This window comes from Danaus plexippus, chromosome 6 (genome assembly GCF_018135715.1).
Source record: "Danaus plexippus chromosome 6, MEX_DaPlex, whole genome shotgun sequence".
Classification (NCBI taxonomy): Eukaryota; Metazoa; Arthropoda; class Insecta; order Lepidoptera; family Nymphalidae; genus Danaus; species Danaus plexippus.
In genome coordinates this window covers 2,701,428-2,845,606 of record NC_083540.1, presented here as the reverse complement: position 1 = coordinate 2,845,606, position 144,179 = coordinate 2,701,428, and the positions used below count along the sequence as shown (strand labels likewise).

The window sequence follows — 144,179 nt, the reverse complement described above, 5'->3', positions numbered from 1 at the left end:
AGAATTTTAAAGTCAAATAAATCAATAATGAAATTAATCGAAACGAAGTGACAAGTTTTATTTTATGCTACATAAAGTCACTTCTACAAATGCAATTTCGTTAAATTTAAGCAATTTATTGACGTTATTCAAGCACGTGTGTCGGAGGAGTGTCAGAACGCAGAAAGCTATTGGAGCGAGCGTTTGCAACGGCCATTATGAATGTAGGTAGGCACCTGAGAAACTTGTATTCAATAACTTGCTGCTTTTTCTTAATAAACTGTTGAATTCTATAAATCAAAGAACATTTGTGTCAGTTAGTAAATTTATTCCAATAAACGTAACATATTTCATTGCTGCAAATATAATATATAATGAGTGATATATTGAAAAAAATATTCTCAAAAATATTAATTGAAATTAAATTTTACTTCAACAAAGTTTAATTTTATTTTATTTTCAGCTTTATTTACTAAAGGTTAAGTACCAAATAATTTATTGGATAGCACAATTCACACATACAAATCCGAGAGCAAAGCCTAGGAACAGAACATGTGATTATTATGAACCTCTATGAGAGAAAGGTGATGAAAGTGTTTCTTTAATTAAATAACTCTGTGTTATAACGGAACGTAAAACGGACGAGTTTAACTTGTTTAGAACAAAAAAACCCTGTGTAGTTTACAAGTCATTGGCACGACTTGTTGCAGTACACCTGCGAACAAGTCTTGTAAATTTTGCATCCTTGGATTGTTTTTCATTTATCGATTGCGAAAGTGAATATATATATATACTCAGTTTTATTTATTCCGTTGCCATTTCTTTATCATTAGATGTCCATTGGCATATATTTTATTAAAGTTTTGTATAAATAACAGTCAAATGGTAAGCGATTTTGAAAGTTTTTTTTTATATTTCCGTAAAAGATATTTATTTTTTTCTACTCACAGTTTAGTTGGAGGCAACAACTTGATGAGTTATTTTTATTTTCTATCTCTTATACGTCTAATCTCATATATTTACAAACAATCAAGCCTTATATTTATCTGCTTGAATACGCTCCAAAACTACTGCAGCGATTTTATCCATGATTTCACAAAATAGGTACTATACTGGAAATTGACGATTAATTATATAAGAAAATGTTAATGATGATTTTCTTGTAAATTTGTAATATAAACAAAGGTGTAGATTCTGTAACTGTTATTTGGCAAGTACTGCAAAAAAGTATCGATGATCGGACAGAATATTTCACTTTATATAAGAACTTTTTGGTGGTTAATATGTCGATAGAAAATAAAACTAGATATATTAAACCACAATAAGTACGTCACAATAACGTCTATTGTGTTATAAGATTCTTAAGGGTATAAATTATAATTTAATTACGAAGAAATTGTTACACTGTCTCAGTTAATATTAACATTGTTAGAGCTTTGTTACTCACAATCAGTGTGTACATTTTGAGTACCAAAGAGATTTTTGTTTTTTATCTAAATAAAGTGATTTATGGCTCTGGCCGTCGGTGCATATAGTTGACTAGTCTGCCAACTGATAAGCACCGGCGGCATCCGCGCTTAATGGCAAAAACATATAGTACTAGCTAAGGAGTTGTAAAAGTAAAGTTGTATATAATATTAGGTAAGTAAAACTAAATGAAATGTAGGGGGGCTGCAGACTTTGCGATTGGATTACTAAAAAGATTAGATAAGAGATTAGATATCAACAACTGTTATCTTTTATATCAATACTATGGTATCGGAACTTCCGAGGTAAAACTGGGGGACTCAAATAGTCTTCGTGTATAGTTAGTCAACAACCCAACAGCCTTAAAGGTTTACTAAGAAAAGAAACGGATATACGTAACTGTAACAAGCGCTGTAACGCTTCAGGCTATGCTTCACGATAATTTTAGGTTGGTGGAACTACATTTAAGTGGCTTAACCATTTTTATTATATACATTTATACTTTTCTATTATAATTAGATAGTATTTATCTTAACAGTATCTGCGGATTGGATACATGAAGCGAAATAGGCGGTGTTAAAAGGCTTAACAATTCTCAAGAAGCAGAGCCCTAAATCTCGAGGCATCCTTACCCTCTTCCGCAGCAGTAAATCCTGAATCAACATGGCTCGCACGTGTGTTTCGCACATGCACATGCATTGTTCCTTTTTTACTCACTCTTCGTTTCAATGCAATTTTTTCTTATCCCGTACCACATGTTGCATTGTTATTATTCTTCGACATAACAAAGTTAACTGACGCTTCGTTTATTTGTCGTCCCGTTTCTTAAAAAGTTCCGATATAAAGGTCTTTTCAACAGCAATTAAAGTGATCCGGAGCTTGTTACAAGTTGATTACATTAATGCTAGTTATTATATGTAATCGCAGTCATATTTGCGGTTAACTTCAGTTATCGCGGACTAATTGATTTATGTGATTGACTTTCCTTTCACTAGCGTTGAAAGAGTTATTAGTGATATGAAATATCGGCAGGCTAAGAGAATTTTCTCCGGCTCATTTGATTCCGAGATAATTGAGGATAATATTAAATTTAACAATAATTTTATTATACGAATATTAAATCATCAGCAAATTTCATATTTGCATACATTTGTTATTTTTATATTTTTGTTCTAATATTAAAAATCGCCTATATTTTTTTGCGAGATAGAAAGAGTTTGGAATATGATCTATAAAGTTTTGTGTGTGTATAACGTATAAAAGAAATGTAATTTAAATAATTGGTCAATTGGTATAGAAATTTAATTTTATGCGTATTGAATACATTCATATTTTTCTAAATCTATGTTATCAGTTCAATATGCAGCTGGTAGCCATTTATTGTTCATGGTCTAACGGAAGTGACGTCCGACGTCACAGTCAGTCAACAACCTGTGGCTTGGAACGTATTAATTAAATATTTCTTTCATCAATTTCACCATTATTTAACGATTCAGAATTATATAAATATATCAATATAAATTGCTGACGCTAAGATATTATTCTGAAAGCTTAAAATAATTGTTTTTTTTTTTTAATTTATTTTGCTCTCTAATAATTATTATATTTTCAAAATATTCTATATACAATCAAGGTATCGACGTCGTATGTTTTATTTACGTATTCGGAAGTGTCACACTCTATAATAAGATGAAAATTATTCCAATCATTCATATAAATATTTTAGACACCTGGTCGATTTCTCTGATATATATTATGATAGCACTCGGCCGTTACATAATAACTGCAAATCCAGCTCTCATAACTTCGAACCAGTGACGCATAGACAGCCTTAATCAATTCATTTTTTGTGTTGACATCTGAGAATTAAGACGTAGTAGGAATTGTAAAAACCTTCCTCTTTCTTTTAAAATGCTGTGAAACAGCATGTTTTGTTCACCTCGACTCCTTTTACAATAATTATAGAGCGTGTGTTACTAGCATTTTTTTATTTTAGTACTTTTATTTAGTGAGCACATAACAGCGGTGGATGATCTAGGAACTCCAACAGCTTATATTTAAGAGTTGATATTATTCTGCAAAATATGTTTCCTTGCCCAGAAAATTCCAGTTAAATGTTTAAAATGTATCACAGTATATGTATGTTTCAAGGAAATTATAGAGCTGCCAGTGCAACGTGTTTCCACCATACTGAAATATGATAGGAATACAAATTATAATATCTACCTACCGCGTCCGTATGTAATATAATACAATTTAAACGCTACTGCTATTATTTTTTACACAGGAACAATAGATTGATTGATGACAGAACGTAGTAAACGTTTTTCTTTCAAAAGTTGCTCGCTTTAATCTGTTTTACATTAGGTTAATCATTTCTCAGAAGTCAGTTATTAGATCATCGTTAAAAAACGTTACAAGGATATTATACGTCAATAACTAGCGATGATTTGAAATAAGAGAAATCTTTATGATAAATAACAGTATCGAAGATAATCAGACCACCCGCGGTGTGGCGGAACAAAGCCTAATTTGTCACTTACTAAGAATAATTACCAAATCCAATCGCAAGCCGAGTCTGTACCTTATGTGTCCAAACTTAAAGCCTATTTTATAACGTGAGAGTACAATGCTAATGAGATCAAATATCATATCGTTTATACATTAGAAATCAAATTCGAGGCGGAAATCTGATTCCTAATCTGACCCTGAACTAAAAGGTTATTCGGAGTTGCATTTTAATGTTCGTATTATAAAACACATGCGTGATCTTTAGACATGTTAACGTGTTAAAGTATGTTATAATAAAAATCTCTGAAATAGTTTATACCTTAAATATGTATATATAAGTTAATAAACAAAATATGTACATATATATACACACAAACCCGTGTGATATATATTAAAAATGTATGAGTAAGGATGCATCGTTAGTGCTATATCACTTTTAAACACTGTAAAGTTTAATCCAACTTATATTATTAATTAAAATTGTTCTTGTGTTAGTGCCCTTGCATGTCTTCTTGTTACTCATCTATATTAAAGATCTGATATTGTATATATAGCTATAATATTGGAAAAATCAATAATTTTACCAAGCCAAACACATGCCGGATTCTCGGGTGACACTAGACTTTAAAAAAATGTATACTATTATGAAATATAGGAAATTTTCGAACTCTTTCTGTCCAATTAAAACAATAACAGCGCGACGGTCTTCATCCATAATATTTTATGTCAATTATTTTTTAAAAACTCGCAATACCGACTTTTATAATGGACTGTATCTGTAACTGATGTAATTGTATATTTATTATGTTTACGTAAAACGAGGATAATAATATTTTATTGATATCGATAAATCGGTGAAATTTTATCTATATATTTGCTAATGACATTTTGTGTTGACTTTGTTTTTTTTTTTTTATTTAATAAACACTCAGATTTATTTCAATTATACTTGTCAGTTATCCGTCGGTTACCTATTGATAACGAAGTGTAATGGTCGGAAGATCTACGATTATTATATAATATTTTATAATTATCAATTGAATATTTAATGACCTTTAATAAGTTCGCTTTTAAATGTAAATGTAAATAAGTACATAATTGTTATGCAATCTAAAACTATGTTCAAGTTATTAGAAGTAATTTAAATTAAAGTGACAGTTTGAATTTAATATATTAATATATGTATTATAATCAATACTATCAGAGATCATGTGAGGGTGAATGATTTAAGTCGAGGCATTCACTTTTCACAGCATGACGCAACTTTCGCTAAGACAACGGGTATGTGACCGCTTTGACTTACGAGTATTATAATAAAAGTATGTAGTGTTAAAACTTCAAGTGATAATATTAGAAAAAAATATATAAAATGCAATAATATTTCAATCTGATAAAATCTAGCGAGATCATAAACTATTTATAAATCGAAAAATAACAATTAAATTTATATTTCCTCAGAGTATTCACACGTCTCTTTTTTCTATTTTATAAAATGCAATATTTTATTGACACAATTTCGCTCCGTTCCATATAACTAATGTGATATATGTAATGCGCACGAGCAACTTTGACAGCTTGCGTAACATTCTTTAATCAAATTTACGCAAAGACTTATAAGTTGGCGGATCATAATGTAAGGTTTAGGTATTTTTACATAATGAGATTTGTCTACGACATCAAATATCTAGTACGAAATAAAACGCCATTCGCCATTTCGTAATGTAGGTAGGTAATAATTTCAACCTAACAGGCTAACTAAATCTAACGATATTATCATACATGAGGTTAATGTTCAAGTTTTCATATTCTACGTTTAAATTTTTATATTCTGGTTAATATTTGTAAGCACAGATAACCGTTCATCAACAGACATAAAAGCGTAAAGCAAAAAGTTAGTACTCTTACAATCTCTTTGCTTAGAGGTAAAATCAATTTCGCAAAACATAACGGTAATTATGAGATTTTTTTAATACGCTGTCCATGGCCGTCTGCGTTTGAACATCGCAGATTAATTTACCGTATAAAACGCAATGAAGTAAGTGGAATTCGAAAGTTCAGCAGCGAAACATCTTTGCCGCTGCGTTGTCTAGCGGCGGTCTAGTCGACTGAGTCAACGGCAGGCCCACTTTCTCGAACGAAATCAACTATATTTTTTTTTGGATCCGTTACAATAACTGCACTCACTATTGTGGTTATAGGCAACAGACACTTCAATCATTGGGAGTCTAATTTGTTTTCGAATTAGTTGCCATCACCTTTTTTATGTACATAATAGATATAAGATTATGAGAGCAGGATAAAAAATTGTTACACAGAATGCCAGCCGTTCATTTTGTTAATAAATAAAGTTATAAAATAAATAAACATTGTCTAATCTATATACTTAATAACTTGTTGCGGTCTTTATTATAAAAATATGAAAGACGTTTTTTTTTATTCCGCTAATAGTGTAAATCCGTAATCCTATAAGCCAATGAGACTTGCTTATAATCGGCCTATACTTTTGTAATGTGAAACATAGATCCGCTTAGACATTGCGTGTCGATGATAAACAACGCGATATTATATATGAATACTTTAAATATGTTAGGAAATGAATCGCATAAAAATGCAATGACTTTCAATTCGTATATTTTTGGTGCTAAAAACAGACAAACTGGCAAAGATTTTATCTTTTTTATATTGTCATATACATTAAAAATAAATATATACACTATGAGTATAGCATGATTTTTTTTAAATTTATTAAATTTGCATTCCAATCAACGCATTGTGATTGGATCTTAATTTAAGTATTTGGTTTTATAAAAATAAAAACAGGTTTCATTGAAGCAATAGTATAATGCAATTTTCACTTTTCATATTACCCCTACCATTATTATAATAAATTGCTTATTATGACAACACGTCGGAACATTGTACGGCCATTTATTACTGTAATTAGCGACGTTAACTTTGGCGTCGACGGGACAGGTGTGAGCTCGTACTCTCACAACGCATCAATGAAAATAATTAACTCCGTATCGTAAATAACTGAAACGGGAATATCATTAAATTAGTACAACTTACCGATTTCTAATTTTCGATAATTATATTATACGCGCATATGTATGTTCCGGTTTTTGATCGTTGGGTCATGTTTTATACGTTAACCGTTAAATGAACCCGGGACACGGTTTAGAAATCTCTAGTCAGTTAACTTGATAGCGGTAATTAGAGTTTATTATCGTGTTGAAATATCCTTAATCTGTGGTTATTGAAGTAATTAAAAATGTCGCTACATTAATTACAATACTATTGATGAGATAGTTAGGACACCATCAATGATATTGATCAAATAACCTATATTTATTAATTCTTATGATATATAAATTATAATTATATTACACATAATTTATTGAAATCATCCAAGTCTTTTTTACTTTTTCGGCAGTAGTATTAAATTATAACTACACACACCCACACAAATGTACGCCCGCATAAAATAGGAAGCACGATTTTTGTTACAGCGTCACGCAATCCATATAATGTGAGGCGACATAAGAAAATTGACAACGTAGTTTGTGTCAGACGTGAGTAAGGATGCACTCAAGGATACCTAATGCTTAGTGTCCTGACAAGGTCTCCGCTAACCGTCTATTATACAGTACTGGCGACGAACGAATATTACTGTCCTGACGAAGTCGAACACACTACTCAGCGGAATCGATCAAGTTCAACAAAACAATACTTTTTAAGTCATAATTAACTACACGAATTTATATGATAGTTATTTCTGTGAATTTTATGCAATAATATCTTCATTATGACTCAGTTGTTTTATTTTAATCTGTATTTGTAGTAATTTTTGTTAAAAATATTCAAAAACGCTCCGCTTAATAAGATGTCTGAGAGTAAAAAATCTTTCAAATTTCTTCTTAGTGTTGCTGGATTGGCTAGAACCAAAAACAAAGACAATTTTTTTTACACTTATACAGCGTACTTAATAAATGTATAATTTCGAATGTATATGTATTATTTTAAATTAGTGTAACGGTTTTATATTATGGTAAGCCTATCCATACGGTATACATTAAACCTCCAAAGGATAATTGGCTAATGTGGTTATGCGGGCCGGTGAAGTGGAATCCGCGGATGTTAGTGACCATTAAATTACTGGTATACTTTGACTTGCCGAATACGGAAATTAAAGGTACCGTGCGCAATAGCGCATTACTAGACGAGGAATTAGCATTTAAAGCGCTTTTTATATTAGTCACATATTATGATGTAAGGAATTATATTATATTTTATTGCTAACGGTACTTTGATATTTTGATATTAAATGAAGATTGATTGCTAGTTTATTTTGTTTCTACGACGAACTATCGACAACGAGATGACGGTGCATCGCCATCGGTGTTTCCTTGTTTCCTTTCCTTTCTATAATAGATTAATGGCTATTCTGCGGAAATTAAATAGAAAACAATATCATCTGTTCATTTTATATTACTTTTACGTTACAGGGATTTCTAAAATAGTGATTTGAAATGTACAAGTGGAAGATTTAAGAATATTTAAGTAAACTAATTTTCTATACGTTGTACGTTTACTGAAGTGTTTTTAAAAAAGGAAGTAGAAAATATTGTCTAAAAACGATACTCTGTAAAGTGAACTGTGGGTTTTTTAATAAACTCATAAATATTAGTTAGAAACCAGTAGAAAAGCGTTTTAAAAATATTGGGACGAAGAGACAGTGACGCGAAGAAGAGAGAAAATATTTTCCACCCGTATGCACATAAATCTATGCGTTCAAAATAGTTAATATATTTGCATGTAGTGTCTTGATTAATATTTCTAAGGCTACCATAATTAATTTTAAAATTAAAAATTTTCTTTTAAAAATTCGTCTTCACAGCGGCCAGTGCATCGCAAAATGCGACACACAAGAAGTGTTTATTCGTCTAAAAATAAGTATGAATTGCGCTGTCATTCGTGTTCAAGATTTATACATCCCGGGCCACGGACAAGTGAGACGTTTGAGAATCATTCGTACACTGATTCCACGGTCAAGGTTCACATTAACATTGGATAACCTTCCAGGTCTTTTGACCGCTGATTGATTAATGACTTGGGAATAAGATTATTACTTTGTTTGTTTTATAAAATTCTCTCTTAATGTAAACATTAAAAATTTTATGAAACCTCTTCGAATTTAGTTCAATTCTCCTGATAACGCTTTCATATTATCTCGTAACCTGCGTTATGTAAAAATTGATTATTAAATAACATACAAATTCAATATATATTTTTTAATATAGTGTCGTTCGTTTGATGCTTTCAACATTTATAACTCGTATTGCTACGAAAAGTATGATTTATTCGAAATCAAATAATTTAATATATTGTCTATTATATTAGTTATAGTTAGTAATGATAATCTCATTCATTCAACAGTATGTTCGTCCATTGTAGTATTTTAAAATATAAGTAAATAAAACCAAAAGTTTATTATATTTGTGGGAACAAACATAACTATTTGGTAATAGCTGGTAATTATCTAATTGATACTAAAGATGGGACAATGATTAATAGGAAATAGTTAATGATGTAATTGTTGAAAACAACTGGATATTTTTATGTACTACTAATTGAGATTAACGACGAAGTAAAAGCAGGCGTCAACATAATCAAATTAATTCCGACCAATAATTGAAAACATACTTTCAACTCCAACAGCAAAACTTATTATTTTTTTATAGGTTGATAGTATCGGGGATAACGTATATTTTTAATGTTTTTATATATAGTATTAGTTCGACATAACAGACGTTAAAATAGAGTATAATATAGACTTAATTAAAAGACTATATGTATTTGAAAACAAGAAGCCTGTTTAACCAGCGAGAGTTAAAATTTTATAGCAACAAAATTCCTTATGCCTGGACCCACGTATCCCAGCTCTACATGCGGAGCGTTCACAGTTTTTGGTTCATAAGTAGCAACTTAGTGTCGCTCTTTATAGTACTAACATAAGTTGTTGAATGAGAAACGGGAAACTTTTAGTATTTAGTTTGTTTTTGCGAACTTGGACTAACCATACTGTACACACATTTATAGCTGTAAAGGAGCGGGACGAAATTCCCACGTTTATTTAATCAAACAATTCGGTAAGGACTTCCCGCCAATTAATAGAATTGAATTTGAGCACTGAGAAACTAAACTGGCGAGTTTCTATGATATAAATTTAAAATAATACCTATCAGTTAGACTTTGCAATAATTAATGTTACACTATTTATTAATTAGTTTGTTTTTTGACAGTTAATCTAGATATTGAATCTGTATTGTTAGATATTTATTTTAGTGTTTTCTTTTATGAATTCTTGACAAGACGAAGAATTAAAAAAGATGTAATATGTTCCATCAAACTCCTCAATGACTTATTATTTCCAGTAAAAGCACTTTAGTTCTTTTCTGGAACCGAGACTAAATGAAACCTGCACAAAAAATTCATGACGATCGTAGCAGTGGTTTATGTACTTTTGTATATAATTAAATTTATTAATAATAATGTATAGGGAGTTGATTTCAAAGAAATATCGTATAAAAGATTCTAAGTAGCATTTAGAAGAAGACACCTATAATTTAAATGACGACAGTTCAAATAAGGAATGACCACGGAAGAAAAATTTAACGAATTATAATATGTTATGTAGCACATTAAATATACTTAATGCTGTTATTATATTCCTGTAACTAAATAAAACCAAACATTGATTACTATAAAATGTAGTTGTGACAGTTTTCGATAAAAAAAAGAATGTGATTGTATTTAAATATATTAGAAGTATTTAGATGAAATACGTCCGAGCTTTCTAAATCCTGTTTGCAGTGAAATTGAATAACGTAGAAATGGGACGAATGCCAAACATGGCTAGACAATCATACCGCCCTCTGCTAATACTAGTTACTGTACGAGCTGTGTAAATAAATATAGCCGTCTTTAACATAAAGTAAGAATCAAGTGAAAATAATTGCTAATTTGTGAAAATATTTAAAACAATATTTATAAAAGGGCTGTTCATTAATAACGAAATTATCAGGTATTTGAAGAGAGGCTTCAATTTAAACATAACAGCCATCTTTTTTGTGCTAATATTATTTTTTTTTTCATATATGTATGTATATTTTTTGAAATTATGTACTTATTTTTTTATTTTAATTTTATTTAATAAACGAACATAACAGTGAATTATTTTGAAAAGTATTTTAATTGGGTACTTTGACCTATTCCTACAAACAACCTTTTAACGGTATTTTTTGGTTGATTATGCATTCGGTGCTGTGCGCTTCCGTATTCAATTTGTAAGGTAATATAAGGTTTTCAATGAAAAACGTCCGACGCTAGCGCTCTATCATATGGGATGCTTGTAGTAAATCAACGGATGTCGGCGTAACAAATACTGTTTACCGTCGGCACGAGACGTACTTCTTCAAACGTGTACATTACACGTACCGGTACCACGTCTTTGTAATGTTCTCTGTTGCAAACCGCTTTGCAATGCTTTCTAGCACATCTTTTCGCATAATTATAAAATAGACAAATTGGTTTTGTCATTTCTTTTTAAATATAGCTCTATCGACCATATTTAGTAAAAAAAACATACTTCAAACTACTTACCAGTTGTGTCTATTACAGATTCTCGTCTCTAGATGGCGCTGCAAAAAAGGAATATATGTTTATATAATAATTTTAATAATTGATATGATAAATAATAATATAAGGATATTTTTGATTAAACTTTTAAATAATGTTTAGAGAAAGTCCAATCAAAAAGGAATGGGTCTGGTTATATTGGTCGGGCTGATACTGAGCGTCCACTCCCGGCCGCTATCCCACTACTGCCCGATACGGGGACTTTTGGCTGCTGGGTTTCCCCCCTGGCCCGGTTCGCCCCTCCTTAGTTAACCTGCACCCCCCAGACTCCTCCGGGGGGTCCATATTAATACCAAGCTTAGTGTGGACGTCCAGTCAACATGGACATCTCAGCACCAGGACTCCCGGCCTCAAACCATCCTCCAACCCCGACCTCCGAGTAGCCGGATTACAGGAGACGCCACGCTCCCAGTCGAAGTATACGTTGAAATTTACGAGCACATTTTATTAAAAAGCGCTACATTCGAAACTCAGCGGAAAAATCAATAATTACTTCTTATAAATCATATACATTTTAACAATTTAATTTGCTTCTATAACTTTTTCTGTATTTTTCATAAATTTTTAAAACGTTTATTAGTACGTTGTAATTACTACTGTGGAATAGAAGTCAATAATTCGACGTCTTATAACCAGTTTTAGAACGGGCGTCTGCACTACGCGAGCGAAGTGTAGAGTAGTCGGTAGAGCACTTTAATTTAGAGTTTATTATTCTGAAAAAATATTAAATATTACCTTAAATATTAAACAAACTATAAAATAAGTATATCTTTAAAGTAATAAATTAGTATTCAAAGCTTGAATATTTTTGCAGGCCTGATGTGGTTGTTAATTTTTTGAGCTATGTACCTTAGAATATCTATTTCAGCTTTAAACATGGAATATTTTAAAACATTACTCGCTCTTTTCCCATTTATTAGCCCAATTTAATGTTTTCCTTACGTTTCTTTCTCTACAAAGAGTTTAAAATGTAGTTGAACCTGAGATAGAACATAGATTTTAAACTAATAGCACTTATATGAGATAACCATATTGTATGTATTTTAACAATGGATTTATCATTCCCGGAGTGGGCGAACCGTTCTAGATCCAAACGCAAATATTCCAGCCGGTTTAGTGCACTTGAAGTTGCAGCTAGGCCGCAATAAGGAAGTAAAATAATAAAATTGCATTGCAAAAGTTTTTCACGGCATACATAGTTAATACAGTTTCTAAAGTCGGATACACGCAAGTTGCATCACTTAGGTTGGGATTGTGTAACATATGTATTTAAAAAAAAAATGACAGTGGCTGTTCGTTTATCATCGTATTTTAAATGACAGAAACAAATCTATTACAGTGACGTTTATCGTCTTCAATTTTCTTATGTTAATCAGGTTATAACTGGTATTTTATGTTAAGTACATTACGTAACACGCCTAATTACTGACGCTACATCTTACGGAGGTGATTAAGATGGGAACAATAGAAATAACATTGTAGATTATGTTATTATCTTTACTTATTATTAATTTATGCTAAATTAAGTTTTCAATGTTTCCGGCAAAATCATTTTAAAGTTTGATTTTTTTTTTAATAAAACGGTTGTCCATCTACAACCTTGAGAGATGGGTCAAGTATCCATCGATATGTGTTAAGAGGTTCTAAAACTATTCTGCTCGAAGAAAGAATATCTTAGCGATGCCAGAAAGAATATATTCTTAACACTTGACAACGTATTCTTAACAACATCGCAAACAAAAGGGTCATTTCGATGTATAAAATAGTTATTTCCAATAAATAAAAAAGATAAACAGGATGACATATATAATATGTTTATCTAGCTTTTACCTACGTTTGCGATATTAACCGGTTATATCAATTCGACATTATATTTGAAACTGGACAGTATTATGACATACCGAATGTGTACATGTTATGTAATATTGTTATTTTTTCATTTACCAACACTATAGGTTTAAATTACCGGTTAAGGTTATTATCTTCTTATAGAGATTTTCGATTTTCAATTTAGTTGTCTTCCCAAAAAATATTCGCACGAGCAGACCGTATTTTATTTATAAAATGTATGTCTCCCGTTATCGTGTAAACCACTAATATTGGAAAATTATTGTTATTATAAAATCACATCACACTTCAAACTTATTTATATGGATGGATGCGTTCTGTGTGAAATCATTTAATTGCAAACACTCTCGATGTTTTTATAAGACAGAAAGTCGGTACAGAAATAAATCTAATGTTTGTTCTGTTATTCTGAAACATTAAATTAATATTTTATTGAGATAAAAATAAAATTAACTATACATCGAATGTATATTTAGAACATAATTATTGTTATTTGAAAAGAAACATTTCAAGTGTGGGGATTATTTAATCGTTATATAGTCGTTTGGATGTCACCTTAAATTTGCCTGTGTGAAGGTTGAATTTGAGACATCCTCAAGCTCAAGAGCTGTACAAAATCGTTCATTTCCCTTTCAAGTGTTATTCTTCGAATCAAGACAAATGAAATTCGTGTCAACTAAACTAACACTAGCTTCAGTATTAAAAATCACAGAAAAAAATCATCTCAACAACGGCTTTCAGTGTATTATTGCTAGTTGCAGACTTTTTCATTTTCATAGCGTTCTTAATATGAAGATTTAATCATAAATTTACCGATATTTATGTTGTTAAGATACTTTTACTTTATTCGTTTACTTGTAAGTAATTTATTTGTCGTTAACTGCTGCTGGCAAATAATTCATCATGGAAGTCCATACTTACTACGACTGCACCTCTGCGATCTCAATTAGCGAAGTAGGCCGACATTTTCTACGGTAGCATTTAATAGATCAGCCGTTTCCATCCACTTTTATTGTCTTGCAAATACGTTGGGTTGTCTTAGTTATACAACCACATGTTCTATGAGTATTTATTGTTCTGTTTTGTATTACTCCGGTTACGTTAACTTTCCTCCTTTGACGTCTATTACACATAATTAATGAGAGGAGTTCCTAAGGGGCTATTTATGGCAACATTGATCCTACTAATGTAAAATATCTTTGTTAACACTCATGATACCTGAATGTTACATATATGTTAAGGATTAAAATTTATTCCTTCTCTATTCCATATTGGAATTTTAAAAAGAATGTTAAGTGCATTTTTGCTAATGGTAATTCATGTCGTGAAAGAAAATGTTACAAATAGAAATGTCGTCTAAAAGTAACTCCTACGAAAGTTTATCTGAAAAATCATGCTTATGCCACAATATCCGTTATAATTGGTACCAATCTACTTTGAGAGGAAAAAATGCCAAAACATCAGTGTTCACAATTAAATGGCTGTTTGCGTATTCTTTGAAGCCTTCCGACGGATAAAAAATAAAAAAAAATCTTCAAGGTCAATGAAGACTATAATTTCAGACCTTGTCAAGGCTTTTGCTGGCTGACTATTATGTTCTAGTGCCATCTAAAGGTGTCTTTTGGCATGTTTGATGCAGGATGGAGGCATAAGTAATGTTTGATTGATAATTTATTAACATATAATTTTTAATTCTATCATTACATTTCATGAAATGAAATTCAAGTAGTCATCAGATCATTATTTATCTTATGCTAACATTCTTTTTAAACATATGCCAAACTTTTAATTGGTCAAAAAGTCGTGTGTCATCGAACTTTTAGATAAAAGCTTTTCTGCGATAAGGCTTATCAGGACCATGAACATAATCGTGGTTTCTAAATTCCTTCCTCAATTTCTTTGTTAGTTTTAAAAGCATTGCATTATGCTAAAAAGGCGATTATAGTCAAGTATGTTGTTTCTTTAACTTTTATAAATAAAAATTAATTATTAATTACTCTGTTGTTTCTTTGAAGTAAATTACTTTTTAAAGTATAAAAAGAAAACGCCTTTTAATATTTGTTTATAGAAAAAACTTAAAGTCATACATACGTAGGGTTTCTGTACTATTTAGAAATGAACTTATGCTTTTGTTGAGATGGCAAACAATATTTTTTTATTTTTGACATACACACAATTGGTTAAGCCTCAGTATGCTCAGGTAAATTCATTACTCACTTTTTATTTAAATTTTATAACATCGAGGTGTAATTCGAGTGCACATAGTTGGCGAAACACGAGCGGCTCTCTGTTTCACAGTCGTACATATGATTCTCACAATTAAAGCGTTTTGCTGAATGATTAAAACCTCAACTTATTAAGATTTAAAACATTTACATAATTGGAAAATGCAACAAAAAAAATATATTATTTATTTAATAATTTTATCTATTATAAGATAATGTAACGAAATAGTAAAATTTGCATTAATATCAAATAAAACCGGACAATTATTTAATTAAAGAAATAAACTTCGATAATAATGCGATACAATTAGCTCAAATTGAGTAACTTGCTGGTAATCTTTGTTATTTTATAATAGCTTTACGAAATATTCGAGTAAAAAAAGAAGCAGAACAAAATGAGTAACTCGAATAGAGGTGGTACGATTGTCGTACGACGAGGAGTTTGAATCGCGAACCGGTATCGCTGTTAATAGCGTTTGTAGTCGATATGTATCAACACATTTTGGGTCACAATATACTACAGTGTTCAGGGGCGGCAACTGGTTTAAGTAGATATCCTACATAAAACAAGATTATTTTACTTTCATATTTTTCACACGGATTATAAACGATTTAATCTTATGATCAATGTTATTATAACAAGATGCTTTTGTATTAAATTCTAATGATCTGGCATTATTTTTAAGTTTTCACAAATGATAATTACAGAGAAGGGTAAATAACATTTTATTCGTTTGTTTTTAACAAATGAGTTCTTATTATTAGAGAATAATTGTACTGTCTTCTAATGTTTTGTCAAGATGAGGTAGCGGAGCGGGTAGCGGGTAGCGGGTATGGAGGTCTACACAGCTGCCGCTGGCGTTTGCCGGTCGAGCTACAGCAGTCAGTCCGATTCCAACCACCGACTTGACACCACGCCGTTCTGGCCGGAGCCGCAACAACGTGGCGTGATGCCCACAGAATAAAAAAGCCGGCTGTGCACCCATTGAAAAGTGACAGTGCGTCAGTGAGAAGATTTGTGATATATCTCTTCTGGACTCCCTTTTACTTCGACTGTTACGCTTTTTATTATTTTCTTTATTTTGCACAACATTTTCCGGTGAGTTTCTTTATTTTTATTGCATATTTATATTTATTTTTTATTAATAATTTGCTTACTTATAATATGCGGGTATCTGTTGAGTTTGTTGGATTTTACAAATATAATTGATTTAAATGAATAAAAAAAAAATTAACATTCGTTAAACGTGTTTTCAAGGTTTATAATTTGTCTATTACTTAACAGGTTTAAAATTATATATGTGTAATCATTCATACAAAATGTATTGAGATTCCTTAAATTATATAAAATTTAATATTAGTTTAAATATGAAAGAAGTAAATTATATACTTTTGATATCAAAAAATATGTAATCGAATGAAGTTTCTTATTTTTTATCGTGATACCTAAGATATTTAGATATCACCGTAAAAAAATTCACCTACCTCCTTCCATAGAATAGATACCAATTTTGATTTAGCTAATATCATCGGAACTTGTTGCATTTCATGTGAATATTTTGAGCCGCAAAAAAGTGCTACTTATGCAAATCATTATAAATTATTATTAATGTATATACAAAGTATAAAATACAAGAAATAGTAATAATTATTGTTTTCACGAAATACGTTTCCATCCATTGGTTATAAATGGACGATGTAAATGATTGTAAGTTATTCCAAACAAGCCCATACATGTAATCGTTCAGAAATAACACTAGTATTAAGTATAGAAAAAAGACATTACACAAAGGTCTATAGCCTGTGATGGTCTTACTTTATTCATTTCATGTTCCAAGGCTAGACTCGTCGGTAATCGGTATTACTGAGACGGCTGGGAGTCTGTGTTGCAGCGCTATTACTCGATTACCGTAATAGTGGCGTGATTACCGAATGGTTCGATAAACCCGCCTATCGCCGTCGAGGTTACCGAATTGTTTGACTTTTGCAAAACAGTGTGAATTCAATGTTGTACGTTTGAATTAATTTATTCATTTATTTCGCTCCTTTTACATTATATATAAATCGAGAATAGAAATAGTTTTTTTTTAAGCTGCTTTCTTTGTTCTTATTACAATATACATTTCAGCTATTTGAAGTGTAAGAGAGATATTCAAAACTATAGTGATATACCAGGTTGGCAACATTGCGAAATTTAAGAGTTGGGATTTTTTTAAATCAACTTTCTACGTTAGTAACATTTCTTGGAATCAAAAGTAAAACCTTCGCCTACAAACAGTTTATGACAAGGTTGTGTCATATGGAAAATAAATTTATTTAAAAAATAAATTTATTATTATTCTTATAAAATAAGCATAATTTTGAATTAAACGAAGGTAATTTTATTATTATTTAAGAATACATAGTAAGTAACGGATCTGCTCTATACTCTTAACGTATAAGTATCCACCGAAACCTTATTTGACTAGTCGTGAGAAGGTATCACGGCAATTTAAATATGACTATTCTCTCTTTGTGTAATTTTCTATTCGTGATATACTGTTTACATATACTAAATAGAAACGCTCTTTGTGTTACAAGAGGTAATATATTTTAATGATTTATATAACTTAGATAATTAAAACATTAATTGATCGTATATAATTTTCTAACATCCAGTAAGTTATAACTTGTCGTTTGTCACCAATGTTGTCAATACCACTGTATTTATTTTACTGCAACGTATGTATTTTAATATGGAGGAGATAAAAGGCTATTGCCATGACCGATGGCAGTTTTTTATCGTCATTATACTACACTTCGTTTAAGTAGAAATGTGTAAATATTTACCATAAAACCATCTTGTATGTCGTATGTAGAGAACTTTCTAGGTCACTAGTAATTAGATTCGAACAACGTCGGCCAATTAGTAAGAAGATATCAGGTTTTAGGCATTCAAAATATAAGACTATCTCTATTTAAAAAAGACATTCTGTGAATGCCAAAAAAAAAAAAAAATTAATAATAAAACGTTTATATTACCTAATGTGTAATTTGATTTAAATTTAAACGACTCTTATATCCCTGAAATTAATTATGTTTATAAATAACCAGCTTCATATTATTAGTATTGAGCCCTTAATGTTTAATGGTTGTGTTAATGACCGTATAAAAATTCTAAAACTTTACAATTTTTCTGTTACACAATATATAATAAATAAACAATATTTTCGTCATGTATGTACAAATGATTCAAGCCGATCCTAACAGCATGCAAATTATTACGTCATGCTGTAATTTCTCTAAAATATATTGTAAATTTCGTAACATGATTTGTCACATCCTTGTAGTAGTTTCAAGGATATTTACCGGTGAATATCTCAATGATTATTTCGTATCAAATCGCGGTAACGTTTCGATATTTTCATTGTAAATGCTAATGTCGTTACATCATAGTCAACATATAATCAAAGCCGTGAATGAATTTATTAAACAATAGTATTGTTTTATGAAGCGGCTATGAATAAAAAAAAAAACAACAGAACGTGTCAAGTAATACACATTAAAAAGAAATTGAACAAAGAGCTATGAAGATGAAAAGGCTTTTCAATTTCTCGAGGTCATCTTGTGACGTCTTTTGAAAAGCCTTAGATATGGAACGTCTGAAACTGCTGCACAAAATACACTGCGTCTTTTGTAACGAAGAGAAAGGCGATTTAAAATAATTAGCGCACTGAACTGTATCAGCTTTGGCGCAAAAAATGTATGCCAGTGTTCCCGATGAATTTGTTTGATATGCAATTTAAAACGTTCATTTCACTACACTTAATCTCAATGTGCATATAGTCAATACGATATTGTATAACGTTGGAAATAAATTACTTTTAATATCTCACTTCTTATACGATTTTTAATAAGAAAAAACTATGATTTTATTTTTTTTAATTTCGTCAACTGTATAATTATATTCACGTTGTCTTTGAAATGATAATGATATTATTTAATATGTTAAAATATTTACTACTGTCACATTGTCTGCATGTTAACTGTCATTCTTCTATTGGAAGGTTCGTGTGAGTTGTTCCTATAATGGTTGCGTTGGATAGTGTTATATAACTTCATCTATAGGTTTTATAACAAATCGTTTTGTTCTACAAGGAAGTTTCAGGTTACTGGCCAACCTCGGGTCACCCCGGTGACTCGACTTTCAGTTGCTTTCTCTCATTCTATCAGATACCTACACATTCGAGGCTAATTAAATAAACTGGCGAGATGTTGTCAGTTACACATGAATTCTCAGTACGTTATTCCCTCGAATTAAATAATTATTATTTTAAATTAGTTTTCGTTTAAAATTAATATCATCGACGACAAACATGATTTGTAGCATTAACTGAAGTGTATAATGAGGTCAGTTGTTGAAGGTGTGTAGTTCAAATGGGTCAGAGGCCGTTATTGAGAGCCAGAAGCATTGTAATTGTATTCTATTGTGTCACATGACAATAAACAATATTACCATACACTAACTAAGTTCCATCGAGCTTAGAACAACGCATCCTTTGTTTGATAATTGATTTGGGGATATTACGTATTTCCCTTTTGTCTTTTTGTTAACTTTCTGACTGTTACATGGCATATTGTTGGTTCCAATTTTGTACGTAATAAAAAAAAAAACTCAAAAAACGCCTTATTATTTAAATGTCATTCCGTTTTTTAGAATGTGGAATATGAACAGGATATTAGATAATGATAAACTTGTGATAAAAATTCTCCGAATCATAAAAATGTTAAGTATGCACTAATCACTTCGAATAAGGATTTACGGTAGAAAATACAGTTACAGTATGCCAAATGCGGTAGAACTTGTTCGAATTTATATTTTATGGTAATATCCTTACACGTAAAGATATATTAAGACCGATTTTATATGAGATATTTAAAGAGCAGAGCCACAGAAAGCAAAGAAATAATTTATTATTTAGCAAACATAATTTAAAATTATTTATTCGTTATACTTGAATATTGTTTATTATAATATTTACAAGGGCATTTAATATTTAGGGCATGGTTAAAAGAATACATCATTTGTCCCAGAAATGTTATGGTGATAACGTTATCAATGACGATTAAAAAGATAACTAGGTTTTTACATATGTATGAATGATTAGTTGCTAAGATTAGTTTCTTTAAAACTTCTGTTTATGAACAAAATATTACGGGCAAGCATTAGGTACTCACGATTTCCTTAATACTGAAAATTTTCCATTCAAAATAAAAAAATATTTATAAAAAACGGGTTCTACAATTTTAATCTAACAGAGATGTTCAGTTGTATAGTGAAACTTACCTTACTTTTTTAAATGGTGTGTTAAGACTCAAAATATTAGATATCTGCGTTGAAATACAAGAAATATTATAAAAAAAATATCAAATCTATTCAAAATATATTTATAATAAATATTCATAAATACTTAACAGGACACAAATGAGATGTCATTGTACATATTATAGGCAATAAATCTATGTCTTGCTAAGCTTGCTTTCCAATCTGTGTAACTAACTGCCGGTAAGGTTACATCAAAAGATACGTTACTGCTAGGCAAGGATAGCATAATTTTCTGCCGTATTTACATTTGTATGTAATGTAACGATGCCATATAGGTTGGCTAATTCAACAATTATAATAAAAAAATATATTTAAATCAGACATATAATAAGGAAATATATTGTATATGAATTTGTTTTCTGTTTACGAGATGTTTTATTGCTGGTAACTAGTAAGGGTTATAACCCATAATGTGGGAGACACATTATTTGTATTATGGTTTAGCGTAATATATTTAATGTTTAATTTATATTGATATTAAAAATTACCGTGACAGTATATTCTAAGAACACAGATTATACAAATGCATAATTTCGTTTACATTAATTATAATATTTTCTCAATAAAATCCAAGCCGTAATAACTATAAATGTGTTTTGAAATTCAACCATCTTGTTTTATTAAATAAAACTCCTTATATATTTTATTTATACATTGCATATACTATATGAGCTTGTTATATATGCATTTATTTACATATATTTTTCACGATATTCTCTTTATATATATTCAATTCCATATTATTCTTTGTATAGTTGCGATGCCTTCGACAGGGCTCCAAGTGTTTCTATCTTCCGGATATCGCCCACACAGTTTTCAAATAAGGCCGTAGTTTGCAGGGAAATTTAAATCGGATTATAAAGTACCGTCGTAATAAATACGACCCAGCCATTTAATATTGGCGTTTATAGATATTACAAGTAACGGCTAGAAAGTTGGAACGTTGAACATTTAATGTCCTCTCCCAAGTTAACGTAATTGATCCTAATAGTTTTCTTAAAAAAAAACTATTTTTATAATAATTAAGTTATCTATTTTATAATTTAAGACGAAACGACAGTAAGTTCTAACATTTGATACATCGAAATAGTACTAATACCGTTCAGTGTAGTGTGATAAAATACTTACTTATGGTTAATAAATATTTACTTACAGCTAATTTAGGAAGCAAACGTGTCGAAGCTCCCAACCTTCATTACCCTTGACTTATTGCGTTCCTAACTCATTTCTAAGCCCCAGCCGCAAAAGTACCATAAAATCGCTATTAATGCTGTCTTGATTACTCGTCTCCACAAATGGTAGGGGATATGTTTTATGTCCGAGGAATGATGCCTGAGGCCGATGGTACCTGACAACTACCAGTATGCCCTGAAAGTATAGGTTGGAGTAAACCGAGATCCTGAGCTTTACAATTTCCTAGGACGTTTTACTGCTCTTTTGCAAAACAAGTCTTACGTTGGATAAGTTTTTCACATAATAAATATATCGAATTAATGTTGGAACAAGTTTAGAGTTTATGGTATGTTTATAAGGTTGTATGATAGTTTGTATGAAGGCTTTTCTTTTGAGAAATCGTATTTGTTTTATATTGTTATTATGTAACAAAAATCTTAACACGGCACGTATGCTCTCATACGGTTTTTTTATAAATAGACATTAATATATGTGCAGTCATAATAGAATGTTCTGCATTTGTGTGTGGCCGGGATTCAATTGCCATAACACTTGTCAGTGATTGCAGCGTACATATCGTTTTGCATTACGCATTGGTACGTTTCGTGATTGGCATAATTGTTACTATAAATGTTTTGTTAACGTCTTTATTGACTAATAAAACCTAACTTAGTTAACACGCCCTTGGATGATGTCAGTTAATTCACAATTTGTGACACATGTCACCTTATTTAGATAACTTTTTTGTTCGTCTCACATTGTGTATTTGGTTATCAAAACACGAACATTGTTTGTTGCATCTGATACACAAATATAAATATGAATGGGGCAGGACGGAACTGAAAAAAAATATCGTCTGTCGTGATAAATATTAAAGAGACGATTATGAATAGACTTGACCCGTCTGGTCCTAATCGTATTCAAGGTCCACTGGGGTACATAATATTAATACTGTGGATTCATGAATCCCATTTAAAAATGCTGTTACATAGGAATATTATGTAACAGGTTTACCATATTTAACTTTATAAAATTTAGACAATAAATATTCTTAATTTTTTTCCCTATTTTCTGCGTTCTTCTATATTTATATATATATATATGAAATTGTAAAATATTGATTTTTTAAGGTGCTAAGATAAATTACACACCATTAAAACGAGCTAGCAGCAGTAATATACATTAAATGAATCTGATCAAATGTCGAGTCACATAACGGTTTATTGAAAAAGAATATGGACAGGTTTTTGCATGAAATAAATGTTTTTTTAAGTGCAAATTTAAAAGAGATACATTCGAGACAGTTTGAATAAAATTTTGTTCTCCTTATTAATAATGAAGACCGTCCCCATTTCGTTTCACCTTTCTGATATGTGAAATAAAATATATCAGTTCATAACTCCTAACATACAATGAAATTAAGTTTAATGTACTTAAGTGCTACTTAGCACATATGTATGTATAGTTATAGTGTAGTCACGTATACGGGCGTAAGGTCGTCCTTATTTGTGCAAACAGTCGGCTGAGATAGCAACGTTTGCGCTCAAATGTAACCAAGAATACAGAGATAATATCAAATACGAGTAATGTGAACTCACCGCTAGAAATTCTTACCTGAACCCGTCTTACTGACGCCCGATTCTAAATCACAAAAAAAAACCGTTTCCTTCACGTTCTGTTTACAAGACCTCCGACACTGAGGTCCCTTTGTACTCTCTTCCGTCCAATGGGCCCCAGCGACCTTTTTTTGTCCGCGTGTTTGTCCAGAATTTCTTTCGGTTTGCGAGTTTGAAACTAATTAGAGATAATCTTCGTCACAGATTTAAGAGAATTTAATGGTACTTAACTTTTTGCTCTGTGACCGAGATTTTTTTTATACACGATTAGTAGAAGAAAATTGTTATTTTTTGTATAAAATGACTTATTTTAAATATTTACCTTGACTTTTTTTTTAAATTAGCTTATGATGGTGACAAATCCAAGTCATCTGCATGAAATTTGTTTGCACGAATGAGATCACGGTTTCTGTGTAAGCCTTTCGTAGGCGAAACATGACTTTCAAGGGAAACGAGACGAGTTATCATCATCATACAAAGTATATTAAGAAAGGACTACGCTTGTTTGCTATAAGCCAATGTCTTGAGCTAATTACACATACCATTACCTACTGGACACCAGTTTAAACGATTCATTTTGCATTAAATGTACAAACTATTCTTTATAAATTTTAAATCATATATTGTTATGCTGGTATTTTGATTATTAGAAATATGAAAATTGCAGAATGTTAATATTTAATTGCGAATACTAACGGCAAAAAAATTATTTTATCTTTAATTTATTATTTTAATTTAACCTAAAAAATCGACATAATTGGATAATTTCCCCCATCTTGATTAAACTTTCAATATTAGGAGACTTATAAGTTAGAAACAAAATTATTAATTATGTATAATAAAAGTTGTTTCTATCATGAATATGTTTGTTATCTTTTCGTGGTCAAAGATCAATAACAGTGAAGATAAGGAGAAAAATACTAAATGCAATCAAATAATATCAAACCAAAGTTATACAAAAAGCAAGAATTTAACAAAATAGATTACTTGTTAGGTCAAAGTTGGGAAACAAAATTCATGAAGTGAATATATTATGGGACTAAACAAGGTTAAATGGGATAATTAATAAAATGTAGCAAGCAGTCTGTGATCAATGAGTATCAACAGCATTTCCCACGATAGCTTCTAATGAAGTTGCGTGTTAACTAATAATTGTGACCAGATGCGATTACTTGTACTCGAATGCAATTTACGCACTAATGCGTACAGACAACCGCAATTGTTACTGATTTGCACGATTTCTGTAAGCGGGGTCGGTATGTCGTAACGTTTTATCACTAGCTCGTAATATGTGAACATAATCTTGATAAAACTAGTTTATTCAGTATTGATAAAACCTTGTATTTAGTGATAAATTTCTTCAATATCAGTCAAGCTCTTGACGCTGTTAATGTCACGTCAAGCGTGTAATAAATTATCCTATTTATTTTTAATCATGAACAAAACGTAACCTTTATGTCTAACCAAGGGCTGTGTTAGTTGCTAAACGCTGTGAGTAAATATTATTTTATGAAATTATTGTTCTTAATGTATTTATTACATTTGTATTCGTTGTTAGGTCTTCTAGGAATTATTAGCTCTCTCTAATTAAATTAAAAAAAGAATGTCTTCTATAAATCGTATGTCGTATGATCTCTTTAGAACGATAATTCCTCCCACAAGCAATACTTTCACTCCTGTCTTTGTCTGCAGTGAGATTGATATTTTTCATTTCACCAGATCATATCGTGTTTGTTTCATATATGTATGTGGGACGTTTGAACTCAACATGTGTAGTCAACGGTGGCTAGTTGTTTTTTCTGACTATTCCAGTGAAATATTATTATAACTCTATTTTCTGTTTATTTTTTGCTCACTACAAACTTCTTCGCTTTATGTGGATCCTTTTTTATACAGATTAGTAAACTTAAAATAAATTTTTATATTCTATAGACAGTGCTTTTTCAACACTGTAAAGCCATACTTCCATATAAGTGATGTGATTTCAAATTTTATCAGTATTTTTTATTTGCGCGACACTTACATATTAAGCAAGCTTCATGTGAATCATCGTACCTTTTTCGGAAAGACTTCTTATACAGGTTAATTTGATGAATAAAAAAATGAGCGAAAGTGAGACGTAGGTTTCAAACATAACATATAAGTTTGTAAAACAAATTAATTTTTTAGATCACTAATGTGGTGTACATATTGAAACTATTTATACATTAATTTTTTTCCAATTAAATTGCATATTACTAAACATGAACAGACAGTCTTAAGCTTGCAATAATCTAATGAAGTTACACGCCATTTTTGGTTAATATATCATACGGTATTTGCAGCGGTTTTTAGTTACCGTTATTTTAACTGCCGCGAGTTTCCTCGTTATGTATACATAATTTTTTAAGTAAACATTGATTTTATTGTCAGCTTTAATGCAATGGAGTTGAGACTCATTGTCATACAATGCATAATTGTTCATGATTTCATGAGCCCTAAACGGACACGTTGTGACGTTTTTATTGTTATTCGTCTTGTTATTAATAAGTCAGACTACAATAGAGTATGTTATCGAAGTATAGTAATAATTAAGTGAATTCCTGGAAACTTCGAATTTTATACTACCCTGATATAATATGACTGAAAATTCATAGACATATATACATACATACATGACGTATGTATTACAGAAATAATTTACAAACTGCAGATAATTGATATGCTTATGACAAACCGATTACATTGCGTCACTTAAGTCGAATCAATGTCAAAAATTATGTTTTATGCAATGTTTTCTGCTTTATTAGTTGTGACGAATGTGTGTATGTATGTGTATGTACATAACGCGATGTCATATGCGAATGACGTCGATGGATTTCTAAACGCTCGTAATCCACGCGAAACCGGAATTTCCAAGACAGTTTATTTCTGCTTTATTTAAATAAAACTTTGAGGAAACAAAAACACTCTCAGTCTGCCTAGCAAGCTTAAAAAGATACTCCTAAATAAAAGAATAAAACAAAACTTATTGAATTTAATCACCCGTTAAACCAAAGCTAGTTACAAAATGCGACGTTGTCGGTTTCATATTTATGAGACGGCTACTAGTGCAGTTCCTTGTGGTACACCACAGGATTCTCGTGTTGGTCATAAAATTTTGCAATTTCGCAGATAACTTATGATCCGGCATTAAGGTCTTTATAATGAGCAGGTTTGTAATATCTACTCGAATGTTACCGAGATATGATTTGATTACATATATCAATGGAACTATTCAGAACGCTGGCAACAAAATCAATCTTTCAATCGGATTTAGGCGACATAATTTGAAGGAATGTACTAAATGGTATAAATTTTGGATGTGGTAGCATTGTGAGATGTTGTTGGCAATATCAAATTCATTCAGGAACACATTTTTTACCTGTTCCATTATAATGCGGGTGCAGAACATCTGTCTGAGGTACGATCTTTGTACTTTACGATTGAGAATAATCCTTGATTCCTGTCTGATTTTTTTAATCACATTCCAATAAAACAGCTGCACAGCTGCGGTAAAGAGATAGTAGAGAAGAACTTTTTACAAAAAATACCTTTTTCGTAGCTTTATTATTAATTGCTAATTTCTTTTGTTACAGCAGTGCAAGAAGTGGGATGCCTTGATTGTCGGAGACTATAAATTTGTAAGTTTCATAATATTCTTTTAAATAACATTAAATAATCCTATTCTATTCTATTATTAAACAATGATTAAATATTATTTGTGCGATATAATAGTCGTTTATCAAGTATTATTTACTGAGAAACGCATTATCTCTGAGAATTTTCATTTCATAGAAACATATATATATTTAAAATAGGAAGTATATTTGCAAGTATAACATAAGCGTATCTGTGTTTACGCATCTATTATTGTGCATGATGTCAACTTGGTCTAAAATGAAGTACTGTAACTGACTCATGACTGTTAATAGTAACTTAAAAAATTTATTTAAAGTAAAACATAGCGATCCCTTTAAAATAGTCTAATAAATATTTTAAAATGAAGGTAAATCTTCATGTAATTAACATTAAAATTATATAAGATCGAATCTACTTATAAATTAAAAGAGACTTAATATGTTTATATGTTAAAAATTTGCTTTACTTAATTTATAGTATCAGTGGTATTAAATTTATTTTATAAATAAATAATTAATGAGTTCATGATACTTATTATTGGTGTTCTACAATGGTTAATGTTTATTTTTTCTTGAATACGTAGCATTACTTTATAATAAATTTACTTTTATGTCGTCTATCCACTAAAGTTATCAACCAATATATATAAGTGTACTTTGGTAACATGGGGAGAGTTGGCACAAGGATCAAACAATTGCTTTTAATTAAACCGCATTACATCAATCGAAGAGCAATTATTGAACGTTTTATTAAAGTGACCAGAATGTCTTATTTTAAATTGATTAAAGAAGGGTCGTTCACTGGCGAGTGCATCATGACGCAAATGTATATATATATATATATTTTTTGACAGTTGTATTTCATATTAACTTCCTTTTTCATTATAATTACTTTACTTTTTATACTTTCAAAAACTATAATCAGGAGAGTAAAATAACAGGCGTGTAAAATTATATGTAACTAAATGAACATTACGAGCATATCGAAGCATGTTATACCGTATTCCTTAACTGTGAGAAACTGTCCAAAACTTAGGTAATGTAAAAGTACTGTATGTCTCTGGGAACACGATAATATCCTTAAAAGCATCATAACCGTCGCTTTGCGTCATAGATTATCAAAATCACGAGTATTCGCTGATAGTGCAATCCAAAGTGAAATACAGTATGGAGTTCAGAGAAAAATGTATATTCTCAGGACACTGGCATATGGCACCTAACACAAAATATGCCGCTAAAGTGTAACTTTTTTTGTTCATTTCACACTAAAGTGATAACTCATCTGACTACTGGATGGCACAAAAAATATGACTTTGCACACATACTGAGAAGAACAGGTCAGAGTTGGGAATGATTTACATATTTCTTTGTTCTTTACTTGCTGTTAGAGGATTCCTAAGTTTAAAAAAAAAAAAAAATATTATTTTACCAAATATTATCTTCTATAAACAAAGTTCAAACATATCTCAATAATTAATACAAATGGGAACCCAGCGAAAGAACTTGACGAAGCAATAAATAAAATTGAATAAGGTCTCGAGTTGGCTTTATTTATATCAATTATATATAATGGTTTACATCTAACAGATAAAGGTTATAAATAAACTTATCATTTGAGGTCACTGGTTCAAGTAAATACGATAACATATTACGTAACTCTCCTTATTTTTGCTTAAAGCTTTATAAAATAAAATCTTTTTAAAAGAAAAAAAATATTGAAAGAAACTCACACCAACAAGGACAAGTCAAGGTTTATATCAGAGCTATGAAAAAAAACAATGAAATCGAACATATACTCAAAAAACTTAAAATATAAAGTTTAAAATTAAATAGTCTTTGCTTACAGTTTTTAAACAAGTGATCAAGTAATATCCTAGTAGCATTAAATCTTGTTTTGGGTTGACGTCAGTAATTACAAAGCCGAACTACGCATCTCAGTTAGCCATAAATTATACTCAGATTCGTAATGATTTATTACATATTAAAATTACCATATAAATAATAAAAATAACCGCGTTGTTCATAATTTATGTTTTAAAGGCTCTTATATCTATTATTATTGAGTATATTTTAATATTATCTGAAAGTATGTGTAAATTATATACCTTAAACATATAAAACTTCGACTCATTTCTGAAAAATCATTATGAATTTTGTTACATAACAATGATAATTACTAATTATTTCTTCAATTTCTTATCAAACTTCTGCAAGTCGAGGTCATATTCATTATTTTTTTTTACACATTCTACGAGATTATTTTAAATTTTATACGTGGAGTGTAAAAATAAAAGATTTAATAAAAGGCAAAGAACAAAATGACGTATTAATCTTGTCTTTACAAGTCGGTTGCTGATCAAAGTTAAACAAACAACATAATTAATTATAATTGTAATTGAAAACTAATGACAAACAGATATCTCATTCAACTTCACCTTCTAAACTATATCGTTGTCAAAGTACAAAGTACGCTTTATACATATATATAAATATATATATATATATATATATATATATTTACATGTATTTCTTTTTAAAAATTAATATGCCGTAAAATCTCTTACGAACTCGTTGTGCTATAAATTCAGAATACATTATCTAACGTTTCCAGAATGTTTACCAAAATATGGTGACAATTCGTGCAGCTTATGACGCAAATCCGACATGATCTCTTCCACTCGCACGGGTCTAATACAATTACCTCTGTATCGATTTTCGCCATAACTAATACAGCTTCGTGCAAGAAAAAATAATCTTGCAATTAGTTCCTCAACGCGCGTTGTAACTGTAACGCATCTAAAATATCTCATTCTAAATTAATTCTGTGCAAAACCCGGAGACATTGTGTCTGTAACCACCCGTTTAGTTATTGGCTAATTTCCAAATCCAATGCGTGTTTTTTTCTAGATTGTGTGTGTCAGTGTGTCAAAATGTCTTATTAGCAAAAAAGTGTGTAAATATTTTCTATATTACGTCACGGTTATAGTGAACGAAAAGCCTATAAATTAGATTGTATGATATTAGATTAACTGTCGTACTTGTGTTTGTTCGGCTTCAGGAACCCAATGGATTCGTTTATTTACGTCTACAGCACTGACTGCGATAGACTTTATGGTCAAGGTTGACACTGTATCCGTATTAGGTACATTTTTATACGAAGACCTTTAAAATTATTGACATAGTATTTTACACTAATGTGAAATTTTATGGATAGGATCAATGCATAAAAAAAAACTTAACAGATTATTATACGTTTATGTTTAATAATAATCTAAACTAACTTATAAATGTACTTCTTTTTGCACAGGGCCACTTTAATAATAAATGAGTATCTTGTTGAGATTTCGAAGAACATTGAGCTGTACTTATTGTTTTGCCAATTAAAAGTATTATGGTTTTTGTTTCTTGGTTATAGTGATTTCGTGATTCGACTGTCGCTGACAGCTGGCACAACGTAATGAGCGTAATCATATGGTATAATAGACGTATCAAATAACTCTAATCGTCCAAAAGACAAAAAACAGAAACAATTATCTTCTATTAGTTATTTCTTATGTATAAATTACTTGGAGCAACATGAAAATGCTCATTTATTATGTATAATTATATTATTTGCTTGAATTTCTTAGTTTTAATTCATAATGTGTAATTTTGTATTGTATAATTGTATTTCTGTATTCTAGTGTTGGACCATGAATTATTAAGACGTTGTATGGCGTTAGATCGACTTCCTACTTACAGGTTCTGTAAATAGATGTGCAAAATATGTTATTAAACATGCAAAAAGAACAACAACTGCACAAAAAACATTGACGCAAACGTTGTTTACCCAAAGGTTATGAATGAACATAACATCTAACGCATGTTGGGTGTGATATATTATTTATACTATATATAAATTGTAATATTGACTGAATTAAAATAATTTCTGAAATAATGATTACATAAAAACATTTATCGATCTTTTCTTTGATTTTTATTGGACGTCATATAAAAAATATAGAATGTGACGTAGAAATATCTTTCATATTCTTGATTAAAATTAAAATTGTGGTGTTGTATGCTGGTTATAGTTTGTTATATATTTCGTAATAATGAAGAATTTTGTAACGGGAGCCTTGTCTATACATTTATAATAGTAATAATATAACGAAAATCATGCACTGCATATTAATAAAATGACGGAGAATATTCTGTCTGATTCTGAATGACTTTTTTTTAGAGTTTTCAAAATGTTCTTGGATGGGGTCCAACGGGACAATAACGTTCTCACCTTGAGGGTAAGACAGAAATGCAGAATGCCGTTAACAATGCGATAATATAAATCTTTTTTAGCAAACGTCTACCCGTATGTAAAATTCTTTTTTTAATACACAATTGTTAAAAATCATTGTGTCATGTCCGAGAATCAAGGTTTTTAAGATTATACAACAATTGGATCAGATGATTGTAGGAAAAAGTGTTTATATTAGACGGAGGTTTTTTTTTTTCAAAAAATATATACACATATGTCGAAAAGCGTAAAAATAAATTCATTGTAATCATTGACCAAAATGTCAGCCGTCATATCATCCACCTAGTCCAATTTCTTAAGCGTAAAAATTATTCTCTCAGTATTTGCTTTTCCACGTTATGACATAAATTAATGTTTTCTAGTAATTAATCCATTCAAACTCAATTTCCATATTATTGAAGACGAAACGAATATGCCAATTAGAAAATAACGTTAGCAATAACACGAAAAGACAAAGAGATTTCCTCAACAATCACGCATATTTTCATAACATTCAATGTAAAACTAGCATTCGCGTGAAATAAATCTTTGTTTTGAATAACTTGCTTTGTTTGAATGTTTGCAGCTCTCTTTGTTAATGCAAGGCATTACATCAACTTCAAATTTAAATGTATCCTTTAAACGTTATTAACTCACTCAAAATAACATGCCATTGCTTAATTTACCAGTTAACAATATTTTAATGTCACATTACGTCAAATAGCGATTAAGAACGATTACATGATAATAATTGCCGGGCGATATTTTTTTTAAATTGGTACTTAGATTTATAAGAAAACGTTAGTGTCTCCATTAACACGAATTATCAGACTTAATGAGAATAATAACAAATAATACGACGAGTGACAATGGCCTGACCCTGAACTAGAAATACATATCTCGTAATATACAAGCGAAGCTTCAAATAGATGTTTTCACAAGTAACACAATATTCAATATGTGCATAACAATACATTTTCTGCATTCTACCTACGGATGGTGACTAATTTATATATAACTGCCTACGAAGAAATCTATCCGACTTCAATGTTAGTTTCCAAAATAGAATAAATCTTTGTTCAAAATTTTATAACATCGCGTTTTGTATAATGTTAAAGTGTTCGAACTTCCTCTTGTTTCAGGTCATCTCACCTATGACAGACAATTAAAATAATTTATATTCGAAAACATGTTCCATGAATTAAATGGCGTTATAAAATCTTTGCACTGCAGTCTGTGACAAGGTGCGCAGGCGCATAAAACAGCCGGTATTAGCTCAGTAGTGGGGAGTTTTATGATTCCAAAGAATACTCTTATAGCACTTTCAATTACCATTTAATGCTTTAAGCAAACCTTGCGCTGTAAAAGCATTGAAAGTTATATTTGGTAAAGGTTTTTATTATACTTCCAATTATTACAGTCATGACTTACAGAGTTAATTAACTACTTATATCACGAGGTAAGCGACTCGATATTATTAGATTAATTTTTCAATTTTGAAAGTATATAAATTAATAAAATTTATACATATATATGTTTTTAAAATTCCTATTATTGCATAATAACAATTTTAATAAAAAAAACATGAGGCAGTTTCTTTTTTAGTTCGCTTATATTTATTAACAAGTTCGAGCAGGAGTGGGTTAAGGTTTTTATCGTAAGGAAGTTCTCCTTGTTTTTTGACCTCCTTAAAAAACATATATTTACATAGTGCTTATTTACATTACCTTTCATTGAATTTATTATAAGTTTTTAATATCAAGCGAATAGTTATTGTAACAGCAGTAGAAAAATATGGCTAAATTGACTAATGATCAGGAGTAGCTAGGTAAATTAAAATTAAAAAGTAGTTTTCCTTGAAGGTGAAAAAGGTTGAAGGAATAGCGACGAGACAATTGTTTTAGAAGTTGAAAGACAATAAACTAATTATTATCAGACATTAATTGCGTTGTGATAAAACAAAGTAATGTCATATTAATTTTGACAAATATTAAATAGGACTAACAATTTCAGAAAGATTTGTCTTTCACTAGTATTGAAAGCGATTCTAAAAGACTAAATTACTTTAATATTATCTTCAAAAAAATTCTCATAAAGGATTTGAATTGGTCAGTTTTTGAAACTAACATTATTTACAAATTTCTTTTCTCTGAACATAATATCATAGTATTTGATCAGACTATCAGTAGTTAGTATCTCATACATGATATCTAGTTCCCAAGTCTCAGTTGAATGCTTGTGGATACAATCTCGCTCCAGAGTCCAATTACATTGCAAACTGATAAATAGACCGTTGTATTAGAGATTTCACTTCGTACATTCAAGTGTATGGTATAAATAAAGCCAACACGAAAGTGTCCATTTTAAGTAGTTAGTCGATTAGTTTTTCCTAAAACTCTGAATTGTAACTTGATTTTTAATTAGTTTTTTTTTAATGTAAACTTTTCTAGACGTCAGTATTGCTTCGGCGCTTACCAGTATTACAATTTCTTAATAATACGATCCACAGGCGTGTTTTTCAAACGACAAATTGAAAGGGTATCCCAATAATCTGAAACTAGTTACTTATTCACATTACTGGTTTTGAATCTTTTGACATTTAGGCGTCGAACTGTCTGGCCTAGTGGTATTTGCATTTAAACAAGTTAAGCGAGTTTAAATCATAAATAATTGTGTTAAATATCAAAATTAAATTATTTTCTCCACTTTCTCTATACACGCAGTTGTAAAAAAGATAAAATATTACCATAATTCTTCACCTAAACAGTAAACGAATAAGTATAACAAGAAAAGGAAACGTTATTCTGTGTACTAAAATATATTGTTTTTCATCTAATATTGATTATGCGTCGTGTCTTATTTCCTTATTTAAAGTATATATATGTATATTATTTATAAATTTTCTTTTCTGTTATCTCTATACCAAGATCTAGAAATTTATTATCATGATATTAGTCTGAAATAGCCTGATTTAAATAAAACTATTACTATAATTGTGAGAACTTTATGTATAAAATCGGAATTACAACTTGTCGATGATAAATTGATATAATCGATTAAATTCTTAGTGTATCTTATTAGTTTGCATGTATTCTTAATTAAATAATGTCACATCTCTATGCTCAGTTGTCTACACCGTGAATCTTTATCTCCTCCTTGTCTCACCCGTGCATCGTCATTCACTTTATCTAAGTTATTAAATACATTATTAAGTACCTATTAATTTCATTTTGAGGAAATGTGCCGTGTAAGTAATTTCATATGAAATCGCTTTGTTACTCGCAATCTGTTTGTTAAACGGCTTGTTTTAATCTCATTGTGTTAATTTTGTTACGTGTTATATAATTTACTTCATTAGAATGATTATTTAATTTGATATGACATTTACTCGCTTTATAAATTAGGAGTTAAACACGTTATTTTACGAAAATATATTTCGATACAGGTTTCAGTCGATTATTTATCATCAGTCTTATCTTATGCAAATTTGGTGTGGAGATTGCGTCCACGGCCAACCGGCGGACCGACAGTCATTTTAACCATTTTAATTTTAACCTTTGTGATTCATTTTATTCTAGAAATACTTACTATATGCAGACTTTCATTCCATAATATAGGTTTGTAGATATAAATGAATGTATATATTGTGTTATATATAAAAATATTAAATAATACCCTATTAAAACCGGTAAATGATATAATATATTCCTTCTAAATTTAGTATCAAGGTCAATAGTGTTCTAAACGCTAATCTGTAGGCGGAAGAATCTAATACAGGCCACTTGATCAGTTTGCCTGTGATATGGATGTTTAAATTATCTCAATAAAGAACTTGCATATATTAATAATATGATTATTGCATATTATTTTAATTCATATGTGAATATCAATTTTTATTATGTTCCATGACTGTATGAGTTCCTACATTCTAAATGTAACTTTTAACACATCAAAACCGAGGTATAGACTGCGTAACTTTTCATTGCCTAATTGTTTATTCTCTCTGACCCAATAAATGTATGCTGTACGTGTAAATGTTTCCCATAAAAAACGGGGTTTGCAAAACCGTTTTAAATATTGTGAAATAATTTTAGATCACTAAATAAATGTTACTACTGATCTCATACATACATAATCAATTAGGTAGTTTTTGTAGTTTGATATGAATATAATAAATAGTAAATAAGTGGAGGCGAGTTATAGCGTTGCTATTTATGTATCTCAATATGCATCTGAAATTTATGTAATGTACGTTTAACAACATTAACAACAATCACATGTTAATGCGTGGGCATTTTTAATTACCTCAGCACAAAGCCCTATGAAATTACATAATCTACTTGAAAGACGTTCACAAGCTTACGGTTTACAAAATAGTTGTAACAAAGCATGTTTATTGCTATCGTCATCATAACTACCTATTTGGTTTAATAGGTTTATACATTGACTTTGATCTGTTCGTGCCAAATCATACTTCCAGTATTCAAGAGCGTTCTAAAATATAAATATGGCTTCACATATTTTTATACGATTATTATTTTATTCTTTTTATACTTTAACGTTTAAGTTAGGTTATGGTTAAAGTTTATCGTGGATGCACGTTGTAAAATATTTTATTCTTAGTATACGTATCAAGTTAAAAGGTTAGAAAAAGTTATTTCTTAGTTAGTAAGCAACCCCTGCTCCCTTTAAAGATTCTGTGACAACAATTGCACAATCGGCTAACAATGTACTTCCTGTCACTAACATTGAACTACTTCTTATCCTGAGCGTCGGCCAAGTGCACCGAGGATGTTAGTATGTGGCTGCAAATAGAAAATGTTTTCGAATTGTACACACCCACGTACTGAGAGTTATGCCAGCTGTTTGTAACGTTTATGACAAAATAATTGACATTTTCATCATTCCCTCACCTTTATTTGTCTATTTATAATTGAAACGAATTCAATGTTAAATATTTTTTTGATGCAGTATTTATTTAAGGTGACACAGTAATATTTACACACAACTAATTGTGGCTGTAACTTGATATCGTATGTCATAGTAAACGAATAGCGGAAGATATTTATGACATGAATTACCTTTTAGGCATGTCAAATCACAGCGATTAAAAATAATTATCACATTTTTTTTAATAGGTACTATTTTTTTTACGCCATCATTTGTTTATAATAAATATAATTTGTCTGAATTCCAGGTGGCGCTATACAAACAAGATGTGGTGGTTTTCTTTCTTCTTCTTTGCTGCAACACTTCTGCTAGAGCCCACACTGTCGGCAGTTTGTCCCGATAGCTGCGTTTGCAGTACCACCAGGGATGGCCTGCACCGAGTCACATGTAGCAATCTCGGTGACCTTTACAAGTACACACTTCGTCAAAAACATCACAATATAAATATTCTTGATCTATCTCATAACAACATTAGTAAAATTACTCACGAATTGGACCGACTCACCGAAGTAGTAACTCTTGATCTATCAACAAATGGATTAACAGAAGTGAACAAATTTTTGCACAATGCAAAAAAGTTAGTCCATCTCAATCTTGCTCACAATAGGATACAAAGACTCTCCTTGTCACATCTACCTACAAGTGTTAGTTCCTTAGACTTAACTAACAATCTGTTAAAAGATGTGCCTTCTGAGCTTGGACATTTACCTAGTTTGGAACATTTAGAACTAGAAGGTAATCCACTGGATTGTTCTTGTGCCAACATTATTGCACGTAATCAATTATTAGCTGCAAACACTTATATCGATGCTGTAAAATGTGAAAGTCCTATGAACTTAAAAGGTCGATCGTGGCTTGAACTAAAAACAAAAGAAGTGTGCAAAGTTATAAAGCCAGATTATTTAGATATGATGATGGGCGATCAACCTATAGATGCCATAAAAGTTGGTGAAGAAACCACTGCCTTAAAACCAAATCAACCTTTTGCTGCTAGAAGTGATCTGGATGAAGGCAAAATCATTCAAGGTGCCGAATTAATGGAAGATGATGATAGTTTACTATTTATGAAAGTAGGCCGAATTACGTCACCCTCACCTCTAAGTGAAATCGAAGGGTCAGGTGAAGCTGAAAGTACCACTATCAGCGATTTTATGGAACCAATACAAGAGCGTAAAATGCATGAAAATCTAATGAAAAACGAGGAAATTATCCCTGCGGATAATATTCATACTACGGAGGCACCTACGGAGGGTTCTGGTGAAGGTTCAGGATACTTTTTCCTTGACGATTACGAAGATACGACCGAACAAATGATTGACACCACTACTCCTATAATTGAAGAATTAAGCCCAGATCCAGTTCATAGGATATTTAACGATGACTTAGACACAAATAATTCCGAATTTCCTGTACCCGAACCACCAAACGTATATGCTGGAGGTCCAGATTGGCATATCAAAACGGATCCTGAAATTGTAACAAAAAAAGCTGTAACCGTAGAAGTTACAAGAGATACAACAGTTTCAGAACAAATAAGGGTCACACAAGCCTCAGAGGTCCTGGGCCCTGCCAGCGTCGGTGAAGAAAATGAGGTTACACATAAAACAGGAACATATGTTTGTATTGCTTTAATAATTGTTTTATTAGTTGGATTAATTGGGTTTGCAATAGCTAAAGGCCAAATGCGAAAACGAAGGGATCGAAGACTACTAAGACAACAAAAACGAGATGTAGAAAAGGCATCAAAAGAAATGGTCGATATGAACAAATCCTTATTGGGTAAACCTGCTCCCGTAGAAAATCCTTCAGACAAAAAAGTTAATGGAAAATATGAGCTTGTACCGACACATGAAAGTTATCAAAAAAAGAATGAAAATGGTGATATGGCAAATGGAATTAAACATGATGAAAATCAAGATATTCGAACTGATAGTCCTCGGGATACAAATCAAAATAAAAGTAGTTCTATAGACAATAATTTATCCAATCAAAATGATATACCACAACAAGAAACATCATTTGAATCTAACAACTCAAGGAAAGATACAAATTCTTTGTCTAGTGAAGATATATTTGTTCCTATAAATGATGATGACAATCCAAGATTGAATGGCAATTTGGATCTGTCTCAGCCTCTCATAAATGGAGATCCAGTCGCAGATTCAGATTATTTATCACCATCTCGTGAGTATGTCCCCGTATACTCACCTGATATGGGAAGAGTTCGGATTAAAATGACAGAAGTTCCAAAACCGAAAACACCCGTTCTTGTCACGCGAAGTAGGTCAAACGCTGGAGACATAATTATAACACCATCATTGAGCGGAAATGCAACTCAAACGACTACTTGAAAATGATTCTCAGTGGGTGGGATATGAACAATTGTGTTTCAGTGTCAATTAGCAAAACAAGTTACTATTGGCAATATTCTGTGATGATTTTAAATGTATCCACGAGCGAACTCGAGAGTGAATTTCAAATATTGTAACTATATAAAAGAAACTGCCAAAGTGTGTTTGTAGTCGACAGTGCCTTTTTGTAACTTGTTAGTGTTATAAAATATTTATATGAGAGCAAGTGCGTTAAGAGAATATTTTTATACGTGTATAAAATGTTGCCATGTTCATCATAGATAATAGTTGTTTAAATAGTTATCAAATTTGTTTCGTAACAATTTGTTTATGGTTAACATTAATTGTACAATTTTGTATTGTATTCCTTATTGGGTTTCTAGTTAATTTGGGTACATTTATTGATTTGCAGAGGTTGTGTACTTACATACTTCAAAGCCTACATTGAACTGTTAAAATGGCATTTCTATCAACGAATATCTTAAATGGTGTTGTTTAACATAGAATTTCATTCTATAAGAGATTTGTTCTTTCTTTGTCTACACATAAGTTCCTTATGAATAATTTTATTAATTTATTAGTTATATAAGATTGTGATACCACTTATTTTAAGTATTTCATTCTATAAAAGTAATATGTATGCTGAAAAACTATAAATTTAATGTATATTTTTGTTTAGGTATTTTAATTTCAAATAAATAATAGTGAAATATTTTAATTGCTGTATTTCTATGCTTGCTGACTTGTTTAAATTTTTATAATACAATTTTATTTCATTATTTATCGACTTTTATTTTATTAGGTGGATTGTTCATTATTTTATGAAGAATAGAAAAAAAAAATGTATTTTAAAATAAAGATATTTATAAATTTTGTGATTTTTCTTCAATAGACATAAAATATTATTTGAAGTTGTCATTGTTTTTCCTGTTTATCCACAAACGAAGTTCAAATATTTAGTTATAGAAAAGTTTTGCTATTAATTTTTGACTGAGAATTGAAGTGATTTTAGAAAATAATTGGCTTTTAAATAGACCAGATTGAATTCCCTTTGTTATAGAAAATATTTGTAATTATTTTTTGTAGGTTTTTGCATTTGAATTATTTTAATTGGTTAGGTTTATATATAACAGGTTATGTAAAAAAAGCACTATATTTTGTATATTTCAATTAAAACATAGAAATAATAATTACAAAGCGAATTCTCAGTTTAAATTTTATTATTTTATATTTAAATGTTCAAGAAATTTAATTCCAAAAATTTTATTTCCTTTTAATATTTATGTTTCTTTCCAAAAACAAAGTTCCATAGAATCTTTTAAATTGTCCACCAATTTTCATTCTGAATGCTTCATTAATATCTTCTTTGCCGGTAGTAAATTAACTAACAGTTGTTACATAATTGAGAGCTACTATTAGTAATCAACGAAAATGTCACATACATTCTATATTGTAACCAAAAATTATTTAATATAGATAAAAGGATTATTTGGAGTAGGATTACCTACAGCCAAAAAAGATGAAATCATAGTGATTGATTTGGGACAAAATGGTATGGTTATCATTCTCAATAAGAATTTTGTAATGCAAAAGTCTCGTTAGAAAAAAGGAATAAAATATATGTAACATTGAAATGTGACAAAAATATTAAATTATTTGTATAGATGTATTTAATATTTATAATAATAGTTGAATAATAAAAATAGAACAACAAATTATTTCTTTTACATTTATTTCGTAGGTTATATATTATTTTGATAATTAATTATTCCAAATATATGAAAGACATTACACTATTTAAATTCATGAAAACTTCATATCTTTAACGTGACATCCTTACATTCATTTCATTACTTAACTAAACATTATTTACAAAACACTATAAGGTTCTACAATTTTATTAATTTAGTTTTAAACTTTTAACGGCATTAGTAGAAATGTATGAATAACGAAAGATTTTCTATTCTAGTAAAAGCTTTATGAAATAAAAATACTCTTTATGTAATCGTTTCTTAAAATGACATTTAAATGTCAGATTTAGTAGTAAAATAGGTTTTATCATTCCATAGAAATTATTTTTTTAGTAGAAACGATATCCAATATATTATTCATTATTAGCGTTACGAAAATTCTTACAATTTTATATAAAATACTATTTACAATATTTAGATAATTACACATTATAAAAATAACTGACTTTTTTCTCCATGCTTGTATTTTTTGGGGAAATATCAATATTTTAATTTTTTGTTTTTTTTTTTCTCAAGCAAAATAATCTATCGAAAATTGTTATAGAGTTTTAAAAACATCTGAGTTGTATGTAAACAGATATAATCATTTTCGTACAACTTTTCATCAATATAAATTGACTGAAAAAGGTATATTTGTCAAATAAATTAAAAGTCACTTTCTCGTGGGTGACTGTCATTTAAGCCTACTCGTCGATTATTGGGTGTCTCTAATTCTGCTTCAACTTGCAGCATGACGCTATTTTCGTGTGGTTCGACAGCGGACATTCGTCTCCTTCTCGCACCAGGACTATCATCGAGTTCTGCTATATCGTGACTACCGTATCTTCTGTTACGCCGCCGACGCCGTCTATCATCGATATTAGGTGTTTCAGTCAATTCTATGTCATCAACTACCCGAACATCTCCATTCCTTTCTGTCTCTTCGAGTAAATCTCCGCTTGACTTAGTTTTCCTCCTGCCTCTCCTTCGTTTACTTTTGCCAGTTCCGGTTTCGTTCAACGAATGACAGGATACGTTTAGTTTTGGCATTGAGAGAGCTTCATCATACGACGGTGGTTGTATCAAATCCCTTGGATCTGGAGTATTACATAACGCTTCTTGTTCAGCTCGCATTCTTAATTGTCTCAATCTATCCCTGGCTTCTTCAACTTGTCTTTCTCGTTCTGTTTGCATAACTAACAAGCGATGTTTGAGAGATCTTCTTATAGCAGTTACAATAATAAGACATAATGATAAACCAACTACCATAACAATAATAAAATATATTAAGTTATCAGCGTTTCCTTTCTTCGCATCGGGATACCAAGCAAAATAACATGCTTCTAACCAAGTCTGGCCTATAACATTGATAGGGCTGTTACATATAAGATTATAAGATTCCTCTTTTTTGTTTGGTTCTAAAGTAACAAACTCGTAAAAATCATACATGTTGTCATCACGACAATCACATCTCCACATGTTATCGCTCAAATCGAGTCTATCCAAATTGACATTAAATTCAAAATATGATCTGCTCCAAATATTTGTAAAACGATTTCCTATCACACTGAGGCCGGTCAGATGAGGCATCATAAAAAATGTGAAATTACTTAGAGAGCTAATTCTGTTAAAGTTTAAATTCAAATACTTCAGCGTGTTCGATGATATGCTGTCAGGTATGTGGGATATAAGATTATGGGATAAGTCCATTTCAATGAGCGACGGTAGCCCTTCGAATGAATCTTTCCCAATCACACTGATTTCACATGAACTCATATCGAGGATTGTTATTGATGTAGATTTTAAATGACCAACTCGATTTAAATAGTTCCTTGCTAGTTTCACTTGGGTCACTGATGGCATTTCTAAGAGACTATTTTCAGGTATTTGAGCCAATTCATTCCAAGATAAATCTAAAAACCTTAGCATATTAAGTCCACGGAAAGTATCGCCTTTTATAGACCCTATGTTATTGTAGGAAAGATCTAAATATTCAAGTTTTGTATTATTTATAAACTCGTTGCTTCCTAGATATCTTATCATATTATGATTTATTATAGCTTTTCTTAGGTTTGGAAATCCTGCTAAATTTGGTTTGAACACATTGCAATATGATATGTCCAAAAACTTTAAGGACTCGGAGAATAACGAGTTGGACGTTGCAGATAATTCTAAACGATAATTGTGCGACATTTTCAAATACAGTAGCGAAGGTAAATAAGATAGTTCATGATTATTTATGTAGCTAAGTTGGCAATTACTCAAGTATAGACTCCTTAAGGTCGGTGATATAAGGTTTTGTATTCTTAACAAAGGATTGTTATCAAGTTTTAATACTCTTATATTAATAAGTCCACTTAGAGGCGACCTTCCGTAAACAGCATCTATTTGACAGTCATTCAAAATTAATGTTTCCAATGTTGGACTAATGAATAGTTCTTGATTAGCCAAATTGGCCAGTGTTTTCAAATTATTATTGGATAAATCTAAAATCTTTAATTTTACAGCTGGTTTTAAAACTTCGTTGGGATTTAAACTTAACCATGTTTCGAAGCCATTATTTGACAAATTCAAAATTTCTAATGCTGTAAGATTTTGAAGAGCATTTTCAGGCAACCGATTTATTTGATTCCCACTTATGTCCAATGATACTAAATTATATAGTCTGCTGAGGTTAGTTGGAAAAATTGAGATGTCGTTGTTGGAAATGTTAAGTTTCGAAACCTGAAAAATTATAAGTATTTTAATTGCGTGGTTCCTTATTGTTCAATTAAAGCGAAATTAGTTGAAAATACTAATATTTTTAAAGCAATATTTGTGTTATCACTTTTATCTACCAGAATATAATATTATGACATCAGTATTATTAAAAACGTTTAGTTTAGAGGTAGCAGATAAAAGACGATCCTACTTACTTTTACGGATATCCCATCAGGAAGAATAGTCAGCCCTCTATGGGAACAATCAACGCTGTTTTGTTCTGCGTTACATGAGCACAGAAAGCAAATATCGTAGTTGTCATCTAAGTCCGAGTCTGCATTTGTCAACAACAACAACAACAACAACAGAAGCACTCCCGATGTTCGTAATAGAAGCATCACGTGTGTCTTTCATTACTGCCTGTGAAAGAACACTGCTTTATCAAATATTCTTCGTTGGACATTGATTGCGCTACACCTAATGAGTCACTTTAACACCTGCTATTTGGTCCCACTTACATTTTCCTGTCACGTTTAATTATCCCAAAAGGAGCCCGACCCCGATACGTAAGCGAATTCAGTGTCAGAAAATAAATATCAACATTTGTAAGTACAACAAGTTTATCTCTCTTATCAGCCTGATAACGTGGATTGTGGAATACTCAAATTTAGGTCGATTATACATACCTATTAAGAGAACTGCAAATTACAGGAATATCTGCTCGTGTCCATCTGTCCAACAAAAATCTGTCTTTCTGTAATAATTTTTTTTTTCAGCAATTAATTAATTTTTAATCTACTATTCCTGTGATATAAACGAATAACATATTTTTTGGTGAATTCTTACCGTAAATTGACACAACATTAATTTAAATAATATATTGCCCGTTTAGTTAATTTTCACTCATATCACGCACCACCCACGGCTTTAATGTTCTTCAGTAATTGGAAATATCTAGATGACCACGACTGCTTTCAACAAGCAGATAAGTTTGTATGAGCCAAATTAAATGAATGACGTTATCAGTTATGATAACGATAAGGGTCTTAGAAGACTAGGTAATCTAACAATAAGTAATGTACTTTCGTTGGTATTAAATAATAAAACATGACATCAGGTAAGTTGTAAGAAAAAAATATATTTCCTTCAACAATCAGCAAAAAAAACAAAATTATCTATAATTAAGTTTTTGCTTATTACAATAAATGACATAAAAAAATCAGAACGTGATTATTAATATGACTACCATTTTTTAAAATCAAAACAACGCCATCTGTATTTTATTTTTGAAACTCATTAAACTACAGCCGACAAAAGATACCTAATAAGTATTTCGTCATCCAACAGATGTCACTGATGGAGAGTTTTATAAATAAGAACACCTTAAACATATTAATTATGTAACGACGTGATAGTAAAAATATAAAAAAAAATATTTATATTTTTATATATATATATTCTTTAAAATCTAAACTTAGCTTAAGCGTATTTAATATATATACACACTGTAGGTATAAACACATTTACTCAAAATGTTAATCAAAATTAATATCAACAGCCCTTCTTACTGATCGCCGATCATCGATCCTATGTCTAGTATCTGTTAAATCGCCTATTGATCTAGATCTACGTTGTCTTTGTACACGATTTTCTGCTACTTCTTCTTCCTCTATGAAATCAGGAAGAGAATGAAATGAGGCATTCAATCGGGGTAATAGAAGAGCTTCGTCATAAGTTGGTGGTAGGTCCTCCCTTAGTTGCACCCTCATTACAACGGACTCAGACCTCGGTTGATTTGTAGTACCATTTAAAGCTGTAGTTTCAGGGATAGATGTAGGTGGATCAGGTTTGTTAAAGGACATTACAAATCTACAAACAAAAGAGGTTATAATGACCCCCATGATCATTCCTATCATAACAGCTATGAAAGTGTAAGTCGATGGTGATTGTTCATCTGCATGCCATGTTCGGATGTAAGCCTGCTGCCAGCTCATTTGCGTCACGTTTGATGGAGAATAACAAATCAATGAACCTATGTCATAAACTTTCGGCGGTTCCTTCGTCAAAAATTCATACGTCAAGAGGAGGTTGACGCTGAAGCCTTCGCAACTCCATCTGTTTCCTTTCACATGAACCGTTCTCAAAAATGGATTCGAGGCGAAGTGAGAAGTAGACCAGACCTCTTTAAATTCGTTACCTCTCAAATCCAAAACCGCTAAGTGCGGCAGCGAAGAGAAAGTTAGATCCGTAAGAGTATCAATTCCATTGTAACTTAAATCTAGCTCCTGCAATGAATTTGAGGCTAGATTATCCGGAATTGATTCAAGCTGATTTATTGACAAATCCAATTCCAATAAAGACCGCATCTCACTTAATGCATTAACATCGAGAGTAGTAATTTGACAACTACTCACATGTAAATTTCTTAGAGATACAGATTCAAATCTCGGTAATTCGGAGAAATAATTTCTTGACAGTATCACTATTTCTAATCTTGTTGCCTTGCTAAATATTCCATTTGGGAGATTGTCAATTCTGTTCTCCGATAATTCGAGGAATACTAGTCTTGGCATTTTGGCAAAAGCATCTTCTTCGATATTGTTTATCTTATTCTGAGATAAATCAAGTCTAACAATAGTAAAGATATGATTGCTGCTTAACCATGAAACGTAATTGTTGTTAGACAAATTGAGGATTTTAAGGTCTGCCCAATTTTGAAAGTATTTAGGCAGTGGTGTTGTCAAAAGATTTCCCGATAAATCCAAACTTTGTACGTTATTGAACTTTTCCAGTCCATCTGGAAAATCGACAAAGTTGTTATTTGATAGAATTAACACTTGAGCCTGTAATTGAAAGAAAAATAAGTCAGAACCTCATTTGAACTAGTTCTTTAATATAAATGCGTACTCTCTACGCTACACAAAACAAAACAATATTTTGGTTTCTAAAATTACCGTATACATTATGTGATTTAAGAAAACCCTATAACTATAATGTCGTAATATGAACAATGGAACTTACGTTATAATCTAACCCATCTGGTAATTCACTAAGTCCTCGATAGGAACAATCCAGGTGGATAAGATTATCCATATTATAGACCCTGCAAGGGTCATCGGTGTAGTCCTCTAACTCCCGCAGGACCCCAGAGCTCACCGTCACTGGCAGCAGCCATAATAATGTGAATGTAAAACCTGAAATGACAAATTTATTTTGAAACATCTGTACACAGGAGAACAATAATTTTGTATAACTGTATAACATCTATAGTAGCGAAAAAACAAATTTAACTTTTCATAATCATAATTAGATATAATAATCACTAATAAGTTATCTGATTTAGGTGTTATAAATGCAGCTATTATCTATCAATTCAAAAAATTTAGTACCAAAAATCATGTCTTATGAAAATATTTTATTTCTTATCACTATTTCGTTAAACATTTCATTCTTAGTTGAAAAATAAAAACCGAGTCCTTTTTTAAATCGCCTAAGGCTTTAATACTGGTATCACTTTTAAGTGTTCTAAAATGTTAATAATAATTTGGATAACTTATTTTAGGAATTTCAATAGACCAATAAATTCGAATTACAATATATACATATAAATGTGTGTGTTACAAAAATTATTTTACCCATCACCGACGACTTCCGATCTTCATTATATCTTGTTATGTCACAAAACTTTTATTATAACAACAGCCCTTTTTGTTTCTACTTAATTATGGATACATTTTCGTATTTGAACGTACACGTATATGTCGTGAACGATTTTGTGTTTAAAGACATATCTAAAGACGTCAATAGGTTGGCAACTTCGGCCACGGAAAACGAAGTCACCGATATACAGGGGCATATCTATATATTATTATTTAGATATGCCCCTATCTATAAAATAATTATATAATTGTATTAAAAATTTATAAAGTATAAATATTTTAAATTTTTATTTGCAGACTTGTATGGAATATTCTTAATAGAAATTTCATAACTTAATGCTTCTATTTAATAAGCCTTGGTATTCACGACAAAAGGGATCGAGTACCCAATTTTTTTGGTATAACACAAATAAATTTTAAGTTAATAGTCCATGTTTTGTAATTTCCAAGTTCAATAGCTACATATCACACAGTTGTGTGTATAATTCAATCATTTAATATATGTACATTAAAGCTTAGAAATAATTAACAGTAGTCGAGATTTTTTGAAATTTAGTGTAATTCGAAATTGACTTTTGTTTTTTTCTATAGATTTTTTCTATTTAACAGAAGCACTTCACTTGTTAATAATATGAAGATATGTTCATATAAGTAACAAGTGTGTTTAAACAAACACACTAAAATTACCATAATGCATAGTCTTAATGTAAATACATTTTTGGTTTACACCCTATATATCAATTAAAATATGTATATCTCTCAAGGCATACTAGACATTATTCTAATAATAAACGTATATATCATCAACCTGTATAAGATTTCTGTTATCTAAACTTTCTTATCACTGATTAGGTGTGTATTGACTTATCGTGATACGTGAAGACATAGTTTTGTTCAAAAAATATATATGATTCATATACAGAACACTGCGTGGGCGGAAACATTAAAATTATGAAATTAAATTTAACTGAGAGATTTAATGAATCAGCTGGCTTATTCAAATATTGCGCGAGTTTAATAGGTATTAAGATAGTTAAGGTATAAATACACTAGTAGTTCCTGTATAAACAAGTTTAGCGATAATATTTCTATGAATGACAAAACTTACGATTTCAGATGAGATAATAAGGGAAAACAAATTGATTTCTTAATATTATATCATGTTTTGTAATCACTTGAACATTTACACTCAGCTATTTTGTACAAATAACTAATGCATAATATATATATCAGTTTTGAATAAGGTTTATATCACAGCTCGCAAGAGACAAAAAGTTGCAGTCACAAACTCTAAAAAAATACATAATAAATGATTAATTTTAGTTGAGTATTGTCGAGCATATTTTTATAAGTATTACTTAACAGTGATGTTTCACGTTTCATTTTTATTTCACGATATTGGACATAATTTCGAACTAAAATAGGCAATAGCAGGACGTTACGTCCTAAAATCCTAAGTGCTTCAGGATTATAATCAGGTGTCGACAAAAACGCGACACGTTCCATGTTACGCTTGTCTGAACCCGTTTGGCCTGTTTACTCTTAGCCCGAGGGGATGTTAAGAGATGTTCAAGGTGATTTTTGTTCGGAATTTTGAACATAAACATGCACTCCAGAACGTTCACTATTTAATAATCATAATTCAATGCATTGCAATATATTACAATGCAATATTTAATAGCTTACAAGTGTTAAAATGATGTAAAATGGGAAAATTTTCAAAATTCTTAAACCGTTTGGTTGCGGCAAGTCCTATAAATAAGGATACAGGCCATTAGAGACGGGCCACCAAATCTTTGGCCGCCGAACGCCACTTACTTAGACTTAAACTGTTACCGAGAGCTATTTGGTACAAGATTTGGGATTGGAACGTACACTTAGATATATGAGTTTCCACAAAATAACTCAACCTACATTGTTGTTCTAACAATATTCTTAAAGTAATGATTTCAATATTATACTATTTAATTGAATATATGTATATTATAGTGAAGGTATAAACAATTAATATTCAGGCACGTAAGATGAAAATTTACTTAACAATATTTTGAAACAACAACATGTCCTGTATGTAATATTGTGAGCAATATTTCCTCCGTATATTCTAAACTAGAAACAATAAAAGTTTCCTCTCAGGTCAATTTGGGGTCCGGAATTATGATGTCCGAGAGATCAATTGCTGACCCTCCGCATCTTAATGCCCGGGGAGGAAACATAATTCGAATATACCGTATTTATTTGTGCTCGCCAAGGATTTGCTCTTCATATGTTAAGAAGTTTGACCCTTGAAACGAGATGAGGGTAATTTTCTGTATTGACTCCCATATCCTTATCGTAATTTACTATTAATAATATAGTTAAACGTTTCGTTAACTCTAAAACATTCTTTGAATGTTTGCATTTTATTATCCTTTATTTATTTATATGAGATACGATTCACAGGGGCTTTTTGTTTCACAATATGTCAATATAATCCCCGCTCGTGAGTACATATACTGTGTTTAAGTTAACGAGTGTGGTCTATATTATATCTATTTAAGATTTTGTCTACGTCTCAATCCGTACTTCGATCGTTCGGAACTTCAAATGTCAATCCTTTTACGATAGTGATGTATAAGTACATTTATCGATAGCTTCTGGGAAACAGCAAATTTGAATATCTGGGTATATTGAGTAGGAAAAAGTTATGATTGAAATTTTAAATAAAATTGTTGTCTGATTTAAAATGAAGGTTGTGATTCAATTAGATAATTTAAATTATTAACATACTTATGCGCGTATAATTTTAATATAACCAAGAATATTGAACATTTAAAAAAACTAACCCTAACTATGCACATTAATGTTTTATGTAGTTCGCTTGCATTAAATCAAGATATATTTGAACTAAAATTTAATTATTCAATCGATATAAAGTTCCACGTCACTAAAAACCATTTTAAGTATTAATGGCAGCAGAATAAAATAGCATTGAGTCGATGTCGCATCCGTAAACCTCGTCGTCGGGAAACAGGCTTATTCTTCAGATGAGTGCTATCGTTCGTGGCCTTTTAGACCCACCTCCCGCGGGGGCTCAGCCTTTTACAGTGTGTACGTGGCTTTATACGATCGGCATTCAATATGAATTTCAGATGGGCTATGATCGGTAAGCCGGTGTACCAAGTTTGACAAATAGAATTGTGATCGCACGGAAAATATGCGCGGTTACTTTTGTGACCTTTTATGTATATTTCCAAGTAATACCACAATAACATTTGAAACTGTCATTTAATTTTTAAACAGTCTGGTTTACGACAGATTTTATTACGACTTTAATGCAATAAAGAAGTTATTTAATGTTTGGAGTTTTATGTTCTTCCACATGTTATATTTCGATGTCTTGTTAAATTTAAACCTCATTCAATCGAGACTCGGAGGTCCGAAGCGCGGAACGCTAGGAAGTTATAATGAAAATTAAATACGCTTTGATACATTTTTATCAAAAGCCACGTCTCACTTCCGAGTTGCGGTAAGTTTCCATGAAGTTACAGTTTCTCAAAGCCCGTCGCGAAACCGCGCTGCATTCCACAAAATGAAGAAGCGAAGCATCCAAGTGGAACGGCGTCGCAGGCTGAGGCGGAATAAAGTTGACATTTTTGCAAAGCTACGTTAGAATTTCAACAAAATTAAATGTGGCACTACACGAAATGAAAATAGTGTGAGCGTCATCGCCCGTCGGGCTTGTTTCGAATATTCCGCTGAGTGGAAACTTTTATATATAATACTTAGTAGGAAGAAATTGGATTTTATACTTCATTAGATCTAGATATTTACATTTATTATTATTTTATACTAAACGAATATAAATACTTATTGTATAATTCTTCTATTTGAAAACATGAAGTAAATATAGTATTAAGAACGTGTATCATAAATTCGTAAACACGGATTCTTTATCTTTTGCTTATTAAATCCTTAGACATAGTCATATTCTATTTTTAAAAGTTTAAAACCGCTTTTGTTTATAGGTTGTTGGGATTCCCTTTGTTCTCTTTAATGAGTTATAAATATTATATTACTACTAAATTGATAAATTAATTGAATAATTTATTTTCTATTCTTACAGCGATGACTATATCCATTCTAATAGCGAGGTTTGTAAATTTATTAGAGATTCGGAAGATTTATCTAAATAGACTGAATCTGAAAAAGTATAAAACGATATTAGTAAAAACGTTGATGACGAACTGTTTGATCTGAACCAAATTAGCTAATTAAGGATAAAAATGCAAACATCTGCTAACATTACAGTTACCTTAGTTAGTTAGTTATTTATATTTTATACCTGTATGTCTAGGCACATTTACCTACTTTACAAGAAACAGTTAAACTTGTTAAAAATATGAGCCAATTTTAGTTAATGTTTATGGAATAAATAACAAATCACCATTAAAATTGACTGAAAAAACTTAAAAATGATTAAATATACCTAGACTTGGTATGAATCTCATGATAAGACCTTCGATATATTTACATGTATAGTATTTCTGACATAAATGACCTTATAATATCTCCAGGATAAGTGTTCTCAAAAGAAATCATAATAACGTAAATTTTAAAATTAAATTTTATTGTCATATCAATAAAGTTAATTTTAAGTTTTAGCCAAATAGCCATGCCAAGATGCGGAATGCAAACGAGATGCAAGAGCACATTAGTACAACGAATAACCTCTGGTAGCCGCTATCGCGCGGCACATAAACTACCCCGCACATTACACACGGACACACGGTCTGTACAAATGCTCACTACATACGTATCGGATATAAAGAAAAAATCCTCATACATCCGGCACATTAATTTATTATTTCTAACTTGATCTCCGATATTATAAAACATGTATAGATAATTTCATTTAAACCGAGTAAGGAATTAAATCTATTCCATACTAACTCTATACACTAATCTCTATGTATTGGAATAGATACTATTTTTTTATTATTATTGTTTATACGAGTATAAAATCTGTCTGTATGTATATACGCCATCACGAGCGCACTATCGTAAGGCTAATGTTTCGTGATCACACCACAACCTCACCAGAGCCTTCATTGCAGTAGTTTTACGACACGAATTATTATATATTTATATTATATTATATTCTACCTTCAACATTAAAGACTTGTGAGACTGCGCGGATTGATCGATTTTAGCGGTTTGCTGATTATTAATTTATAAATGTTTAAAACGTTACGATTGCATTTTGGTATGTCTTATTAGGCTATCAACTGTTAATTGGTATAAGGTAAACATAAGTAGAAGTACCTACTTCAAAATCTAATTATCATCCTAATAAGTTTTTTATTGTATAAGGAATATTAGTGTTTTGAGGATAATAAATACAACATTAACCCAAGTTTTGAAATTGGCTGAATATATAGTACATATTTTCCATTTATATTATAATCTTTATTACTATAAACAATAACAACAAATAATATCTTAAACATCGTCCTTTCACAGACAAAAGTTAAATAAGATCTCTTATTGTTAAACATTAATAAGGTCCTATTATATAATCAATTATTAAACTAAAGCAATCGATTTCAATACTCATTAAGTTCTTTGACGGTCCTTAATTAGAGCGGATAAACGTAAGTAAGCCTTTGGAAAACTCAAAGTTGTCTGGAGATATTTTAATATTCTATTCATAAATATACAAAGTTAATGAAATGTCTTCTTTATCGAAATAGTCTATTTCGTCTTTGTACTCCGAACAATGATGTGATTATTGGTTCCTTATTAAATTTCTAAAACAAACGATCCATATACATAGAGAATTTTGAATAATTATGAACCCTACATATGACCAATAATTCAGACAAACCTAATACGTCGTATTAACCATTGACCGTTTAAATTAGAATGCATGGTGAGTCTTACGTATATAAATTTAGAGGTCAAAATAGATTGGTAACAGAGTGGTCTGTAGGCAAAACAAGGTTGTAAATTTGTGTATGATGTTAGAGGCACAATGCACTAATTATATCAGTGTCTTAGAAAGCCCCTAACCAGCCCCTTAACAGTTTTCCACGGTATCGAAGGGGCATTAGTGCATTTCCCAGTAATGCTTCTAAAGACGGTTGGCGCACGATGACCAAGGAGGTGGCTCGGTGACACCAAATATATTATATATAAATATAAACCGATGGTATGACTTTTAATTATTACCATTCGCTATTTAGTTATAGTGTTAAAATTAATAATCTCAAAGTAATAGTAGATTCTAAGAACATATTTTTTACTAACGGATGTTGCTGTTTAAGCCTATCAGTGACCAAACAAATGTATGTATCCAAGAAGGTGAGGTTTGAGTTAAGATATGGTTGTTTAAAATCTTAATTACAGTTAAACTGCGTTTATTATTGTCAGTGGTATCGGCCTCTATCTAAATTAGAACCATCGGCGAGCAAAGTGCTTCTTCTCGGTACTGGTCCTTTGCTGGTACTTTAGAGCAAACTTGGTATAGTTTTGGTCACGACAACTTTATATCAATATGTGATCTTTGCTAATGTTCTTAGAAATTTAATATAAAGAACCGTACTCCTAAATCCTTTTAGTTTTCAAACAAAACTAAATGTCTTCGCTTTTTATTTAAAAAAAAATATATATTAATTACAGAATATTTATTTTTTTATTTTAATTACATAACGTAGAAATGTTTGAATATTTCTCCGTAATAGAGAAGCTTCGAATAAAACTTGATCTAATATGTAATTGCTGAATATCGTCTCACAGGAGGGATCTCAACTAAACCGTTAAAAGGCTCTGTTACTGTTAAGTGCAGGATCGGGGTTCGATTCCCCGTTTTGTAATTTGATTTGCCAATTAGGAGTTTAGTTGTCGTCGGTTGAACTTCGTCTTAGGTGAGGTTATTCCGACCCTTGCGTTGATTTAAGATGGCCATTTAGCAATTTATAATATAAAAGTGTATGGTGTCATAGTTTCAATTAAATTAATTAATTACGAACGAACGAACTGCGCTATGCACAGAATTGTACGGGTAATTTTATATTTTAGATTATTTCCTTGTTTGAATTCATGCCTTCAGTTCATGTACGTTTCATAGCATTCTTTTGTTTTTTATATAACTCCTCAAATTGATGTGAAGTCCAAAGACAACATTTGATACGTAAAGAAAAAGATATACTTAGATTAATTGACCAAAGATTTCTATTGAATAGTGAGGAATATGTTCTAGTAATATATAAAATAATGTAACATTTATAATGTTTATCTCTGTATGTAGGCGTGGCGGATATAGCTGGTGTATATCCGCGCACTCTATCCGGTCATATCCGCTAAGGGGCGGATCAGCCGGATAACCAACAGGTGGAGGATGAGCCGCTCTTAGATCCGCCCACCCGACACGTGGAAAGGCTTTTTTTTATTCAAGCACCAGTTACATCTAAACTTCGATACAAATAGGAACTCCTTGCTGGAAAACTTCGTAGTTTGCACACGATTTGTTCCAGCTAAGCCCATGACCTGAGAAACATAGTATAGATCATTACAATTCAAACAAATTGAATTCTAAACTCCTAACGATATTTCAACTGGTATCGCGTCAAAAATACATCAATTATAATTAAAGTATTAAAACTAAACATTTAAATTATAAATCATATAAACAACACCAATTATTCGTTGGTCTCCAAAGCACATAAAACAAAGAGCGCTCTGATATCGACAAAAGATTGCTAAATTATAAGTCTGGTTAATCACTTATGTGAATTTATTAGGCTATTTTACAATTTAATGGTCAAATTGGTGGAAATAGTCGTTTTGAGAGTAAACTTTAGTCGGTGTCATTATTAATGAATCAGTAAGAGAATTCGCGCAGTTTTAATACCCGGGGGCACAACGCTATAAATTGGATGGTAATATATTAATTTTATGGTAATCTCTATATTGACAAACACTAGAAATAGGTTACGTTATTGTGCGCTGTGTTGATGTCATCGGATCGCTGGGTATTGGCAGAGTTTTTAAAATATACATGAACATGTATGTTAAAGAAACAGGAGGGATTGGTCACGTTTAATGGCTGTGATGTTTAAGAAAATATATAAAGCATTGGGACATAGTTAGAGATATTATATTGAATTCTTTTCATTATTTCTTAAATAGCTAGTAGGTACTTAAGTTAATTAATGTTGATACCAAGTCTTATATCGAATCGTCTAAATTAGGTACAATTTTCTTAACAATTTACATATATATAAAAAAAATACTTAGTTTTATATTTTCGTAGTAATCCGGTTCAGCCCTTATTCGTAATGGCAATAAAATTCCATAACATAACAACGGTAACTTGCTTATAATTCTTTTTTATTATTGTAACGTCTATGATATCAATATCATTGATATTTAAATAATTTACTCGTAAATAGTTAATAATTTTATTTTTTATAAATTGCTTTTTTGGCTGTACCCAAATTAATAGAACTTTAACTTAATGACCACTCACGACAACGGGAAGCGTACATTATAAAATCATATTTCACCTGGGATTCTTCTAACCGTAATAAAGGAATGAAGACCATGTATGTTATTTTGTTTGAAGTTATCTCCTAACACAGCAATTCTGCCAGAAATACTAATTAGCCCTTATTTATGATTCATAAGCTGTTCAACAATAAATTATCGCGAATCTTTCCATCCCACATGTGTTACTAAGCCTCGGTATTAGCGAATGTTGAATGTTGGTTCTCGCCTAATAAGAGACGGGATGTAAGGAATCGCACTGATTACTATATTATTTATTACGCTACGTGCCGCTCTTGTAAACGCTTCCTAATACTCCAATCTACGTCGCGTCTTGGTACCTTATCGAATTACTGCTTTCGTAGCACATGTTTGGGATGTTTGGGATGGCTGAATGTGACAAGGTTGTAACGATAGGCCTGTACAGCCATCTATCATGTGTTACGATAAAGTGTAACAGAGGTGGCGGTGCCGATGAGGTTTTTAATTATTGCCGTATTAAAGGTGACTAATGTTATCCCACGTTTGTTATTGTAAATATTTGTTGTTATTTCTCTATGAATAAGAGTAAAGTGCTTATGTAACAAATAGTAAGTTATGTCATTTTATATTTTTAAATATAATCATTTCTTTATCACTCTGAATTGAGATGTTTAACTTTATTTTAATCAATTTACGAGACACTATCATATATTATATCATATATATTTAGAATGAGTGTAAAATTTTATTAAAATCCTCACAAGAGACATATATCTTCAATAACTTAGTATGATTACATTTTTGCAATAACTCTTTGTTGTAGACAAGTGATGACCGCATATTATTAAGATTTTTTAAATATTGTAATCCAACAACGATGTATGTAATAATATAATAAAAATATATATTTATTTCATAGAAATTTTCAATGAAGTGCAAAGAACGAAAAGCACATCAAATAACGTTAAATAAAAATACATTTACGAATGTTTTGTGTTAAATACAAAAAAAATAACAGATTTTATAACTGAATGCTATCTTTTTTGGTTCCGCGAAGACAAGATCAGGTTAGTTCCAAAACGATATGAACAGTTGTTTACGAATTGATAGAGAAGAAATAATTAACCTTTTTGTAACAGAATTTTAAGAAGATATATTGTCAAAACGTAGAATGATATTCAAGTGAAAATTATTTAAAGTTACGTAAATGATTAGTATAACCCGACCAATGTAAATTTACCACAGAACGTTGACAAAGCGCCGCTGAATAATGACTCTCATATTTCGCCGTATCTCTTGTTATTGCCAAAGGGGATAAAGCACAGAAATTTTGCTTTATATGCCACCTTCGGGCTTACGTCTTCATAACGCTTTATGCGATAATTTTAATGAATATTTATATTGTTTGTGCATTTACTTTAACTTCGTATGAAAACTGTTATAAAGCGCGTGTGTAAGCTCTCAAAGTTTAAATTGGATCGCTATCTTATTAACTTTAAAATTATTTCTATATAAATAAAGTGAATGAGATTAAAGAAAAAAAATGTTTTTAAAAATAATTTACGTCATTATATTTGATATGTAAATGAAACGAAATAATAGTAAATATGTTATTAAAAAACTGTATAATGTAAAGAAGAATTATTAAGACTGGTAAAGCTTTTAAAGACACCGCTGGCAGAGTAATGTTTCATCATAATGATAATCTATTGCTCGTTGTATTATTATTTATACGGTAATTACAAAAACACTCACACGCTATCTCTAATGTTATTTATGTGGGGATAAACGACGATGGGTAATTTTTGCATATCGCCCCCCTAATATCGCAAAATTGAATGATAAGATGAACAGCCTTGAACATTACGTATGAGGTTAAGGAAATGAACATAGATTTGTCTTTGTGATATCACATAGTTAAAATATATCAATGTTGATTCTTTTTTTTTTTAATTTTCTTTCATAATACAAGACGTAAACATTTTCTATGTAAATTCATCTCCATAGAAAAGTTTGTAATTCTGATAATATATGCATGTCTCTTAAATTGAAATCCATTACGCTGGGTACGCGAAAGTTTATTATCGGTTTTCGCTAAACGTATCCCAAAGTTATTTTGCATGTAGCCGAGATAGCGTGTGTTGCAGTTCTGAAAGAACTCATGAATTATGGCTCCGTGCCTAAATATCTGCCATGGCTATACGATTTATCTAGAAGAGCTAAGAACTTTATATACATACAATAAATTAATTTATAAAAGTTATATAAATGTACTGTATTTTTTTTTAATTAACAACACCTATTGTGTTATCTTGTAATCTTAAATGTGATACCATATTTGGTGAGCTCATAATAAGAGGTATAAATATGCTATGTTTCTATATAATTCAATTTCGTTTAAACTCATAAAGGTAACGATAGTATCGAGACATAACTCTAATAATAATAGCCCTTTGACACTAAATACCTCTTAGGGAACATCCACTTCTTAAAGAAAATCATATTCATAGAGACGATAAATTCCCGCCCGAGTTACGCACACGTCTTTAACCAGCAGTATTATTTTAATATACATAAACCTAGAATTCCATTCTCTCTCTCGCACCAGAAGCAGATCGTATCCAGCCATCTCTTTCGATTTTCGGAGGATATCTTAATAAGATTCATGAAAGGACGCCATATTTTATATCCGACTCTGTCCTCTATCTTCTTATATTATCCGCAAGAAGAGCGCCTTTGAAATATGTGCTTGCTTGGGAATTTCCAATCTTTCAATTACACCTTTGTTGGAGAATTTTATTGGGATATTTTGAAAGTTGGAAGTGATAATATCTTATACTTCCAAAATAGTATACAATTTTATATGTGTTTTTCTTAAAAAAATGCAGTTCAAGAGCGATTTATATGATTATGTCATAATCAATTTTGTGGATATTACAAAAGTACTGTATAAAATTAAATATACTTTGAATTATTTTACTTTTTCTGTTTGATTCCCAAGTTTGTTGTTTCTTATATGTTGTGGAACGCCACAAGGTACGCTGATATCTCACATTAATATAGCACACAGTATCCCAGCATTCCGTACAAAGCAGATATTAAATAAAGTTCCGGCAATAAATATCCCTTCAGTTAACTTCTTACAAAGTAAACCTTTATTCAAAAATAATTCATACGCCCCCAATTTGTGTTCCGAAATTTGTGTATGGAAATATTAGAATAAAATGGATAAAGGAAATAAGCACATCATCACACTATTATTGAGTCCAATAATAGTCTCATTTAAATGTTTTGAAAAGATTTCTTCTTCTTAAAAGTACATATTTTATATTAAGTGTACTTTTGTATGATATTACATCCATACACTAATTCCGAGTTTTAAAATGATGAATTACAAAAATAAATTAAAAGTGTCTTCGTAATGACTGTAAGCCTGAAGCCTGATCGATGAAAAAGACAAAACATTTTATGCGCTTATATCAACATTGGTGTAATTTCAATTTAAAACTCCAAACGCTTTTCGGAACAGTACGCAGAATCAAAACCATTACATGCCATGTCATAGGGACATTAAAAATGGCAAAGGTAAAGTATACATTAATGTCATCTCCGTAATATCTGCACTATATCGCATGCAAACTTTTTTCATTGACTCGAGCTTATTCCGTGGGGCGAGTAATTCCTTCGCTCGTAAATCTTAACTTTAAGAAGGGGGGGATTAAAGATCAGTAATCTTACGTTCAGATGAGTTATGACCGTGCCGCGATCCTCTTTATTGTGACTTTAAGAAACTAAGAGGAGATTTTGTTAAACGTTCGAAATTAATTTAGATAATGATGAATGGTATCTCCGGTAAGCAGGAAGCACCCGTGGGTCTTGGTATTTGCATAATTGGAAATATAGCAGATATATATATGTATATGTTAAATTAGAGAAATCGATGTCTATTGCGCTGATTCGCATAGTTACAACTTATGAATGATCAATGTGTTAGAAAGTCGATCCACTTTTCCTTTCACGTAATTGTATATTACGCATTTAATTCTTTCTTCCATTTCTTTTAAAGAGAATCCCTAGATGATTTAATAAGTTTATGTAGTGTAAAAAAATTCAAAGTAGCATAAATATGAAGATCGTTTCGATGCTAGCAAACATAAGAAATGCAACAAAAAATTAAGCAGCCCTAGTTATTTGTCACTGTGTATTTTATCGCTAGCAATCAGATGAATTGTGGAGCTTATTCATAAATCTCTGAGGCATTATTCCGAAGGTGAAACAACAAACATTACCGGTATAAATCTGCAACGTATCTCGGTTGAGAGTTATGCGCGGTACACACAGACTAATACAGTCAGAAACCGAGGAAAACTTAGAAAACAATTTAAATTTGTTAGATGCTAATAAGATACTTCGACCATAAAAATATACGTAGATTAAATTAAAAAAAAATAACATCAAATATGTATATTAAGTATTAAAAAAATATATTTAACAAATATAAAACTCATCCAAATTATATAATCCAATACAAAATAAAAAAATTATGGTTATTTTATATAGTAGAAAAGAGCGATAAATTACTTCACAAACTTAAAATCGTATGTCCCCGCCGTTATCTGGCAGCCTCGCGCCATAAGACAATAGTAACGCAATAATAAAAATGGTGAATAGCCCCCGTAATGATATTGTTACAATGCAATGCGTCCTGATAACGGATAAACTGTACCCAAAAGACGTATTTATATCGTTCAGAATTATAAAGCTTTATTGCGCATTAAAATCTATATCGGCAACTGTTTTGCTTCTACTTGCTTCTACAGATACCATTGAAAAACTGGCTTGTAGTTTAGAAATACTACTATATATTCTTATACTAATTACTCTATACTTATTGGAAGGAATTAATGTAAGGGTATCGGGTATTAACTAAAATTAAGCCCTAACTCTGCCTGTGTGATAACTTATTGAAGTGAGATAATAAATAATGATGTTTTATGACAATTATAAATATTATAACAGCTAACTAGTCTATAAAATTTCAGGCGAATTCTTGGGTCCGTATGATCTGTGACAACATTTATAAAGCGTAGATGAACTTAAAAATGAGAAATCTTCCGTTAATTTAATAAAATAAAAATAATACAAGTATATAAAAAAAAAAAACTCTAAAAATTAAGTAACTAAGGGATTTGTGAGACGCGAATAACAAGTCTTATACTTAAATTGATAGATCTGACAACATATTTTATATAGAAATGAAGTGTAAACGGAAAATAATTATATTTTACATTTTTTTTTTAATAATAATATTTAATTTATTTCCATCCGTAATAAAAACTTATTAAGTATATTATTTGGTATTTCAATAATGCAATAAGTAAAATAATAATCTATTTAATTACGAAAGGAAACAATTTTGGTATTATTATTATTATTATTTAACATGTATCCCCAAAATTAATGGTTATACCTTTTTAAGCAGTCTGTCAATTTTACAACTTAAAATTAGGTAACCTATTAAAAAAGTGGACTGCCTTGAACTAACCAGTGATAACATAAAGGAATTTAAACACGAATATTGTCAATTATTATTTTTTGGTCTCTATAAGTACTTTTCGAAACTGAAGCTAATAAATGCTAACAAAATACAACCACATCTTACAGAAATACAACCGATGTTAGCATTCAAATACACGTTTATTATCCGACCTTATCTTTGATATTTTTAAAAGCGTGATGACTTAGGAACTGAAAGTCCCATTAAGTACGAGTCTATTCATGTGGTAACACGAAGACACGGGGGCCAGGGGTGTCCGGGGTGTACGGGGTGTCTTGAGGGTTGATACAAATAAAAAAGAGAGTTGTTTAAAAAATATAACAAGCATATTCTAAGAGATAAGGTTGTGTTTCCGTCGTTCGACCGTCGCTCCCGAATTATTTCAGCGATTTCGACGAAAACCCGATGTCTTCACTGTCTCATTCAACACTCTATCTTTAAAAATGTTTAAGTGCTGTTGGTTATATCGATTGATTGTAATTTATCGACATCGATGAAAAATTTACTCACACTGATTTAAATGAGAATCTTTACCAGTGTACCAGTAATATATGTATGGGGCGGATAAGAAAACAATATCAAATTAAGATAGTAATCTTTAAAGAAAATTAAAGATTTATTTATTTTCAAGAATAAATATAGATATGTAGATCCATATACATATATATAATATATATCAATACTATCTATAAGTATGAACATCGTCCCAAACCTACTCAGATCTAAAGAGCGGCCGTGTCAGATGCCCGTCGCTGTTTCTTAATTTCCTCTCTCAAAGATAAGATTGGCTTTTAGCTTTTTATTGAATTTTCTATGTTACACTCACCACTTTATAACTTACTCCGAGATGTCTCTTACTTTTCCGTCACGAAAGTTTAGTTCATTAACCATTTTACTTGCCCCAATAACTTTATAATATCGTGCTTTTTTTAATGTGGTTTATTTATAATTATCATTACTATTATTATTTCTATTCACACATTTTCATATTTTTAAATGTAAATGTAATATAAGAATTATCTTAGCATCATGAGGTACAATAGTAACATTGACTTAAAAATAATGTTGAAGTGATTAAGTGGGTACAATACTTATAATTTCTACTTAAAGTCCTGCCTTACACACACACACACACACACACACACACGATACCATGAGAAATATCTGAAAAGCTCGAGTATGATCATTAGAATCTCCACAATAAACGCATCATCATAATAATGTGGTATATATTTGCGTTATCTGAAGCATAAACCTTCTTAGCTACGACTGCACATTTCCGCCAACTTTTTGTTACTCTCTCGCACTTTATACTGGTGTACTACTTCACTTATCTTTATTTTTTTTTTATATAAAATGTCAAAGAGATTAAATAATAACGAAGCAAAGATATGGTAGGTAAATTTTAAAATACTTTAATGTGTTTCGTGATTCAATATAAACTTAATAATTTGCTTTAAACTAAGAATTATATTTACTTGCCATAATTCTTTTTCAAGACCAACAAAAAATATAAATATAAATAAATTATACGAACTTTTTGTATTAAGAGAAAAAAAAGTACACAGAAATTTTATATTTGATTCATAAAACTTAAAATGAAATCAAAAAGACAATAGATTCACACTTCAGCGACATCAGACAGCTTTTTTCTACTGACGAAGCGATTTAATTTAGAAAAACTCAGCCAAAATTATCTTTTAATTGCCCAATGCGGCGAGAATGGGGACGAATTAGAAAAGATAATCGCGTTAAGGTTGACACCTCAATGTTATGGTTTGGGGGACGTTTAGAGTTGCGTACTCGACGAGAAAATATATATTATAAAAAATATCTAGTAAGGGAAGCAATTGCAAAGTAAGAGATGTTTTATAATAACCCTAACGAACGCATTTCCTATATTTAAATAACGATTTTATCTCATTTCTCCTAAATTATATGAATTAATTAACTGGTTGGTAACAAAAATTTTTAAGAAAAAAAAAAAATTTCATCGTGTAAGGATTTTATTTAAACCTTTAAATCTTAAGGTTAACTATTTTGATGTAAATATCAAAATTACGATATAGGGAACCCAAAAGTTTGTAACAGAACGGTCACATGTCACTTCCAATGCTAATTTCCTGAGGTCGCTATAAAAAAATTTGGGCAGTCCTTATCGACGTCTTCTTAAACAGTTGATTAGACTCTCCTCTGGGATGTAATTAAACAATTTTGATGAGGTCTCGTTAAGAATTAACTTGTTTTTGTAAGGGACCGTCACGGTTATAACAATATACACTTTAATTTAACGTTCTTATTAGAGGTTTTATTATTAGGTTTTGAGTGCTCATTCAGCAAAATACTTTATATTTGTATTAGAAGAATATCTGCGATCTCTCTTCATTCAAATCGATATTATTTATAGAATTACAAGTTATTTACAAATAAGAAACTAAGGCTTGCCTAAAAGGATTTCGCTCGTCCTATAGATGTTTTTTTTTAATTTATTATTTACAGCCGTCAACTTCGTTACAAATTTATTTCTTTACTATTATATATAAATTAATTCAAGTATTAGGTACACTACTATTGCCTTAACGTCAGAAACGTTATTACATATTATATATCTCTGTGTTATTTTTTTTTTCGTGTTAACTAGGCTGGTCTTCCTACAAACCTAACAATGAGAATACTTTTGCTTAGTGATATATAGAACTATATTTGACGTATTTACATATAATATATTATTATTGCAATAAATATGAAGCAATCATATTAATAACTCTTTAACTAGTTTGTACCATAAATAATTAACAGACAGTAAGTTAACTAAGTTCATCATACCACAATAACTTATTCGCAACAAGATCTCAAAGCGAAATGCAATAAACTATTTAATGTACCAATTCTGTATTTCTTTATGTTTTATGGAATTTTTATTTGTAGAATAACTTAAATATTTTTTAATGACCTCTTCATCTCTACATCAGATTAAGTTAACGACTTTAACTTTCTACAAATGAGCGTTAAATGGTTAGTTCTTGAGTTTTGGAGCGTGATTTTCCAAAAAAAAAATATAACGAAATCATCATATTTCGTTATTTCTTGTGAATTAGGTAAACTGCTTTATATATTTGTGCAAACTTTATTATATAATATGTTTCTAGTCAAACAATACAACGTCAGTCAGGTAAAAGTAAACAGTTAAGCCATCGCAGACGGCGGGCGTGGGACTTTTCACCTGAGGCCGTGCTATGAGAAATTATGGATATCAATATAGAGATGTTAATACCGAATTAATTGATTTAAATAATTTATTTTCTATTAAATATATGCAAAAAGGCTATACAATTTTTTATTTACACCTTACGTACATGCTAATTTACTACTTTTGAAATCTGTTTCTGTCCTTTAAAATGACAGTTTTTAACGAAAAAAAAATTTTTTCATATTGGAAAAAATAAGCAACGAATAAATGTAATGTGAATTCGCTGAAATAATACCAGTAATGACATACTTTAACTCGTATATCGGCCCTAAAAATGCTTGCATATGTGTCATTAGCAACTCCATATGATAACGAATGCAAGTAAAATTTACCTGGATGTCAGTGTGTGTTACTCACGAGTTTATTCTCTCAGACAAATTAATTCGAACACAGATTTAGATGTGAACAAAATGCATTCATTACTCCCTCCATTGTTACGATGTTACTAGTATTGAGGTGTCTTAGGAAAATTATTGATGGGGTTAATAATGTTAGGAACAAAGTTGGTATGGACTGTTTTATTTGATGTTTGATAAAAGTTATTTAATTTATTTAATTGGTAACCGCTAGATCTTTGTATTGAAATATCAATGATTGTAAGATGATTTTAAAAGCTTATTCCTTTACTTAAATTAATAATACACTCTAGATTGTTATAAGTGTTTCCATTACATTAATTTACATATCATGTAAACAATATTAAGAACGCGCGAAGAATTAAACATTTAAATCAATTAAAATATCGTAATTAATAAATTATAATAGGTAATACATTCAATAAGCTCAACATATATATACCGACTGCTGCACACGTCTTATTACCCCGATAAACATTGTTCAAAAGAAAATGTATCAAGCCGAAAATCTTGATTGCGTTCCGATCACTTTCAAGAGAAACGATAGAGACAAATAATTGAATATCCCGCCCCGATTGGCTCAATGAATAAAAAATAAGCCGCGGTTGAACCACGCAAAAAAAACGAGGGAGAAAAAAATAATATTATCCCGTGGAAATGAATTAAGCGTCTCACAGATACTATGACGTCGTGCATAACGGAGAGAGCTTCTGTATTACTATAGATAAACATATATCTACAAGTAAAAAATTCAAATACATTACATAAATTGAATAAAAATGTGTTACGTAATTCAAATATTTAAATGTTTATCATTCAGTTGCTTTTGCTTGATAATAAAAGATAGCTTAAGGTAAGATCCGTACAGAAGCCTTCTCTCTAGCAGCGTACCCCAAATCTTCCGATCCTCGGGGTAAGTAGGGAATAAAATTAACCGAGGATGATCGCTAATGAAAATAAATTGGCGGCGGGAGATTTGAGATTACACCGACCAGCGAGCGACTCCACCGTTCGGAAATAAACAAGACGTACACAGTTTAGGAACTTGTCTTTTATATTAAATAATTTATAAAAATATATTCAAATGTTTGTAAATTATTTTATATAAATTATTTATATTTTATTTATATTAATTAATTTAAAGTGCAAAGGTGCTTAAAATTTATTTATGGCTTTTAATTATTTTATTTTATTTATTATTTACAACCAGTAAGTAGTAATGTTTACTATAATTATAAATAAGGAGCTAAAAACTATATCTACTAAGAAAACACGTTGAGGTTCATCTTCTTAAGTCAATGTCAGGATCAGTCTTGAGTTATGGCTATGAGAATTGCGGCTTATTAAAGCAAGTAGCTCCCGTGTTTTTCTGAGCAAGTGAGCTTTCTTTATACTTGCTACACATATATAGGTTTTAATACTTAATTCATTTTATAAGTATCCTTTTACTAAAAGGATAATTACGTTATCATTGTCTTATTTATTTAATTAAACTCTTCCTTTTCTTTTCAGACATTAAGACAGGCCATAAATATATCTATCTCTAATCTGACTTGACAGTATTTTATAAGAGTTTTAATATTTCTCGTAAACAACCTCCTCTCGGTTCAAGTTGAGGGTAAAAATGCCATGTCAATTAATAAAGTCTACTGTAAGACTCGGCTTAGCCGATGCCTTGTTATATCATAACTAAGGTTTGGGTCGGTCGAAGATTGCTTATAAGACTGTAGCTCTACAACGTAAGCGATTTTTCATATTAAATTACAATGTCCTCAAAGATTTAAGTTGAAAAGATAAATCTATAACAAAAACAGTACTTGCTGCATGAATGATTACAGGAATTATTAATTTTCTATAGTAATACATAATTTATAGGGAATATTTTGTGAATTTTTGTTAGTGATATATAATACCGCTTCGCCTTTGTAGTCGGACAGCATCCCAGCTGATATGACGGTGTATTAAGTCAGTCGCGTAAATCTTCGGAGCAGCAAAGAGCTTAAGAGTTTTATTATAGACAGAGACCACTTCCTGAACGCGGATGACACTTTCCTTAATAGCCATCTCAAATTAAACGCTGTACAAATAGTTTATCCAGTATAAGCAATGGTCTGTATTTTTATGTTCATCCCATTTGATACTAACTCTATGAGCGAAGGTAATGTACAGTTAAATCACATTGTTTCGTTTTATGTAATAATCAATTCCCAGTCAAGTTACAAAAAATGTATATGATATTAATGTGATATGATATGATATTAATGTGATATGATATAGATGTATTATGATATGATATTCAGTTTATATTTATAGAAGAAATCGACGTTTATTGGGTACATGATATTTTAAACAAAAATATAAGTCCTTTTTTTTATGTATTTTGTTCTTTATGTCCCTTAGAAAGTCTCAGTAAAGGCGATGGTCTTGCTCGTTACTTAGCGCATAATAAATTACTTCATAACAGGACGTCATAATCCATGGTTAACTAACATAAATGCGCGGCTTCACTTGAGGCAGTTTGTTTAGATTAAAACATGATACCCAACAAAATTACCAAGATAGTAAAATATCTATGTACAGATGCCATCGTTAATTAAAATAAGATTAATTCTGAATGCATAGGCTTGTAAGCAAAATTTACAAAAATTTTATGTTGTAATTATATAATGTATATACATATTTATTAATCTAATCAACGTAATAAATTTCATGAGGAAAATAAAAGTTCCTTAATATAATAGATTTTTTTATTTAGTTTTCAATTTTTCAAACATATCTATTTATAGCGCCTACTTTTTAAGTAGAGCAAAAAGTTTGAATCTTGTTTTGTTAAGTAAATTATGAAAGTGTTAGTTATAATATTATTTTATTTTGGTGTAAAAAATATTAACTGAAAACTAAATATTTTTTTATATTTAAAATATCTCCCTTCAATTTAATTATTTACGAACTTGATTGCGCTCTCTGATATACTAGTTAGAAAAATCTGTTTAAGCGTTAGCTAATTCTGCTGCACTTTCAGGTATAAAATAATTTTCCAATTATTGACATATATACATATGCAATATGTAAAAAATCAAAATCGGGAATGTTTTTATGTATATATAATCCCGATTCACAGCTTGCTTCATGTATGTAGCTGTTTCTAAGACAGTTGAAGTATCGATGAGGCGCAGTCAATATTTTTTGTCATATCTGTCATTTGGAAATATGCTATTGATTTAAAGAATCTAAAATTATAGATCGTGAATGTGTCATAATAATACAACCTGAACTTATTTATGTTTTTTTTTGACAAACAATATGGAATCGTTTTATAGTCGACTGTTTTTCTAGCCAAAATTAAAAAAAAAATATTGGTTACAAGACTCGATGATGTCACAGTGGTTACCTATTAGCTAGCATTCCGTGAGTTTGTTAAATGTTTGTAATGACACTATTTCTATCAACAAATATCAAACAAGCCAATAACTAAAGCGTGGTACAGAGGAGACAGCGGAAGACGTCGGGAACCCAAATCACCTGTCAAACATTCGTAATCGGTGCCGATATCTGCAGACATCTTTGTCGTCACTTCGCCAGTGAACGATCGTCTTTATCATTTCAGAAATTCGGTTTAAGTTTTGGATAAAGTTCCGTGTCCTCCATAGACAATGTGTTCTATAATAAATAATTATCGCAACTGAATAACTTTCATATAAAAGTAATAAAGGAGTTTTAAGATATTCATATAAGGATTTTAAAGATTTGTAAGAATATAGTTTTTATGTGCATATAAAAAAATTATTATATTAAAATCGCGTCTTTTGTCTTGACTTAATAACTGGAATAATATACAAAACAGAAAATCAAAGACAAGATATCCGACTACTTTAAAGGTTAATCTGCGTGTTCGTGTAGGTACGTACTTATTAATAAAGAATGAGTAATAATAACAATTGAATTATTGATTCCACTCAGTATTTATTTAAAGCACTAATAAAAACAATAATATCGAGGTAAAAATATAAATTTTACATGTTCAGCTGATACGAGTTGAGCCAAGCTGAGACGAGCTGCACCAAATATGTTTAAATTTTCCCTACTCCGCATCTTATTGTACAACGACATGCGTTAGATGGGCAAAAAATTGTCAATAATATACTAGAACATGCGCCTTAAAAGACAAAGACAGATGATGTTCATTTTCTTGATAATGATAGATATTATCTCTATGGTTGTTATTTGTATACTTCATAACAGTGGGCTTGCTAAGTCAAAATTCAACTATAATTTAAGTAGAGATATCTCAACAAATACTCAGTAAATTACAATTCAGTGTGAAAGAAATATTAGGTAATTCTATGTCAAGAGCTTTTCATTTATGTCTATGTTTTACGAGTAATAACGCGGAAAGCTCTTAAAGTTTTTATATTATGTCGTATGTGTGTTGATAGAAAATTTAAAAAAGAAACAAATTACTAAAGAAATGTATTGCCTTTATCTAATTAAAATTAATTTATACAACCTTTACTTTACTGTGATTTTAAGTGTGGATAAAAAAATATCTCCATGAAGCGACTGTAACATATATTATTTCAATTGTATATTTTATAATCATTATAATTACTATGAAAGGTGAATAAATAAAAGATTTATATTCAATATCGTACTATATTCATTAAATTTTCGTTTATATAATTGAATGGAGTACACATTTAGCCAATTATTCTCAATACCTAAGCAATGAATGCTTAATATTCTTGTGAGCTCAGTGACGTTTGCTTTATGATAAAAACCTTATTTAACATCAATAAAATATTTACATTATTTGGAATCATCACAGCTTCACAAAACAAGCATAACATAGAATAACAAAACAATTCGCCAGCGGTTACCACTAGTGTCTAAAACTATAAAACAAGAAACCGCTATTGTAAGAACAGCCTCAATTGATAAATGCACAAATACTGCAACAGTTACTTTTATACAATGTCTAGTTGAACTAAGCGATGTCTGACAGGCCTATACATTATTACAATAAGAAATCTCGTTATCAAGAGTTTTGGATCTTTTCATTATCTTGCTGTATCACATTGCTCAGTAGGACCGGTGGCTTAGTGCGCTAGTGTGAATCAGCTTTATAATTAATATATAATCAATCTTTGGATTGAATGATTAATATCTACTTATTATGAGAAGGAATGTGCGTAAATATAAATCTTCATCACTTATCTATTCTACATACACGTACTAAGTGATAATGTAGCCCTTCCAAGGCTGAGACAGTATATACATTTAGATGTGTTATATATTTTTTTTTTATCTTAATAACTTAATGACTCGTCAATTATTCGTATTTTTTTTTTAAACTTATATTATTTTTTATTTTATAGATCTTTTTTGTATAAGTTGTACAAATATTTTAACATATTGAATGTTTTTTTTTATAATCCTTACCTCCCTAACATATACAGAGTTTATTTAAATCTATGGAAATAATTAATAAATAAAACTTAAAAATTATAATATACAAAACAGGAGTACTGATTAGTACATTTGAGATTCATCTACTTTGTAACGTGTATTTACGAATATATTGTTATTATATATTGCAATAATATTTTTACATATAAAGCAAACCTATTACTATATTTAACTACACGAACAGTTTGACTTCTATATCTTTTAAAGTACACTTTCATCAGATGTCGTAAACAATCCCACATAGCACTAACATGGCACTTTTCACCATAACCGAATTCAGTCTTTCATGTGAGTTTCGTGAGTACACAGTTCCAACACTTATTACCAAACACACAGGAGAATTGTTACACACTCTATTATAATATGCAACTTCGATGTCAGCCTACACCAATTTTCTTTCAGCAATTGCGTGTGGATGACCGGGATGGGAGTAATGACCAGGTGAAGTCGGCTCGTAAAGAGACATCTTCAGCCTCTTGCACTTAGCCCGACGGTTCTTGAACCAGAACTGAACATTTTTAGATTCCAGTCGTGGAAATTTTTGCCTATATGGCATCCTGTTCAACTCTTCTGTATATTTAAGTATCAGATTGTGCGAAGGATGTGTGTTCATTGAAAACCACTGCTCTAACACGGGAACCTCAGAGACGGGGTCTATGAAGGTACGATTGCGTTTGCGGCGCTCGTCAGACGCGCCTGCTAGGGCTAAATTTAAGCCGCTAGCCCCTTCGCCTGGAACACCCCCTACACCTGGGAATCCTCCCATGTATTGGCTCATGTACATTATACCGTGACCGAACATGGGATGATTCGGTACCATTGGAAACGGTAAACGGTCGAGATGAGGAGACGATGGTCTGTAATGACGCTCTTGAACGACTTCTTCATCCGAAGGAATGTCATGATCTTCGGCGCCTCCATTTTCATCTTCATTGTTATTATTATTATTGTGAGAGCTGTCACTATTTTTGGTCGGTGAACGCTGAGGTGAGTGCACTTGTTCTTGTTTGCTTAAGTCCTTTGGCTCTTGTTTGATATCATGGACCTGTAAAATATGAATTCTTTAGAAAAAGCACAAGATACAATGTTATATAAATCTAACAAATACAGATATTATTAAGATATAATTTAAAAAATTGATCCTTATTCAAAATATTCTATCTGTTAAAACACAACATATTTATATATAATATGCATAAATAATTATATTTCATGTTATTATTTATGCATATTATTTTTTAAGTCTAGAAAACAAAATATTAACGCTCAGCATTAAACAACAGCTTTCTAATAATTACCTTTATTATATCAGGAGGTTTCGGAGATTCTTTTGGTGCATCCTCCCTGTCATTCTCATTATTATTTTTTCTTGTAGTAATAAGGGAAAGTGGAGCATCTGGACTTTCTGGTCTTTCTTCATTATTCAAGTCACCACCGTCATCTTCCAAATCAGATCCGGGGTTTGACAGATTGTCTTCAGACATGACTGACATTGGGTATCTGCCAGGGCTTCCTGATAATTGCATGGGACTCTTCAAAGAATTATGGTCATGAGAACTATAGTTATCATTACCAGCCATAAGTGATCCATTCGATGGACTGTGACTTCTGCTATTAAAGCCATTGACACCAAGATGTCCCCCTATCCCTCCAATATTACGTAACTCAGCCCGTTTTTGAGCCGCTCTTGCATTTTTAAACCAGTAAACGACATTATTGACGTCTAAGGGCTTTCGTCCCCGTCTTGATTCTAAATTATTTAACTCTCTGACATATTGTTGGATTTGCTGCCTACTAGGGTGTTGATTTTCAGAGAACCATCGTTGTAACTTTGGTAGTTCTAGTTCGGGATCAAAACTTGTTCTCATTCTAGTTTTTTGTGTTGGATATTGGTTTTGAACGGTCTGTAGTGCTGGGTGCAGATGATCTGGGATGGTGTTAAGTGTAGGGGATCGATTTTTAGGACCTGGAGATGGGTAGCGCCGCGGACTGAATGGTGGGGGGCGAGGTGAAACTTGGGCACTCCACCAAGATTCAAATTTACGACGAGTTTCCTCTGTCGGTTCATGAAAATTATGAGGACCCGAAGACCTATCTTGTCCACGACAAATCTGAGTTAACGTTACCTGTAACAAAGAATAATTACCTAAAATACACTTTACAATCATAGTTAAGAAAGTCAATGCAAATAAAAAAAAAGTAAAGTAAACAATTTTAGACGATTTTAAAAAGGTCGGTCTAACTGGTAACAGATACATAGATAATTGTAAGAACAAATAGCGAGCATTGTTTCACAGAACATCGCCATTAGATTATGAAAATATTAGGCCGGTTGTTAATGTATGTGTCATGCGCGAGCGGTCGATGTGGTTCTGATGCGAGCATATGTTTACTCGGTGGTTAGTGAGCATCACTTCTTCGCCGCCACCGAAACTTCAATCATGGCTTGCTCTAAAACAATGAGCGGGAAGGGCGTCTTTGCAATTAGCATCCACCTACAATGCTTTAACAGCGCGCCGGCATACCAATATGGACTAAGTGGTTGTTCTAAAATGTTTCGACAGTGGCCTGATGAGAAAACGTTGCTCTACTTGTTAAACAAATAAAGTTCTGGCTGGCTGTGATTACATCACACAAGAACAGGTTAGTATTTTAATAAACCTAGCAACAAACATGATATATTAAACAATTTGCTAAATAACAGCTACTGTTACGACAGTTTAGATAAAATTCCCAGTGATTAAAACGTCATCTTTCTTGTCAGCTATTGCCAAATCAAAGCAAGTAAAACGGTTAGGTAAAACACAGATTGTGATTATAAATCATGTCAACTCAGAGTCACTAACACCTTGCTCAAGTGATACGTTAATCCGCTCTTTGTTTTATGTTTTTAAATAGTGCAGCCATATTTGCTTTAAGATATTGTCTACTGAACTACGTAAGGTTTAGGAGAGCTGGCGCCTAAGCGATAGGTCTGTCACGTGCACCTAATCTCAGTTTAAAATTCTGTTTGTACTTTTAAACATTTTTTACTTTTAATCACCTTTTCTTAATAATTGTTATTAAGATGAAATATACGGTTTTAATTATTAGTTAATTGATTATTATAAAAGTATAATTCAACTTTCCTAAACGCTCCATTCTGAAATGTACCAGTGAGTGACGATTGTAACATTTTAGAAACATATGCTAAATTTATCTATCTAAATTATAGATGATTAATGCAAATAGATTGCTTTTTTTTATTATTGCGTGACATTTTTTTTTATATAGAAAATTGTCATAGTAGATTTATGATTAAAATCTTAAAGTAATCCGTCATTGGCGTTCTCGTAACCCTACATCGAAGTGTTTCCGAACATCTTAAAAGTTCGCCCTGAATTAAAATCGAGGCGGTTCAAGTTGAAGAGCGATAAATTACCATAATATCATAGAATTGAGTTCATCTTGCGTTTAACTTAACAGAGATGTTCAAAGAGTTTTATTATCCATTTCCTTTGGGAGTCCTTTTGATAATTTGTTTCTACTTTTGCAGTTGTTACCATAATTTTCGTTACCTCTACTCTAATAACAGCATACAATGTTAAGCATCTTTTAATTTTCATATATTAGATAGGTTTAAATTATATATTATGTACTCGTATCCCGAGATTAATTGATATCGCTAAACCGAAACGCGGCGGAGTAAAGGGCGCGCTTTGAGCGTTAACCTTGCGTTTAATATGATTATAAAGCATTATTTTATGGTATTAATAAGATCAAAAGCGTTCGTACATCTAAAACTCCTATAACCCCTCTTTCGTTCAGCGTCAAGTTGGTAAGACGGGAACGACGTATAGACTGTATATTTTGTTTATTATAACTGTAAAGATAACTGTAAATAGTAACAACATTTATTGTATGTTAAATGATATTTAAATTAAAAAATAAATTATTGCAATAACAATTTATGTTCAATTCTTACTTCATATAGATAATTAAGACCTATTTAAGCAACTTATTTTTCGATGACCTACAAGAAATGTAGATAATTCTCTAGATAAATCTATGAGAAATAATTTTCAATTAAAACATTAATTTGATCGATGAAAGCGTATCTCCTTTAAAACCCTTAACACTTTAACAGCATTATATTTATTTAGAAACATAATAAGGCAGCGCGGATGAGTCTGAGATTCAATTAAATTTATTATGTATGAAGATCCCGTGTGAGATGCTCATCGCGTCGACAAATTGCTCTTTCTCCGAGGGATTTATGATACCAAAGAAAACGTAAACGCTGAGAGAATAATAGCGCTAATTGGTACTTCCAAAATATAAACAAATCGATCAAATCTTACGCTCAAAATAAAAAGGAATCTGTTTTCAATTTTATTGGAATTAAGATTATACCTTAATTATAAAAGAAAATTACATGCATTGCTATTGTTACAGAGAGTGCTGTTAACATCAAAACAAATGCTTCCTTAATTCTTCTCTTGATGATACTTATTAACAGGGACTCAGACCTCGCAAATTATAACAACCGAATACATACTTAGCGGGACTTTAGTAATCTGTCTTCATCGTTAAAATCCGCTCTGATGAGCTCCTCGTTGTATGTTTTGAAATGTAAAGTCGCTGTGAGTTGGTAAATATATTCACAATCCCTAAGATGTTTTGATTTCATCTTACATGAACTTTCTTTTCTTCTTTTTAAAATAATAAGAGCCAAAATTCAGTAAAATATTTAAATATAAATATCAATCCATTCTATATTAATAGTAATATCGGAGTTATTTAATTGTATTATTTATAGATAAACAGACCATTTTAATAACATTAATCTCGTTACCACAAATATTTCAATTGGGAGCATACAGTTATTATACAGCTTAAATATTGAAAACAATGAGTACAAAGTAATACAGGGGGTTGGGGGTGTGGGGGGTGTGGGGGGTTTGTAGGGGTGGCCATTGTGTACGGGTCGGGTTTACAATCAGGTATTAAAGAACGTAACATTGCCGGGACATTGGGAATCTGGCTCAGCTCACTGTACCGAACTCGCTTTGTCGCCAAGAATTTGGTTTTAATGCTTCGTTTCGCGCTGTTCGCTGACATTTGAGTATTTTACTATTATAATACTGTCATAAGTTTTAGTGTGAATATATTTAGTACCTAGTACGTACTTGAATACTGAAGTATTACGTAGTGGCAAAATTTGGTCTCATAAATATTATTTAGAAATTAAAATTATTATAAATAAACTATACCTCATCTAAAGGACATCCAGTCGACATCAACAAGGGTCTGCTCTGGAGTAGCAAAAGTCTCAGGAGTTTGTCCTTGATATCCTGCAAGGGTGTGGGTCTCGGCCGTAACAGTTGGATCCTAAGGGTGGCCACGGTCGTCAACTCACCCAACACTTCACCGACAGTGGCTAAAGGCCCATCGGATATGCGCTCGAACGGCAACGGCTTCCAGTTATTAATTACCACTGAACCTGGGACAAAATAAAGTTTCTTTAATATTTTTTTTACCTTATATGTGCCACAGTATAACTTCGTCGTTTTTAATGAATAAGTTTTGAATAAAATTGTATATAACCTTTCGCAGAAGCAGCTAGCTCGTGGGGGTATCCAAGTCGCATCATGGCCGCTGGCACGAGTTCATGGAAGGCGGTAGCAGCGGGAATGATGACATAGCTGTCAGTTTCAACAACTGCCCTTCGCCTCCAAACACCTTCTTCCAATGACGCAACGGCTTCCACCACACAATGCACAGGCAAGGTTTTACCTGGATTATAAAATTCTTATTAGTCATTAATTTATAATACTCATGTTCTTAAAATTTTTGTATTAGCAAATTTCTGTATCAGATCTTTGACGTAACTTTAAAGACGACTTAAACAAAATTTCACTGAAAAACTTCTTCCTTTAACGCATGTCTGAAAAATCAGACACTTAAGCTGGTAGACGTCGAAACGCTGTCGTTAAGAAGGCGTCTTAATTATTAAGCAACTTTTCAAGCGAAAATGCAATGCTTTTGACTTGCTCGCGAGCCGGCAAAAAACGGAGTGAAATGTTAAAATAATAATTAATCCTTGTTCTGGCGGCGCGGCCGTTGAGAGATTGCTTTGTGCCGATGCTTTTACCGTCCGTCTTTGAGAGATGCTTCTTAAATGCGATATTAAATAGTTTTTGCCTCAATGCCCTTTTTACTAAATTGTGTAAAGAAGCCCTAAGGACTGAGGAAAATAATTATCAACATGCTTCCGCCATTATAAATCATTAGTTTTCTTCCTCATCAAAAAATAAAAACTTCCTTAAACAGCCAATTAATGAATACAATACAAGCTAACCCCATCCAAACGACAATTGATTTACAATAACCGTACGAAACAATAACCTTTCCCGAGCTTCTAATTTACATAGCACTATAACCGGTTAAATAACAGTCACGCTTAACAAAATTATAAATTTGCTAGGACAATAATCTAGATAATGCCGCTCTTGGTTTGTGAGGAAAGTTACTTTAAAATAGTCAAAATTTCGGTCCGTAATAATCGCATAAGTAACTTTCAATAGTTCCAGTCGGGTTGTTTAGTCCCTGAGATTTGCAGGGTAGTTTCAGGTTATCACCTATGGTATAATATCGTGCTGGATTACTTGAGATTTAGTCCTGAACTCGCCGAAGCCGGCCCGTGGTCACTTGGATCCCCAGCTTTGCTACCAACTTTATTAATATTTTGTTGATACTCCATTTTCAATTTCGCTTGAATGTTTTGTCACTACAAAACCGTTTGAAACCGTATATAGATTAAAAAAATAGTTTTGTTTTGATTTATGGAACTGAATTTAAATAGTTTTCATTTAATTTATTATATAATTATGTTGTTTCGTTTATTTTGTTAGCAGTATCTATTATAATTATGTTTTTTAATATATTAAACTCATCTTGTTATTAATAAAGTTAAAAGCGTTAAACTTATATTGTAATAAAAAGTTGTTTTTAATGTTAGTGTATTAAATTTTAGAGTGACAAAATTGGGAAACACTGCTTATTTCCAACTATAGACAAGATTAGACACGTCTAACTAGTACGCTAATCGTCTAAAGAACTTGTTCTGTAAATTGCAAAGCCGAGTACAATGTTCATTAGCTAACATAAAATAGCAATTAGCAAGAATGAGAGAGAACATTTGAGGCTTAGCCGTTCTTGAGTGGAAGAGGGAAAAGAAAGCTTAGCCGAACTGAGTACTCTTGAAGAGTTCAGCTAACAAAGGGTTCGCTGTCAAGGATCCGTGTAAGTAGTGTGAATTAAAACTTTAAACTTTGAGAATTGAGTTACAGTTTTCACTACGATTTGAAAAAAGTAGTATTATTAGTAGGTACTTTTAAAATATCGAAGTAAAAAAAATTTGATCGTCTTCTAGATTATTGCATATATATTTCATTAAACTAATGACTAAACCAGTAAAGATAATAATCTTTATATTTATATGTATACTCTATTAAATGAAACGTACATACATACATACTTTGAAGGTAGTCAATTAAGCCCCATCATGCCATTAAAACTTAAACCAATGTAGAAGAGATGTTGAATCAAATTCACCTTAAGCTCACGCCCCTACCCCCATGTCACCCGGATCAAGAATTACTGAACGCGACAAGGCATACAGAATTTAATAATTTTAAGTACCGAATACAACTATAAGTATTACGGGACACAAAAGCCTTTCGATAAGGAATAACGTTTCTTATTCACATGTGAACAAATCCTTACAATTAATATTCTTATCCCATTTAAGTATGTTAATTCAAACTCTTCCAACTCACATTAAGATGCTGTTAAAGAATTAACAATGAGACGGCGATGTACTCAACCAGCACCCGGATAGGTTCGATAAAAAGTAATTACAATTAACGTTAAATTAATATATAATTACAATTTCTATTTCGTAAACAAATAAACCAACTGGCAATACGTAACGAGATTAAAAAAAATAGATATGTTTACAATGGATATTGCGTGTGTTGCATTCGTGAGTGATGATCTACTTACATGGCGTGCCGGATGCTGAAACCTGGCAAATACTAATCGCCGGTCAGTTTATGCGTTTGTGATATCTAACGTTTATATGATATTTAGAATAGATAACAGTTTAACATTATTACTCTATTTCGTACTGGAAATAATCTATTTATTAATGTGCATATAATTTTTATTACGTAGAATTTATATCGCGTTCATTTCGTTTATATTAGTATTGATGTTTGACCTAAAGCGTAGAATAATTTTAAGTAATCCTATTCATTGGAAGACGAGATGAAAGTGTTTAAAAACACATAGTAAACTATCGTCTAGTTCTATTTAAATTATTTTAACACTTCAACACTGTTGATACATTCTGATTATATTGTGGGTAATGTGACTTTTTATCATGCTATTATCTTAAATTGCTATCATTTGGGATCAGTTTATCTGTGTGATTGTTATTTATAGCTACAGCTTCTTTATATAAAACAGTAATAATGATTCTAAATTAACCTCATTAATACCTCATTACTCGTGTTCGGGTTTAAGATAAAGCTATGCAAATTGAAACGGGTTTGCTAGAAATTGACATATCTAAACGAATTAATTTAAATTTAAATATTTTATATAAGATAACCGGTTGTTTTAACATTATTATTATTGAATATCCAGACTAAGCTAGTTCAGATTCAGCCCTTAACTGAGCTTTAAAACCAAATTTGATAATCAAATCGAGGACAGTGACGTATGGCCAACACCTAAGTCCGTCAAGTAATCCCCTTACAAACTTTCACCTGGCCATCGCAGACGGACTAATTCTCAACTAAACAATACATATATCCTTGTGTACATTAAAATACTCTTACAAGGGTCGAAGGAAGAGGCTTATACATCCATAGGTTATATTAACATTATGGCTATTTATACTTAGAGTCAATTAGAATTGATTTTGAAAAGTAATAATAAAATATGAATTGGCACAGAAAAAGACATCAAATATATTTTATCAAAGAAGTTATAATAGATTATGATTTTATTTTAATTAAGATATTTTATCATTTATTTAAATATTATGGAAACACAAATTATTATGTATATATATATTTTTTTGTGTTACTACTGGTATAATTCTCTGGACGGTAAGCCATAAAAAATATCCTGATGTAAGGAAACACGTGGCCGCCGTCGCAGACGTCTAAAGTTCAAATGTTCCGAGTTTGCTGGCTAAGGAAATCTTCTGTGAGAAGGTGTTTTACCTGATTACCACACGAGTACACTAAATGATAATTAATTAAGTCACGATATGTATATAAAATAAATCATTCGATTTCTTATCCTTATTCTGGACGGCTTCAATATTATAATATGTATTATGTATTATGTATATGTAAATATATGACTGACATAAAAATAAAATTTCCGACAAATTCATCATATAAAACTGAAGGTTGAATGTTCAGTATTACGAATACACCTAAATGTATATTTAAATTATCCACTCGTTAAGATTCCATTCTCTTTTAATGTATCAGATTTGCTAGACGACTTAAATTTATTGTTATTGTCAAAGATTTCGATCAGATTAATTGATGACATCACACGTCTCCTTTTATAGCCGTTATTTGTGTGATGCATGGAAACAATCTAAATTAAAATAAATTATTTTCAACTTTCCCAACATCTACAGGTTTTATATTTCACTTTTAGACTACCTTTAAAATGTTTAATGGCTTGCCTATTCTATTTTTTACTAATACCACTCAATTCAACAAAAATATTCAAGTGTAACCAAATCTTTACGTAAAAGATTACATTAATAAAAAATATGTTTAACGCTAACCGTGAGATTATTATTTACTTGTAAGTTATATTTCATAAAATTTTTTTAAATGATGATATATTTTCTTACGACGCAGATTATATAATAACATCGTTAAAATTAAACATTTGAAATCAAGGCCGGCTATAAATCATTAAAAATATACATCTTAATTCCAATATGTTATAAGCCTTATAAATTATGTCAAAACTAAACATTTTAATATGTAAAGGATTTAAAATAGACTTGTATTATAATCTATGTACATGTATAATAGTATATATAAATTTAGCAGTAAAAACTTAGTCTACATCTGAAATGCTTCATTTTATCTGTGACAGATCTGGAGTAAGCCCACCCTAACAGATAACTAACAATAATGGTAGGCGTCACAAGCTGTCAGATGGTGTCGTTTTAATTACACGTTTCATTTGTCATATTTACGTAGAAAACTCTATGGAAATGTTTGTAACAAACAGTGCAATATTATTTTAAGTTAATTTTAATACTATACTTAAAATTGTTAGCGATTGATTTAAGGTAAAAATATTACACCGCACATAAGACATGTAGGTAAAAAAAACATATACCCTAATAATTACAGCAGATATCAAACAATAACCCACTAACCGAATTCCGTATTAATGAAACGTCTCAGCAAATTAAATGAAATTGATAGCGATGAACAGGGGCTGAAGAAGGAAATGTCATCATTATCTTAGCTGGCGTAGCGGCAACTTACAGTGAATACACGCGGTGTGTCGTTCAACCTTTTGTCCCGTCCCTCGTCAATCGCTAACACATTTACCTACTTACGACTGGGTGAAAACTCTCCAAACGAACACCATTGTAAAGATCGGTAGACAATAAAACGTGGCACGCTTATCGAATCGCGCGTCAAAGAAGTTCAAAAGCTCGGTTTAGACGTTCGCTATCGCAACGTCGTTTGTCAGTTTTCGCCCGGAGCGTCGATTGTCTCTGCGTTACAAATAACCTTTTTGATGGAACAACTCTTGTTTCCATTTTAATTGACATCGCAAAAGTATGATGTAGCGAGCGCTACGGGAAATCTCACAATAAGGAACAAGTCGGCACGTATCCGTCAATGATACTTGGGGACATATTCTACAGTAGCTGGTGATTGTTTAACGAACGCCTAGCGACGAACAAATTATTTAGAAGCCTACTTACGCAACCTCGTGTGCGTTCGTGTATTAATCTCATTTGTGTAATAAAATCTGTGCCTTAGCCGAGCCGATGGTGAAGAGTGATCCGGCCCTGAAATGCGTGCCTCTGCACGATAATCCTGTTATGTTAAGAAGGTTTCTACATATTACGTGCTTTACTACGCCTTAAGGATTAAAAATACACATAACTTGATACCCACCGGAGGGCTGAGTTATATTGATTTTCTTCAACTAGATTATAATACATAATAATATTGTTTAATCAACATAGAACTGGGAATAGATTTTCATTATTGGGCAACCCGACTGAGTAGGGCTTAAACGATTACCCAAGGCGAAGATGCAGCGTAGATTTACAGCGAAGCCCGCCATGACAAGGTGGTCATCGCAAACCCCGGGATCTTTACATCGGACAATGAAGACAAAGGACCTTTAAATTATTCAGATGACGGAAAAGCAACTTTAATAACCCTCACATAGATGTTACTTGTTAATATTTAACTTTGCCAGCCGATGTCGGTTTAAGACAAGTACTTTGCATGAGAGGAATCGGAGAATGTCTGGGAGCTAAACCTACCCTGCGGGCAGTGAGGGGGTCGTCCATAAATAATTAATCTGAAACAATGTGCGTCGGTTAACTAAATCTTGCGGTGTTTGGACCTTCGGCACACAGACACTCTTACCTGCATATAAATAAATTTCTGCTAATTCACCAAAACACTAACAATTTAACGAACTGGGAATCGTTCATGTTAGATACAGTTAACTCTGTTATATTAATATTATCAATCCTATAAATTAACATAATATTTCGATACCACAGTAAATAACATAGATAATCAAATTCAAACAGTCAATAGATATCATATTTATAAGCACCTGTAACAATAAAATATTCTAACTATGTAGCTAACCCGTAAATTTTTCCGCAGTGTACCGAAGCCCCACGACGAGCAACAAGCAACGTCTTACGGACGTGGATTATGCCGGCTTTAACCGTAAGACAGCCAGTAGATCTATAACTACACTTGTGTTTACATTGTGTTTGTTTGAATTCACTTAGAAATTAATAATATATACAGCAGAAAATATATTTTACAATATTTATGAACGCTTCGAAAAAAATATTAATAATAAATAGGTGATTAGTAATAGGTTGGAAATGTATTGATTGTTTTAGCTATACTTATTATATTATTATGACTCACCATGCGGCAGGGCTTTTAGCAGAAGTTAAAAACTCTGTAATCGAGAGTACCTTAACTCAATTTCGAGCAAGCTTACGACTGGATATTGGATTAAAAACAATTTTGTACCTTGACTTTTGCTTACACGTGCTTTTACCATAGTTATACACATTAATAATACAACTCAGATATATAACACATAAAAAAAACTAATTTGTTGAAACCATTAAGTAAATAGCCTAAAACAGAATTAATTAATTCGAAAATTATCCGAGATGCAAATCCGTACAAAACTTCTATTATAAACGATTAACAAAATTTACATATAGAGGTATTAATCTTAAAATCAGCGTTTACGTAACCAGCGACTTATTAACAAGGAAAAAAAACTAATTTGAATATTCAGTCATCAATATGGATAAGCATTTATTATTTTGTTAGCGCCGAAACGTTTAATAACTATTGACATGATAAACGTAGGTATAAATATTAACAAACACAACCACAAATCACATATCCCAATCAATAGTGGGTGAAATGGCAACCAAATAATCTGTATGCACTTAATGAACGCATTTGAAAAGTTAAAAGCTCGCTGCTAGGCCGCGGCCACATGAACGACTAATTAACATCGCGCGGTAATACCGCTAGTGTAGAAGCGGACTTAGCGGCATTATCGTCTAAATTGTCCTAATGTATAGTTGCGAGCGCAGGTCATTAGTGATTTCGGATACAAATTTGAATGGATACTTTGATCTCCATGTATAGCTTCTGACTGCTGTTTGATAATTAGACTTCAATTCCATGTACATATTTTGCTAATTTAATATAAATTATACATTATCATTGCTACATCTATTCATCAGATACGTAAGCGATGTGCCAACAATTTAAATATTTCTTATAACATAAACATGATCGTTTCAATTAGATGACATTTCCAATATACAGAAACAGTCATTATGAATGGGGGATTAGATTAGCGAACGGGGAAATTGCGTGCGAATGTGAGCGTTGGGCTTTGAATCGCACGCGTATAGACTGGCGCAGACAGACACAATTTAGTAATTAATTTTACCGCGCGAAGTGCTCTAAATGCACTAGAAACTATAATCCTCATTAAAATGGGAATAGGCGACTATTCACTTTACCATCAAATATAATTTTGGCTTCTAAACACGAAATATTATTATGAATTTCACTGAAACCGACGTCCGCAAATGTACCATTTATTACTCAACTACGTCTTTTTGATTATATCTAGTTTTGTATAACCGAAACTAGAATAATTAATTTCTATTTAGTTAAACCTATTATAACATCAAACACAAATAGTTAGTACAGAATACAATACATATAAAACATTGGAATAATTATTTCATTTGTAAATGACAATTCAACGGAATAAAGTAACACGAGGCGATCATTTTCATTTGTTCCCTGAGCACTCAATTTTTCGCATAACGCACCACCCAATGAAAACACAAATTAATCTGCTCATTTTTTGCATACAATTTTATTATCATTGGGCTCAAATATCCGAATGCGATGCATTTCACGACGCGTAATCCTGTGACACAATGATACTTACGGATTACTTTTGACGAGATTGAATTATTTCATCGCAATAAATATCTATAATTATTTTATGACTACGATATTGGTTGAAGCCTCATATATATAAACACATTTTATTCTCAATATTAATGTGACACACAATTGTATTGCTTCTACGAAGTTAGAATATAGTCCGGAATCAATATAGAACACTAGAATGTAGAAGCGCCTGTGTCGACGCGATATCCGACATGGGTTCGGATTAAGCGACGTCAAATCCCGGATTAAACGGGGCCGGGATAAAACGGAGTCGGGTCCGACTGAAGTCCGGGTCAGCGGGATTTTGCTCGGGCAATAAAAGTGTCTGCAGCCGATTTAGGCTGAGCCCGTAGGCAATTCGGCTCGCTTACCAATTGCTAGGTAATTTCGGTGTGCGAGCTCGATCTGTCTGCACAAAGCCGTTCTAATGCCAGCCAATGGGATTAGCCTAGTGTCGTCCGGCCCTTACAATTTATTGGATGGAATCAGATGTTCAAATTAAGATAAAACGTTTGGATCTAGGTACGGACCTCTTTAGTTATATGGCTAATGAGATATAACTATTAAGTGCCCAATACATGGCAAGGTAAGATCATGTATTACGAATATTTCACTCTTGAACATAAATACATATCTGAGAATAATATGTTAGATTTTATTTTTGCTTATTATAAATTACTATGTGAAAAACAAATTGTTTATGCAGTAGATAGATACGCAGGGAATAATTGAAGTTTTTCTAAAACGTGCTCGTTTGCAGCCAGCTTTCTGCCATTACAGGGACACGCTGATCCGGATTGGAGATTCATTACGGCGAGATTATACTCTATTGAAATCTGGCGCTTAAAACGGTGCAGAGAGGGGAGTCATTATTTAGTTTAGCAGATAGGTTTATTATATACATACATTCATGTTGTATCTTTATTCTGGCCTAACCTCATCTCGTATTATTTTGAATGAAATAAACAAAACCATACAAATATCTATTCGAATCTCCCCCTACATCCGAAGCCAATTTATTTCATGTAATAATATTGACATGTATTGAAAGAAAGGTAAGTAAAATCAATGGCAGCATTAACTTATTGGATAAGTCGATGCGAGATACATCAAACGATTTGAAGCACGTACCTAAACAAAAACGAAACATCCCCTGAAAGACTATGTGTATCTCAATACAAATTTGGCGTCATATAACATCTAATTGAGACTTATTAACAAATTGTCATAATTTATCACGTTCAATATAAACAAATGAAACGAGGCTATAGATTATTTTGAGCACCATAAAGTATATGTAATTTTGTTTTTATTTTACAAGATTAATTTATATGCTATACAAAAAATGTTGCGTTGTTTTAAACGTATAAGTAGTTTTATCCGGTTTTTTGTTTGTGTAAATCTTTCCATCGGATAATACTCACTGAAGCAATACGGGTATTAAGTTAATAATGATAAGATCGTATTGATATTTGTAAATTATTTAAATTTGTACATTTGTATAGTGGCTTAAGCGTGAGATAATCGACATTATTCATAATGAGTTAGGTTAATAAGAATATATAAAATTTATTATTGAAATATAATTTAAATCTCTATAAAATGTTTCTTATGAGACGGAAATAATATTTATTTGTCAAAGACAAATGCAGTCTGTGTGGCTTTGTTCAAAGAATTGTCAGTCATGTTTTCATTTGTCATTTCGGAATTAGATTCAAATAAAATTATATGAGATTTTGATATTAAACTATTGAACAACATAAAAACATGCAAAGCTGATCGCTCATCCTTATTTCTAAGTTTAAAAAAATATATATATAAAATAATATTTTTTTCGAATTAAAAATAGTAAAAGATGTTATTCTTATCTTAATTATATTTTAAACTACTAAAGTATTGTTAATTGAATAATGAACAAAAACTAATTTACATAATGTTGCTCGAATTTTTTGCATATACATATATTTTAATATTATAGACTTTTCACTAATACCACAGCGTTTTAGGGATAAAAAAAATAGCCATTATTGTTCCACATATATAAAAATATTATCCAAACCGGTTCTGTATTTTATTGACGACCGAGAAACAAACAAACATAACGAACTTTTGCGTTTATAATGTAACAGCAACCGTAACTATTAATAAAAGGAATAAACTTAATCATGATTCAATCGAATGTGCATTTTAAAGTGTCGAAATTAAAATTAATTAAAATATTAAGATGTCAAAATCACATCCCCATCAATTATTTCACGAGAAGCCGCGAGTCATTCCTAGCAAAATTCGCCATTGTTAGACGGGATGTAAAATTAATCTGATGTTATAACTGATAACATTTATCACCAAACGACTCGAAAGAAAAGTAAAAAACAAAAATTTGTCAATTTGACAAAATCTTTAACATAAAAAAAAGATGTAGGAAATGAATTATGTTTTATTTAACTTTAATAGACTCGTTTGTATTTAATGTGTAGGTACTTTACCAGTTTATCAATCGTTTTTTTATTCAGAACTGATTTAATTAATATTAATATTTGATACACATGTATTAGTAATTAAAAATATTAATGGTTTATATTTATTTTTCTATTATTTAAATTCTCGTTAAAAACAATAAACAAATATGTAAGTTTAAGGACGTTTTTTAACTTTACTTGTTTTGCCATTACTAACAATACATATAGAATTCACTTTTACTAATGCAAGTGTGTCGATAGCCTTAAATTACTGAAATAAATATATTCCGGTAATCTTTTATTGGTGTATTAGTAAAAAAAACAGTAACAGTTATCGTCAATACAGCGTTCCCTATGGTAGGTCGTGGTTTTACCCCATTGCGAGGTTCATTGACTATTGCAACCCCAAAAACTCATCACATTCAATTCTCAATCCTAAGCCCTTGATGTTGTAGCACAGTTTCCCTTGCAGTCGTTTTTTTTTAGTTTCCAACTGGAAACCCAAGATAAGCCGTTGGATTAGTTCGGCGAAACGTTAAAAGGTATAAAAATACTGTCCTAAACATAACGAGAGAGTTTTAGCCTTTTGAATAATCGATTCCAAAACACCAATATGTTATAATAATTTGAAAAATTTTAATTCTCAAAACAGGATTTTGTTTTAAATCAATCGTGATACGACCTCGGATTTAATAACCGATTTGCGAGCTTATTTAAATGATAACATAATCAAGGTGACGTGCTCTTTGTGTATTACGAAATTATTTTGTAAAGATTACCACAAAACCAAAATGAGCTCGGATTTTTTGAACGGATTTTTTATTATTTAAAAACATATTCAATATAAGCAAAAAAAACAAACCTTGCACAATATGTTAAATTCGACATTGTAATAATGATTTTGCAAATCCTTTTAAGAGCTATTTTCCTTGGACATCCAAAAAAGTACCTTATTTATAAACACAACTACGTATATGCGGCCACTTGGCGCGGTCTGTAGGGAGATAATCCCGTCATCCGTCCCGCTCGTACACGCAGGTGCTGTCCGCAAATCCTATCCCCATCCCACTCTAATCCCTTATTTGAATCTTATCAGATCTCAGGAGATACACCGGTAGTGGTCGCAGTGCGATGTGTGCATGTTAGTTGTGGGTTTAGCAAATAGGGTTGCTTATTTGTTTTTATTTTTATCGAATTTTTTTATCATTCGTCCGAACCCAACAAAATAATTTTGATTGAGACATCAGAATATATTACGTTTAATCAATATGTATCAGAGCACATCATTAAATTCTTAATTTTGTAGAGTCTCTTAAAACATTTATATCCATATGATTTCTAGTATTGATTAACACAAATTGAACATTAATTAACATTTATATTATAATGAACTACAGATAAAATCAAATACTTTAAAAAAACCACTCTCGATGAAACCTCAGTAATGTGGATCTGTCACGGAATATTATTAAGTCACCAATAAAGTCGACGCATTAACGAAAAATCACACTATAAAAATGTATATCTAAGGACAACCCTATAACAATACATTTAAGATGCGTCCACACAGAATCCGCGATTAATGGGCTTTGGATGGCCGATTGAAGCTAAATTTATGTTTCTGCATGTCACCAGATTATTCTGACAGAGGGACGTAAGCAGCTGCGCTAATCTCCAGAAGTCCCGAGATATCCCTGAACTGAAATATTAATTACACCTGTTTCAAATGCACTTTCAAATTCTGCAAATATAAACCGCTGCTGACGTATAATTTTATGAATTGTCAAGAATACAGGTCATAACATAGGATTAAAAACAAGATTTTGTTAATTTATTAGAGAAGACAGCAAATCAAGTAAATAACTATGTAGTTAATAACTTGTCCACTCAAAAAATTTAATTCATGAGCATACCACGATAACATTTTTAATTCCTTATGGTCCAAAAATGGGAAAACGGAACTTCGGTCCAATTTACCAACCGGTATGATAAGTTGAAACACAAGTTTTCTCCACAACGAGCTAGCCAAAAAATTATTTCTAGAAAAAATATTCAAATGTATCAAAATCCGCTTATGATTAATTCATATAGTTTTAAGTAATTTAAAACGGGAGTAGATGATAAATATTTTTTTCTAAAATCCAGTCTCTTGAAAAACAAATTAAAAATTATATATAAAAACATATAGTTTACATGTTTAGATTATATAAAGTATTAAAAAATATATTCCTCGTTTTCTGTTAAAAAAAAAATAAAACAGTGTTGCTTAATTTACAAAGACATGGATTTTTTCGGACGAATATAATGCTATTTGACCCGAATCTGTCACGTTGACATATAAAAAAAAATTTCAAAAAAAGCTTATATAATATTTAATCACAAGTCAATTTATTATCAAAAGACCTTTCCAATAATTGGAATTTCAAAAATATATAATTTAGTTCCACTGAATTATACGACCAGCTACAATAAAACTAGTTTAATACAGCGAGTAAAATTAACAGGAGGTCATCTATCACTGGTGGTTTCTTTCTCGTAACATTGACCACTACAATGAGACCTTTACACGCAGACTGACTTGCAGTTAACAACATTTTTTCTACCGACATTGTAACTGCTATAAAAAGATACACTTAACCGTAACATAAACTTTCACTATGCCGTCTAAATCGTATAAATGTAATTACAAAACATTTAACTGCATAATAAAACAAGGAAGCGACGCGAATAAAAGCTCTTGGGTATATAATGAGATAATATTCCTAACCCTTTGTAGGGATTAAGATTTTGTTAAGGGCCGCATTAAGCCCTACAAACCCTGCCAGACGGGTTCCCGTTGATCGCCCGACTCCTTTGCTAGTCACTTCTATGGTTTTTACGAGTCCTCAACCAAAGAGACCGATTCATAAACACTTTACATAGATAAACATATTGATTGTTTGAATATTATCATTGATTTAAGAGTTAAATTTCACGTATTCTCGCTATCCCCCAGAGCCCCAATAACTTTGATCTTGACAAATGTTTCGGATCAGCCGCAGTGAGCGGTCAAAGTTATACTTTGATTTTTTATCGATTGATCGGAAGCTCAGCTGATTGCGTCTCTGTTGTTGCCGCCGAATTCAAAAGAGCCAGACATTTAGTTTATACGAATATAAATTTTACCGTATACATTGTAAAGTATAAAATCGTATAACACCGGTCATGATTAAATAATGATGTATTGTTTTACATAAAAAAACCTTCATACAATTATATCTAGGTTGTTATAATGCAGATATTATTGCAAGTATTTAATGTGTTTAGCGCAACTAACAAGATAAGCCTAGTTTTAAATCGGTTTAATATTAAGGTTTATTATAATTCCAACTAATAATAAAACATGATGTAGGTGATTGCGGTATGTCAGGTTGTTTGTGTGCGTGAAGCTGAATTCACGATTCTAATTGGGTTGAAGTGCACCGGATAATCTGTTAGTGATTGATGGAAGAACCACCCTCCAGAGTCACTTAATATACTATATATACACTTTTATATCGAATAAAATATATATTTTTTATTTTTTTCGGCTTCTTTATCAGCCAGTCCCTTCGTGACGTTTGTTGAAACAAATAGATGTTAATTTTGTAAAAATAAACGATTGTTAAAATCTAATTTGATTTAATAAAGTATTATAAAAAATACACTAATAGTAATATGCGATTGGACGTTAATAAAGCGGCATTAATCGTGAGCTAACCGTCAGCTAATCCGTACGTTGATCCGCGGATTATACTAATTCTTGCTGATACGGAATAATCAACTCTTTCGAATACAATCTCTAATAGAACGCGTTAAAGCTTTATTTTGGATGAGTGTGAATTAATAGAATTTTTGGTTATATAAAAATCAAAGATAGTTTCTGAATCAGTTCTAGGTGAAGCTTATTTTTAGAGCTTTTAGCAACACGGAAAGGCTCATATAGTAAAGGCTAGTACACACTAAGCAGAGTAAGCCGGATAAAGAGATTAGGCGGCCGCTACCCACCGGCCGGGATACATCTCCGACGGGATTACTTGAATCCGGATTTAGTTGAATATCGCCTTAGATAATAGAATTTCTGAATATATATTCATATAATGCATACAAATATTTTGATTAGAATATTCGCATTACTTATACATATTTGTATATCGTAGTTATTAGAATAATCTACGATTTCATCACTTTATATATATATTTATTTGTTTTTGCAATTATTAAAAAAAATTAACACAAAAATCTCTTTTACTGAACACTATATGATATAATAAAACTTAATAATACAAATAAAATTATTTATAAATGTGTTTTTTTTTTCATAAATCAATGCTGAATAATTGTATGCTAAGGAAAGTTGTACATCAAATGTACGTAAAAACATATGTTAACAAACACACGTTTAATTAACAGTTGTTAATTCTTTACATAAAAATCAATTATCATAATTAAAAAATATTAAGATTAATCAAGTCTATTTCAAGGCACCACATTTTTGCTTAATTATGACATTATCACAATAATTAATTCAAATTTGAGCCGATTATAGCGTATATATTATAATTTTTAATCACCAAATTCTCAGTTTATTATAAAATTTAAATTATAATAAGCAATTAGATATTTATGAATGCAAAAATAGAATAGTTAAAAACGTTTTATCTCTTTTTTATCAGTAGTTTAACCCATAGATTACTGTCCTCAGCTCCTGAGTTCTGTCGCGCTGTGGAAAATAATTTAGGCAATACAGTAAATATATTTAAATTATTGAGATAATTAAAAAATAATAATTAATTAATCTATTTTATTCAACACAGACGGAACTAAGAGTAGGTATTTTTTTGTGATCTCTCTCCGTCACATCGGTTTTAGAAAAGATAAATAAAACGCAAAAATAAGGAAAAATAAATTATTGCGTAACAAAACGGATATCCTATAATATGTTTGATATTAAATTTTTCATACAAATACAAGCCATCAAGTTATTAATAAGGAAAATAAAGTAATTATAAGACAAAATCCTTTTATAAGAGGTTATTTTAATTCGTTTAAAAAAGTCTATAAAGCATATACTTAAAGAGGCTGATATCAAATTATCTCTCAAATAAAATCAACAACGGATATAATTCAAATATTACGTGAAATATAAATAAAAAATATATAATAAGAAAATACGAATAGAATGTTAGCAAAGTTTAAGTAGAGAGATCCAACGAGCTCTTTGTCACCAGTTCATAGCACACACACATACATACATATACATGTATGTATACACTACACGGATCAGCCTTAAGCCGGATTACTCGACCGGATCAGGATGGTGTCTGAGGTCGGGAATATTACGGATTTTCGTATACGAGGACGCTATAAGATATAAAAAGTTAATACTCTCTCATACTTGGTAGGATTATCCTCGATACTAAAGGGTATTAATTAATGAAATGGGTGAAGAATATTCGTATCAAATTCCCTGTTTATAACAACGTTCAATACTTCAAATTTCATAATTTTTTGTGACATTTGAATATTAAATATAAACTGAGACAAAATTGTTATCTACTGTTATACTTCTTCGGCATTAATAATATAGAGACTTAGGGATAATGTCAAGTGGGGTCATTATCATTATTTAAAAATTATATTTACTTAGAAAAAAAACGAACTTATATACCTATTAACGATTATAACGGAAACGAAATGAGATAAACAATCTAATGGAAAATCAAAAAACAAAATATACATTTGAAAAGTTATGTAACCGTAACCATTGGGATACTGCGTTTGTGCCACTTTAATAAATAAACTATGACACCCTGAAGTCGAAGACTTTTTAATTCTTTATTATTTCATATTAATTTTAATATAACATTATTGACACAATTTAATATAAAATCTCAAAGCATTCAAGCTTTATGAATGTTTGTTCTGAAATTAAGGACATATGTGACTGTTAGAGTTTTTCGTAATGAATTTCAAAACAACCTTTGAATGTTTGAACGGGTTGCACTCAAATTGAAATGGAAAAAGGGAATGAGTAGGTGGTATAAATCGATACACGAGAGAGAGGGTAGCATTATCCGGATCATCTGGGCCGGATAAACCTCGTGTCGCCCGGAGATAAAGCAGAACTAACCCTCTCATACCCGGGACACGTAGAAACTCGGATTAAATAATATATACGATACATAAAATATAATAAATACATTCAAAAATACACGTCTACTAGTCGAGATGATCAGAATTATCTCCCGTATAAATTGATTCGATGCTATGTAGAAATAAAATGAAAACAAGTCCAGCGATCATTAAAACGATATAAAATGGAGCTCGTAAAATATAAATCACATCACATGTTTATTTAAAATTCTTGTTTGATTGATAACATACGTCCTACGGTCACACGTTGAATAGTTAATGTTAGTTAACATTATCATAAAGTATTTCCCATACAGCAATACTTTTCCGTACTTACGCATAAAGGTGTGCTATCAAAAATACGGGGCATAAAAAATAAATCGGCTTATCTTTAAAACCGGCTTCAGACGTTGTACAGTCGGCAGAAACATTTGAAAATTCTCTATATTGTTCATGTTGTATAGCTTTACGCTGAACTAATATATTCCGATGTGCGATTCCTTTCGTAATTAATGAACATATACATAATTCAAGAGCTCGTGGCCCGTGCTAATATATTAATCCGGTGCCAGTGTCTTTTTTAATAAAAAATTTCCAGACTATATGGTAAAAAATGTTAATTCACATATTACTATGTATAAATACATATATGATTTGAATAAAAATACACTAAAAGACACTAGGACAGAATGAGTGAATGCCTTTTGTTATAATAAATATTATTAGTGTTTTATTTATTTTAAAAGTAACCGTCCGTCGGTACTTACACGAATTGACAAAAGATATATCTCTGTAGTTATCCGAGGGTATTGTGCAAGCTAATCGCGGATCGGCGAGACTTGAAATTAATAATGATTTATAACACCCGATTAGAGCCGTTTGGTATTAACTCGCCACCGTTTCTTTGAATATCACGACGGATCACGCGCTGTATAATTATTATATCATCACTTTTTCACCTCTATTGCTTCCGTATTAGGACCACTTTCGTTTGCTATAATAAAGCAGGTGATGCTTATTCGACATCGGGGATATATTTAAATACTAACATACGTTATTCGGGACAAATGAGGCTATACATAGCTGAATGAAAAGCCGACAGCTACAAAGTATGTAACGTTAAAAAAAAAAAAAAAAAAAACATATAATACTATATCTAAAATCTACATCGGAATGCGTCTGCAGAACACCATTGCGTGTGACTAAATGCAATCATAATTATGTGGGAAAAGACTGTACTTTTTGCATACGCATTTTCTCAATGGAAATGATGATCTTGATAAATACAGAAAGTATGGACTTACTTACCAGCATAAGAGATTTGTCGGTTACATGGTAACCCTTTCAAAATTCACGCTACAATAATAATATGTTAAGATTCTAATGTAAGATAACAAAATTTCCACATTATTTCACGCATCGAACCCGTAACGAAGACGACGAATAAATGATTATTAATCGTTTCATTATAATAATAGATTCTATAGTAATATTATTTACATTAATCCGTTTAACGTTATATTATTTCAACTCGGCTCGTTATATAAGCCAAGTGAACCGAGAGAATACAGCGTGTATGAATGTCTGTTGCGTGTGTGCCAGCTTATACGTTGAGCTCCTTACCGGGCGGACGGGATGTCCCGGATTAGATTTAAGGGGTAAAAGAACTAGAGCGAGACAAATATACGGATTTACATGAAAAAGAACAGGACATACGATCAGATTTAGAGATTATGATTTATAAAGAGAATGAATGGGAAATTATTACGCAGGATACACACGGGTGGGAATTAAAGTTCGGTGTATAGCTTCATGTATTTATAGTTGCCGATTTATCATATTTGATTCTGATGAAATTAAACTTTGAATTTTTTAAGCAATAATTCGTGTGCCAATTTATACATTTATATATATAAATCTTTTTTACACAACATAGACGTATAAATATAAGAGTTTATATGCCAATATAAAGTTAAATGGCACTTGTAGCATATATATCCATGTAATCTCTCAGATCATTGTACGTAAGATATCAGTAAATCAATTACACCGTCAGATTAACGCCGAGATGGACACGGTCTCAACAATGGGGATCGCGCGTGACTACCAATAAACTAAGTTATTTATACAAGTATCGTTTTAATGTTGGAACGGATTTTAATAAAAAAAAATAACAAGATTACTCTGAAAAGACTTTGAATAAAGCTATATAAAAGTATTATTTAATAAGCATTGTTTATACGAACATGACATGTATGTTTGTATATACGAAAACGTTCCTCAAACCTCTTAAAATAAGAATTCGCAATGTCTGAAGCTCATGAAATTCAAACTGGCAATCGTATCGTGAATTACGGCAATTAATAAAGTATAGCGAATTAATTATCTGATATATATTATAAATAATACAGTCAATACTGTTTTTATTATACGCTTGAATAAAATTGGTGGCCGGAAGCTACGAAACCGGACTGCACAGTATACCTTTTTGTGGTGCGCTTTACGTGGACCGATTGTGATATTAATTCAGTGCTACAGTTATAAATTCCTGTCACACCAATATTTGAATTTACATAAAAGGTTTAAACAGTTGAGATATATGGAACAATTAAATTGATATTGTAGAAATTCAAGCCTTGTTTTATGTATTTTTTTTTAAGTTTTTATTGTTTGTCATATGTGTAGTAATACTTAAAAGGCTACACAGGAACAAAAACTATGTAAATCTTACTTATATTATAAATACGAAAGTTTGTGAAGATGTTATTAAGTAAGTTTGTTGCTCTTTAACGCAAAAAGTATTCAATGGATATTGATAAAATTTTATAATAATATAGGTCATATATCAAAATAAAATATAGGATAAAATTTATCCAGGAATTCCAAGTAGTGTCCCCGTGTTCAGGGTATAACAGTTGTATTGTATATGATGTCACGTGACACAGACTGTGCTGTGACCAACAGCGGTTTACAATTTCTAATCTTTTAGCACGCTTTATATATTTATCTCTGCGCTCAACTTCGATGTTCACGCGGCCGAAGTAACGGGCAAAAACTAGTTTTGAATAAATTGAAAAATTTGTCTTATATCACAACACTTGTTCCTCCTTCGTTTAAAAATATTTGGATGAATTTTTATTATCAACTAAAGTTAAATGCAGGAGAATTCAAAGAAGAACCCACTGCAGTCCATATAATAATAAAGTCATATCGAGGAAATAGTTCTAACATAAAGTGTAAAGTAACACAACGATGGGTCGATTCTAAAATAATGAATGATGAATGAAATCTTTGTTCCATAATATTAAAGCCTATGACACCGACCTGTTATTCCTTTATTGAGGAGGTTGTTGAAGGCCTCCTTCTTTGGCGACAGGTGAGGTGTGTGCGGTGTGAGCGAAGGTCGATCGTGTACCGGCGCGGAGGGCGGCCGCGGCACCGCCCGCTCCTCTGGCGATCGTCGTGGTGGTGTCTTACTGCGGCGCAAATCTGATGACAGACTCTGAAACAATATAACCAAAATATACACTTTTGATCCATATACTATCATAGTAATACTAACATAGCAAAAAAGTTTCTAATTTCAAATAAACAATAAAAATTGTAAAGGAATAATAAAGATTCGTCTAAAATAATCCACACATAAAACAACAGAGTCAACGGTCTATAGTAATCTAACAAAAGTCGAACCACTTAAGGCAAGTAAATTCAAATTGGACACTTGTTCATTGCGTCAGATACGAATCGTTCTTGAAATCAGCCACTGATTGCGCTCATTGCGACCGCAGTTGACTCGCGAATCATCGTAACGAGATTTGTGAAACGTCACAGACCATAAATAAACTTACATTAAATTATAACTTACTGAAACTCTTACATACATACCCTTGTCATGACAATTTAATGGTGTTATCAAATAAATAATGTGATGGACTAAGTAAGAGAAAACGACTACGAAGACGAAATAGTTAATAATTATTATGAAGCATATCATAGACAACAATAAAATACTTTAAACAAGGAAGCCACTGGTCATACCGATACCCGACAGATCTGTCTAATATCGTATTGGAATTTGTGATGCCGTTTGACCCCTGTTAACCCAGATTACGCTTCTCGGCGCCTGATTCGTCCTCGCGCCTGATTGTGTTGTGACACAAACTGTAATGTATTATGTGCTAACTCTACAATCACGGCTGCACAATTACGCTTCGGAACGCTTCGGACGGTATAGTTACTTGTAATTGGTGTGCTTTTATCGGCGTCTCCATTTGCATTTCGGATTCAGTTTTCGAAGTTCAGGAAGGCCCAGCTAGAACTTCCATACTAATTCCCTTCATGTACACGAGTGTTTGATAAAGGAAATACTTAGAATAATATATCAAGACCATATTAACTAAAGCACCATCTGTACACTGTCATAACTCCTGATATACCCGTCGTGAATAGTATTTAATCTACGTTAATGTGAATTATAACAACAACTGATAATTTAAAAGATTTCAATATTTAATTTATGAATGTATAACGTGGGAAATATTGATAAATTTGATACTTGTTTATATTAAGAATGAACGCTAATTAACAAATAATCAATAAACAAATAGGCGTAGAGCATGATGATATCGCTATCACCAACAAAATTTCACAACACGAACCATTGTTAACGGTATTAGTAACGACGTTTTATATTCTTAAAGAATTATAATTCCCGTAATAAAATTATTGCGACACAAGTTTTATCAGACAGATTGATATAAAGTATAAACCTCATCCGTAAGTAGGTAACTAAATAGTGTTAGCGCAAACAAAGCTCAACTACTGTCACTTACATTAATGTCATGTAAGATCACACGGAATAATACATGTTTAATGTTTGCAGACTTATCATTAAATGCTTTTATTTAAATACTATTATTATATTGTAAGGCAGATTTTACACTATTGTTTTTCCATAACAATCTTGTTAGAAAAATTTGATTGAATCCATTTTATTTTAGCTAACATTTCTTCACGCAGGCTATGAGGAAATCGCAGTGATATATTCAACCCGAATGATAGTTTTAAACACATTAAAAAAATTATCAAAAACTATTATTCGTTGTATAATCCGTCCTAGATAATTTCAGTATCAAGACCAGTTGCTCGGCAGATCCAGACAAGGATCAAAACTTATCAGATGAGCTATGACACACAGATACCCAAACACGATAGTAAAATTTACATAGCATTACGCGTTTTGTATGTAAGCCGATTAATTTATGTCCCATATATTTGTACGAGATAGCGTTTAGAAACATCTTGTATTTATATATCATGAAGGCTTATCTTTTAATTCTTCAGCTGTCATCGGGATTAGTTGATGTTTTTCTGTATGCGGCCATTTTTGAATTTTTTTTAATATAATATAATAAAATGACATTCTTAAATCATGCATATGAATGTTATTCGAGTAAGGTTCGAGTTCTGGAAGTTTCGTAAAATAGGATTAAATAATTATTAAATTAATTATCGAATAAACTTTCTCTATAATGTTAGTATGAATATTGTATTGTAATTGAATTTTACATATTGTGTGACGATAAAAAATATTTTTTTCATAAAATTTGCTTCATCAATGTACGAGAAGGTTGCGCTATACTGTTTTAACAAATATACAAATTAATATATGAAACTAAATTGAATGGAAGTTTTTTTTATAATGGACGTTAATTTATATACAAAAGTACGATAGCATTACTTTATGACGATATTGAGATAACAGTGTTACGTTCGATACACACGGACCGACAGTTAGGAGAATCAATTACAAAATCATTATAATATTTAGATGTATATTCATATGGTTTCTTTCATAACAAATAGTTCCTACGGTTTGAATTGTTTTAAAAAGACAGACGTTGTAATTTTTATATGCATGTACATGTTATTTAAAGAGTGTTATTTATATACTTTTTTTTATTGATTTAATTATTATGAATGTTATAAATTCATAACAACGATAATGTATATGCAAACATACAAATATATATACGGATTTAGTATGTTATGATACGTTCTCCGTTATAAGGCACTTAATGACCGTGTGTTAGATAATTTGTACCAAATCTGGATTTATGTTCGACGCGTTGTAATTACATCAGTGAGTTATCTCAACGATCGTCACCGTGCCACGGACGTGACCCTTCGTTTTTTTTTTCTACAACTATAATCACGGCTTTACGGATAAAATGATAAACTACTCGATATATAAAATATTACGCAAGTCGAATATATTTGTATCATTACGAACGTCTCCGTAATATCACGTTCAAAGTTGATGTTAAAATGTATTAAAAAAAAAAAACTGTAAATTTCATCATGATTCCAAGAAAAGTAATCGTTCAGTTGTATGCAGGCTTATTTAATACCAACACAAAATAAAAAAATACTCTAATAAGACCTAGCAAATATAATAATCCTTAAAGAAGAAAGCCTCATGATGAATTAATTTCGCGAATTCTTCTGACATGTCAGCAACTTGAAATGAATTTTAATTGGACCTATTTGGATGAATGGTCATTAACTAATACACTTAATGCGTGTCATTAACCATATGTTTTTACGGTTAGAAGTTTTAACTTGATAATTTAAGCTAAACACAATTATTTACACACCAAACCGGTGTCACATTACGTACCGAAACTGAATATTATGACTTTAATGCGTTTTATTGCCTCAAACCCGTCCAACTTAAGTACGGCAGTAGCTGTAAGCTCGTTTATCTTCAGACTCTGGTTAAGCTCAATAAGGATAAGAAGTCGTCGCTTGTTAACATTTGTGTCAGCCGGCACTACTCATTTTAAGACATATGATCTACTTGCTTTAGTCATTCGTAGACTATAAAGATTCAGAGATATTCATGGAAGCAAATAGTTGCTGTTCGTACTCCAAGGACTACAGATAGATTCAGGGTGTCAGCAAAATTAATATGAATTTGCATGAAGGAAACAGGAACTGAAGATAGTCGAAGTTTTTACCCAACAATATGTAAGCTATTAAAATTATCTTGTGATATTTTACAACGTTATTAAAAAGATCAAAAAGAATTAACATCAGAAAGCCAATTTCACCACAATTTTTTTTATCTCAAATGAGTAACATTGGATTATTCATATTATATAACTTTAATTTTAATAATTCTTAATTCTATTAAATAAACAAGACGTTTGTTTTCTTTGCGGCGATGCTGAAACAGTACTTTCTCACCATCGAACAACAGTTAGGGTGGTCTATTCCTATGCAGGTCGTACTTCTGGTCTTACCTCATTTATTCCAAGGGCATACGATTGTCTTGTTATACATCCGTCGTAGTACGAGTCGGGAACGACAAGAATACTATGCCAGTGGGATAATATAACCGAAATCTCATATTATATTTACAGTATCTAATAAAAATTTAAGCGATTTTTATATAAAAAAAATCCTTTTTAAAACATATCAAACTATTGAGAAGATTTACTATAGAAACTTAGTAACGGGCACGATTAAAAATATAATTATATTTTGATATTTAAAATACGAGAATAAATTATGGTGATGCTGTTTGCAGAGTTAGTATATAAAAAAATGTACCGTCTTTTTCAGCATGCTCCAATTCAAGAGAGAAACGCGTTCCTGTCGAAGAAAAATATATCTTTATAAATCACAATTATGGACACCATTATTTTTTAAGTAAAGCTTTAAATTTGGTAACTTTTATATTATTATTATTATTTATTTCTTTATGAATTTTAATAACTAAATAAAACATTAAATAAAGGTTATATCTTTCCAATGTTAGTTCCTAAATAAATAAAAACTCTAATTATCATATTAATTGACTGTCAATTCCCTAATTCCCACGTTCGTTATTACATGTCAAATATTTACCGAATTCCTTATCTTTGCTTACAAATTAAGTGTAATTTGTCTCATTGATGATACGGATGATATTTTTCAATGGACATTTCATATCAAACGTTACTCATAACAACGAATATATGGCTTTGTATGTATATGATATGATTCTAAATATTATACACAAATAGTACCAATGTAGGATTGAATCGGAACTGTGTGAGCAAGACATTAGCACTGGTCCGCTACTTGGGCGTAATTAGTGTCATTTGTACTATTTTTGGACGGGATAAACACAGGAGGGCATTTTGTGGACGCCAGCGGCCACTTAATTGGAAACAAATGGTTCAGGCTTCAATGTGCTAACTTAATTTGTTGGGCTTTAGCTAACGTGTGAGCAATAAACGGAAGATCGTGGTTACATCAGGTTTACTGTTATAAGGTTAAATTAAAAACTATGTGTGTTTTTAGTTATATAGTATCTACTTACAGATTTGTTCATAATAAATAAAGGGATAAATATCTCTAAATAAGCACTTTCTTAATATATTAGCATGGGAAGGTAACAAACGTATTTTTGATTAAATTTGACTAAAATTCAGATCGTTGCCATTATTCTGACCTAAATTTTCAGTTACAATTGCAATCAGTTTTCTTTAGCCCGTAAGTATAGGTTTTAATATAAAACTTGGAAACAATCATTAAGTCTCCGTCATCGTTTTTGTAATGTAAAATTACAAGAAGTGCATCCAATCTCACTTACAAAAGCGACGAAAGTATTAAATAATAAAAATACCCAACGGTTTTTACACATATTTCCTTCCATTCAGAAACTGTATCAATAAAATTAACAATACACAAAGTATAAGTAAAATTATTTCAAAAACAAACATCCGTTGATATTTTCATAAACGCTATCAATAAAAGCATATCAATACATAATATTCAATAAAAAATCTTTAAACCCAAATCCGCTCATGATAACGAATCCCGAACAAGACACAAAAACTATCCAACGTCCGTCAACGCTATCAATGATCTAATCAAATTCAAAAAAAATAATCTCGTAATCGTCTGAACAAAGCACGGACACCGACTACGGAGCGATAAAGAAATCTGTGCAATCGATTAATCCGCCTGTGATAGATAGCTGCCTCATTAACTTTATCTATAGAACGCACAGATTATCCTCGTGACTTTATATATATATATATATATATATATTATGTATCTATTGAGACTTTCGATATATTCGTTAAATATTTAAAGACATTTGGTGGGATTCTTCTTATGATAGCTGAGACAGTAACATAATACGGGATTAATTGAGTATTAAAATAGCTTATCGAATTGAATACGGATAATTATATTTTTAATCTATAAGCTGGGACGATGTTTTGTTCATAATTTAATAAACCGTAAAATATAAATGAGGTTTAATAATATTCTGCTTAAATTGTTAAAAATGTAATGTACAAAGCTATAAAATTAGCCTCATTCAAATGTATGTAGGTAATTTTTAATCGTAACAATCTCAGCAATCATTTTTTTTATTTCTTATCCATATCCTAATCCAAGATCTAAGATATCAATGGAATAGACGATTTGTTACAATTCTGATATTATTTTTCATATTCTAGTCTGTTTAATGCAACCAAGTCATTTAAAGATAAATAAATAATAAATACTCCATGTGTAATATCTTCCAGTAAATTCGACTTCTTTAGGTACTTCAATATCTATAATTGTTAGTAGATATCATTCAGACAATTATAATATTATCATAACTCGTATACTCCAGATATATACACTCAAAGCGTTACTGTCCGTAATCTATCAGGAGATTATGTATTCGCCTGATGATTATCTCTAATTAACATTCAAGTAGATGCGATTAAATGAAATAACCCAGTTAAAACATCAGCGACACTACAGATACACAGCGAGGCTATCGGTGCGCTTGAATAATAAACTTGATTGTTTTTACGACGTGGGTCATAAATTATGCAATATTGCAATATTTTATAAGGAGCGTCTAGCTCGCGTTGGAACTCTTGAAACGCAGTAACAACAAAAAGCTATGAATGGGACCGCGGCGGAGCTCGGGGCACATTAGATATTATTGACAAAACTTCCTTCTCAATTAATATGCATCGGCAGGTAATGTCGCGGACGTGCGCCTGCGTCGCTGCGCCGAGCGCCGCAGACTACATTTTCGCATGCGCGACACATCCATGCAAAATTTTAGGCGGGATGCGTTTGCTGATGTAAGAAACGTCCAGTAAAAGTAGCCATACTTTCCATCAGCGCCTCTTTGTCTTCGCAGTTCATTGCCTCCGAGACAGACAGAGAAGGAGTTCGACGATGATGTTTGGACAACGCATATCGCATTCGGTAAAAGCTGGTTTTGAGGACCGCCAGTGTACATTCCCATGCAAGGTATGCCCGCAGGAGCTATGTCGGCAATTTAAATATTACGGCTACTCAAAAACGTGAGATGTAAGTAGCAAGAAAGCCCGTGTGGGCTTCGAGCTTGCGAAATTTGGATGCAGCGTATCCGAGCGAAAAAATATTATATTTAATTATAAGGCGACATTTTTTGAAATTAAATTGCGGTTGTTATTCCTCTCGATTTAAGATTCCATTTAACATTTTACGAATGTTTCCAAAAACACTAAAGTTTTGTAGGCGAATGAAATATGTAATGCCAAAATGTTTCCGTGATATATATTACATGGTTATATTTAGGAATATGAGGATATCATTAAAAATTCCGTCAAATGTCAGTCGCGATGGTACGTACAATAACCGTTCCCATGGCGGCACATAAAAATAATATTCAAATGGATTCACGCGCGCGCGCCTCCGTCCGAATTTTGCAAAGTCTTTTGATGCGCCCGCGTCGATTCCGGCAAATCCGTCGCGTCGGAAGTGCGTGGCGCGCGCTCTGACGCTAGCCATATTGAATCGATATGCTCACATGTCATTCACCTCGATCGGAACCCCCGATCCTAGGTATCATAGACCGTTATTGGGCAGATTAAGAAGCCGCCCGCGACATCGCTATCTGTAATAACTAGCTGACATTATACTAATAACGCGCGACATGTGAATTTAAATTCATTTATAAGTTGAAGTGGCCGCTGTTTTACATATTATGGTCTTCGCATGATACATGGACATATAAATTGAATTATAATGAGACTATAACATCGAAGCATACTTAATTAACCAATTAGTATATATTTTGACAATACAGTCCGAATGTCGAAAGATAAATTAGGAGCGCTGCAAATTATCGACATTTAGTATTCCTCTCACTAATCCGTGTGATACGTATACGGTCACACAATGCACTTATTATTCGACAGTTCAGTTTCTAAGTAAAGTGCATTGGGATTGAATACATCGTTGTAATGACGTGTGCGTCTGCCCTTCGAATGACTGAATATTAGTTACAAAGAAGTTTGTTTGAACACAACTTGAAAGAATGTTGCATTATTATCGGTAATCCGTTGAAACTGTTGTTAGAACATTCTCATTCTGAACGTACGCGTACCAGGAAAAGCAAAGATGAAATATTTATGGAATTTGATTATAAACCACTCATAATTTTGTCCACCGACAGTAATTGTCGTAAACAATTTGAGAAATCTCATTTTAAGATGGAAACCTTACAATCAGAGTTTTTGTCCCGAGCTCCAAACGTGTCGGGGAATCAAAACAGAGGGATTCTGTTAAGGCAATTAAGGAGATCTTTCTTGTAAGTGAGGTAGCGCTTACCTGCATTTTATGACTTCGACAATGAATAAGAAATCCGTGGCATTGTTTATCCCATTACGTCAGTTAAATCTTTTTAAACAACAACTTTACAAATAGGATCATCTGCCTAACGGTACGCCCGGGTGAATATCAATGGTGTCTACCTGATTTATAATTTATGGTTCAAAAGTTAACATGGAGCAGAAACGAATAGAAGCGAAATAAAATATTTATTTGCTTCAATATATAACTTTAGTGAGATATAAAGAAAGGAATATATTTAAGATTTGTCTTGAAATAACAAAATACATTATATTCAATATATCATATTTAGCTGTTTTACCGAGAACATAGGAATTATAAATTTAAGAATTTTTTGTTGGGATCACATTTCAGGTTTTGGCTGTATAGAATAATTATCTTTGAGACAGAATGTAATAAAATTTGAGTAGACTTTAAATCTAGTCATACGTAACACAGCTTCTGTCACTATATTTCTTTAAAAATTATTCTTTTTCGTAACAAATAACCATAATAATATAACAATAAAATAGTATTTTCGTCTATCCATAGATCATTATCGTTTGGAACAACATATTTTGCTACGACCGTAAGATTAGTTCCCAAAGTATTTCAGCCACCTTAACATAATGTATTAATAGAGAAGTTATTTGACGTCCATTGTCTACATATGACAAGGATCATGATTCATTGTCAATCTATCAGTGAGTGCGCATCTCGGCTCTGGAAGCTGCCACAAAACAGAGATTAGAGTTCGTTCACACAGGATTTTATTCCTCTGCATCGTATCGATGCGCGGACGCATATCAGTGCACTCTTACTCATTTGTTGTTGTAATTGTAAAAGGGATGGCGGATGAGATAAGTGGGTCGATGACATTTGGCCGCCCGATTACTACGATTATGCACTTTGAGCGTTGAACTTTACCAGCTTTGATATGCTGTTGATGTATTTATCATAGCCTTTCCCGAAACACATAATGATGAATAATTGTATGCTGTAATCTCCTTATAGGTCCTAAGCACCATATTTTGTAAATAAATGTATATTTACTGTCACTTAAAACAAAAAATCGATGGCAGGTGTATGCATATTAAAACGATTTATGGGACCGCCCTAAGCGTGTGCGTATTATCCGTCTGTTATTCGCCGTTTATGATGTATTTTTTTTAAGTTTGTAAATTATAATTGGCATGATCGCCATTATTTGTATACTATTTGACCACAAAATATAAATTCCCACAAGCGTACTAAAATAACATCGATAACAACATCTACACGATACACCACTATTACCGCTATCGCATCCGTCCGATAGCTAGCCGTAATCTATTGTTAAAACCGACGTTTGTGACCACAGACATTAGTATAACTTTAATATTACACTTTGTGTTATGTTTATATCAATTATATACTTCATTCTTTGATAATAATTTATTGCTTATACAGTTTGAGATCTAAGATTTTCGCGAGTTTTATTCATTTAAATGAAACTAGTATTATTCGGATATACTACGCGGATTTTATTATTTAAAAACTTATCTAAAAATCCGCGTAGTATATCCGAATAATACTAGTTTCATTTAAATGCTTATACAGTTTCTCTAAATGATACATATATTTTTATGTCTTATAATTATTGATCAGCGGTATTCTTTTCCTTAATACATATCATGCTTCAACACAACTTACAATCGGGACGAGATCAACATCTAGACCAGGGTTACGATGTCAATTGGCGATTTAACTATAGCCGGCATTAAAACGTGCATTAATCAGACGCACAGATTCTAAATATAGGCACTTATGCTATCACCTATCCCGGAGCTGATGTCAGAGAGCTCTAAATTGGAGTGTCAAAGGGCTAGACGCTAGTTAGTTCCTATTAAAACTCTATATAAACTCTGATTTCAGCGTTAAATAAATAAATAACCTATCAGTTATAAGCGTACAACTGCTCCGTAAGTGAAAATTAGTCTGTTTGCAATTATGTTGGCATTGATGCAAGATATTACGCCAATTACGCACCTTGCAGATGTAGATGCGTGTTTAATTATAGTGAACGTTGACGATATGTAAATTCGGTTCGTATCATTGCAATCGTATTACTTATAATATTACAAAGAATATTTTACGTACCACTCATATTATTTAATGTAAGTTACGGCGCCGCTAACAATGTGAATACGTTACGCTTTTTGTTTTAATTGATATGGATACTTTAACGACCGTAATATTACTTAAGATAAACTTATATAAGTTAAAGCTTGAAGTAGCTAAATTGTGCTTTCATTACTAAACACGACAAAAGCATGAAGCACCCGCATGTGATTATTATTGGAAATTAATAGTATTTAATGCTAACCGTGTGTGTATCCGTGTATGTCGCCGCTCGGGACTCAGGGCGGGACTGCAGCGTAAAGAATAAATAACACTTAGATAATAATAAATTAAAAAAAAACTTCTATAACAGCTGTATAACATATAAATCCAAATAATGTTTTAGAACATAATATAATAGATTAACAATAATATTATTATTTAAATGTCTCTAGCTTATCGAGATATACACATTATTAAAATTAATTCAAGTAATATGTTATGTTCGGAAAGACACGCGCCGGTTTGATAACCTTCTTTGCTTTTGGAAACTCGTTTAAGGAATATAAATAACAGATATTAAATTAAATAAAATAACCTGATGAGAAGAATTCGTTCATTTAATTTATTATAGCCATATATGTATATAGACAGTTTCATGGACAGAGTTTAACTTACGTAAAAACGTATTGTAGTCCTAGCAACAAGGAAATAAGGAATAGAACACTGAATAAGTATAAATAACGAAAGCCATATCATAAATACGTTAAAAAAGCTCTCCTAATCCGTCCCACCCACACAGAAGCGTTTCGCGTAAACATCGCGTACTACATGTGGGTAGGCTAATGATAGTGGGTTTCCGCCGCGTCACACCTGAGAGCCCATAACCGACATCGGGTTATAGATACTAACCCCCCAACCCCTTAATTCAGTTTGAAACGCACTTTGCGTACACACCAACATAGAGCTGTTAAAACTTTAATAATATGTTACATAGTTACAAATGTACGTACTAGTATATTTACATTTATTTATTTTTAATAGTATTAATTAGCTTTATTTAACATGCGAATCGTTTATTTAATAGCTACTCCTAATCGTTTTTGGTTTCGGTAACTAATCAATTAAGCTAATGTTATTAATAGATGATATATGCGTATAAATGCCTGAATATTAATGATTGCGTTAATAGGCTACCATTTATTTAACAGCATTTTATACAAGTTTTAATTGCCTACTATTCTTTAAGATAATATGGATGTTATTGGCCCTTGATAATTTTTAGAGCTGAGTTCAATAAATATTATTTTAGCAACGTTGCAACATCTCTCGATATTTCCTACAGAGACATGTTGAACGTATTACGAGCGAGTACAAAGACTCTAAGAATTAAAAGGAAAAAGTTCAATTAATCCTAATTTGCTCGCTAAGATTAAGCCGGCGATATGGCATTCTGTGGAACCCTTTACTTCAACTCCGACCCCATTCCTTTTTAAGCCGCTTTAAAAGGAATTCTATAAACAAAGGACTTATAATGCGTAACGGACTGAGAATCTTTCGGAAACGTATCAAGATTTTGGTGATATTTTATAATACATTTTATATCGTAATGACGATTACATAACGAAGTATCTATTAGAGCGTCAATAGAGCAGTCAGCTAGTATAACGTTCAATGACAATGAACCTATCCCGGTGGGGCAAACTAAGTTTTTGCTGCCACTCCGCATGCTAACAAGATTGATAATAATTCCCTTTTTAATTAGTGTATTTATTTGCATAAACAAGCTCCTATCCCATACTAGGACGTGCATTATCATGATTGTTTTTTTTTTTTTACTAAAAATGTATTCTACGCAACGGTTATCGTGTGATAGTAATCACATCCGCCGATAGATCGATAAAAGAGGGCGCAACTGTGGCGATCCATGAGTACCTAACAGCAAAATATTATAATCGTCAATTTTAACAGCTAACACATTACAGATGAGAGCGTTCAGATTGTCGGCCGATACGTCCTGGACTCATTAATTACTTAATTCGAATGTGTGCGTAAACACGTGATTTCTAAAGTGCAATTACTTTTTTTTTTAACGCAATAGATAATATTTTGAAGCTTATCGCTCTGTGCTCATGCATCGTAACGTTATTTACATGTTTTTCATTTACTTTATAACGCAAAACAGCTCTCATTAAATATAGGTTCGTTTATATACAAATCGGTAGCGCTCTATATTTTCTATATATTACAAACAGAGAAACTTTATATTTTCTACGTATATAAAAATACATATATCTTATCCATACCTGACACTGGAAATATGTATTCAAATATTATACTTTACCAAAATTTTCAGAAGTAGGTATATTGAGAAGATATTGTAAAATATCGTCGTATCGGAATTTCAACTTTACGACATAAAAAAAGTGTTTCTAATTCAACATATAATCCATAGTGATGCTATAAATATGAAAATAAAGTTCTCTGTACGTAAATATGTCGTTTTTAGATGATTCCAAACGGTTTTGGTATTTAAGAAAGAATCCTCTCTGAAAATCATTTGATACTTTTTTACGGCCATAGTCGAACACTAAACGCTCGTTTTTATATAAAAAGCATCATTGGCAAACCAGTTTAAATCGACTGTAGAATATAATCTATTTGGTATGTCATTATCCGATGCAATGCAATTCATTACCCTATTACATAAAATGTAACAAAAACTAAAAAAAGCTTTGCATGACGTCGTTATCGACTTATTAACATAGACATGTTTTTAACAATGGATTACTGTTGTATCTGTGTGTGTGCGTGTGTGTTTTGTCCGTGTGTTGTGTTTCGTGTGTGTGCGTTTCCGTCATTTCCATGCGCGGGAGTTGATCGCAATGATTGCTCACGCGTTTCGCATCACTCACCCTTACCCTCGGGATAACTCGTTTAAACACAATTTACATACTTACTATGCATACAGGGATATTTTTTATTTTAAGTTAATCTAGGAAATCGAACGCTCGTTTGCCTATAACGTTTATTCAACGTACTCTGTACTCTTACTTAGCATACAAAGCGGTATACGTTTTTTCGCGAGACATGTATATGGTAACTTGTTATGATTTATTGGTATTGCTGTTACTTATCAATACTAATGATTACTTTATTATATCACGATAATATTAATTCAACATATATCCAAAAGAAAACCTGTCTGGTTACACTGCAATGAGAAATCGAGACGAATGATTATTATTAATAATAAATGCTATAGGAATTAAAATAATTTAACCTAAAGTCCGTATTGTTATTTTAATAAATAGCACAATACAAATTCAACAAGTATTTTAACGCAAGGCGTGGCGGCGGACCCCATTGTTTATCCCACGATTAAAACCAATTCAAATACTAACTCGCACTCAAAAATTAAGCTAGAGTGGTGCTCTGGGGTCTTTTGTTTTAGACACAATACTCACTCCGGCTCCCGCTACTATAAACGAAAAGAATTAACAAAGCTGGATATTCACTGGAGGGTATTTAATAAAAAAATCACAGGCTTTACTTACTTACTTCATACATATAATGTTATGTACTCACGGCCGACTAACGAATAAAATATCATTAATTAAGTCTAGTCCAGCTATATCCCGCTCATAATAATGCTCGAATAGTTATTGCGGTACGCAAATTAGTCGGCCTGTGAATCCTAATACGAAATCAAATATAAATTAACACTAATATCCACACGTGGTTCTATAGGTAATGATCGCATCTAATTAAATTTTATTATTCATTAGCAAAATACTATTCATTTTGACATACCCAATACTATACGTGGTAACAGTCAAAGTATTGTAAATAATATAGTTTTGTTATGCGCATATATATGTTGTATATGTCATTTATACTTGGTACGGGACGCTTAACGTGGATTAAACAGTTGGGCGAACAACACTAGTACAGTCGCGACAGCTGACGGACGATTGTTAGAGCCGATTTTTAGCAATTAACAACCCTATATAGGAGCTTTTATGTCTTTTCAAGATCTTTATCAATTATTTTGAAATTATACTCAAAGTTTAGCGATATTTAACGATATCATGTCTTATAAAACATATCATTAGTGTGTTTATTCCATGTTTTTACGACGTTTTACCTAATTTAAGACAATTTATTCTTTCCATATAGCCCCAGTTTTATGATACCTGGTATACGATATTTACGGATACTTTATCGTCAATCAATAATTAATATCTAAAGGCTGGACGGCTCAGACGCTCCCGAATTTCGCGGAGAATGGTGAGGAGATCGCGTTCGAGTAATCGAACCGACAAAAAATAAAAATGAAACAAATACGAAATACTCCATTACTGGCACACAGCCTACCGTGGAGGCGAATTCACAGGTATAATTGCTAATTTTATACGGCATAAATTATAAGTACCTGAAGAAGAAGTGAGAAATAATTATATATGTATTAGTAATACAACAGTGGAATAATACTAGAACTTATCTAATAACGCGGCTGATATTTACTTTAATACCTACCAACTACATATTTTAATAAAATGTTTAAGTCGTGTTGTGTGTTTAATTTTAATCAAAAAGACGCCTACATATGAGTAGTGTGCACTGTACGTAATACATGTATGTGGTGTACTAATATTGTTGCACATTCGACTCCACAGCGTCAGAGTTCTGGTGCACACACATTATGTATGCAGGGCGCGGCTGGCCGCGGGCCACGTCAGCTATTTACTCGTGACCGAAGCCCTAAGCCATTCAAGGCTAAGATGCGGGGGCCAGTTTTTGACCAGCCTGATCCACACCCCTGCGCCCGCGTGCCAATGCACCTCACACGTTTGTCTCCCAGATTTAGTTCACAAAACCAATCAAATAAACAAGCCAACATGCCAACGATATCTTCGAATACACGGCATTCTTTTGTAAAAATGCACGTGGATATCGTAAGAAAAGCAATTATCGTTTCAAAATATCTTCCAATTAGAGATAGGTATGTTTGAAATAGGATGAAGGAACCTTGTTTTGTATTGATGCATGTCACAGGGTTGTGAAATACACACAACTGTATTGGGTTTTCTCATATTGAATAACCATCATCTTATTACTCTGTCACAGCCCTTATTGTAAGAAGGAGACCTCAAACTACGAATGTACAATTCCACCACCCTCCTGATAATCTTAACAGTATTTGCTTAGACCTTGAGAACGTAAGCCCGTCCATTATTAATTGCACTCCTCAGGTGTGAAGATTATCCTTATTATGGTACCGCAAGGCTGAGACATGCAGCTCACAGACGGGAACAACTTATCGGAAGGGAACTAAGTATTTGAATGGTTGTTGAGTAATCCGATTGGGGAAGTCCTAAATTAGGTATGCTTACATCTGATTAACTATTAATGATTAATGCTTACAGTCTGATAAATTTATCTCCATGATTCCTTCTTTATTTAGTGGGTTCATATAGAGCGATCCCTATTAATATGTACATTTTGTAAGGAAATAAGGTTATGATAAGATATCGTCTTTTTATTATTTTATTCACAAAGTTATTTACAAACCTAAAACGAAATATGAAGCATGAAACTTTTCATAATAAAAACTTAAGCAACATGTAGATCGAAAATGTGCAATTTCAATTAGATCTGTGGCATATTTCTTATTTCTAAACAACAAATAAGTTTTAATAGATAACGGAACATTATAATATGGATTAAGTAATAACTGTTTAAGTGGACAAAATTGCAAAATAGAAGTTGCGAAAGGTAAATTAAAAATCGAATTGGCTTTTGGTTCACCGCACGGTGTTCAACGTAGGCCCCCCTCCTTCCCTCCCCTTCGCCCCGTATCTCCCCCCTACCCCACTGTAATTGCGGACGGCGCGCGCGCAGATTATCAGAAGCAAGTGCGTTCGATAACGCATGCGCACGAACGCATGTTATTAAATTTATTCCTTTTTCGCCAGAATCTGCATAATGAGGGGGGCAAAAACAGGCACGTAATCGCTAGATTGCACGTCGCCTTTCCACGGAGAAAGGCAATTTTTGCTGTTTATATTCACACATGTACATTTGATGAATATATTAAGACGCGTTACATATTTTATTTTTAGGTTAAGGGGAAGCCGGACGATTACACGCGATTATACGTTGTCATAGCGGGGAATCGATCGTTTTAATGTGCGATGCTATATATTCATATAACATGTTCTCAGTTATTATAAAATAAGAACAGTATCATGACTGCCTACAGCAAAGTGGATCCTCTCACGTCAACGTGCTACAATGATCGCATTCCGTTTGCATGCACCCTAAGCTTTGTTTCAGGCAGAGTGAATGTACTTCAAGTGAATCTTACTAATAACTTAAAATACTATTTATTGTGAGGTATATTTTGATAATGGACAAAATTGACAGCGGTTTTCTTTCATATCTTAGATCCTATCAGACAAATGCATCGTTTTTCAAATCTTTTTATCTTTACGTAATTTGTGGGAATCTGTTAGTGAATATTGTAAAACTTAACAACATATTTAAAACTAATCAATATCTTAAAAAAAAAACAGGCATTTTTATCATCAACGTGAAAACGCGATATCTTTATCTCTGATGTAGAACAATAATGATCTCCATAATAATTTTATGTGCAACCCTGCGCAAAGCCTTGGGCTACCAAATCTCCAATTTTGAGAGTATAACATTTTTTTGAACTTCCCATCTTTTCACTCTAGAGATTGCTTTAATATTTATCCACCTATATACATAGATATGGTCATTTCCTCAAATCGACGATTCCAAGTCCAATTTACTTTATTCCCAAAAAAGTCCCGACTGCTACTAATTTTCGTACGTCATTATCGTTCAATTCCCCATAAGATGTGCTTCTGATGTTCGTGAGAAATTTTACTCTGTAACAGGATCATGATAATGTAAAAAAGTTCCGCGCGTGTCGTCAGCGGTTCTGCAAGTAGTCCGTAAATTATGGTTAGTTTTTGGATACGCTCGTTCAATGCAGCCTCTCGGCTTTCCTCCTCTACCCTCCCCCTGCGGCCTCACACCGACTCGGTCACAGACCTCACATCTTTTCGCCAATAACTATTCATCCGCGCAAACCCTTATTAATCATTTTCCTCAAAAAAAAAAACACGTAATAAAGATCCTATCACATCAGCTGGCAACGAAACGCGTTCTTTCGTAACCTTAAAATTGACAAACCGATATCGTAAGCTATACTTATTGAAGCATGTATTGTGACTATGAACTGTTTATTGTGCTGCCAAAATTAATCTCGGGGGTTTAGCTTCGTCACAAAGGCTGCGTGCCGGCGCGTACAGTGGCTATTACAGACACAAATTTATAATTACTTTTTAAATAGTTTTTTTCTCAGTGAACATATTAAAACGTCAATGTAAATAACTTGTTAGCCGCAATCTCATTTCCAGGCGATTGGATATTACAATAGTGTACGTGATTTGAGAAAGGTAACGGTGTCGCCGCTTTATCCGAGAGGTGGAGCCCATTAGCGGCAGCTCAGGCGGTGTAAGCGCACCTTGCCCACTCACTGAATCCACCGAAAAAATCTCCACAATTCTGACAGAACATGAGACGTCACATGTCACAGACAACTTATCACTGGTATTATATAAAATTTTTGCATCAACGAATTCTTCATATTAATATTTTAACGATGGCCAGTTTCCAAAAATCGTATCTTAACTCAAACTCGGTAACAAAAAGACCAAGAGTTTATATTGAGGAGCAAAAAATATAATACTTCACTTGAAAACCGTGAAAAAATGATCCGCGTCAAATATAGATCGATTATATTATGACAAAGGAAGCTGAGGCGTGTGCTTCGTAATTAGATCTGAGGCGTATGCGGAACCAAGGCAAATTGAACCATGCGGTATCTCACGCGGCGTACGTGTGTAATTGCATGAATTTATCAACTATAAACCGAAGTTTTTGTGACAGAAGTTTGGCACGCGCCCACTTTCTATGTACCTGGATGTAATTTGTTGAGTTTTTTGTCGTTTCAAAGTTATCTTTCGTAACGGTTCTCTAAAAGTAAGGTTCCGGCAAAGATGGTGTATTTGTGTAACTTGCACTATTCCTATCACTATTTACTTGAAATAGTACAATTAAACAATAACCAAAAAGTTTTTCGGACTTTTTTTAAAACGGTTTTATAGTCCGTACCCTTATTTTTTTACAACACTTACATACATGTAAAGGTAAAATATAAGTGAATTTCGTTCTAACCTCGAACACTATCAGTAATAGGTAATACAAAGTTATCGCTCCGAACAATAATCTGCGATAATGGATTAACGCGGTGGTGAATATTTATAAACACCATTATCGGCTGATCGGCAGAAATGGTATACTGATTACTCTATTACAATTAGCTTAACATAAAAAAAAAACTGCAATGACACAGAGAATAAGATGAAGATTAAAAATAGAAAAAAATATATCCAAAGAGGATTTATTCAGATGAGTTTATTATTAGCTGCAATAATGATAGGAAACATAATATTACATTTTAAATATCAATTATACGAGTAGGTAAAATCCTTGCCCGTCTTAACATTATCGCTTCCAGGACAACGCAATTTTAATAAAAGTGTCATTAAAGTTCAATAAAAAAATATATATATTTAAAAAAAAAAAACGATAATAATTCATGGATTCAATTTGTCATAAAAACAATTCATGTCGCAAGAATGAGTGGACAGAATCGAGATATCAAACAATGTGTATGAAAAAAAGTTGATCGGTTTTGCAAGCAAATAACACGAAGCATCCGCTGCTAGTGGCGTATAATTTGTATACCTAATTCATTTCACGGCACAAAACAACCGCTTTTATAATAAAAATATTAAATTTATTTCATAGTAATTACTTTATCTCATTTTATATATTATAGTTACATATTGAACATTCGAAATGGATATAGAAACTTTTGTAATGTTAATTACTTTGATGAAATAGTATTTTTATAGCTGTTAAGATGATATGTACACTTTTTTTTAATATTTTTTTATTTTTTATTTCACAATAATGTTGTAAAATTAATTTATAAAATTTACAAATCGGATAATCGCATAACAAGTTTTTTAGTTGCGAACTATATGTGAATAAATTTATTCAACCCATAGTAATACGTATTAACATACAAAAATATAGAAGGGGATACATATATATATTATATATGTATTATCGATATAAATAACTATGAATGAACTGTTTAGTATGTAGACAAGAACGTAGTTTTTATTTACATACGTTATTTTATAATAAACAATTTATATTAATAAATAAAATTCCGTATTTGCATTTCGATTCGATAAAAAGTTTTTCCTTATTTTTTTTTTACTTAAACGCTAATTCTGATTCTGGCATGAATAATATTTTTTGTGAAATTATTATTATGTTTTATTTTTATTATATATTCTATTGATAAACTTTAGTTTAATTTCAAAAACTTCGGTTATTTTCCAACAGAGGTATATTATTAAATAGATAGCCCCTTTTTTTATCTGTGAAAGCAAAATATTAAACATAGTGTCTGCAGTACTGGCCGCTTAGAATCTAAAGTTTAAAAGAAGAATATAATTTCAGTTCTTAAAATTGTGAAAGTATCAGACTTCTTTTTTCAATTTTCAATTATTTTTTCAATTGTAACATGACGCGATAAATAAATAGGCTGTTCATAAAAATATCGATTTATACATAAAATAAGTCTCTTATATTAAATCCTTGGATTCCACAATATTTCTGTATCTACTTTTAATAAAAAAAAGAACTGCTTAATAAAAATAAGATTTATTTTAATATACTTCATTAGGACTACAATGATCTTATTTGACATTTAAAACGATAAATACGTATTACCTAAATCTAAGACTAGTAACCATTTAAATTTTAAATTCTAAGAATTTTGCATTATTAAAACATATTTAAGACTTACACAGATAACGAAATTAATAACCGCTATCTACTACTTATCTAAAGACCAATTAGACTGTTATTTTCGAATAATATGCATAATTAAAGCCTTATTAAAGAAATATTTATTAAAACTACTATACATAATTACTATAAATCTATAGCCGACAAAACATCTTATATTAAATAACAATCGGTTTTGTTATCTTATTATTTTTTTCAACAATAATTCAGCGATGAACTTAAACTATGAACCAGCAAACAGTTATTAGCAATTATGTTATAATATATATATATTTTCCTGTTTAATGATTTAAAACAAAAAGCTATCTCTTAATTAGGATCATTATTAATGAACTGCGACAATGAAAGCCGTCATTAAAATGTTTTAAAATGTATTTCATAATACGCTATTATTATTAGTGACAGTTGAAAAACACGAAACTATATTTTGGGTGACCTTGAAGGAATCGAGACTATTGTTTGAATTAATAAATCAATTATGTATGTAAGTGTTTCATTATATGTATGCAAATTTCGCTTATCAAGATGAACTTGAACATAGGACTTTATTGTCCGAGTAAAACAATTAAGCAAGCTATGTCTTATAGACTTCTGTACTGGTTTGACTGTTTCAACGGCTACATATCATTGATATTATTATTATTATAAAAACTACTATTGCTCCTAACAAATTAATTGTTATCCAAACGGGAATGCGTCCGAAAAGAATTAAAGTTATCAAAAGTTCAAAAAATTAACAACACGAGTACATCAAAGGACTCACCTGCGACAGATCGCTGGGTACTTCAGACTTGGCCGTGTTAGCGGCTGCCCATGCCTCGGCGAAGGTCTCCATAGCACTCTGAAAGTCCATTTTTGTTCCAATTCACGACATCAACATACCGGAATCACACATCGGCCCTGACGGGTGCGGAGACACGTTCGCTCCAGCCGACCGGCGGCGCTCTACTGGCGCTCAGCCCCGCCCAGCGAAACGCCCGAATAGAGAAAAACCGATACCAAGCAAGCCTCCCGTTTCAGCGCGAGTTTTCTTTTTTAAGCCGATATTTTAACGAGGTTTTTTTTCTCCTCTGAGCCCGGCCCACGGTGGTTGGGCGGCCTTCGGATTATTTACACTTGTAATTCACAGATTGCTAGTCTGATGCTTAATTTGTTCTCTGAGAGGGTGTTAGGCGTTATCTTGTTACGTGATTACGTTACGTGATAGCCGTCTTTACGTATTTACGTCGGATGTTATTATGTATGGGACGATACAATTGCGTTGATCTATCGTCTCTTCGTATAGTTATTTAATTCTACTTAAACACTGTAAATTTATTATTGTAAGAGACGCTGTGTTGTAATTAGTTAACATTTTAATTTGGTTGTCTAATGACTTAGCGAATGAAGCCTAAATTTTGCAATTTAAAAAGCTATAAAGGAAGCTAATTGCAATATCCTAGCAAATGGGCTATGCTAGCAGCATTCTTATTCATTAAATAAATCACGCCGGCCTTAAGACTCTGCCCGATGAAGAGAAAAAAATTGTCACGGCTTCCTATAATTTTGTACGTGGTCGTTTAAGCAGTATTACCTTCCGCTGGCGACATTTTATCTTAATTTCTATAGCTTTTAGTATATTAACTGTTGTCTTTGACAAATTGTTATGATGCTTTTTATATGGCAATTTTTTTATTTCATTGTTCAATATTTTATTAGCATACTGTATGAAAAGATATTTATATAGACTGTGACTTTTGTTTATACGTTTCAAGTTTAAATATTAGAGACAGTATTACTCAAAGATACGTTACAGGAGGTCCAAGTAAGTAGGGCAACTCAGCTTTGTATCGATTCGGAGGATAAAACAATGGTCGGCTGGTTCATTGTGAACTGTTTTGTTCACAGATATCGACTTTTATTTGATGACGTCTTCTGATAATTCAATTAACATCCCTACGGTTTACAACTTATACAGCGGCGACACTAGATAACAATATAATTATATCAATTAATAAATATTTAACAAACATACACGTACCTATATAATAATACATAATAAAATTTACTCACACATTAAATTATAATTCCATTACGTTACTTGATACGTAAATTTTATATAAGTATATTTAAGTTAATAAATAAATAAAATTTATGTACAACGTTAAGCCGATAGATACGGAAAATATAGTATTTTCTTACCAAATCTAAAACATTGTTAAATGATATGCCTTATAAGTTATAATAATTATTACAGATATGTATTACGAGAGACTTGATTAAAACATAAATAATTTATCAAAATACATAGTTAATATCTGAGAAAATATATTGGAATTAATGCTAAAATTGTCTGTTGAATTACTTATGCCAAGTATAGCAAAAAAATTAAGAGGTATGTTTTTTATTATGTATAAAAATAAATATGATATGAATGTCTGTCTGTGTTATGGAACAAACGATTTATAATACATGAATAGGGATTTGTACACTGTACGTAGATAGACAAATGGCAAAGACATATTTTATTTTATTTTTGTCTGTCTATCTGTTTGTTACGATCAATTTTGGCTGTAACAATTTTGACGACTTTCACTGACCAATCGCTGAATAGAGAGGTTAGGTTAGGCTAATTTGAATTTAGATTTTTATAGCCAGACCGTTAAAGTCACGGGCTAAGCTAGTACTGTGTATTATCACGAATCGCTCTTAGTTTTGTTTAAATGTTCGGCGATAAGATCTTGACCTTGGACGTCAAACTCGTCTCCTAGTCCACTTGATAAGGAACATATCTAACGTACTGTCCCATAATCTAATATAACATAATATAATAAAAAAAATCATATTAAAGAAGTGAAACGACGTGCTTATTCTTAAATCTAATGTAATTGTATACTTATTTTAAAAATATCACAATCAAGATCATTATTTTAGTTGCTATTTACATAGATTTAATTTTTTTTATATAAAATCTTCTCACTCATCGGTTGCAATATCAAAAGAAATTAAATACTATTACGACATAATTTGATCTTTAAGCTAACAAAAAATTAATATTATTGAGAAATATTTTATAATAATAAAATAAATTATAATATAAAAGGAGACATATTTTAATGTCGTGAACGCTGCATGTTATGACAGAATATCACTTCCAGAGCAAAAAAATTCGATATCAGAACATCCCTTGATTGGAGTTAAATAAACTGTAACCATTGAATACCCGCAACAAATTCCTTTCTCACCAAATTCAACAGAAAAAACTATTTAATATAATCCATCGATATGAGAACAAAATATTACACTCGTAATTACAGTTACGTAATTTGTTAATAGTAATATTGTTTAACGCTATAAGAATTATCAATTAAAATGGAATACTCTGAATTGAATCATTAGCAGAAAATAATACATTAAAAAAATATATTTTAATCCAATTATAATGATGTTTTTAATTAGAATAGTCTCGGAGTGGTAATATTTTTCCTCCGTCCCGTTTAAGTCGTAGATAACCACCGGATATTGTTAGGCCAAACAAAATTACCGAAAAAACATTGAGTCACGATACAACGCTGTTGTTACTTTAACTGTTAAAAATTAACACTCGGACATCTTTTTATCTTTTTAGCGTCTGTGTTTCTATTTTAGTGGCATATTTGTTAAGCATATTAACGTGTCGCGCTCTGGCTATCGAATGTGAGCTTTATCGCAACGGGATAAGGTTCATAGGGATAAAGTTTTCCAACCTCATCAAAGCCGCTATGAGATTGTATACGTGATTTTTCCATGGGTTTAATTTGTGAATTCTTAATACAATAAACCTAATTGGTTTCAGCGGAGACAGAAAACGCTGCGTGATGTAAAATTGTGAAATGTCTTTACCGCTACTAGTTAATAAAACAAACATAGTCTATATTGACCTCATAGAAATATCTGAATATATTTTAATTATAAGGGTACTCAATATAATTCAGGAACGCCTTTTTATATCTGTTTCTATTACAGAACCTTAATGGTAATCAAACTTTAATACAATAACAATATCCTTTCTCAGTGCTCTGCAATGTGTCCTATATACGTGATGTAGGTCAACGTAATTGTCAAATCAGTAACACGGTGCTGGCCCTGGGGAAGGATCACATACTTTTCCTTACATATCCTTACATATCTTTACATATCCTTACATATCCTAATCCGCCTATATCCGATATACCAATAGCGTGAGCTAGGCGTTCCAGTAACTCAAACCTCCTCCAATGCGGCTGTTATTAGGTTTATCCTTTATCCGGCAGATTAGTTCCTCTCTGTCTGCCGCGGGGCGGCGTCCGGCCACGCCCACCGGTCGATGCGACCAGGCCAGGCTTACCAGACTTGATACATTGTACCGTTATCTATCGGAGACGGAGCACGCTCATCCGGCACAGACCGTCACAGAGCGACACAGAGTGACACAGAACGACATCGACCACCAGAGATAAGCGGTGCCTCCAACTGTGACGTCACCAGGTCTAAAACTAATGACGTCCATCTTACGTCACAGACTGACAATGTTATATACATTAACAATATATTACATATTTTAAATAGCTTCATGAACATATAAAACATTATTGAAGCTTCCACTCGAATGTATACGTTTCCAATAAATTATTTTAAATAATATTATATTATAATATTTCAGAATATGTACTTTAAAATTAAATCATTTTTATTACATTCACTATGAATATAAACATGTTTGTTAGTGTAACGTTACTATCTAATCGCCAGCGAGGCTTTAACGCTAGACGGGGGTGGAGGCATCCGGGGTATTCTTAAAGTTGCTCTCACTATACGAACAAACGATGACATAATAAAAAACATTAATCTTGTTACTTTAAAACACTATAAAAACAACAGTTTCAACCAGTTAGGTATAAGTTCTAATTTAATTAAAGATATAAAAATATATATAAATATTATTTTTACTATAAATAACTGAATTTAATACATACCTCACCGATAAATGCTTGTTATCCTGCAAAAAAAATATATGTATATTATCATAAAATCTCAATCACCAAGCACATAGTTTTTTTATGTAAGTACCTACAAATTTTTAATTTTAACTATCTGTCTGAATTAGTTTATATATTTTCCAGTAAAAAGTTACTATTCAAACATATTCTAATTGTATTTGTATCGAAGGTGAGAAAAAATATCAATATTTATTAATCAATAAACCTTTATGATAATGTCAATAAATCTTCAGTCATAGAATAAGTATATTACAGCACACGTATTAAATTAATTTGAATTGAATGAAATAAAATATAAAGCAATAAACAACAAACCTTATTAGATATTGTAAAGGTAATGATACGACAAAAAAAATATTAAAATCGATTTAATAATTTTTTCTCATGTCAAACATCACCAACAATAATCTGAAAAATAATTTTAGAGTATGCATATACCAGAATTATAAGAATAACCACTTCATATGGATATTATTCTAATAAAAATGTACATCGTTTAAGAGCAAGTCTGAGATGTTACTAGGGAGGCTTGGAGGCTGCCACCCTATAGGTATTTGTTATCTCGACAAAGTAATTCAATGGAAGATTAATTCTCGCTACGTTATACGCTCGAAACAGATTATATTAACTATTTATGGAACACGAAATCAAAATCTGCATGTTTAATTTTACGCTTCGAAGACAATGTGGAGCACATTTACGAAAGATTTCGTATAATAAATTAATTTTTATTGAAACTAATACGTCTATAATCGTTTAGTTATTACCTAATTATATAAAATAGTGATAATTTGTGTAAAGAATGTACTGATCATTAAATAAAGCAATGTAATCGTAATATCATTAATAACACAAACTAATCGTAAATTTCTTTAACTATATTTATATACAGGTTCGATTTTCTATCAAATTTGAACCGTTTTACATCATGTTAAGGTATAAAATCAAATGTCACTTAACATAACACCCGCTGAGCGTCCGAGATGATTTTAAGGAACTTTCGATTATTGATGAAATGTCACGGAATGTACCTGGAGCTATGTTTAGTGTTAAGGATATATTGTTTTCATACGCACATATATTATGACAGCTTTCACTTAAATCCCTTTCGCCCAGATATAGATTACTTCAATTTCAACGAATAGTTAACATAAAAATAATTAAAGCAAAAACATTAATTCAAATCAAAAAAAAAATTCAATTTATGAATAATTTTATTAAAAAAAAAACCTATGATTTTTTGAAGAAAAAAATATTCAAAGACATCTTTAGGACACAAAAGTGAAAAGTAATACCAAAATTAATTCTCAAACCATGCAGAATGTATATATAGATAATATAAAGAATTATTGAGAGACATTAAACATAACAATCAATATTAACAGTTAATCAAAATACTAAGTTCAAGAAAGATGAAAGTCAGGATAAAGAAAAGATAATTCTTTGTTTTAGATCCTTTTGTAACGCGGTTATTTTATTATGTTATGTTTGTAAACAACTTACGGGATAATACTATTAGGATAACACAGTCCTTTCAATACTTTTAGGGATGAAGCCGACTACTAGTTACCTGTTACTTTAAAAATTAAAAAAAAAAGGTATTTTCTATAGTAACTCTGAAGCTCTGGATTGAATATTACAAACAACGAGTGTTAAATGTTAATTCTGTCATATTTTTATATATTGGAGTAATGAGCAAATTATTATTGTTATTTTTCATACGTTTAGTACTATTAGAAATATCTAGAACATTTTTATTATTTTTAAGTACTTCAAACCTCAGTGTTTATCGCAGTAACCTCTATTTAAATGAGACCTAATCGGTTTAACCATGTATTTTAAAGTAATAATAATAGATAAAGCTAAAATTAACAAAACTACTTAATCTAAAAACTCGGCTTAGAATGCAACGAATATTACAAGTCATTGATTTTTTTATAGGAGTCAGATTATCTGGTTGTGTTACCTCACTCGATCAATCTTATCGAAGTAACTATGACAATAAAAAAAAAATAAACGTCGAAATTTGGTAATGAAATACAATGAAATTTGAACCTTATAGCTAAAGTATTATAATTTATTTGGATTAAATATAAACGATAACGCATTTAAGTGACGCTGAAAGCAGGGGATCATCACCGGATTCCGGGAAATTCGCCCCGCATGAATACCTGCGTTTACAGGTAACTGTCTATGACTTAGAAATATTTAGAGCGGTCTTATAACTACATACATCATAGAGAAAATTAATTAACTATATAGTAGGTACATATTTCATTGTTACTCTTATCTTCAAATTGTTTTAAAAATTTAGAGTTAATTTTTGTTCATATTTCACTTATCTAATTTTAAATTTTTTTCCTTTATTTTCAAACAAATTAAAATAAAAGTTACAGGACTAAAATTAAATAAATTAATCTTTACTTGAATCGAAAATTATACACAATTTTTTCACTGGACTTAAATATTTTGTTACATTAAATAAATATGACATCCGTAATATTTAAGAACTGTTACAAAAAAATATATTTATATGACTGTAATCTCTAAATTTTGTTAATGCTGTGGTAATATGACTTGCTGTTTGTCGTTATAACCGATGCTACTCCCTTGATCCCATCCCATTTCTAAAACGTCCCGTAAGCAAATACGCAGTGACCGCGCGAATCCAAATTTAATATACACGTTTATGTTAAAAGATTATGACTTCTTGGAAATGATAAATTTTCTGTATAGAGAATACTGTAATAATAATAATAATGATTGGTTGTTCTCAAAGAAGAACAGCTTATTATATACACATTAAGTTCGCAATTATTATATAATGTTAGTGGAAAAGATCTTCTGTGAACTGTGCTAGTTACAAAACTGTATTTATTACATGGCACTTTGATTAATTATTTATTACCAATATATAAACCTGAATTTTCACTAAATAGTTTTTTTAATCTCAAAACATTACTTTTCTAAGGATAACGAAACGTTAATCATATACAATATGCTTAGCTTAAGTCTTTAAACACGTTCACACATATTTAACGTAGTTTTTTGAACGAAAAACGGGCAACCCGTCGTATGTAGTGTGACGATTCAAACTTGTGCTAAGTATACTGATACAAAAATATCAATAATCTTACAAAAAAAAAAAAAAAATTGCTTACATTTCAAAACGCAAATTGAATTTCCAATACGTTTTCTAATACATTTTATTACGCTTCATTCGTCGTTACTCATACGAATGGTGTTTAAACGGGCTTTATTATTTACCAAAGTGTACGGGCGCAGATGCGGTCCTTAAATAATATCGAGATACGATACACCGATACCGACATACGAATTTTCTTATAACCAAATATACGTCTAATATATGTAAAGCTGTGCGATACAAAGAGAAATTGTCTTCGTATTCTGAATGTTCCGACGATTTTATTATGAAAATATGAAATAGGTATCTTCTATTACACTTCACTGATTTACTGTAGCTTCCTTTATGTTGTATATTTTTTTTAAAACATTGTTAACGTTAAATAAAATTGTATTGTTACAGATTGTTTCAGAGGTAAGTAGTTGGTGGGTTTTTTTTATTATCTGGCAAGAAGGTATTGGCACTAAAATTGCTCTAACAGCGTTGATCAGGTCGAATTACGTTTAAGATAACGTGTGATAACAATACTTTACAGTTAGTGTGACTCATTAATTATTTCTATATAAAAAATATTAATGAGATCTAAGATTTTCGCGAGTATTCATTTAAATGAAACTAGTGTTATTCGGATTTACTACGCGGATTTTATTATTTAAAAACTACATAATCCCGACGTTTCGGTTACTTTGCAGCAACCGTGATCACGGGCAGACGAGGTGTGAATTTTTCACATTCAAAAATAAAAAATATTAATTACGAAAGCGCATTACTGAGTGGCAAAACCATTTTATTGCTAACGTCTAAGGATACAAAATGTGCTCGTTCACCAAACAAATCGATACTGCAAAACAGTGTGTTTCTTTTTTTGAATTTTCATAAATTTTCTGATAACATTTTATTATCCATTGTCAACGACTTACATTGAGACGGGAGTCGCAAAAAGTTACTCCGCTCTCAACACGCTGCAGTTCTGAGGTAACATCTATATCCAACAAAACACGTGAAGAAGTCTTATTAGTAATGAATTAAGAATTACAAAATAATTTTATGTTAACAGAAATATATTATCCTTATATATAAAAACGTCATTTAATAAAGTAAAATATTTTTAAATAGTTTAAATGTCTACATAAACCATCAATGCTTTTGTATTATAAATCGTTGTAATGAGTTATGTCAACAACAGAAAAACTCAAAAATAATTAGGTACGTATATACGTAAGTAAAGAAATATTTCTTTTTCCTTTTCACTGACTTTATATTATGTATAATTATTCAATAACGCTTAGTTTCATGTATATTTTCCTCCAAATAATAACAAATGAATTACCAAGATATATATAGAAACTATTTTAATATATTATTGAAATGTCACTTATAACTCCACTCCATTAAATCATTATACAGTTCGTAAAGCTAATTCCGAGTTAGCAACCTCATACTACATACTGAGCGTTAGCAGTTTTTCATGCACACATGAAGTATTAACGTAAGTTACTTAATGAGAAACGACAAATGCTTCGTATGTAGAGACGATTCAAAGTTAGACTAAGCACATCTAATGTTGTCATATCTTGACACTCGTTGGTCAAAACATGAATGAGATGTAGAAAAGTTGATTTTATTTATTAATTTTTTTAAAATATCAAAGTTAGTTACTTAGATCTTCGTTGAAAGGGCGTGGAATTTTTCAATAAACGCATCATTTTCAATTATAATAACAGGAAGTGACAAATATTTAGGACATTTTTATACACATTTATAAGGTTTGGACGTGTCTGTGTTTTTTTTTACTAAGGGATCCAGTCACAATGCGATTTTATTATATTTATTACGATCGTTTGCTCTATTCACATTGAAAATATAAATGAGAATATCAAATATCATTGGAACGATTTTGGTAAAATCGTTCAAGTTTTTACATAAGTATAAATGAAAAGCGACATTATAACCATTCCCTCATTAACGCAATATATAAAACAATATTGATTGCAAATGAAAGAAGACTTAATTCCTATCAATAAATATGTACTAGCAAAACGTGAACAATAATAACTATTAATTAGAGTAACAAAAAAATCTCAAACCCATTCAGGTTAACTCTATTCATTTATTTCAGTTTGTTATTTACGTTCAGTATTCACTTTACATATTATACTAAGTTTATGAGCTGAGTAAAATATGCTGTTTAAATCTATCGTAACAGATAAATAGAGCATAGAAATAGTTCAAACAATTTCAAGCCGCCATACTAACGACATGTACTTCTAATTACGGGAAGAATGTAACGTAGAACCTTAAAAAACCTTACTGCCGTATATTTCAACACAACAGCAACAAATTCTCACGTACATATCACGTGAGGCTTTCTACTCTATACGTCATAAGCGATAACACTTGCTTAAACAACATATTAATGCCTGACGACCATAACACAAACCAAGTGAAAGGCATTTTAATTTAAAATGAATCGATACTTCTTCGCAATATGTAAGCGGCTCGTTGGTCTAGGGGTATGATTCTCGCTTTGGGTGCGAGAGGTCCCGGGTTCAAATCCCGGACGAGCCCAAGTTTTTTTTTTTCATTAAAAAATAAAATGTTTACAAACAAACATCAATACATTCCTAATTACGATTTAAAAGATCTACAACCTTGATAACTGGTATTGTGTGTTTTTTATTTACAACCATGTCTTATTCCCATTACTATTTACCTAAAGCTGTAACTTTCTCGTTATATCTAGACACGTTTTAGTTTATAGATTAACTGATTTGAATTGACTATCCAATGTTGTACTTATAATAAGATAGAGATAGCTTTAGGTGGTTTTTATGTAAGTAAGACAGTCATATACTGAAAAAGGGCATATAATTTAAAGATTAATCTCAACTTTCTCCTCCGTCTTTTTCTATTTAACCATTGGAACTAATTTTTCCATATTCACAGGGATACTACTAACATTTATTAGCAATATCTAAGCGAGAACGTTCGTAAGTCGCTTATTTGTATTACAATCATTTTTCATTTTACAAATATTAGAAACTGAAGGATAGCCTATATTCAGATGACGGAGGTAGTACGAGATTTTAAAAGTAATTGTTAAAAAATATGTTGACAGATGAAATGTGCTTAGTTGTATTCCTACAAAGCCACCATCCAATTGTACTACTTCGTTTAATAATCAGTTCTACTGACACTTTCAGAGACGAAACCTCTCAGCATTCCATGGATTTACCAAGTGGGTGCCGGGTCCATCTCGTTGCAGGGAGAGGAGCTTCAACGGTGCCTGGGACTTGTGACCCAGGTGTAGGTTTAATTACAATACAAAAACTATCTGAGAATCAAAATAGACTTATAACAATAGTCATAACTATGTCTAATTGCAGCATATTTATGCCTCAGACATAAAGAACTTTGTAAATGCTAAAACTATTCAATGAAATAACCGAAGCAAAACAAATAATTCGAACAGCAAATCATTAACGTTTTTTAAATAAGGTTCATCAAATGAGAGCGGAGACGAGCCGAGGTATCTTGTGATATCGAGCGATCACGATACCCTCAAAGGAAATAATCTGTTCCCTCAGTGCATTAAAATATAAACATCGTCGTTAGCAAATCATTAGCCGGTACATTTTTCCTCTGAAATCGCTTCGTTTCCTATCAATCGACGATTCGCTCGAATGGCATTTTCAAAAATAGAACATATTTTTTTATAATAGCTTACGTTCCAATCTCGAGGTTATTTTTACCTTAAATTTCTATAGTACAACTAAGCACCATACTTTTAACTAAGTTTCACGGTTGCATCATAAATTATGGATCTTAGTATTTTTTCTCTTATTTTCAAAGAGATAGGCATGGTTATATAATCTCATTTTAAGACTATTTTATGAACAACACAATAATCCAGCCCCTGTAAAATTCAAAACACAATTTACGACTCACCAACTTTACATTCGGACATTTGAATGTTTTAGCATCGCCTACTTAAAATATCTAAGTTGTTCTGCTTTTCTTGGAGGGGACAGAATCATCTTAATGCCTGTAATTATACGGATTTAATGAATTACTCGGCCATAAGTAAACAAATGAAATGCCCTATTTACAAACGTAATTTTCGCGGGCGAGTCTGCGAGAAGCTGGTGTTATTTGGAATACATTTCTTTTCCTTTAAGAGGAAGACCCTATTTATGTTTTGTCAGAATTTCCTTCTGTTCCACAATTTATAACACTGTTATATATTATCGTTAGACACGTTATTTAAACTTAAGTTAAACTTTTTCATGCCTCTCGTACTAAATAGGTTTAACAGGAATCTTTTGATTAAAATAATCATGATCGTTTATATTATCATTCAAATAATTGGGGACAAACTAATGATATAAATTTTGAGAACTTACATTGCAAGAGAAGCAGATCAAGCATCTACGGAGAGTTGTTTAATGCTATTGTATTTACAGCCACACTGATATAAGGATGAGACCACACTAAGTAAGACCTAGAGATAATGTTTTATTTACTATATAAAACATTTAAAGGGATATCCACGTTAAAGCTTTTGAATGTAACTATACAAAAAAGAGGGCTCGTCCGGGATTTGAACCCGGGACCTCTCGCACCCAAAGCGAAAATCATACCCCTAGACCAACGAGCCGGATAAATTTTAAAAAGAAAAATAGTTATACAAAAAACCTAATCAAAATTAAATTATTTAATTTAAACAGCTGTAATAATAGTTAATGATAAATATTCTATGACCAAAATTTCCTCTGAATACATGATTATATTGCGAGGATATAATGTATCTACGTTTGATGGATTCCAGCGGACTATTACTATATAGACTAAACTTAAGAGTTTCCCTAAAAGGAAGAGGACCCAGTTGGAGATAATAAACCATCAGGTGGTTTGATCGTTTCATTAAATTAATTATAACACTAAATATAATCTGTAGTTAAGGGCACGTAACAGAAAAAATATGCCTATAAAATTACAAAATGTATAATTTGACATAAATGTTTTTGCAAAGTCATTGAAGTATTTTTAAAAGCGACGTTGATACAGCAATATCGCTTTTAAACTTTAATAATTTAAAAATATTTTCAAAAATCGCGTTCACTTATTAAACAAATAGCATTACTACCATTCCGTTAGCTTTCTAGCTAAATGGTTGGCACAGAGTAGCGGCCGGCTAATGAAATAAGATCCCCGCCGAGCTAAGGAATGGCGGAATTAAAACTACATAAATGGTCCCCAAATGGAAAACTCTGAAGCTTAAATGGGATTCGCTATTTACGTGTTTGTAATGCTCTAATTTTTATATAATATCGAAATACTAAAACTTTGTTCTGGGAACAACTAAGATGATTTGTTGGTATTTATGTCACTGCCATTAACATCGTTGGTTAAAATTAGTATAGATTTTTTTATATTTAAATAAATCTACAATTTAATCAACCAAGTATTGTATAGATAATAAAGAACACTATTTAATCAAATTTCGTAATTTTACTCAACAATAAATATTGGAGATAAAAGGATAATGATATCAATTTTTTTTTTTCTGTTTACGAAATTCTGTCATTTACATTCGTAATAATTAAACAGCTGTACATTGATGACAAAGTTTTGTTTAGAAGTTGATTGTTAGTGGATAGGAAATACATTCTTTGACATCAGTATATATCTCGTCCATAAAGCTCCAGACATTACAAAATTAATTTAGATTAATGGAAAACTGGTTAGTTTTCGTACTTACTGTGACGTTGACGATGACTGTGACGACGCAAATTTTATTAAGCATATATAACAATCAAATAAATTCAAAAAGTAATAATTTTAATTACCTATATATTGATCTCCTGCAACTATCTAATTCCCTTTACATGTATAAACTACCAATTATATAAAACCAATATTAATCGCTTTACAAACGTAACAAATCTCCCTTTTATCTCGAAAATAGAGAGAAGTTACGAATAATTATTTAATATATAGACGAGGAACCAAGGGTTAGGTAGGTTAGGGCCAAGGAATGATGAGGACGGCAGGTGCGCTGGGGAAATTCCTCCCGAACCTCGGAGGTCCCAGCGCAGCTTGCAGGCGGCTATACTCTGGGGTCTGTCGGAGTATAGCCACGTACGGTGCTCCCGTTTGGGCTGATCGCCCGATGAGCCGCGGGGTCAAGGCCCTTCTGCGCTCGGCGCAAAGGGCGCCCGCGGTGAGGGTGGTTAGGGGGTACCGTACGGTCTCCTGGGCCGCAGCGACGGCTCTTGCCGGCGATCCGCCTTGGGATCTTGTGGCGTCGGTTCTAGCCGAGGTGTTCTCTTACGTCTCGGGTAGGAGGGCTCTCGGAGAGAACCCTTCGACAGAGGAGATCCGGGCGGTTCGCCGGCAGGGGGAGTCGCGCCTTATGCGGGAGTGGGGGGAGGACCTGGCGGGCCAACCGTACGGTAAACGTACAACGGCTGCGCTCCGTCCGGTCCTAGAGCGTTGGATGAGGCGGAAACGCAAGCCCCTCACTTTCCGTCTGACGCAGGTTTTCACCGGGCACGGCTGCTTCGGTGACTACTTGTGTCGGGTGGCCAGGAGAGAGCCGGAAGGAGGCTGCCATGAGTGCGGCGCTGCGGTGGACTCAGCCCAACACACCCTCGAGGTGTGCCCGAGATGGGCTGCGCAGCGCCAAGACCTTGTGGCGGCACTCGGCGGAGTGGGCTTGTCGCTTTCGAGTGTCGCGGAGAAGATGCTCGAGAGTGACAGGTCCTGGATGGCGGTGTCCTCCTTCTGTGAGACGGTCATGTCCACGAAGGAGGCATCTGAGCGGGAACGGGAGGTTGCAGCTGATGCACCTTCCCTCCGCAGACGACGGGGGGGGGGGGGGGGCGCCGGAGGCGATATTCGCAACGCCTCCAATAGCACCCCTCCATTACGGGCTGGGGTCGGGCTGGTAACCCGGCTCCTGTGAAAGCCCGGCGTCGTCGGGGCGATCCTAATTGCCAGGATCGCCCCCTTTCTCCGAGGGAGTAAGTCCGGTCTTTGCCAAGACCGGCCAGTCGCTGGTGTGCCCTGTCGCTGACAGATCCGGGGTGCACAAACATAGCGGCCGATGGCTTTCGCAGTGGTTTTAGTGAGTAGAGACCTGTCTGGGTCGAGTCTCACACATCCTCTCCGGCCCCACCAAGGCCGGTGAGACGGCTCCTAAAAAGAGTTTCCCTGCGTCATCAAAAAAAAAAAAGGGCCAAGGAATGATTATCGCTTTACATGCATAAGGTCTCTGTCCTTTAGAATTCATACTTAAACTTATAAATGTTATATTTTTTTCCCACAAATAAATATCTATAAAATGAAAATAGATTTTAACAGCTTTACCAGTTTCGAATCAACCGAATAGCAAGGTACGATAGTAAAGATCTATCCAAAAAATGTAGTCTCTGAAATAATTAGCCAAAAATGCCAAATAAAATATTATATAATACTAGTTTTTGCCCGCGACTTCGCCCGCGTTAGTTTCAGTATTAGTAATGTATGTAGAACTGTCCGGGCGAACTCTATTCCACCTAGACGCCATAAAACTAGATATTGGAATTTATTAAGTTTTTTTTTCTTTTTCAATCGAACAGAATTAATACATAGGATATATGTCCGTGTCCTGGTTCTACAATTTTCAACCATATCCCAACAGACGTTCTTGGGTTATAAAAAGTGTGACTAACAAAATTTATTTTTTTATATATATAGGTATAATATATCATATTTTTACTTAACCCAATAAACTATGAATGAAACGCCTAAAAGGAATAAATGTCCTCCATCCTTTCCTTACGTCACCGAAATATATAAAAATATTTCTTAAGCAATTAACTGTCATATGTACCATTAAGATTTTAACTTCAAAGAGATAACACTTAAATTAATATTGAAACAGAAAATATGGTATGAGAAATTGAGTTAACTCAAAGTTATAAGTAATGGAATAGAGCAAGCAGTACGTCATATTCCTAAGGACGTAGGTTCGAAACCCAGCTCGTGTCTTTGAATTTCTCATTCCATACTTCCGATATGAATTTTTATTTAAATAGCTTACATAAAAGCTGTATTATGTTATAAAAAATCAAATATTGCGTTTGTTCTAATTAAACAGCGTGTTGGAAGTAGATCATTTCCATAACTTCCTATAAGAAATGATAACAAATTAAATACAAAGAAACGAGGAGTCATCTGCCTAGCACCTGAAAGCCTCCCATGAGGAAAAAAGGTCCTGACTCTAACGACGAAGTGAGCATTTGCAAAATACACACTAATCAATTGCTTCCTAGATATTATGATAAATTGAAATGTTTTTATTTATTTTATTTGCTCCAATAAGGCAGTTTATTTAAATAATAATATACAATGATTTTTGCTACCTTTAACTGAAAAATATCTCTATCAGGCGTAAAATTTTATGTAAGAGTAATTTATAAGGGAACTACTTAAAATATTTATCAATCGTACTATTACTGCGCATTTGTTACGTTAAATTGAATACTGATAGTGTGAATTTTTCATTCATAAATCATCATATTAGTTTCACGTTTCATTTTGAGTTTGACTGTGCGAGTTTGTGGTGAGGCTGCAATTGCCTTAGATGTAACACGTTGCTCGTGACGAAATATTCAATACATATGAAGCGTTTAATACAAGATGTGAGCGTCTTCTTAGAGGAAAAAGAAATATTTTATGAAAATTTACATAAAAAAGTTATTGTCATCATGAAGCTGTATGCACTAAGGGAACATAATCATTAGAAGTCTGTTAAAGCACAGATGAAAGTGAGGGCTTAAGACGTCTTTTAAAAGAAGTCATCTTCGCCGTCTGATTGATGGGACGGCAGGTTTATTATGTTAATTCTTTGACGTTTTCCTACTTATACTTTTAATGAATTATATTGCTCATTACTTTGGACACTTCATCGTTATTACCCAAACAATAACGATCGTATTCCCGAAGTGATTTTAAATATCATTTAATATTTCGACGTTGGCTGTTTTATAATTATTATTTTTTTTTAAGTTTCATCTTAGAAATCATCAGCGTTATAAATTTATGAACGCAAGCTTTCAATGTACCTACATATAATTGAAATTGATAGTCTGGTTATAGACATATGACGGGATATTATGTCAACATAGCAATTCATTCATCTCATAATGACAACAGGATCCAACATCCTAACAGTAGCATCCGTTCAAAAATTGAATAAGTTACATAATTATCGGAACAGTACAGTAGCGCCTGATTGAATCATATGAGCAACCCTCGCGGGCTACAGCGCCCACCTGAATCACAAGCGTTCCTCTCAAATCATTTTAACCCTTGCCGGAGATAAGTTTATTTTGAGCCGGTCGAGTGCCGTTGTACGTTTCGTTTAAGTGCTTCTTTTGTGACGACATTCCGCTGCGCCTCTCCCAATTAACCCCGGCTGGGAGCTCAAAAATTAAGTTAAATACTCCGACTTCGCCAGTGTTTACTTATTGGCAATCGACGTGCTTCTATAACTTCGTAAATTAAAACTCTGCTGGCACTGATGTAGGGTAAGTTTTGCGTCGAGACGATTCCGTTTCATTATTTTGTCTTTCCTGTCGTCCGTGAATCAATACGTTTCGGTGCTAAGTCAATGTACCTCGTGCTAGGGAACACTCCACTCTCAGGCAATTTGACCTGCGAATACAAAACCACCCTCCCAATATTCTGACATCCGTCTAAAACATAACAGATGATAATAATACAGAGAAAATATAATCCAACTCAGTTTAAATTAGCTTAAAATTTACAAGTGAAGCAACTTAAACTAACAAGCAAATAAATCCTCGATACATGTATCCAAGTTGTATAACTTAGTGTTAACTTGGCTTATAACAATAAGTAGCAACATATTTCACGCGGGCTTACCTGGCTGCCTAAAACAATCAAACAGCCACTTGGGCACAACTTAGCCGGGCTTAGGTTTAACCAAACACTGATTTCGGTTTAATATTACATACACTTTAATCACAGATATGAATATTAACGCCCTTAAAAGATAAATTAGATTAAATTACTTTAAAAATATACATATTATTAGGCGTATATTTCTTTATATTTGATATATTTATATGTTATAAAGAAATTCAATCCAAATTCAATCTTAAAAATTAAAATAAGATTAAATGGTGGAGTAAAATTATATTGTTGAGAGTTTTTAAGTTTTTAATCTGCATATTATTTTGTCGTTTAAATTGAGTGCTGTGCCACGTTTTATATCGCAAATAACGAAGTGACATTCGAATAATCCCCGGAATAAATTAATAGTACATTAAGCATCAATCGCGGCATTCGCATTAATAAGTTTATAGAGCGGGCGATTCGTGTTAAATTGCTCCACCCCAACCCAACCACCTAGCAATTTATTTGAGAATGTTATGTAAATTTCAACACAAGTCTTTGATCGTCCGCATCAAAAGTCCAAGCAAAAAACTTCAACTAGAGCGAAGAAAAAACCGAGAGGAGCTTAAGAAAAATAATGATTTAATCTTACTTTTCGCTGTCTCGCATATAAAAGCGAGGCGGTGGAGGCAGGGGCGAGAACCGTTTTTAATCTTTGCTTTGTAAAGGTGATTATGAGGGATTATAGGTTTGAAAGTATGCCTGAAATTTCGCGTCTGAAGAGGCGGGCCCTTCGGTTCATTAATGCGATATTTTTTGGGTGCTGGTGGGGTTGCGGTCTTGCCCCCCGGATGCTTTACAACTTTTCCTTCAGCGACACTTCAAAGGAAACCGTTTGTAGTTTTCCTTTAGAATCGTCTGCGAACATCTTTTTGGATCAGCTGCGGCCTGACGGGAGTTTTTACTTATTGCAACATGCTTTAAAATGATAACTTATAAAGAGTATTTAACTGTGGTTGTTACAGAACAATCGACTGCTACGACCGGCCAATTACAAAAATCAACGTGATACAATTTATAGAATATTATTTTGTAACATTGTTTTAACTCGCCCAGCTTTCACGTAGTATTTGTTCATGCCGTCTGATAAATATATTATTCTTGTACCATTCGATTTTTAGTGACTAATGTTCAGCAATCCAATGCATTTAGTTTAAAATCGTTTAGATCCATTACGTTACTTACCTGTTATAGGTTTTAAGAATCATTTGATATGCTCGTATTTATTTCATGAGATAATCAATGAATTGTTCAATATTCAAATGATGGCCAATAAATGTAGGATAATAAGTAGGAAATATAGAAGGTAGTTAATTATATTGCTTGATCTTGGCGGGGGGCGGGAGGTCTCATCTCAAATCGGCCATCTTGAACCCTCGGGATCGCCGCCGCCCACCCCCCGACCCCCTCGTCCATTATACTTTTTAAGCTCCAATCTCGTTCATTTAAACGGTTGGCTTTAGATGGCAATCGCATTTTTCCACTGCAGGTCACGTCTCGAACCGTCTCCTGGTACGAGGGCTTAAATCAACAAAAGAAAATAATAAGATTCATTCAAATTAAAAGTGTAATGTCGCGAAAGCGCGGGTCCGTAATCCCTCCGCTGTTCTTCATTAGACGACGCTTAAAACATCTCCACGAATTTTTCTTTATTCATAACAAAGATTAAGCGGAATTCAAATGAGCCGAGGCGTCGCGTGGTTACTTAGCTGTGTCAACAGACTACGCTTGGAATTAAACTCTATTTCTATTTTTTTGTTTTAAATGGATTAATATCTTTAATTTAACGAAAGTACAAACAGAAATTCATTGAAATGTAATGAAAACTTAAAAGGAACTAACAAATATATTAAAGATCATTATAGTTGAATAATGTTTGACAGTTGGTAAATCCTACGTAGATTATGAGATCTAAGACTCGCGAGTATTCATTTAAATGAAACTAATATTTTTCGGATTACTGCGCGTATTTTATTTAGTTGTTAATACTTTTTATATATTCACATCTCGTCTGCCCGTGATCACGGTTGATGCAAAGTAACCGAGACGTCGGGAGTATGTAGTTTTTAAAGTAATAAAATACGCGTAGTAATCCGAATAATATTAGTTTCACCTACGTAAGTTGTTATGATAATTCATTATCTAATGAATTGTAATAAATAAACGCTTGTCTGCTGTTAAATGTTTTCGTTATAATTCATCGCGTCTTATTATCTCATTATTATATTAATCACTAAGTACGTTCATTATCATAGCAACTTGTTACATTAACTGGGACGATTTCATATAACAAAAATCTTGCAAATTTCAATGGATCATGAAATTCTAATAAAACAATTTGTTAATGACTTTTCTAAACTATTATTGAAATTGAAATGAATAGTTTTTTTGATAAGTTTTATTAAGACGATTTTTTTTTTCATTAAATATAAGAATAGTTACGTTTAGTTTGACGGCCCTTGGGTTAATATTGCAAAGAATTACACAAACTTTAATGTTTTTCAATCGCAATTATGTAAAACGTACGTGTCTTTTAGGGTAGCTAATGTATAGTAGAATATATCTTAGTACTATTTCCAACGTACATATGACGTATAGCATGCAATACGCATAGAGATACAGCGAAAAATCTGACAGTATTTATACAATGACGTAAATCAATGACACAAAAGAGATCACAATCAAACGCATTAGGCTATTTAAAACGAATGCGGTATATTTACCTTAAATATTGTTCTGATATTAATTTTAATATAAATATTATATATTTAATAATAATGAAATAAGTGTACATTAATGTAGTATTATATAAAGCATCGTTTCGCTGCGAGTTAAAACAATGGAACAATAACAGAGCTTTTCTTAGCATTGAGATATTTTATATCGATCGCTTGGTTGGCTCATTTATTTGTTCATCCAGTCTTAACGTTTATACTGGTCGCAACTCTTTCCATCGTGGTCTGTTAGATAGGGATGTAGCTATTATCTATTTATTTATTAATGTAATAAATATTTTCTGTATATATATATATTCCTCATATACTACCTCAATTTAAGTTAGGTAATGATATCATTGTAGCTTAGTTTTTTTCAGTTATGGCAGCCATTTAAACTAAATTGTAAATAGTGTTGAGTTAAGTTGTAATATGTATCATGCTTTATATTTATTTTTAATAACATATAATATCGATATAACAGAGATGCAGATACACAACACTATGAAGACGTTCAATTCAGACGAAAGTATTTTTATTCTGAATTTATATCTACAAACGAATCCCACATTATTGTCCCGGAGCATTTATTTTCTGATGGGCTTTAAAACAAACCCCTTTTTCGCGAAGACGATTTCATTTTAGCTGGGTTTTATAAAATAAGGCCGGTATTACGGGCAGATATTACGCTCTCCAATGGCGACACGTATAATTAATTTAAACCTTTATTATGCCGTCTCGTTCCGTATTTCAGATAATACTGCGAATGATATTCAAATTTTTTTTTATTATAACGTTGCGTTCACACGTCTATCTGCGGTTTCGTTTTATATAAAATATTTATTTATTTTTTTTGTCAATAATTGTTGTTTCATTTCAGCGGTTTACAAAAGCTTATTCTTTGCTGGGATTTTTTTTATTTTCATTTAGGTTATTGGAATTATTTTTTTTGCAGATAAAAGACATAACATGAAGAATCAAGACACAATAAGATATTTATGGGTCTAGGTTTGGGAGTTTAACTTAGTATTATATTTTTCCCAAACTAAAACGAAGACTTTGTTGTAAATATTGAGAAAAAAAAACATTTGAATTCATTTACATTCAAATCAAGATTTTTAAACGGCTATATAAATTTTCCCCTTTTTTTTAATAATTTAAAAAATAAATAAATTTATAAATATTCTAATACCTATAAAGATAAATAATGAAATACATTTCTTTCTATACATTTCTTTTTAACTGAAAACTCTTTCATAAAACCGATAAATTCCTACTACCTTACACATATCTTTAATTATGATATAAATTGATTACAATCTAAAAAACAACAGCCAATGCATTAATTGTTACTTAATAATAATACTTGACAGACACTTAATGGAGTAATCATAAGCAAAAAATGCCCTACATTTTTTGGAAATGACCTGATACTCGTTTTCTGGTGCACCTATATTAAGCGCAAGGAAACTGGCTTTCCAATGACAGAAACCGCATCGAAATGTAACGTTTCGTTTAAGTATTACGACGCCACAAACAGTTAAACACACACAGACATCAACGTCAAACTTATAACACCCCTCTTTTTGCGTCGTATGTTAAAATGGCAAGAGACTTTTATGTCACTTAATTTTAATTATTTTTTTCAATATAAAAACATCCCAGAACCGTAAATGAAAACATACAAAAAATTGTGAACATAAAAACATAACATAGGAAACAAATTAATTTGACTATACACAAATATATACATAATAAGTATGTGCATACAATTACCTAAACAAATATTTTTCCGTTTTTATAATTAAAGTGATATATTTTCGTCCGCCCTCGCGACGAATCAAAGCGTTCGTCCAGCTTTGTTTGCACACTCGTTCATATCCCGTTGATGTGAAATCGCCTGAATATCCGATGGCCGCTCTCGTATGGATACAGTTTCGTTATTTTCTAACATCATTGTTTGTAACTACAAAGTAATTTAAGTATTATTACACCTTAATGGTCGCTGTAAACATTGAAATTATAAATAAGTAGGTTATAAGTTTTTTTTTTTTTTCATATAAACTCCATCCTGGCAGAAAAGAAAATACAACGCATATTAAAATTAAAATAGTTTCAAACAAAATTTTCAAAAATAGAATACTTATATTATTAGAACACTATATAATTCGTATCGTAGGTAAGGACAATTATTTTCTCTATATTTTAATATTTTAGTAGTGTTTAAAATCAACAAACTTTCCGCCTCCACACAGACATATCAAGGGTATCAGCTTAATTTGATTAGCGGCCGCAAACCGTGGAGTGCGCTCTCGACCGGACGGTAAACTTTGACTCAACTATTTCACTTATTTAATCTCAATTATTCTGATTGAGTTACCTAATTAAAAGCTTAGCTTTGAATTTGTAAGTTAATTAACTTTGTATTATATTACTGTATAATTAATTTTTGCTGTGGTTATAGGAAATGACATTATTTTTGTGCTGTATTTTGTATTTTAATTTTTTTTTTTTACGTAAGACCACTTCATGATCTTATCATAAAGCCTTTAATGTTATAAAATGACTTGAAAATAAAAATAACTTAACGATACCAATGAGAATACTTACTTTAGGATTTTTAATTTTATTTACTTCAAAAATTTTATGGTGTACTGAGGACAAATCCAATTTTAATGTATAAATTGATTTTAAACTTTTACAACAATATTAAGGTTTTTAAAGTATTTTTCGAAATAGATTTAATTTAATTTAATTTAATAAATTCTATTTTATTCTATTAGTCGGTTTCAAGTGTAGAAAGGGTAAATTCATTCCACTTTTAATTAAGACACACAAAATATTTTTAATTTACTGAATGGACTTACAACAATCGATTTTTATATTAATAAACGCCTAACATACTACATCATTTCATTTGATAATTATTTCATAATCGGTACCACACATATATTTTGGAAGCTTGTAAAAAAGCAAGCAATATGTTGTAGGTGCCGACATCTATTGTCAATTATACATCGTACAGTCAAAGTGATACTGATACTTTAATAATACTGCCATCTCTCAATACCGTCAATAACAACCTTGTTTAATGTTCTCGACGTCAAAATTAGAGACATCTATAATTTGAGAAAGTTTTCAGTAACTACCAATAATATTAAGAGATGTCCCTAGTAAGAAGTGTTTTAATCTCAAAACAATATTATATTTATTACACCGCAAAATGATAACATATTTTGAAGGACCATTTCAATAAAATGCAAATAAAATGTAAATTGCAAAATGCAAAAGAAAGAACATTTGTTATTAACGTTTTTAAAGGAAAGTTTTGTGGCCATATTTTCACAATTGACTGAAGTATATTACTAAAAAAATTTAAGATTTGTAAATATAAGATGTTGAAATAACTGAATGACGTATTCAACTATATCATTTTTATAGCATTACAATCAGCAATTAATATAGATTATAGAAATCATTATTCTTAAAATGCAATATGCATTAAACTGATATCGATTATCGATAATATTTAATCGGTTATAGGGAAGTAACATAGTAACAGTGGACAGTAACAAACATTGTACTATAATAATATTTATGATTTTGTTTTTGTTTAGACTTCAATTGACGATAGAGGGTGTGTCTCCAATATTTATCAGCTTATAAGCTACTACCTACAAAAACAATATGACGCCATAAGCGCAATCTATTACTCGCCTTTTTGATAATATTTTCATTAAATCGTTTATAAAATAATAACTAACAGTTTATTTAGTCCTCTATGACGTAAAACTAATAATTTAATTTGTAAATAATTTGGTTTACGTTTCACTAATTTATTTGAATGTATCTGGATATTACCTTTCTTTGTGCTTATATAAATATTTAACATTATGTACAATAGATTAACACACAATGAACACTAATTTATTCTTGATCTTTCACCCTATTTACTTATTAAAAGAAAGCTATTTAGGACGGTATTATTGTTCCTTTATATCGATTTTCTTGCTTTTCCCCTAAAATATATCAATAACAAAAATCACTTATATTTTGTGACAAATATATATTTGTATAACAGTAGGAATATTCCTATAACAGTTTCTGATATGATCTGGATAATTAAATGGCTTTTTTAGTAATACAATCCAAAATTTTATTTTAAAAAAGCGCGCCAGAATATTAAAAATTTAACCAATAATAGAATACCATGGTCTGGTTCAGCCAATCACAATCCCTGTATGTGGTGTGACTTCGGTGGGACGCACCTGACAAACTCACCGTTAAAACTAAATCTACAGTCCTGTTAAGAACTTTCCTAATCTTTATTTCATACTGAATCTATATTATAAACAAAGCATAATAACTATTTAGACTTAATCAATTCAATACATTTATTTAAAGTTTAAATGTTAAAATTCGATAAAATGAAACTCGAGTTCGCTTCCCCCGCATCGTATGATCCACTCGAGTCATATAAAAACCCAATGTCTCCCCCTCTACTAGTCAAACGTCAAACAACGTTTTCGCGTGCGGTCGTTTGTTTGGTGTAGTCTGTTTGCAACGTTTCGTAAGATTTTACAGCAAACGTCAACTAAAGTGATATAAGATTGCGAGCGTGTGTTCAGTGATATTTAAGGTCATTAAATAATACATGAAAATGTCTTTCAACACCGACATATCGACTACATTGGAGAACAGCAGGTACGAATTCAAAACTATTAATGGCCGATGGTCCCACCCCAGCTACAACGTGATAAATCTTTTTCAAGATTTTAAATATTCATTTAGTTTTAACATATTAAAGTCAAAATTAAGCAAAAGTATATATATGAATAACCAACACGTATGGCCTTAATTTTTTGTTTTAATTTATACAAATGATGCGTTTAGTTTAATTTAGAATGTTGCAATATTAGCAACGATATTGGCTTGGCGTCACATCGAGGCATAATGTTGTCATTTCAACATCTTAAATAGGTACCATGAGGTTATAACAAATTCCTGGAACGACTGTTAAGTTTTGGGCGTGTTCGGGGGATCAAATAATATGAATTGTCATATCGTTCAAGAAGCCCAGATGACTAATTGTTACGTATTGTATTATAATATACGAAATCTCTAAAGATTCATTGTTATTTTCTTCAATACATGTAATTGTATGAAAATAATTTCATATCAAATATTTTGATATAAAATATACTTACTAAATACTAATTAACCAGACAAAGGCTTTGTAGAATAGTTCTGTATTGTGATTTTAATACTGCATAAAATTCTTTATTAATAAATTCTTTGTATAAAACCTTAACATATTATTGATTGGTTTTATCTGAACATCAAAGTGAAAGACTGTCTATAGTTAAATCAAATTAATGCAGTGTCATACACTATTAAGTCTAAATGCCCCCATCATTTGTTGAAAGGGAAAATATGTAATTGGAGCGATATTTTAACCATCAAACTTGTAAATATTACTCCAATTTTGATCACCATATATAAGACATAATCCTTCAATATAAAATCTTGCCACAAAGCATCTTACCAGTGGTTACATTGCATTATATAAACTCTTATGAAATGATTTCAATAAACGAGGAAATTAATGCAAATTCCAGTGAGAAAATATAATTTATATAATGTTTATTTTTTTTATCTTTTGTTACAGAAATACTCTAAGGAAAATTGCCAGAAATGACAACACTGAGTTTTCAAAACAGAGTGTCTTAAATGACATGGAAAAGTTTGTAAAAATGGTCACCACCATGGACGAGACTGTGTTAGTGCCCAGTCGCTTGATGAATTTGCCACAAGAGGGAGATGATGACCCATTCAACCTATATTCTATGTTGAATGATTTGAAGACTGAATTACTCTGGGCTGGTGAAGAAACGACCGAACGTGGCCGTCGTATATCAGACTTCAGTGACACTGAGAGTGATGCATCTAGTGCCGCTGGGGATTCTGGTATTGACGGTGAAGATGAAAGGGAGTCCGCTGCTCGGGCCGCCGCTGCCTGTCGCCGTCATCTCAGGGGACTGCGTCGCTGTCTCCGCCATTTAACGGCCGCAGCTGTACATCTGACGAGGTCGTATCAGGAAGAAGTCGGTGCCCCCGTTTGAAATGTGTAAACCTGTGATTAATGCTTATCCCTCGCGTGTGTACATATAGCATAAGTGGCCCGAGTTGTAAATATAGGTTATAGGACCGGGCATGTATGGGAAACTCAGTAAGTTATGTGGTTATTTAAATAAATTCAAATTTAATTATTTTCATAGTTTTATTATTCGTTACCTTAAACATTTAGCACATATGTACTTGGAGCAGTTAAAAGGTCTATTTACACTATAAAATAATTTGTTATTTATGAATTTGTATGTGTTGAGAAACACATTCATCTCCTATACTACAATTATTATTGAAATTTGATTTACTACTTACTACAAATTACGATTAGCAAGTTATTGATGCATTTCTAATTCAGTGAAATTTAATCCCCTTTGTGGGTAAATTTAAATTACTGTCGCAAACGAGTAATTTATTTTTCATTGGAAATATGTTTCAAACAAGAACACAAGAAAAATCGATACTTCAGAACTACATAAATGTTGCAAAAGCTTTGTATTTAATTGAATTAATGATAAATGTAGGTTCAATTTGTGAGAAACACCATCTGTTTCGACCGACATATCTTGACGTAGTTTTGTGTCGAATATTGATTAAATAGAGAAGCAGAGCACTTGACCGTGGGACGACTTTCAAGACGCTTGGAATAATCTTTGTGTTTTTACGTTATTGATTTTCAGGATTCTAAGCCTGGATAATCCAAACTATTTAACTGAAAGTCC

General features: G+C 31.6%; 5 protein-coding genes and 2 non-coding genes across 11 annotated transcripts; 3 read left to right on the top strand and 4 right to left on the bottom strand.

Moving 5' to 3' along the window:
• The first annotated feature begins 16,605 nt into the window (after window positions 1–16,605).
• LOC116777868 (protein windpipe) lies at window positions 16,606–40,026 on the top strand. Of its 4 annotated transcripts, none has more exons than XM_061529629.1 (3): window positions 16,606–16,827; window positions 27,503–27,544; window positions 37,012–40,026. In XM_061529629.1, exon 3 carries the CDS (start codon window positions 37,031–37,033, stop codon window positions 39,113–39,115), a length of 2,085 nt encoding a protein of 694 aa, XP_061385613.1. In that variant the 5' UTR covers window positions 16,606–16,827; window positions 27,503–27,544; window positions 37,012–37,030; the 3' UTR covers window positions 39,116–40,026. The 4 variants fall into 4 exon arrangements, with proteins under 4 accessions (XP_061385613.1, XP_032527517.2, XP_032527527.2 ...); XM_032671626.2 differs by having other exon boundaries at window positions 27,500–27,544; XM_032671636.2 differs by lacking the exon at window positions 16,606–16,827 and adding an exon at window positions 25,284–25,373 and having other exon boundaries at window positions 27,500–27,544.
• An 821-nt stretch (window positions 40,027–40,847) lies between these two features.
• On the bottom strand, window positions 40,848–44,532 carry LOC116778707 (leucine-rich repeat-containing G-protein coupled receptor 4-like). Its single transcript, XM_032672718.2, has 4 exons — window positions 44,392–44,532; window positions 44,232–44,299; window positions 43,761–43,965; window positions 40,848–43,569 (listed from the first exon to the last, which is right to left on the bottom strand). Exons 3-4 carry the CDS (start codon window positions 43,941–43,943, stop codon window positions 41,512–41,514), a joined length of 2,241 nt encoding a protein of 746 aa, XP_032528609.2. The 5' UTR covers window positions 43,944–43,965; window positions 44,232–44,299; window positions 44,392–44,532; the 3' UTR covers window positions 40,848–41,511.
• Window positions 44,533–44,954: 422 nt separating this feature from the next.
• Window positions 44,955–47,361, bottom strand: LOC116778931 (leucine-rich repeat-containing protein 40-like). Its single transcript, XM_032673030.2, has 3 exons — window positions 47,181–47,361; window positions 46,567–46,739; window positions 44,955–46,388 (listed from the first exon to the last, which is right to left on the bottom strand). Exons 1-3 carry the CDS (start codon window positions 47,182–47,184, stop codon window positions 45,081–45,083), a joined length of 1,485 nt encoding a protein of 494 aa, XP_032528921.2. The 5' UTR covers window positions 47,185–47,361; the 3' UTR covers window positions 44,955–45,080.
• A 22,153-nt stretch (window positions 47,362–69,514) lies between these two features.
• LOC116778878 (homeobox protein dve-1) lies at window positions 69,515–117,451 on the bottom strand. 2 transcript variants are annotated; one of them, XM_061529856.1, is made up of 7 exons: window positions 117,273–117,451; window positions 100,376–100,417; window positions 96,086–96,263; window positions 75,928–76,116; window positions 75,594–75,823; window positions 71,640–72,467; window positions 69,515–71,386 (listed from the first exon to the last, which is right to left on the bottom strand). In XM_061529856.1, exons 1-7 carry the CDS (start codon window positions 117,360–117,362, stop codon window positions 70,724–70,726), a joined length of 2,220 nt encoding a protein of 739 aa, XP_061385840.1. In that variant the 5' UTR covers window positions 117,363–117,451; the 3' UTR covers window positions 69,515–70,723. The 2 variants fall into 2 exon arrangements, with proteins under 2 accessions (XP_061385840.1, XP_061385841.1); XM_061529857.1 differs by lacking the exon at window positions 100,376–100,417.
• A 9,696-nt stretch (window positions 117,452–127,147) lies between these two features.
• Window positions 127,148–127,219, top strand: Trnap-ugg (transfer RNA proline (anticodon UGG)). The gene has a single exon. It is a non-coding gene; the product is annotated as a tRNA-Pro (tRNA).
• A 2,017-nt stretch (window positions 127,220–129,236) lies between these two features.
• Window positions 129,237–129,308, bottom strand: Trnap-ugg (transfer RNA proline (anticodon UGG)). Its single transcript has one exon. It is a non-coding gene; the product is annotated as a tRNA-Pro (tRNA).
• A 12,514-nt stretch (window positions 129,309–141,822) lies between these two features.
• Window positions 141,823–143,600, top strand: LOC116779117 (mid1-interacting protein 1A). The gene is made up of 2 exons (XM_032673295.2): window positions 141,823–142,035; window positions 143,000–143,600. Exons 1-2 carry the CDS (start codon window positions 141,986–141,988, stop codon window positions 143,451–143,453), a joined length of 504 nt encoding a protein of 167 aa, XP_032529186.1. The 5' UTR covers window positions 141,823–141,985; the 3' UTR covers window positions 143,454–143,600.
• Window positions 143,601–144,179: the final 579 nt, after the last annotated feature.

What these genes read in the sequence shown, in the direction of transcription:
- LOC116777868 (XM_061529629.1), top strand. Translation starts at nt 37,031, where the DNA reads ATGTGGTGGTTTTCTTTCTTCTTCTTTGCTGCAACACTTCTGCTAGAG.
- LOC116778707 (XM_032672718.2), bottom strand. Translation starts at nt 43,943, where the DNA reads ATGCTTCTATTACGAACATCGGGAGTGCTTCTGTTGTTGTTGTTGTTG. An exon ending in CTGATGGGATATCCGTAAAA is followed by an intron (nt 43,570 to 43,760) that starts GTAAGTAGGATC and finishes ATAATTTTTCAG; the next exon opens with GTTTCGAAACTTAACATTTC.
- LOC116778931 (XM_032673030.2), bottom strand. An exon ending in CAGATGGGTTAGATTATAAC is followed by an intron (nt 46,389 to 46,566) that starts GTAAGTTCCATT and finishes TTTCAATTACAG; the next exon opens with GCTCAAGTGTTAATTCTATC.
- LOC116778878 (XM_061529856.1), bottom strand. Translation starts at nt 117,362, where the DNA reads ATGGACTTTCAGAGTGCTATGGAGACCTTCGCCGAGGCATGGGCAGCC. An exon ending in GGAGCATGCTGAAAAAGACG is followed by an intron (nt 96,264 to 100,375) that starts GTACATTTTTTT and finishes ATATTGTTTCAG; the next exon opens with AGTCTGTCATCAGATTTGCG. An exon ending in CTGGATGTCCTTTAGATGAG is followed by an intron (nt 72,468 to 75,593) that starts GTATAGTTTATT and finishes TCTTTGTTACAG; the next exon opens with GTAACGTTAACTCAGATTTG.
- LOC116779117 (XM_032673295.2), top strand. Translation starts at nt 141,986, where the DNA reads ATGAAAATGTCTTTCAACACCGACATATCGACTACATTGGAGAACAGC. An exon ending in ACTACATTGGAGAACAGCAG is followed by an intron (nt 142,036 to 142,999) that starts GTACGAATTCAA and finishes CTTTTGTTACAG; the next exon opens with AAATACTCTAAGGAAAATTG.